This window comes from Salmo trutta, chromosome 21, assembly GCF_901001165.1.
Source record: "Salmo trutta chromosome 21, fSalTru1.1, whole genome shotgun sequence".
In the NCBI taxonomy this organism is placed as follows: domain Eukaryota; kingdom Metazoa; phylum Chordata; class Actinopteri; order Salmoniformes; family Salmonidae; genus Salmo; species Salmo trutta.
The window spans coordinates 13,495,880-13,640,058 of NC_042977.1; the positions used below are offsets into that span (position 1 = coordinate 13,495,880).

General features: G+C 42.0%; 2 protein-coding genes and 1 long non-coding RNA gene across 7 annotated transcripts; 1 reads left to right on the plus strand and 2 right to left on the minus strand.

Annotated features, from left to right (window-relative positions):
- Positions 1-23,619: 23,619 nt before the first annotated feature.
- LOC115156728 (MARVEL domain-containing protein 2) lies at positions 23,620-30,316 on the minus strand. Of its 2 annotated transcripts, none has more exons than XM_029704362.1 (6): positions 30,158-30,316; positions 28,273-29,494; positions 26,505-26,662; positions 26,096-26,267; positions 25,735-25,785; positions 23,620-25,409 (listed from the first exon to the last, which is right to left on the minus strand). In XM_029704362.1, exons 2-6 carry the CDS (start codon positions 29,404-29,406, stop codon positions 25,293-25,295), a joined length of 1,632 nt encoding a protein of 543 aa, XP_029560222.1. In that variant the 5' UTR covers positions 29,407-29,494; positions 30,158-30,316; the 3' UTR covers positions 23,620-25,292. The 2 variants fall into 2 exon arrangements, with proteins under 2 accessions (XP_029560222.1, XP_029560221.1); XM_029704361.1 differs by having other exon boundaries at positions 26,505-26,713.
- Positions 30,317-44,891: 14,575 nt separating this feature from the next.
- On the minus strand, positions 44,892-109,230 carry LOC115156729 (small conductance calcium-activated potassium channel protein 2-like). 4 transcript variants are annotated; one of them, XM_029704363.1, is made up of 11 exons: positions 107,888-109,230; positions 77,805-78,254; positions 71,195-71,290; positions 70,169-70,587; positions 68,643-68,651; positions 59,747-59,888; positions 59,369-59,479; positions 50,561-50,688; positions 49,205-49,213; positions 47,631-47,700; positions 44,892-45,548 (listed from the first exon to the last, which is right to left on the minus strand). In XM_029704363.1, the coding sequence occupies exons 1-11, from the start codon at positions 109,055-109,057 to the stop codon at positions 45,243-45,245; spliced, it is 2,910 nt and encodes a 969-aa protein (XP_029560223.1). In that variant the 5' UTR covers positions 109,058-109,230; the 3' UTR covers positions 44,892-45,242. The 4 variants fall into 4 exon arrangements, with proteins under 4 accessions (XP_029560223.1, XP_029560224.1, XP_029560225.1 ...); XM_029704364.1 differs by lacking the exon at positions 68,643-68,651; XM_029704365.1 differs by lacking the exon at positions 49,205-49,213.
- Positions 51,970-55,935, plus strand: LOC115156731 (uncharacterized). The gene is made up of 3 exons (XR_003868315.1): positions 51,970-52,005; positions 52,962-53,029; positions 55,143-55,935. It is a non-coding gene; the product is annotated as an uncharacterized LOC115156731 (long non-coding RNA).
- Positions 109,231-144,179: the final 34,949 nt, after the last annotated feature.

The following is a 144,179-nucleotide window of genomic DNA, read 5'->3' on the forward strand; positions in this document are numbered from 1 at the left end:
GGTCCCATGTGGCTCAGTTGGTAGAGCATGGTGTTTGCAACGCCAGGGTGGTGGGTTCGATTCCCACGGGGGACCAGTACGGAGAGAAATGTATGAAATGTATGCATTCACTACTGTAAGTCGCTCTGGATAAGAGCGTCTGCTAAATGACTAAAATGTAAATGTGCCAATATGATATGTCACCTTTTTTGGTGTGGAAATTGGAGATAAAATCAACAATATACTGCTGTGCCGCATGCGCACCATAAAAACATACCAAAATAACAAATGGAACATTGTCCTTGCTTAACTTGTGAAAGGTTTTGGAACACTGAGCCATTGACTGTCTGGCTGCACCAGGTGGCTGTGTTACGAGTGTTTTTTGTTGTTGACAATAAGGCACTGGACAACAGCCATATAGTTTCGAACCTGGAAGACCAAGAGATGGGAGTAGGCAAGGATTCAACTGGGATTGGCTAGAAATTCATGGTAAAGTAACATTACAGAGTGAGTTTCAAGGTAGCTAGCTTGGCTACAACTGATAAAGTTTTACAGCCAGACTCAGTTTTACACTAGCTAGATAATGAACTAAACTGAAATTATCATAAACCATTATTATCTAGTTAGTCGAAGGTAGCTAAATATCTGTCAGATGTAATGGAAGCAGGACTGTGGCATTTGTCAGAAGCGATGCATGTTGATTAGCTCATGTTAGCTAGATCACTTATTAAGCAATAGAGTCGATACTAGCTAGCTACCTAGGCTAATTCTTGACATCATCCATCTTTGAAGCAGTTTGCTTGCAAAATTAGGTCTGAACAAGCACATGCATCTAAGCTGGCAGCTAGCTAACTACAGTCAAATAAGGAGGAGAATGATGTTATGGTGGAATAAGTCACTTATGTGAAGCTAGCCACAATACAGATTAGCCACAATAGTGGAATTAGCTTTTCCCCTTAGCAATTGTTTGTGAGATGAGACGTGATGCGATAGTATAAATAATAGCTTAACTTGCTATACATTCACATGTGTGCAGCACAGTGGCGATATTAGCATGTACATCTTGGTGGGACAAACAACAAAAAATGTTGGGGCAATGCATGCCAGCAAAGCCACTACACAACACAACACAATACTAAACAATACATTAATTGCACTATACCGGTGACAAACGGTGCCCACAAACTGTTAGGGCCTACATAAAGCTGTCCCAACAGCAGAGTCCCAACACCTTACCACTGCTACACCTGGCTATAAGCGGAGCCTTGTCTGGCAGCGAAACAGTTTATTCAGCCTCATTTATTGCCTTTTTATAAAAACATAGCAGATATTCTTTTTATTTAACTAGGCAAGTCAGTTAAGAACAAATTCTTATTTTACAATGACGGTCTACTCCGGCCAAACCCTCCCCTAACCCGGACGACGCAGGGCCAATTGTGCACCGCCCCTATGGGACTCCCGATCACGGCCGGTTGTGTTTCAGCCCGGGATCAAAGCAGGGTCTGTAGTGACGCCTCCAGCACTGAAATGTAGTGCCTTAGACTGCTGTGCCACTTGGGAGCCCTGATATGGCTAACTTGCTTAAACAAATGTGGTTTCTACTGACAATTCAGATGTACAAACTATGGCATAAGGGGACGACAAGCGTATAAGAGGCGATCCGTAATTCAATTAAGACATTAATGAGCGAGCTAGGCTGGACGTAGTCAATATAACTATTTGTTCAACACTTTTTAAATATACAGCGACAGAATTCAGAACATGGGCCGTTCTTACAGTGTTCTCCCTGTACAGCAAGTCAGAACCATAAGATAAATAAAGGGGGCATATAAGCAGACAATGAAAGCTCTTATAACAGGTTATAGGCTACATGTGCACCACCAAGTCAGAACAGTAGGCAAAACTAAGAGGGGAAAATATACCAAATTATTAGGGACATGGGCTACTAACAGCTTACTACACAACATACACTTAATATTACTTTCTTAGCTACAGTATACATATCTCCCTGGCATATTACATCATTTATGCAGCAGCGTACAATACATTTTTGGACTCACCTTGTTGTGCTGTGCTCACTTGAACGGGAAGGTGGCGCAGCGGGCCTTCATGGGCAAATTTTGCCAGCAAACTTTGTCATCAAAGTCTGGCATTCTCTGGATTTCTGGTACTTTCAAGACAACTGAAAACTCTGAAAAAAACAATGTCAAGTCATGATGATGTCAGTGATCTTCAGGTCGTAGATCTAGAAAGAGGCCAGAGTTCCCAACTTACAATTTCAAGCTAGATGACTGTTCAAAATGCATTTTCCTAGTCGGAGATCGTTTTTTCCTGAGTTCCCAGTTGTCTTGAACTAACTGAAGTCAGATATCCCAGTTCTGTGTTAACAGTTATTTTGAGTGCAGCAGAAAACATGCTGGATTGACAGCATGGCCAATGTTGAATGTTTATCATTTTAAGCTTGGAAAGGAGATCCTTAAAACTTCTTCGGGATCGGTGTCCCTTCCACGGGATGGTTGAGCTAACGTAGGCTAATGCGATTAGCATGAGGTTGCAAGTAACAAGAACATTTCCCAGGACATAGACATATCTGATATTGGCAGAAAGCTTAAATTCTTGTTAATCCAATTTTAGATTTTGGCCACTGTCCATTTTACAGTAGCTATTACAGTGAAATAATACCATGCTATTGTTCGAGGACAGTGCAGAATTTTTAACATGAAAAGCTATTAATAAACAAATCAGGCACATTTGGCCAATTTTGACACAGAATTTTGAACAGAAATACAATGGTTCATCGGATCAGTCTAAAACTTTGCACATACACTGCTGACATCTAGTGGCCAAAATCTAAATTGCACCTGCACTGGAATAATACATTTTTGCCTTTCTCTTACATTTCAAAGATGATGGTACAAAAAAATACAAAAGAACGGTTGGTTTTTTCTTTGTATTATCTGTTACCAGATCTATTGTGTTATATTCTCCTATATTCCTTTCACATTTACACGAACTTCAAAGTGTTTCCTTTCAAATGGTACCAAATCTAACTGAGCTACAGGCAGTTAGATTTGGGTATGTAATTTTAGGCGAAAATTGGAAAAAAGGGCCGGATCCTTAATAAAAGGTATTAAACCAAGAATTGGGACCACACACCCACTTATTGTTGAATTTGCGATTTCCAACTTGTTGTTTAATGTTTATGTCCAATGACCGATGAGCACCGATACGTTTTATCTATAATTTCTCTTCATATGACAAGGATTAAAAAGGATTTGCCAGTAAATTGTCGGCTTGATTCATGATTATGACTGCTAGCTAAGATTTTGAAAGTATGATGTTGACATGATCAGTCCAATCAAAGCTACTGTAGATATAACATTATTTGACATAATTTTATCTGTGGCCAATGACCTTGAGCCTTCTTGGATGGGCACTTCTAATGTACAGTAACTCTATGGCTGCACCCAAGGGGCTTGAATTTTCAAGCTCTACCCTTAGATTTGGCAATGACGTAGTATCCCCATGAGTGACAGAACACTGAGCCAATCACGGCATAACTAGAGAACATTACCAACCCCTACGCTCCATATTTTCTGTTGGCTGCTTCACCACCATAGCCTGAGCAAGGCGGAAACACCTGCATTTTGGAGCTGCCTTACTCAAGAAAGCAAAAAAGAGACCATGTTTGTATGGAGGCTTTTTTTCATTTTTTGCAAACTGATATGTGACACATATTAATGCCAAAATAACATGCAAAACAGGCAACCCCCAACAAATGTGGGGTTAAAACAGATGGGGGTTTTTGCCAAACTGTTGGCAAACTGATACATGAATCCTAAATACAGGTACTATTTTCTTTTGTTAATCTCTGCAGGTTTGTCATCTGATCTCTTGGAGCCTGTTGGAGATACTGTAGATATGCAACCTTACTACAAGGCGGGACATTTCTCTGCATCCTGGTTGAGGCTTGCTACCAGCATGAACATGGAGCAATCCATGTCAATAAGTCCTGATATTATTGTTTTCCTTTACATTTGATGATACTAGGATGGAGGCCCTGGGCCAGTAGGTCAGGGCCCTCTCTTTCTAGCACACTCACTACCGCTATCCGTCTTTCTCCAGGTGTTAGAGACAGAATGGTCCTCAACAGCCTTCCGACCAGCTACCTGCAATCTCACAAGAGAACAGAGAAGTAAGCTACACTCATAATAGTATACTTGATGCACTATGTAAATCTCCTTCACAATGGCAGTCTGCCTGTGTGACGACATAGCATATTATCAAGGGCCACTGGTTGGATTGGATTTGCTATACTCACTCCAAAGTTCATGCTCTCTCCTCCCTGTAAAAGTCTCCCAGACTCAGGGCCCGATTAATGCAGGGGCATACCCGGGCTGAAGCCCCTGGGCCCAAGCCCGTGGGGGGCCCAAGAGGCAGAAAAAAAACATATATACAGTATATATATGTAGATATGTAGTAAATATGTATTTTTTTTGACTGAACCGCCAACCACAGGAGGATTCATTGTAGACAACCTGCTGCATCATAAGATGGGGGGAGGACAGGAGTAGGGGTCCCACGTGGATAACTGTGGGCTCTGCCTTGTTTAGGCAATTGATTAATAAAATACAATAAACTGCATAATAAATGTGACAGGTCAGTTGTGTGAGCCATGGGCTGGGCCCAAGCCCACGGGGGCCCAATAGGCAAAAAAAACAAAAACTATTACTTTTTTTCAAACCACAGGAGCCCACTTTCAATGTTTGAAATACACCAGAAAGCACAATTTAGCCACAGATGATCAAGAGTTAAAAAAAATAACTGTGGATTACATTTTATCACAAGTAACTGCCAAAATAAAGGATACACCTAAAGTGTCTTAAAACGTTGTTGTGCCACCATGAGCTGCCAGAACAGCTTCAATGCGCCTTGGCATAGATTCTACAAGTGGACCTATAACAAAAAAAATGATGCCCTGGTGCCTATGATTTCTTAATCCGGCCCTGGTGTCCATCCCTCTATCTCCAGGTGTGTCTGCTGGGCTATGTAACTTTAGAGCGGAGCATCAAAAAACCTGCCACCCTGTTTTCAGCTGTCTGCAGACAGTTCAAAGGCTTTCAAGGCCACATTTTGGGCCTTGAAATGACTAAATGCAATAAAGTTTAATTTTTGTTTCAAAACAGTAACTTTTTCATAGTGTGAAGACCAACGTGACAAACGTCCTATCTTTGACTAACTTCTGTGGTAACAAACACAAAGCACTTATCTTATAATTCAAAAGGATTAAAATAAATGCAACACTCATGTCCAGGGTGAATACATTTTTATTCATGTATATCAGACACATCACACAGATGTGTCAACTAAAATATACTGTATATCCCAGACAAGAGTGAATGAGATAAGTGAATATAAGTCAGTGATTGTGTCCGTAGCAGTTTGTATGAATTTGAGTGGTTACATACAATACATGTTAACAGCAGTTGAGGCTTCTGAGAGGAGAACGGCTCATAATAATGACTGGAACAGAGCGAATGGAATGGCATCAAACACATGGAAACCATGTGTTTGATGTATTTGATACCATTGCACTTATACCACTCCAGCCATTGCGAGCCTGTCCTCCCCAGTTAAGGTGCCACCAACCTCCTGTGGTTGACAGAATGGCTGTGAATCAGAGAGAGAGAGAGTGTTGCTGTACTCCCAGGTAAGGCCCTTCCTTCCGGTACCACCGAAGGCCACAGTATTCAGTCAGGAACCTTGAAGATGTGTCACCATCCAGGCACATGTCACAGCTTGCAGCGTACCTTTCATCACCAATGCCGTGTTAACTTTTACTGCACATGTTGAACAATTCAACTCATTGATATTAGCATCATTGATATTGTCAAGCCCTGATCTGTTTCACCTGTCTCACCCCCCTCCAGGTGTCGCCCATTTTACCCTGTGTATTTATACCTGTGTTATCTGTTTGTCTGTTGCCAGTTCGTCTTGCTTGTCAAGTCAATCAGCTCCTGCTTTCCCCAGTCTCTCTTTTTCTCGCCCTCCTGGTTCTGACCCTTGCCTGTCTGGACTCTGAGCCTGCCTGCCTGCCTGACCACTCTGCCTACCCTGAGTCTGCCTGCCGTCCTGTACCGTTGCGCCTACTCTGGATTACCGACCTCTGCCTGACCTGACCTTGAGCCTGCCTGCCATCCTGTACCTTTGCCCCACCACTCTGGATTATCGACCCCTGCCTGCCTTGACCTGTCGTTTGCCTGCCCATGTTGCTGTAACAAACATTGTAACTTCAACACAGTCTGCACTTGGGACTTACTTGAAACGTTATAGAAATATGGAAATTCACAAACAATATTCAGTTCATTAGCATTTACTAATAGGGGTAGGCAACCCTGGTCCTGGCCTGGCCTGTCAGCAATGCCACTCCACCTGAAATACAACAAAAACATGAATAAGAATTATCTTACTGTCAGTAACTTAGCTAATTAGGTTATGAAACACACATGTAAATGTGCACAAGCCTAATCAGCTAAATTATATGAAAAAAAACACAGCCTATTTGCAGTGAAATTAGGAGGGACATTTCTCTTGCCAACGTTCAGTCACCAATAAACAGGCAGGGGAACAAAGTAGTTTGACTTAAACTGTTGAATATTCAGTAAATAGCTGGTCTTTCATACACTGCTCAAAAAAATAAAGGGAACACTAAAATAACACATCCTAGATCTGAATGAATGAAATAATCTTATTAAATACTTTTTTCTTTACATAGTTGAATGTGCTGACAACAAAATCACACAAAAATAATCAATGGAAATCCAATTTATCAACCCATGGAGGTCTGGATTTGGAGTTACACTCAAAATTAAAGCGGAAAACCACACTACAGGCTGATCCAACTTTGATGTAATGTCCTTAAAACAAGTCAAAATGACGCTCAGTAGTGTGTGTGGCCTCCACGTGGCTGTATGACCTCCCTACAACGCCTGGGCATGCTCCTGATGAGGTGGCGGATGGTCTCCTGAGGGATCTCCTCCCAGACCTGGACTAAAGCATCCACCAACTCCTGGACAGTCTGTGGTGCAACGTGGCGTTGGTGGATGGAGCGAGACATGATGTCCCAGATGTGCTCAATTGGATTCAGGTCTGGGGAACGGGCGGGCCAGTCCATAGCATCAATGCCTTCCTCTTGCAGGAACTGCTGACACACTCCAGCCACATGAGGTCTAGCATTGTCTTGCATTAGGAGGAACCCAGGGCCAACCGCACCAGCATATGGTCTCACAAGGGGTCTGAGGATCTCATCTCGGTACCTAATGGCAGTCAGGCTACCTCTGGCGAGCACATGGAGGGCTGTGCGGCCCCCCAAAGAAATGCCACCCCACACCATGACTGACCCACCGCCAAACCGGTCATGCTGGAGGATGTTGCAGGCAGCAGAACGTTCTCCACGGCATCTCCAGACTCTGTCACATGTGCTCAGTGTGAACCTGCTTTCATCTGTGAAGAGCACAGGGCGCCAGTGGCGAATTTGCCAATCTTGGTGTTCTCTGGCAAATGCCAAACGTCCTGCACGGTGTTGGGCTGTAAGCACAACCCCCACCTGTGGACGTCGGGCCCTCATACCACCCTCATGGAGTCTGTTTCTGACCGTTTGAACAGACACATGCACATTTGTGGCCTGCTGGAGGTCATTTTGCAGGGCTCTGGCAGTGCTCCTCCTGCTCCTCCTTGCACAAAGGCGGAGGTAGCGGTCCTGCTGCTGGGTTGTTGCCCTCCTACGGCCTCCTCCACGTCTCCTGATGTACTGGCCTGTCTCCTGGTAGCGCCTCCATGCTCTGGACACTACGCTGACAGACACAGCAAACCTTCTTGCCACAGCTCGCATTGATGTGCCATCCTGGATGAGCTGCACTACCTGAGCCACTTGTGTGGGTTGTAGACTCCGTCTCATGCTACCACTAGAGTGAAAGCACCGCCAGCATTCAAAAGTGACCAAAACATCAGCCAGGAAGCATAGGAACTGAGAAGTGGTCTGTGGTCACCACCTGCAGAACCACTCCTTTATTGGGGGTGTCTTGCTAATTGCCTATAATTTCCACCTGTTGTCTATTCCATTTGCACAACAGCATGTGAAATTTATTGTCAATCAGTGTTGCTTCCTAAGTGGACAGTTTGATTTCACAGAAGTGTGATTGACTTGGAGTTACATTGTGTTGTTTAAGTGTTCCCTTTATTTTGAGCAGTGTATATAGCTAAAATATCAGCGCAACATGCAACACATTTTTTTTTACTGTGTTACAGCTCATAAAAGGAAATCAGTTAATTTAAATAAATTTATTAAGCCCTAATCTATGCCACTGGGGAGCCAGGCCCAGCCAATCAGAATTTGTTTTTTTTCCACAAAAGGGCTTTATGACAGACAGAAATACTCCTCAGCACCCCACCTCGCCTCCCTTTTCACTCATCAATCTACACACAATACCCCATAACGACAAAGCAAATACAGGTTTTTAGACATTTTTGCACATTTATAAAAAATTAAAAATGGTATCACATTTACATAAGTATTCAGACACTTTACTCAGTACTTTGTTGAAGCACCTTTGGCAGGGATTACAGCCTCAAGTCTTTTTGGTTATGATGCTACAAGCTTGGGACAACTGTATTTCTCACATTCTTCTCTGCAGATCCTTTTCAAGCTCTGTTAGGGTGGATGGGGAGCATCACTGCACAGCTATTTTCATGTCTCTCCAGAGATGTTCGATCGGGTTTGGTCCTCCATATTGATCATGACGCATGCAGCAAATTATATCAACACCCTGAGTCCATTGGACACAACATATGAATACAAATGTAACTGTCACGTCCTGACCAGTCCGGCACAGCCAGAGTCACCCGCCAGTCCGGCGCAGCCAGAGTCGCCCGCCAGTCCGGCGCAGCCAGAGTCGCCCCTCAGCCCAGAGCCTTCAGTGGTGGGCTACAGCCCTGAGCCTTCAGCAGGGGTGGACAGGTTAGAGTGGGGACTAAGGCCGGAACCAGAGCCACCTCCGTAGGGGGGAGTATTGGGGAAGGGAGGGTGTTTGCACAGGAACCGTCGGTGACGGTGGCCACCCTCCCTTCCCTCCCTTTAGTTTTGGGTTTTTTGTTGTGGGTTGTTGTTGGTGTCTTATGGTTAAGGTGCATTCGATGTCTGCACCTTTGGGGGGGGGGGGGTACTGTCACGTCCTGACCAGTAAAGGGGTCATTTTGTTATTGTAGTTGGTCAGGACGTGGCAGGGGTGTGTTTGTTTTGTGTTGTTGGGTTTTTTGGGTTAGTTCTATGGTATGTATTTCTATGTTTGATTTTCTAGTATTTCTATTTCTATGTGGTATTGTTTGGGATTGGCTCTAATTGGAGGCAGCTGTATCTCGTTGCCTCTGATTAGAGGCCATATTTAAGTAGGGGTTTTTGTCTTGTGTTTTGTGGGTGGTTGTTCCATGTATAGTTAGGTTACCTTACAGGACTGTCATTCGTTTTCTTGTTTTGTTTCAGTGTTCACGTTTAAATAAAAGTATAAGTATGGACACGCTGCGTATTGGTCCGATATTTCTTCCTCCTCAGAAGACGAAGCGTATGACAGTAACAACAGCACAAGACAATAGATAAACAAGTTCCTTGAATTTCTTTTGCGGGTGCCTTTTCATTATAGGATAGACATTTGTGCTTTCTAGCTGCACCGGTCAAAGCATTGGAGCCTGTAGTGAAGCAAAACTTTAGTGGTTAAAAACATTAATGTCCCCCTCACATACTGAAATTGTAATTTTGTCCCCCCCAGTTTTATAATTGGAATGTGATACAAAACGAGGCAACGGTGTGCTTCAAGGCCATGCGGACGCCTCCGAGTGGTCGGGTAGGCTGTTTGGAGTGTTTATCCGACTGGATTAAAAAGAAAAAAGAATAATAATATCATGTCCCCCCCACTTCTAAAACCAAAGCTGCACTCCTGGTCAGATGTATATAGATTTTTTATATAGACTATCTAAAAAATAAAGTGAAACTTGACAAATTATCATATGATGCAAAATGCATCATACCGGCTGTTTTCTATATTTTGTATGTTATATATCTTGAACACTTGATTGCACTTGACATGCAAAACATTTTGGGACTAGATCAACAATTGAGTAATGAAACAAATACTGGTCCTGCTTCATTTGAAGTGCATCTTATAAAGGCTTCATAAAGCTTTCAGTAAGGCTTCATAAGCACTACAGAGAAGCTTCACAAATCATCTATAACCGTATATCATGCTCTATAAAGATTCAAAATGTGGCATAACTGTGTGACATAACGATCAATTTATTTTTTCACATTTATTAATCCTCTACAGAGCATGAAATACAGTTATAAATTATTCGTGGCTAATTTATGTAGTGCTTATGAAGTCAATCTCTAACATGTATAACAGCAGAAATATAGCATTGGGGCAATTCCATGGTAACAGAGTGATGCTGAGACTCAGGTGTTTTTACTTAAAATGTATGTCAAACAAAAACAAATGATTGCAGGTAAACAAACCATACAATTACACAAATAATAAAGATGTTTTACTGTCACATTCACCAATAGCTGCAGTGAAATGTGTTGTTTTACAGGGTCAGCCATAATAGTATGGCACCCCTGGAGCAAATTAGAGTTAACCTCTCTGGGCCAGTGGGACGCTTGCGTCCCACCTACTCAACAGCCAGTGTAATCCCGTGGCGCGATATTCAAATACCTTAGAAATGCTATTACTTCAATTTCTCAAACATATGACTATTTTACACCATTTTAAAGACAAGACTCTCATTAGCCTCTCTGGCGCAGGTGGGACGAATTCGTCCCACCTGCGTAACAGCCACTTAAATCCAGTGGCGCGATTTTTGAAACGTTTGAAATACTATTACTTCAATTTCTCAAACATATGACTATTTTACAGCTATTTAAAGACAAGACTCTCGTTAATCTAACCACACTGTCCGATTTCAAAAAGGCTTTACAACGAAAGCAAAACATTAGATTATGTCAGCAGAGTACCCAGCCAGAAATAATCAGACACCCATTTTTCAAGCTAGAATATGATGTCACAAAAACCCAAACCACAGCTAAATGCAGCACTAACCTTTTATGATCTTCATCAGATGACACACCTAGGACGTTATGTTATACAATACATGCATGTCTGTTCAATCAAGTTCATATTTATATCAAAAACCAGCTTTTTACATTAGCATGTGACGTTCAGAAAAAGCATACCCCCCGCAAACTTCCGGGGAATTTACTAACAGTTTGCTAAATTACTCACGATAAACGTTCACAAAAAGCATAACAATTATTTTAAGAATTATAGATACATTACTCCTCTATGCACTCGATATGTCCGATTTTAAAATAGCTTTTCGGATGAAGCACATTTTGCAATATTCTAAGTACATAGCCCAGCCATCACAGGCTAGCTATTTAGACACCCGGCAAGATTAGCCTTCACCAAAATCACATTTCCTATAAGAAAAATGTTATTACCTTTGCTGTTCTTCGTCAGAATGCACTCCCAGGACTTCTACTTCAATAACAAATGTAGGTTTGGTCCCAAATAATCCATCGTTATGTTCCATCAGCGACGTTTTGTTCATGCGTTCTAGACACTATCAGAATACTAAATCACGGTCACGAACATGGCGCATGGCGTGACAAAAAATTTCTAAATACTCCATTACCGTACTTCGAAGCATGTCAACCGCTGTTTAAAATCAATTTTTATGCCATTTATCTCGTAGAAAAGCGTTAATATTCCGACCGGGAATCTGCAATAAGCTAAACAGCCGAATGAAATTTCTCCACGGGGGCGAATCGCGCACGCGCCTCATTGCATTGTCACCTAATGGGACACTTGGAAAAGGCGATAATCTGTTTCAGCCTGAGGCTCCCTCGTCATCGTTCCTGTTTTCCCGGGCTCGGAGAGCCTATTGGAGCCCTAGGAATTGTCACGTTACAGCTAAGATCCTTACTCTTCAATAAACAGAGGCAAGAAGAACGACTCCTTGTCAGACAGGCCACTTCCTGCATGAAACCTTCTCAGATTTTTGCCTGCCATAGGAGTTCTGTTATACTCACAGACACCATTCAAACAGTTTTAGAAACTTTAGGGTGTTTCCTATCCAAACCTGAACAATAATATGCATATTCTAGCTTCTGAGTTGGTGTAGGAGGCAGTTAAAAATGGGCACATATTTTTTCCAAAATTCTCAATACTGCCCCCTAGCCCAAACAGGTTAATCTAACCACACTGTCCGATTTCAAAAAAGGCTTTACAACGAAAGCAAAACATTTGATTATGTCAGCAGAATACCCAGCCAGAAATAATCAGACACCCATTTTTCAAGCTAGCATATAATGTCACATAAACCCAAACCACAGCTAAATGCAGCACTAACCTTTGATGATCTTCATCAGATGACAATCCTAGGACATTATGTTATACAATACATGCATGTTTTGTTCAATCAAGTTCATATTTATATCAAAAACCAGCTTTTTACATTAGCATGTGACTAGCATGTGACTAGCATTCCCACCGAACACTTCCGGTGAATTTACTAAATTACTCACGATAAACGTTCACAAAAAACATAACAATTATTTTAAGAATTATAGATACAGAACTCCTTTATGCACTCGCTATGTCCGATTTTAAAATAGCTTTTCGGTGAAAGCACATTTTGCAATATTCTGAGTAGATAGCCTGGCCATCACAGGCTAGCTATTTTGACACCCACCAAGTGTGGTACTCACCAAACTCCGATTTACTATTAGAAAAGTTTAATTACCTTTGCTGTTCTTCGTCAGAATGCACTCCCAGGACTTCTACTTCAATAACAAACGTCGGTTTGGTTCCAAATAATCCATAGTTATATCCAAATAGCGGCGTATTGTTCGTGCGTTCAAGACACTATCGAAGGGTAAAGAAGGGTGACGCGCCCGACGCATTTCGTGACAAAAAAATTCTAAATATTCCATTACCGTACTTCGAAGCATGTCAAACGCTGTTTAAAATCAAATTTTATGCTTTTTTTCTCGTAAAAAAGCGATAATATTCCGACCGGGAGTCGTTGTTTTCGTTCAAAGAGAGAGAAAGTAAACATGGTGTCGGCTCGTGAGCGCGCCTCCAGTCTCATTGTCCTCAGATCAACCATTATCCAAATGCGCTAATGTTTTTCAGCCAGGGCCTGCAAAGCCACCATTCATCGTTCTGGCGCCTTCTGAGAGCCTATGGGAGCGTTAGAAAATGTCACGTTATGCCAGAGATCCCCTGTTTTGGTTAGAGATGATCAAGAAGGCCAAGAAATAGTCAGAGAGAGCGCTTCCTGTTTGGAATCTTCTCAGGTTTTGGCTTGCCAAATGAGTTCTGTTATACTCACAGACACCATTCAAACAGTTTTAGAAACTTTAGGGTGTTTTCTATCCAAATCAAATTATATGCATATTGTAGTTACTGGGCAGGAGTAGTAAGCAGATTAAATCGGGTACGTTTTTTATCCGGCCGTGCAAATACGGCCCCCTATCCCCAACAGGTTAAGTACCTTGCTCAATGGCACATACAGATTTTTCACCTTGTCGGCTCAAGTATTCAAACCAGTGACCTTTCTACTTTTATCAATTTCCACAGAAATGTTTTAATCTGAAAGCCCTTTATGCCAGGATCTGTTCCTATGGCCTCTGCCAGGGTTCTATGGCTAGCACAAAAAAGAGCAGGGAAAGTGAACAGCCTTGTCTACTACCTCTAAAGACTGGGAAAGTGGCTGACATCATGCCATTAGTGGTGATCTTGGCTTGCAGTTTATAGTATAAAGTCTTAACCCAGTTGACCTTGAAAAGGTATGGCCACTCCAGCCTATCAAGGCTTTTTCAGCATCTAGAGATACTGCTATACTGTACTAGGATCGCTCCTCACACTGGCCATGTGAATTACGTTGAATAACCTGCGCAAATTATTTGTGGAGGATCTTTTCTGTATAAAGCCTGTTTAATTGGTGTTGGTCAGGTTTAGTCAACTTTTGGCCTAATCTATTCACAATCGCCTTAGAAATCGATTTATAGTCAGCATTGAGGAGCGAGATCGGCCTATAAGAAGAGCATTGTAGGGGGTCTTTATTTATCTTATGTATAACTTTTATAATAGCCGTGGAAAAGGAGTCCGGTAGGCTCTGTGTCACAGCAGCTACATTTAGAACATCCATCAAGAGAGTAATAAGCAAATCCTTAAACTCCTTATAAAACTCTGGGGGAAAGCTATTGTCTCCTGGTGATTTGCCCGATTTAAACTGGTTACTACTCTTGCCCAGAAACGAGAATATGCATATAATTAGTAGATTTGAATAGAAAACACTCTAAAGTTTCTAAAACTGTTTGAATGGTGTCTGTGAGTATAACAGAACTCATTTGGCAGGCCAAAACCTGAGAAGATTCCATACAGGAAGTGCCCTGTCTGACAATTTGTTGTCCTTCTGTTGCATCTCTATCGAAAATACAGCATCTGTGCTGTAACGTGACATTTTCTAAGGCTTCGATTGGCTCTCTAAAGCCGCCAGAAAGTGGAATGGGGTGTCTGCTGTCTCTGGGCAAAGAACAGCAGCAGAGTTTGTGAGTGGTCAGCCTGGGGACAGTGAGACTGAGATGCGCGTTCACAAGACTACTCCATTTTTTTCTTTCAGCCTTTGAATGAATACAACATTGCCCAGTTGGAATATTATCGCTATTTTACGAGAAAAATAGCATAAAAATTGATTTTAAACAGCGTTTGACATGCTTCGAAGTATGGTAATGGAATTTTTTGATTTTTTTTGTCACGAAATGCCCTCGCTCGTCACCCTTCGGATAGTGACCTGAACGCACAAACAAAACGGAGCCATTTGAATATAACTATGAATTATTTGGAACCAAAACAACATTTGTTGTTGAAGTAGAAGTCCTGGGAGTGCATTCTGACGAAGAACAGAAAAGGTAATCTTATTTTTCTAATAGTAATTCTGATTTTAGTGAGCCCCAAACTTGGTGGGCGTCAAAATAGCTAGCCGTGATGGCCGAGCTATGTACTCAGAATATTGCAAAATGTGCTTTCGCCGAAAAGCTATTTTAAAATCTGATACCGCGATTGCATAAAGGAGTTCTGTATCTATAATTCTTAAAATAATTGTTATGTATTTTGTCAACGTTTATCATGAGTAATTTAGTAAATTCACCGGAAGTTTTCGGTGGGTATGCTAGTTCTGAACATCACATGCTAATGAAAAAAGCTGTTTTTGGATATAAATATGAACTTAATTGAACAAAACATGCATGTATTGTATAACATAATGTCCTAGGAGTGTCATCTGATGAAGATCATCAAAGGTTAGTGCTGCATTTAGCTGTGGTTTTGGTTTTTGTGACATATATGCTTGCTTTGAAAATGGCTGTGTGATATTTTTGGCAGGTACTCTCCTGACATAATCTAATGTTTTGCTTTCGCTGAAAGCCTTTTTGAAATCGGACAATGTGGTTAGATTAACGAGAGTCTTGTCTTTAAAATGGTGTAAAATAGTCATACGTTTGAGAAATTGAAGTTATAGCATTTTTGAGGAATATGTATTTCGCTCCACGCGATTCCACTGGCTGTTGACTAGGGTGGGACGCAAGCGTCCCACCTAGCCCGTAGAAGTTAAGGGATGATCTAGTTCATTTTGGTCTTCCTGTGTGAGGTGCGGTAGTTCAATAGTAGACAGAAATGTGTCTATCATTGCTTGTTCCGTTCCATTAGAAGTGTATAGAATAGTATTGTTTAAATTACTCATTAATCTCTTCTGGGTTGTGAGTCACTTGCCCGTTCTGAGTTTCGATAAAGTTGATGGTTCTCAAATTCTCCTCAGTTTTTATCTGCTTTCTCCCTCAATTCAAAATATCTTTGCCTACTTCTAAGAGTAGCCTTTTCAGTTTTGTAAGTACTTAGGGTATTATATTTTAGTTTTTTATTCACCAATGAGTGGTATGTTTCTTTAGAGCCAGATTTATGGTGTTCCTTTTGTAGTAATAGGATTTCGTTTTCTAATTCATTCAATTCAGCAGTGTATTTCTTTTTGAGACCTTTGCTATAGGAAATCATTTGACCACTAAGAAAGGCCTTCAATGTATCCCAGAGTACAACACTATTGGGAGAGGACAGACAGTTTGTTTCACAGAAAAACTTAATTTGGTCTCTGATACAATGACAAAATTCTGTCTGTTTCAAAAGAGTTTGGTTTAGGCACCATATACAGGTCCCTTGAACTCCATCCGGCATCCAAACAGAAAGCGTGAGGAGAGAATGATCTGAGATAGCTCTGGATAAATACTCAGTTTCCACAACTATGGGTTACCTGTGCTGATAGGAGAAAATGATCAATCTGGGTATGAGAATTATTAGGGCAGGAGTAGAATGTGTAATCTCTATCTTGGGGTGGAGCTTTCTCCATGTGTCTATCAAATTCAAGTCTTTCATAAATTATAAAGTACATTTCGCTGACTTAGGCAATGAGGTTGCTTTAGGATCTATCCAGAATCGGATCCAGACAAAAATTAAAGTCGCCCCCAACTAAGAGTGTTCCCTGAAATTCTGCTAATATATCTTGAATGAAAATATGATCATCATAATTAAGTGCTTATAAATTTAGCAAGGTCAGAATACATTCTGCCATGGACCACTTTATAACATCCCAGTGGATCAATAATTGTTTTCGGTACACAGAAGGGTACATTCGTATTGATAAACACAGCTACTCCCTGTGTCTTCATGTTAAATGAAGAGGCAAAGACCTGTCCCATGCATTCCGTCTTTAACTTAACTAAATAAAATAAAATGTTATTGGTCACATACACATATTTAGCAGATGTTACTGCGGGTGTAGCGAAATGCTTGTGTTCCTAGCTCCAACAGTGCAGTAGTATCTAACAATTCACAACAATACACACAAATCTAAAAGTAAAAGAATGGAATTAAGAAATATATAAATATTAGATAGTGACATTGACTAAAATACAGTAGAATAGAATACAGTATATACAAATGTTAAGAGTAAAGCAGTATGTAAACATTATTTAAACATTATTAAAGTGGAGTTGTTGTTTCCTACCTTCACCACCTGGGTGCGGCCCGTCAGGAAGTCCAGGACCCAGTTGCACAGGACGGGGTTCAGATCCATGGTCCCAAGCTTAAGGATGAGCTTGGAGGGTACTATGGTGTCGAATGCTGAGCTGTAGTCAATGAACAGCATTCTTACAAAGGTATTCCTCTTGTCCAGATGGGACAGGGTAGTGTGCAATGCGATGGTGATTGCATCATCTGTGGATCTATTGAGGTGATAAGCAAATTGAAGTGGGCCTAGGGTGTCAGGTAAGGTAGAGGTGATATGATCCTTAACTAGCCTCTCAAAGCACTTTATGATGATAGATGTGAGTGCTATGAGGCAATAGTCATTTAGTTCAGTTACCTTTGCTTTCTTGGGTATAGGATCAAGAGTGGAAATCTTGAAGCAAGTGGGGACAGCAGACTGGGATAGGGAGAGATTGAATATGTCCGTAAACACTCCAGCCAGCTGGTCTGTGAATGCTATGAGGACGCAGCTAGGGATGCCGTCTGGGCCGGCAGACTTGCAAGGGTTAACACGCTTAAATGTCTTACTCACGTCGGCCACGGAGAAGGAGAGCCCACAGTCCTTGGTAGCGGGTTGAGTCAGTGGCACTGTGTTATCCTCAAAGCGGGCGAAGAAGGTGTTTCATTTGTCCAGAAGCAAGACGTCGGTGTCCACGACGTGGCTGGTTTTCCCTTTGTAGTCCATGATTGTCTGTAGGCACTGCCACATACGTCTCATGTCTGAGCCGTTGAATTGCGACTCTACTTTGTCTCTGCACTGACATTTAATGGCCTTACGGAGGGAATAAATGCACTGTCTGTATTCGGCCATATTCCCAGTCACCTTGCCATGGTTAAATGATTTGGGCTTTCAGTTTTGCGTGAATGCTGCCATCTATCAAAGGTTTCTGGTTTGGGTAGGTTTTAATAGTCACATTGGGTACATCATCTCCTACACACTTCCTGATGAACTCAGTCACGGTATCCGTGTATTCGTCGATGTTATTCTAAGAGGCTACCCGGTCCACGTGATCAAAACAATCTTAAAGCATGGATTCCGATTGGTCAGACCAGCGTTGACTAGACCTTAGTACGGGTACTTCCTGTTTGAGTTTCTGCCTATAGGAAGGGAGGAGCAAAATGGAGTTGTGATTAGATTTGCCAAAGGGAGGGCGGGGAGGGCCTTGTAGGTATTTTGAAAAGTTGAGTAGCAGTGGTCCAATGTTTTTCCAATGCGAGTACTACAGTCAATGTGTTGGTAGAACTTCGGTAGCGTTTTCCTCAAATTTGCTTTGTTAAAATCCCCAGCTACAATAAATGCAGCCTCAGCATATGTGGTTTCCAGTTTGCATAAAGTCCAGTATAGTTCATTGAAGGCCATCGTGGTATCGGCTTGAGGGGGAATTTACATGGCTGTGACTATAACCAAAGATAATTCTCTTAGGAGGTAATACAGTCGGCATTTGATTGTGAGGTATTCTAGGTCGGGTGAACAAAAGGACTTGAGTTTCTGTATGTTATCACAATCACACCATGAGTAGTTAATCATGAAACATACACTCTGCCTTTCTTTTTCCCAGAGAGTTCTTTGTTCCTGTCTACACGATGTACTGAGAACCCAGCTGGCTGTATGGACGGGGACAGTATATCCCAAGAGAGCCATGTTTCCGTGAAACAATTCCTGATGTCTCTCTGGAAGGAGATCCTCACCCTGAGCTCATCTACTTTATTATCCAGAGACTGAACATTAGCGAGTAATATACTCGGAAGCTGTGGAGGATGTGCACGCCTTCTGAGTCGGACTAGAAGTCCACTCTGAATACCTCTTCTCCACCGGCGTTGTTTTGGAGCAGCCTCTGGAATAAGTTAAATTGCCCTGGGGGGTACGAACAAAGGATCCAATTTGGGAAAGTCGTAGTCCTGGTTGTAATGCTGGTGAGTTACCGCCACTCTGACATCCAAAAGTTATTTCTGGCAGTATGTAATAACACCAAAAAACTAAATACTGCAAAGTTGCTTAGGAGCTAGAAGCAGAGCTGCCTTATCTGTCAGTGCCATCTTACTCCATTATGTTCTACACCTGTTAGATGTGTTTCTTGTATAAACGCAACATCAGTCTTTAGCTTTTCCAAGTACATAAGCACTCATTTTCATTTAACAGGTCCATTCAGTCCATTAACTTTTAATGATGTATAATTTACTGTCTTAGCCATATTGTTCACTCATTACATGAATGCAAATTTCAGGAATATGTTCAATAAGGGTGTCAGATATTCTTTTGCCTATTTTCAGTGAGCCTGTAGTCAACACATATGTCATGACTGTGGGTAAGGTTTATGACCCCCCCATAAATACCTTTCTCCCTTCCCCTCTCTGACCCTACTGAAGGACTTGAATAGCCTGTGTTAAATATAGAGAGTCTGGGAACATCAAACAAATGGGGAAAGGAACCATATTTTGGTAATAAAACCAGTTGGAAATATGCTTTGGAACGTAATGAGTATGGGTTCCGTTGTTATCTGAGACATTATGACTGATGACAGGACGACATAAACTGTACCTGGGAAAGTATCCACCCTCTAGTTATCAGAGTCACATGGAATTGTTATGCAATTGAAATGTTTGATATTGAAATTGTTTGTTAGGAGATTAAATGTAATTTTAGCTTCCAAATGAGAGATTTGGGTTTTCATAAGGAAAGTGCCCTGCTTGATCAGTGGCCCACCCCTGTGAAGAGGAGGGGTTATAAACGATGAAACACATCCTGCCCCCCTCTCCACTATATAAGCCTTTGACGAAAAGATAACCAGGTTGTTCCAGTACGGGAGGTCTGCAGCCTCTACGTTAGAAGGACACACATGTCAAGGACAGAACTAAGCCAACCTCGGTGTGAGCTATGGTATGAACTGGTATGAACTTTGAGCTTATTCACTACAGAAGTGATACTTCCTAGCCGTTGAGTTAGCAGCGGCCGCTGTAGACGGGGGCTAGGAAAGGACGGACGACGGATCAAGTCTAACAGACGGACGAAGATACCACCACGTATCCAATTTACCACCAGAGACATTCTTAAGAGTTTACAGGAAGATCTGTTGGCCAACCCGGCCAGCATCTATGACCAATCTACCGAAGCGCAGCTCAGAGTAAATATTTATTGCATTTTCCTTTTCCAAATGTAATTTAGAATGCATAAGATCATTATCTTATGATAATATTTACGATAGCCTAGCTGCTGTTTCTCTGTTCCTAAATCTTCCCGCTCTTTCATTCAAGCCCAACCCCCTTTCCTTTGTGTAACCAGCCATGATACAGGTTCCGTCCACCAGGACGTTTTCTGTATGACATCATTTGTATTCTGTGTATATGTAATTCTGTGTGATTAGTTTAGGTATTTAGTAAATAAATAATTAAACCCAATTTTGTATTGCTGATTCAACTTGTTAGCCAGGGTTCGTGAAGATAGCCAAGAATTTACAACTTTCATTATGAGACTGAAAATAAGATAAGGGTTAATATTGACTGCTATCGATGTAAAATATTACTAAGTATTTTAAGAGTTTATTCGGAAGATAACGGCTCTATAAACGTTCTTCCGTGGTGCCCCGGCTTTCTAGTTAATTACATTTACATGATTAGCTTAATCAGGTAATATTAATTACAGAGAAATCATTTTATAGGTTAGCATGTCATATCACTTAATCAGGCATAGCCAAAGACACGACACATAATATAAAGCAAACGTCTCTCACAAAACATTACTGTAACAAAGAAAACTAATCAAACAATTCCCTGCCTCCCCCCGGTGCTGTTCTTGAACGCGCCCAGCACAAATCTCACCTGTAGTGGAGCTACACTTCCTGCGTCGCTATTCCTAAATTCAAACGTGAGCCTGGAGCTCAAACCAGTAAATAAAAAAACAGCATCCTTATATAATACAAGTTAAAAATATCATGGCTCAGCCATACAAAAAGGTCTAGCAAATGACATTGATGCCTCTGAGGACCATGCTTGTCCCAAATAACAATGCCAAAACAAAGTGGCACTCTGGTGAAAACAAATAGTTGGGATCTTACCTCATTGATCTGTCCTTAGCAAGTAAGCTATAGTATAATCCAGCAAAGCAGTCCTACCGGTTATGAAAGTAATAAGGCAAGCTAGTGGGATACAGCCCAGCACAAGATGTTGGTGGCACTTAATTGGGGAAGATGGGCTCTTGGTAATGGCTGGAGTGGAATAAGTAGAATGATTTCAAATACATCAACCATTTCCTGAGCCGATCGCCTACAGTCCACAGAGAAGTTGCGACTTCTTTGGGCATTTTGAAGAATCTTCTCTGTCCACCATGGATGATTCTCATTGTTGCACGTTGAAGCAGCGCAAAGGGAATTTTCTTGGAGGTAAATTCTTTTTTTCACCTGGTAGAAGTCCTTCCTGCGTTTTACCATCCCGGGACTCATGTCTTGAAATAATTGAATTAACTCCTCATTGTATAGGATCAATCCCTTCTCTTTGAAATGTTTGGCCGAGAACTGAGAACTTTCTCTCTGTCCTGGTACCTCAGGAACTGGACAAGGAAGGGTTGTGGGTTCTGGTCAGGGGATGGGCGAGTGACCTGTGTGCCCGTTTGATGACCAGGGGCTCAGCAAAATGTTCTTTGCCCAGAAGGAAGGGGATAATGGCAGCAGAGAAATCAATGGGGTCCATCCCCTCACAGCCCTCGCGGAGGCCAATAATTCTAATGTCGCTTCGGCCTACTGTAGTTTTCAAAATGGTTGACCTTATTCATCAGGTATTCGTTGTTTTTTGTGCAGTTTCTGTAATTTCGTCCCCATGCACTCTAGCCTGTCCTCAGCACTGCTGACGCGCTCTTCAGCCTCTTCCATTTGTGATCCTAGCATGTTGATTGATGTTGTCAAACCTGAGATGGAGTTGTTGATTTCAGCCAGCTGTGCTGAGATGGAGCAGCTAATCTCAGCCGTTGTGTTGTGAGGGAGTTATTGCCTTCTTTGATCACTTTGAGGATGGGGGCTAGCCTAGCTTCTTCTTGATGTGTAATGGCGCCATCTTGGGTTTCCCTGGAGGCCATTGTCAGAGGTTCTTTCGCCGTTGTTTCTTGGTCTGTTTTAGTGCTTCTCTTGCCTTTTTTGTCTCTTAGGCATATCACCAGTTATCAAGTTTTAGGATAAGTTTGTTAAAGATTCATCGGGAGTTCTCAGTCAAGCTTCTTCCTAGCTTCTCTGCACCATGTGATCCCCCACAGGTGGAGTTATTAAATTACATTCCAAATTCCGTATCACCAAGCAAAAAAATGGTAGTGCCAACTGATAACGTTCCCTTCCCTGAAACGTCTGTAATGTCATGTTTCTTCTCGCATTATCACATTGTTATATTTTAAAAGGTACGAATGTATTTTAAGTTTAACATTACAGTTATTCTCACTTCGAATATACTTTCTGAAGCTATCATCTATTTCTCATGCATGTACATCTCCTCAAACTATCAAAAACATTAGCCATGTAAACACGAACCTCACCACAGAGCGGCAGAGCTGTCTGAGGTTGTGCATAGGCTGCTATTTAGCTGTAATTAGGACATTTTCCGCTGACCTTTAAACTTGGCGATACTTTCTTTGTGTCCCTGTTTGGAATAAACTTGTGTCTTATAAATGTCTGTGTGCAGTTGGAGGTGGTACTCCAAAAAAAGAGGGAATATTCAGAAAAACATTAAATCCACATATCCGAGGCCTCATCACATCGAAACGACTAGTTCCTGCAAAGATGCTCGGAAATGCTAGCTGTGTCATGTGCAGTAGCTAAGATGGTGAGGAACCTCCTCACGTGGTACAAAACATGGATTTAATATATTTAGCAATTTTCTCGTTTTTTTGTAGAATCATCTGCAACTGGACACGGACATTTATAGATACACTTTTTTCACCAAATCGAGAATGAACAAAGTATCTCCAAGACCAGGCTAGTTGAAAAATTATATGGTGGCGTTTTCCATTAGCCAAGCCGTAATGTTGGCTTTGGAGTCATCACATAACGGCGTTACAAGTCGTAACTACAAGAATGTGCACCCTACCTTCTCTTGTGGCTGCTCCAAAACGATCGCTCTCTCCTTCAAAATGTGGAGATAAATGGAAAGGTGGAAGAGATATGACACTTCTGGAAGATTTTGTAATTTGCACCTGCTGTATAGGCTAGCTGCATAACTCTTGACATTATTACATTTTTATTCAACACAAAACAAAGAAATTTGCTCAAATAAATGTTTATACATCAATTCTTATTGCCCCAGCTAGCACATAACGTTCTGAGAACCATATGTTTCTTAGAGCTTGGTGAGAGCGTGGTTGTCCTATAGTTATTTTGCATACAACCTTCCCCCAAATTTCTGGGAATGGTGCAGGATAGTTGCTTGGCTTTGGAACATTCTTAGCACATTTAAGGAACTTGACAAACAAACTTTATTTTCTTGATATTTTATTAATAATATAAGCCATTTAGCAGATGCATTTATCCTAAGCGACTTACACTCATGCGTGCATTCATTTTGCGTATGGGTGGTCCTGGGAATCGAACCCACTACCCTGGCATTAGAAGTGCTATGCTCTACCAACTAAGATACAAATTAACATATTACTTATTTCTTTAACATAACCTTTCCTAAAATGTCAAACATTAAATGTTGGTAATGTTCTAGGAATGTTCTCCAACTGGTTTGACATTGGGAAAATTCTCAAATAGTTCAGAGAATATTAAGAAAAACAATTCTTCTGTGGGAATTTTAGTACGGCAGCATAACATTTTCTACAGGTTTCCACATGGTTCTATTTAAAGTTATGTTCTCAAATTGTTCAGAGAACGTTAAGAAAACGTTCCATAAAAAACACAATAAAACTTTAGTAACGTTCAGAGAATGTTCTAAGAATGTTATTTAAAAACATATATATTCCGTTCTCAGCAGCAACAAAACTCTATCCTCTATCTTGTTCAGTGTGTTCAGGTGTGTTGCCCGTCCCCACTAATTGGCCACACCTGATCTTAATGAGTGCTTGTTTCCTTTGAAATAGGGTCTGTTTGAATAAACTAAAAGGAACAGCCTTTTATGTGTAAAAAAAAAACATGACACGCTATCTCCATCCTGGTGACTTAGTGGACTTATTCCAAGGATCGAGAACAAAAGATTATAGGTTTGGATCTCACTGATGCTGTGTCACAATAAAAAATAAATGTATTTGCACGATTAATGCCTAAGGAAATACATTTCCATGTGTCTTATTTGTGCTTGGAGTTCAAAAAAGTTAACACAAAATAAGCTAGTAGTGTTATTAAAAGTCTTATTGAAACATTCAGTGAAAGTTTTAAGGAAGTTAATTAAAACCCTCCAGTTAACCTATAATTTCCATTATCAGAGCGTTAATAAAACCTCATAGGAAAACATTCAAGGACAAGGGTAAAACGTTCTGAGAACCTCCCTGCAACCTAAAAGTAAACATTCCCAGAACAGACTAAATTGTCACTTCTGTTCTCAGGGATTTTAAATGTTCAGTTTAACAGGTCAGGAAACGTATGGCTTCGTCTCCACAACCAATGTGAAACCAAAAACATACATTCCCACAACTTCCAAGGAACCAAATGTGCTAGCTGGGGCATGTCATTAGCCTACTGTGTTACAGCTTCAAATTGATTGCCGGTACTCGACCGCCCTTTTAACATTTCATATTTTAAATTACATATGAAAAACTCTCCAAGGATGTCATAGTGTATTGCCCTGTAGGCCTACAAGTGTAAATGCAATGTTTGTCGATGCAACGGGAATTGACCCTGTTAGCATTCTTCACAAAAGTCCAAAGGTATGTACACAACTGCGCTCCGTTTATGAGTTTATGAGTTCATTCACTTCATGACTGAAACTCACACACAATATTTGTGGGAAAGTCATCTTTACAGTAAGCACAAAAAATGTTGCAGGCTATAATGTAACAACACAGTTTACTGATTTGTACAGCCATTTACTGAAACCTACTTAAGTAACACACCAAAAACACAATTAGTGCTGAAATAACAGTCTCACAGAGAAGACGTGACAGGAACAGAATAATAATGGCCCTTTTGTTCCCTCCGTGAACGCGCTATTTCTTCACGTCCGACACTTTGCCATGGTGTCTTGGTCGAAATTGCGGATCCTGTTCTTGATGTGGCTTAATTTAGCTTTAAGATAGTCACATCGTTCCTTCTTCTCCAGGAAGGCTGGGTCCTGTGAAGTCACACAGAAACACACATCGTTTTGACGGCAGCTCCATCACTCCACCTCTTTCTCTCATAGCCCCAGATTTTGTTTGTAATGTAGATGTGGTAAATTACAATTTCCAGAGGCCTCATTTCAAAGTGGCAGCAATATTATTCGCATGAATGGGCAGTTTTATTGAAAAAGATAATATTACCTGGGTGTTTACACAACAGTAACAATTCTAATAAATCTCAGTTAAATGTGAAAATGATTGCTGAATGATTTTTGAAATTGTTTCAGCGTGAGCGAGGAAACGTGAGAGGAATGCTAGGGACCTCTGCCCATCACTTACACTCTTTTTTTGCTCGTACTTCTTCAAAATCAGCTGGATTCTCTTCTGCTCCTACAGACAGAACAAACACCCACAATTCAATTGGTTAAAAGGATGACAGATATTTATGTTTAAAAATAGTATCACCCAGACGTCACATGCTATTTTTAGTGAAAGCCTTTGTTCAGAACATGGAATGTAACATACCTCTTATTGATCAGTGGCCGTGACGATGAGATAACAAAAATGCAACTTATATTGAGAAGTGCAGTTACATTTCCAGACAGAGGAATGTTATCGTGGTGTATCTTATCATAGTGAGATCGAAAAAGCACCATCAAGCCTCAGGCCCAGATTTAAAGTGATAGATGAAACCACTCACCTCATGACTGTTGCCATCTTTGAGGAGTTTACCCATCATGGCATCCAGCTCTCTGAACTTCCTGAGGGTGTCACTGATGTCTTTGTGAAGGTCCTTGTACTCCTGATACTGGTCGTTGAAGACAGCTTTGTATTTCTCCCTATCCTCCAAAGAGGAGATTTCTGGATACTTCCTTAAGGAATAAGACAAGACACAAGACTATGTTAGATAATGCTAATGTATTATTACCTGCCATACCATTATTACACCTAGCTTAATACATTTACACAAAATATGAGAGCTCTGTCATTTTAAAAGTCACTAATAACATTTGAGTCTGTCTCTCCGTATGCACCTCAGCTTAAGTGAGAGCCTAACATCCTTGCTCAAAATCTGTCTCAGGATATTAGGCATAGGTCCCCTCACTCACATGACATAATCTGCGATGACTCTGGGCTTCTGGGCATACCCTGTGGGGATGGCTCTGTTCCGGCCACCTGGCTCCTCTTGCTGAAAATCTGTGATGTGGAGGAGTTTGGTTGCCCTCACTGAGCTGTCCATCTCATCTTCAAACACAATCCTCTTGGTCTGCGGATTGGGAGATTTGGTCTGAGCCACAGGGATGGGCCTCAGATGCTCCTGAAGCCAAAGTTGAAGCATAAGGTATCATGCAGCAACTCAAAGTATATTAGCTACCAGAGCATCCAATGACACATGTACACTGTGCTGAAAGAGTGAAAGCAACCTGTCTCATTCTTACGCGATCACTCTACAGTAGGGATGGGCAACTGGCAGCCCGCTGACCCCTTTTGTAGGCCCGAGGATATTAAAAAAGGAATTCAGTTGGGTTACAGTTGAGAGTTAGAATAGTACAATTCAAAAGGTTAAATTGCGAAATGTTGTTGCACATCAGCAGTTTTTCTCTTGTTATGTCAGTCACTGACTGACAGCCACTCAATTAGCCATGTCAGCTAACATTTTTTAGATTGGTAAATTAGTCTAGCCAGCTATCTAAACTTGTAGTAATCATGGTTGAATTACTGACCGGCGGACCCCCATTGATTTTGTTATAGTCACTCTCACTCAGATTATATCATATTAAAAACTGCGAGAAAAAAGAAATCTCCACCACAGGAGGTTGGTGGCACCTTAATTGGAGAGAACGGGCTCGTGGTAATGACTGGAGCGGAATTGGAGTGGAATGGTATCAAATACATCAAGCACATGGTTTCCATGTGTTTGATGCCATTCCATTTGCTCCGTTCCAGCCATTATTATGAGCCGTCCTCCCCTCAGCAGCCTTCTATAATCTCCACCCCATGGCAAAATGTGTAGAATTGCAGGAAACTAGCTGTAAACTGCACATGTGGGTCCTCAGACCCTCGAGCCACTTCGGCCCCTCATGATGAGTTCAGATTTTTTGTGGCCCCCACCCCCATCCCTGCTCTACAGTAACTGCAACTGTGTGAAGTTATGTATGTAACTGTATGACATTGTTCTGCTTTATCTAAATAAATAATTTTAACGGTCTCCCTCCAGAGATGCAACACGTATGGTCAAGAATTATATTGTTCCTATATGTTGTCTTCAGTTGGCAAACTAAGCTTATTTGGTTACATTTGCTCAGCTGAATGATGCAATTGCTGTTTTTGCTCCTCACCTTCCGCCCGTGCTTATCTTATTAATACATTATCTCTGTTGTTTTTTACCTATAGTTGGTTGCTGCGAGAACTGATACGCTGGACTATTTAAAAACAGTAAAAAACTTGGGCTGTAACAGCCAGCTGCACTGCTATATGAAACAATGGTGTCCCCATACGTATCTACATGAGTAGTTTCACTGCTGTTGTTTTGAGACCCAAGGCATTGTTGGCTCATTCCCAGTCGTAACGGTACATTCCATGACCTCTAAGTGCTGATTGATCTGACACCATTCCCACAACAACTTCCAGATGCCAATGGGCAAGAGAAATACCATGAGTCAGGTTCTTGCAGTAATAAGTGTCATACCTCAGCCAGAGGAAAGGGCAACGTAGAGAGTGTCAAATTAGATGAATACACTAGACAGTAGATTAATACACTAAATTTACCTCACTTGAATGGTGAGATGTGTGTCTGCTAAATGACAACCCCCCCAAAATAAAAAAAAGATGATAAAGGATCAGTGAGCACTGGGATTTAAAAATCCAACCACCCACCTGGTTCTCAAAGAACTCCATCTCCCTGCGGGTGGCCTCGTGTCTCCACATCTTCAGACATACCAGGAAGCTGATGAGGTACATCAGCATGTTGATGAAGATGAAAGCCGTGCCAGCCATCTGGCCCCCGTCCACCCGACACAGGCTGGACATTATGGGGTTAATGCCTATAGTCATGTAACACAAACCCCCACGGTTGAGATCGTTCAGGTACACGATACCAGCAGCCATGTAGAGGAGGAACAGGGCGACGTTGATGACGCCTTCAGTGAGAGGCCACCAGGGTGAGTCCAGGAGGATGGTGCGGTAGTACATAGTCAGCCCGATTACCAGTAGGAGGATGGTTACAATCCACACCAACCCAACCACCGCTATCACGAATAGAGTCATAGGTCCATTATAGGACTTCCCCGATGTGCCATATCCATTGTTATACGCACCATTGTACAGTCCATAGGCGTTCGACCACTCACTGTCCTTATGGATGTAGGCACAGACACAGGCGAGGACCATACCCCCAAAGAGAAGCTCAAACCCAGCCAGGAGTCTCAGTAACCCAGGCCATGATTTCATATAGGAGTATTTCAGCTTGTAGACCTCCACTTTCTCAGCATAGTACTCAGCTGGATGGATACTGGTCAGCTCTGAATCCTCTGGAAGATAATGGAGTAGGTCATTGTCTATAGGAACGTCCTTCAACAAGGGCCTATGGGAACTCTTGCTGGAGGTCCCCAGTGAGTCCTGAGTGTCCCAGTACCTCCTCTCCAGTATGGGACTGACAGGTGGACTCACCCTGGTCCCATTGGGCACAATCTTGACCCCTGTGGAGCCCAGGTTAGAGTCAGCATCCCCATTGCTCCATTTCTGGAGAATACTGCCCCATGATTGGGGGAGGAGAGTTCTCAACCTGTCCTTAAGGGTCCCCTCGTCCCCACCACCCCCCACTCCTTGTACATATGGGGGAGTGCTGGATGAGTGGGCAGTGGAGTTTGCGTCATCTGAAAGGTCGTCATCTAAGGCCCTCTGAGGTGTTAGATCTAGCGGGGCATTCTTCAAGGAGTTTTTCTTCAAAGAGGAGTTCCCATCCACACTCTCCGGGTCTCCTCTCTTGAATATCTTATTCCAGCTTTTCATACTACGGGCTGATATACAGTAAGGGGGCTCTGGGTTTAGTTAATCATTGAGGGATGGAAGAAAAATATCATTTCTTGTCGTAGAGGAACTGTGTGAATCAAAGAGGAGCAAAAACACAACAGGGTTAGGCCTATCGTAATAAGGATATAGCATTTTTGAATACGTGTGCTGTGTATTTTTTTGCTTGTAATAATGGTTGATATTGACAAACTTTTCGACCAATTAATCCTATATGACATCATTTTCTACTCACTCCCCTTTATGATGTAGCACAGATAAGTTATAGGTCAGCTGTAAATAGTACTCCCTAAGAATCTTTGATCTTAAGAAAGAAAATGACCATGGTGGAATGTTTGTGAAACACTTTTTTTCTTTACAGCGTTAGGAAAGCAGCATACAATAGCCTCTCACAGGGGTCTGAGGAAAACTAATTTATGACATTGCGCAGTCAAAGTCGCTCACAACTCAAAAAAGGAGAAAACCAAATGACTTTCTGGTCCAAACCCTGAATTTTTCAGTCGGCTACTCAACACACAAGACAGAAGAGACTTAAAACTGACCTTTGGCTCCTTCACAATAAATGTACACTTAGGCTTAACGTCTACACAAATGATCAACTTATAACTGTCAACATAAAACCTTCAAATAAAGTCTTAAATAAATCCCTTGAGGATTTTCTTTACAGTGAAAATCTGATTTATATAATGTAATGTGGAAGTTAAAAATGTCCTTTAAAATGTAGGCAGCTTACCTTGTTTTGGCTAATGGCAAGCTCCACACTGGCCAGTTGTGAGTTTAGCAGACATTTGAGTGCTGTGAGGCAAAAACCCTTCTCAAAATGGATGCCTCTACAGCAGACCCAGCCAAACCTTCTCTGGTGACTCAGTTTTGTTATCGCAGGCTGTTGAGCTGAGAGGGAAGCAGAGCTTAAACATTAAACCTGAACAGCCATCTGTTAATGCTGCTGATTGGCTGGCACCGCTAGGCTAATTTCTGTGGGAGAACAGCTTTAAATATTTACATTCAAAAGCTAGAGCTTCCCAAACTTCTCTGACGCTCAGTGTATTTTACTTCAACAGGTGTTTCGAATGTGTTTAAGAAGAGAACAGACTTCACATTTCCCTATGAAAGAATTGCATTTATTCTGAAAAGGTTATCTCTGGTAATACAAAATACATGTTAAACATTTATCAGGGGCATCCCCTCAGTTTGATATCAATCAAATGGTATTAATCACATTACAACCACTATCTAAGATCTGCAAAATAGCTTATTCCATTATCTATAATTCTATTATATTATCATAATCTAAACAGAGCCAAGTCTGGCACTAGAGGGCACCATACTCCAGTTCTGAGAGCACAACCCAGCAGCCATGTTCCTGCCTCTCCTGCCTCTGTTTCCTCAGTCATGTACTGTATAAAAAGGCTTTGGACCTGATTTCTCCATCTGATTTGGACATGGCTGGACTACAGGTCTGTCTTTACTCACTTTCAAATGTAGTGCCGAGCCTGAATCCCTCCGTGCCTCGATCCAAACCAGCAGCTAGTAACACCTCACCTGTAGTGAGGAGTTTCCCTCCAGGGTTGGAATGATTTAGGAACTGCTGATGCTGAGCTAACTAGATCTTGCTTCCCCTGGAATGCCTAGACTGACATAGAAAGTAAGACATGACAGTTGGGCCTCATGCTTGCCTCTTGCCTATGTTCTTCAGAATCTGCCATGACTGTAACATTAGTCAAAACAATGGCCGGCGCCACCTGTATTGAGCCATCCATCAGTCAATCAATCCGATTCCATCCTGCACCACTCACAGAGGTTGATGTTACATTCCACACCATTTCTGTATGGAATAAGATAGTAATGATATCAAGATATTATCGTCTTCTCTCAACAATGCACATAGAGCAACTCCATTCCGTTGCACCTCACTGACACTCCAACTGACACTGTCACGAGTGTGGATATGAGAGTGCGTTGTTTTATCATCCAGCTAGCTTTTCCTCCATGGTCAACAGTATTGTACAATATTAAGAACGTACCCTAAGCTCACTCCACAACAAGCTTGAAATGTCACGGGTGGAGCCATCCAAAACCTTCTGCGTGGCTCAAATCGTTGGAATGTTGTCAAGGAGCACGGTCGCATGTGTTAGCATAGCAGAGGTCCCGAGTTTGAGCCGAATATTGCGGGGGAAGTGGTACTCGTTAAGCAAAGCAACGTGACGTTTGTTCCATGCGTACATTTATATGGGGAGAAACCTCAAGGCAAGGACATCTGAAGTGAATCGCCCCAACCCACTCACATACAACCTCCTACCCCCTGAGTGAGCACCGTACGCCCACGGTCTTACCCGGCCTCAAGCCACCTCATCTAGTCCTGTCCTCTGCTGTCCTCTGTGCTGACACCACAGGGGCATGTTCAGTTGGGAACACATAGACATGGAATGCATAGAATAGATATGAATCTCTTTTCCAGGTGGCAGTGGATCTTGTCTGTTATGTATACATTATGCTTCTAGTCAGCTGCAGTAGATGTTGTGTTTTTGAGCAAGGTGAAGGTCACTTGTTCAGTTGAGAACAATGTTGAGAGCATTGCAGATAGAAATGTAACGTAGATAGAGAATGAACAGCTGGGAACTCTATTCCACATGACAGAGGATCAGATCTGTTCTTTAAATTATGTTTCTCTGTAACTGATATTATGTTTTTGCTCTAAGTGACTTTCCCTGTTTATTAAATGGTATTGGTATCTCAGACTTTGATCACTGCGTAGAGGTTGTTGTAAGGGATGACAAAACACCAATTCAGATGGCTGCCGAGTGATGCAAGTGTTCGATATTACCGTACATGGACACGTTCTAAAAAAAAACAATATGCAACATTTTAAAAGTGTGAGATATGATCATGGATCTGAATTACTGGCCTTGGTTGGAGCGATTGTGCCAGATGGACATGTCCAACAAACATGCACACACTGCTTCATGGCTCCGGTCCTGACGCATGGCTCAGGGCACCGGAATGGGCCTCTCTCTCTTCACAGCTAAATGAAGCAGAGGAGCCACGGCAGCCTGCCACAGACAAGCTCATTTGTAACGTTTCATCCTGTTTCCCTCAGACCTCCGAGTGAGCAGGATGATGGATACAGAAATGGGAGACACTCGCTCAAAGAAACATCTCCCGAGGAAGCCCCTATACTCCTCCTCCTCCTACTCACCACTGTCCATTGAAAAAAAGGTGGTGTGTTATGACCTCTCCCATGATTGGCCACTCTGTATATAATTAGCGTCAGTGGATCGTTTTATACATGTAAACATAAATAGCCTCTTTAAGCCGGGCCTGCACATTAATGGGTGGGCCCCCGTAGCCTGTCCATTTGTGACGACAGCTCATAGTTCACCTTAGAATGGGGCCTAAGCAGCCAGATGTCCCCTGGAGGACTGTGTTTCTGTTTCAATACAGTCTCCGTTAATGTTTTAGGACATTCCCGTCCACAGGATTTATTTACAGGAGTAGCACACGTTTTCTGTGGCTGACACAGCACCATTCTGGCTCTCTGTTGGCACTTTTTTTTGTACTTTTTTTTAGGGGTGGATCAGCTTAATATTGCGGAAAGAATATTGCTTCCATCAATGTAATTGTCTGCATCATTTCCAATCCCCCATATATTTTTGGGGTAAATATATATATCCATACATGCATGCATACATATACACATATATATACATACATATATATATACATACACATACCTATATAGACATACATACTTTTTTAAAGAATATACCTTTATTATTATTCCCCGCAAACCCTACCACCGATCCCCCAATTGGAGTAAACTAATAAACACTTTGGCTTTTACCTTCAATTTATTCATCTTATACACATTTTACAGACACAGTCTATTTTACGATAGTTATTTTTTGTTTGTTTTTAGTCCTTCCTCTATTTCTGATGTCCATCCAGTTTGATTTATATTTGTAACTGTGCTATTTCACAAAAGTTCTGAACCTATATACATTTTACAGACCCCGTATGTTTTACATTGTTTATCTTGTTGTTAGTCCCACCCTTCAGCTCCATTTAACCCCTCCCATCTATCTCTCAACATCATCCATTTCGGATTTCTATTTGCCATATATTTTTCAACTGTGCTGAGATGCTTCACAAAACAATTTAACCTTTCTATTCTCATAGCTTCTACAGATTGTAAATTAAAAATACAAATTTTTGCTAAAATAATTATTATATTATTGATTGATTGACTATGGCTTTTCAAATCACCCAGTATTGCTATCTGCAGCGTTAGGTCTAGGCAAATGTTGCAATTCTTCAGCTATTCCTGGACCTGTGACCAAAAACGAGCTACATATGGACAATACCAAAATAAATGATCTAATGACTCTACCTCCGCACAGAAGAATCTGCAGAGCTGGGAAGATTGTATCCCCCATATATATAACATTGTATTAGTTGCAAGAATTTTGTATAGTAATTTAAATTGAAAAATTTGAAGTTTTGAATCCGGCGTTGTTTTGCGTATCAATTCATAAACCATGTGCCATGGAATGGGTACATCGAAAATCTCTGCCCAACTATTTTGCAATTTATATGGCACAGTTGTCTGTTTTTTGGTCCTTAAATGAAATTGGTTTATGTTTTTATTTATCACACTTTTCTTTAACCATTTATGTTCTTTAATACAGGGCCGACATACAAGTTCCTTATTTTTTTCCCCTTCTACTTGCCTCTTCCATTTTTGTGGTAATGCTGCAATTAATTGGTTGTAATTTTGAGTAGAGCAGACATTTCCATATGTCTGTGTTAGCTGCATGTGTGACATCACTCCACCAGTCCTATTTATAATATCATTCACTAAAATTATACATTTTTTTAAAATTTCTTTGAAAGATACAGTTTTTTTAATCAATTACTATATTTGAGTTTAACCACAATTGTTGTATTATTTGTTCTGTCTTTTCAGGTGGATTAAACTGAAATTGCAACCAACTTTCTAAGGCTTGTTTAAAAAATAAAGATATTTTGGAGATTATTTCCTGTTCAAACAACCGAAAGTGGGCAGGTGTAATCTGAATAAAGGGAAAAAGGCCCTTCTTGAACATAGGATGAGACATTCGTACCAATTTACTAGAAAACCAGTTTGGATCTAAGTATAACTTTGGTATGACTGATGCCTTTAGTGAGAGGTCTAATGCTTTAATTTCTGCCCTCCAAATTCATATTTGTTATATAAATATGCCCTTTTAATTTTATCTGGCTTGCCGTTCCAAGTAAAATTGAATATTTTTTGTTCATATAATTTAAAAAGCAGGTAGGCAAAACCATAAGCAAATAGGTAAACTGTGATATGACTAAAGAGTTAATCAGGGTGATTTTTCCACAAATAGACAGGTATTTTCCTTTCCATGGTAGCAAGATCTTATCTATTTTTGCTAACTTTCTATAAAAATTTATTGGAGTGAGATCATTTCTTTCTTTTGGGATTTGTATACCGAGTATGTCCACATCTCCGTCAGACCATTTAATTGGTAAACTACATGGTAATGTAAAATTTGCATTTTTTAGTGATCCAATACTTGTCATAATTTGGTTTTAATCCAGAGAGGATAGCAAAATTATCTAGATCCTCTATGAGGCCGTGGAGAGACTCTAATTGTGGTTTTAAAAGAAAACATGAATCATCGGCGTACAATGACACCTTAGTTTTTAAGCCACGGATTTCTAATCCCTTAATATTATTGTTTGATCTAATCTTAACAGCTAACATTTTGATGGCAATAATAAATAAATATGCCGATAGTGGACAACCTTGTTTTACTCCTCTAGATTGTTTAAAACTTTCTGAGATGTAGCCATTATTTACTATTTTACACCTATGGTTACTATACATAACTTTAACCCATTTTATAAGAGATTCCCCAAAATTGAAATATTCTAGGCGTTTATATATAAACTCCAGTCGTACTTTATCAAAAGCCATTTCAAAATTAGCTATGAAAACCAGGCCTGGTGTCCCAGATATTTCATAGTATTCTATTGTTTCCAGTACTTGTCTTATATTATCTCCAATGTATCGTCCATGTAAAAAACATGTCTGATTAGGATGAATAATATCTGACAATACTTTTTTAATTCTATGCTCCAAGCATTTTACTAGGATTTTTGCATCACAACACTGAAGTGTAAGAGGTCTCACATTTTTTAAATGGACTGGATCTTTATATATACCATTTGGGTCCTGTTTCAGTAATAATGATATCAGACCTTCTTGTTGCGTGTCTGATAATCTACCATTTATATAGGAGTGGTTAAAACATGCTAATAATGGTCCTTTGAGTATACTGTATCAAAAAAAGTTTTGTATACTTCCACTGGTATGCCATCCAGCCCTGGAGTTTTCCCATCCATAAAGGCCCCAATTGCATCAAGCAGTTCCTCCTCTGTAATTTGGCCTTCACATGAGTCTTTCTGTACAGATGTTAATTTTACATTATTATTAGGAAAAAAATCCATACAATTAGTTTCAGTTAGTGGAGATGGAGGAGCCTGAAACGAAAACATATTCTTAAAGTACTTTACTTCCTCTTTCAAAATATAATTTGGTGAATCATGCGAGACTCCATCATTTGTAACAAGTTTTAATCATTTTTTTTGGTAGCATTTCTATATTGAAGATTGAAAAATAATTTGGTGCATTTTTCCCCATATTCCATCCAGTTCGCTTTTTTTTTACAATATATTACACTGGATCTTTCTTGAATAAGTTCCACCATTTCTTTTTGTTTTTCCTCTAACTTATCATGTGCCTCTATGGTACCGTTTTTATTGCTATCTAACTGTACTGTTAGTCCTTCAATTTCCTTTGTTAATATGGACTCTTTTGTTCTAAATTGCTTTTGTTTTATAGATTAGTACTGAATTACATGGCCTCTAAAGGCACACTTAAAAGTGTCCCATACAATAAGGGGATCTGCTATGTCTGAAAAAGTCAGTTATAAATTCTTCTGTCCTAGTTCTAAACAATTTATCATCTAGTAGGCTTTTATTAAATTTCCAATATCCTCGCCCACATGGAAATTCTGTAAGAGTAATATATATGCCAATTATGTGATGATCCGACCGAATTCTGTCCCCTATCAACACTTTTTTAACTTTTGGTGCCAGAGAGAATGGCATAAGAAAGTAGTCAAGATGACTAGTTTGATTAAGCCTCCCCGATGTATATCTCACTCGGTCAGGGTATTTAAGTCTCCATATACCCACTAATTCCAATATATCCATGACATTCATGATTTCCTTAAATGCCCGAGGGTGATAGTTTGTAGTGTGATTTCCTTTCCGGTCAATAGAGGTATTTAAGACCGTATTAAAATCTCCCACCATAATAATAGAGTATAGTGTTGCTTGTAGAGTTGATCAATTCTTATACGGTGGGGGGAAAAAGTATTTGATCCCCTGCTGATTTTGTACGTTTGCCCACTGACCACGAAAGGATCAGTCTATAATTTTATTGGTAGGTTTATTTGAACAGTGAGAGGCAGAATAAGAACAAAAATATCCAGAAAAACACGTCAGAAATGTTATAAATCGATTTGCATTTTAATGAGGGAAATAAGTATTTGACCCCCTCTCAATCACAAAGATTTCTGGCTCCCAGTTGTCTTTTATACAGGTAACGAGCTGAGATTAGGAGCACACTCTTAAAGGGAGTGCTCCTAACCGCAGCTTGTTACCTGTAAAAAAGACACCTGTCCACAGAAGCAATCAATCAATCAGATTCCAAACTCTCCACCATGGCCAAGACCAAAGAGCTCTCCAAGGATGTCAGGGACAAGATTGTAGACCTACACAAGGCTGGAATGGGCTACAAGACCATCGCCAAGCAGCTTGGTGAGAAGGTGACAACATTTGGTGCGATTTATTCGCAAATGGAAGAAACACAAAAGAACTGTCAATATCCCTCGGCCTGGGGCTCCATGCAAGATCTCACCTCATGGAGTTGCAATGATCATGAGAACGGTGAGGAATCAGCCCAGAACTACACGGGAGGATCTTGTCAATGATCTCAAGGCAGCTGGGACCATAATCACCAAGAAAACAATTGGTAACACACTACGCCATGAAGGACTGAAATCTTGCAGTGCCCGCAAGGTCCCCCTGCTCAAGAATACATATACATGCCCGTCTGAAGTTTGCCAATGAACATCTGAATGACCCAGAGGACAACTGGTGAAAGTGTTGTGGTCAGATGAGACCAAAATGGAACTCTTTGACATCAACTCGCTGTGTTTGGAGGAGGAATGCTGCCTATGACCCCAAGAACACCATCTCCACTGTCAAACATGGAGGTGGAAACATTATGCTTTGGGAGTGCTTTTCTGCTAAGGGGACAGGACAACTTCACCGCATCAAAGGGACGATGGACGGGGCCATGTACCGTCAAATCTTGGGTTAGAACCTCCTTCCCTCAGCCAGGGCATTGAAAATGGGTCGTGGATGGGTATTCCAGCATGACAATGATCCAAAACACACGGCCAAGGCAACAAAGGAGTGGCTCAAGAAGATGCACATTAATGTCCTGGAGTGGCCTAGCCAGTCTCCAGACCTTAATCCCATAGAAAATCTGTGGAGGGAGCTGAAGGTTCGAGTTGCCAAACGTCAGTCTCGAATCCTTTAATGACTTGGAGAAGATCTGCAAAGAGGAATGGGACAAAATCCCTCCTGAGATGTGTGCAAACCTGGTGGCCAACTACAAGAAACGTCTGACCTCTGTGATTGCCAACAAGGGTTTTGCCACCAAGTACTAAGTCACGTTTTGCAGAGGGGTCAAATACTTATTTCCCCCATTAAAATGCAAATCATTTTATAACATTTTTGACATGCGTTTTTCTGGATTTTTTTGTTGTTATTCTGTCTCTCACTGTTCAAATAAACCTACCATTAAAATTATAGATTGATCATTTCTTTGTAAGTGGGCAAACGTACAAAATCAGCAGGGGATCAAATACTTTTTTCCCCCACTGTATATATTTTTAAAGAAGCTTGGATCACCATTATTCAGACCATATAGGTTAATAAGCCATATCTGTTTATTGTCCAATAACATATTTAAATAATCCATCTACCTTGATAATCTGTTTGGACAATTTGCACATTTGGATCAAAATTACTCTTAATTAAAACCATCACCCCTTTTGAATTTCTTTGCCCATGGGAAAAATATATTTCGCCCCCCAGTTATTTTTCCACAAAACTTCATCTAAAATAGATATTATATTCCTTCTCTTTTAGCCAGGTAAATACTGATCGTCTTTTCTTATTATCTGCAAGGCCATTACAATTGTAACTGGCTATACTTATTTCACCACTTACCATAATGAGACACAACTTTAAATTCTATTTATGAAAATATATGTTTATAAACGTACCATTAAATAATAAAATGATCATTGAGTGTCTATATAGCTGTACCATGATATTTGCATTGCTACTAAGTAAACCTCCAATTGGTCCCTACTATTCCACCCGCTAAAAGCCTTCCTCATCCCTAGTTGGGTTGTCATCCCAATGACCGGCAGACCACCCCTGATCCCCCGTATCCCATAGCCCTGAACAGACTGGGATCCATCCTTCGAAAAGAGCACACAGTGCCATTTACCGAATTGAAGTAAATCAATTGCCAAATGCATTTCCATCACCCTCACCTCGATTTGTATTATATATAGCTGTGGATCATCCTCTATTGTCCCTAACATCTTTTACTCCTTCGCAACAGTTGCGGGATACACACATACACCCACACACACTCAACCCTTTCCCCCCACACAACCATAAGCTCACATTCTCAACAGTTGCACCATCTCAGAGCCCAACTCAAGAAAGGTCTTGATTTACAAATGCATTTACAGTTGCAGCTGCATAAGAAGGCCATTAGAAGGCCCGCAAAAAATGGGCAGAAATTTAGAGATTTATTAACCATTGTCACATCCTAGATGATGGAGGTCAAATGTACAACTTTTCCCTGAAACACCCACAATACAGTCACCCGTATTGACCATATTTCCAAGCATCTCCATGCAGTCAGACTTTTGATTTTGTGCCACCAGGGTCACAATAATATACCCACTCTCTGAATGTCCGAGTGTGACCCCCTCCCCATGGGTTACTGCAGCTAGTGTTGCCAGCACTGCCACTGCCTGGGTGGGGGCACCCCACTGGAATCCCCACCGGCTAGGTACAAGGTCATCAAGGTTCTCATTAGCAGCTTTGAGAATTTCCTTGTGTAGTATGCTCTCCCTTTAGGGGGCTTTGGCTTTGCAGGACCAACCCTGTCGGCACTTGGCACAGCATGTTCCACTTTCTCTGCTCCTGGGGGCTCCACTCAAAAACAAATGTGCTCATGAGAGGTTGGGGGAAACTGTCAAATATGGATTTACAGAACTGATGCCAAACACACATTCAGTTACAATTACCACATGAAATGTGTTATGATGACACCTTATTCTATCAAAAGGGAATCTGAGGTGCAGTATGTACTGTAGGTGTGGTTGTAGAGGTAGTGAGGGTGATCAGTACCACACACTTGTTTAACTTAGAAGTATTTACAGTACTATTTACACTGTCAAATATTTTTCTTTCAAAATATTATTTATCCCAATGTTTGTCAAAAATTGGAGAGCGAAATCATAGCTGAGGATAGTCTTTAATGACCAGATGTTCTCCTCTTTGTGATACAACTGTTACCTGCAAATGAAAGAACAAAATACTGTATACAGAGCACATACTATCCCCGATTGCCATCCATCAAAGCTGGTTCATTCCGCTACTACAAATGCATTATGTGGCAGTGTACACATAATAATGGTATACTTTACTTTTCGAGATTTCATCCTGTTTAACCCAGTTTAAACATAGTCAGATGCCAGCTTTGAGAAGTAGCCTGTTATATTTGATAGACCTAAGAATTGTTTATTATATTCAGATTAGTAGCCGAACCAGATATTATCAGCATATTAATATGAATTTCCCTCTCTCTCTTTGCAAATTTCTTGCATTTTTAGCAAGAACTCCATTTTCAGAAAACGAAGACTATTTTGCTGTAACAGCTATTGTAATGATGTTTCGGCAGTTAGCGTGTAGAAAAACCCTGGGGCATGTCATAAGGAAATATAATGTCTAGAACTGAGTTCTCTAGTATAATGTGAAATACAGAGAGCAATACCCTCTTTATACATTACTTTATTATTTATATTTCTGTAATGTTCTGAACATTGCGCCCCGCTGCATCTGCCCCTGCGTTATTACATTAGTCCCATTTGCTCTGTGACTTCCACAATGAGGTCATATTCACGGGACACCCACTCTTGCTGCTTCCAAACCCCATGGGGCAAAACAGAAATGTGTCAGTAAATTAGGTATAGCTCTAATCTTTCTCTCTCTCTATTTGCTTCCTCTCTGCAAGCTGAAGTACCTCTACTCTCTGGAGAGGACATTCAAGCACCTGTGATGTCTGTTTACTGGTGCTAAACTAAGTATCACGTACTAAATGCAATCTGGAGAGGAACATGGGGGTTCCCCCATCTATTGACTGAATTTTCACACCATCAAAATGGTTGTTGAAGCAAATATATAATGAAAAATATAATTCATTGTGGAGCTTTTATTTTTGGTGATGACAGATGAAGGAGTTAAATCTCAAACATACAAGGAGGGTAACCCCGGTATGCTTGGAACAGGTGAGAGCACAATGGAGTAGCCCTCCAATCATCTTGAAGGTGCAACACTGATTTAAAGAGACTGTACGTAATGGAGTGGATGGTTAGAGTGTTGGGGGCCAGGGAAGAGTCATGCTTGATTAAATCAAGTAAAAAAAAAAAGATTCACGCTTGATTAAGTCCAATTCACATCAACCTGAACATGTTATTAAACCAAGAGCTCTCTTTCTGGACAGCCTGACTGCTAGTGGATACTTACAGGTACAAACTTGGTCGTCTGGTCGGAGGAAGTCAGACTACAACGTCTAACCGACTTACTGACATGGTTTGTTCTCCTTACTAAAGCCATATCGTAATACAGTGTTCTCTTGAGTGATAACGTTAAAATCTTTTTTTTTATGGGAGATCCATGACCTTCTTGAAGGAGGTCAAGGTAATGAGTATCTTGGACACCTTGGTACTGTGAACCAATTTACTGTCTATAACCATCCAAGTATTTATTTAGTACTTTTTTATATATACAGTACCAGTCAGAAGTTTGGACACATCTACTCATTCCAGGGTTTTTCTTGATTTTTACTATTTTGTACATTGTAGAATAATAGAAGACATCAAAACTATGAAATAACACATACGGAATCATGTAGCAACCAAAAAAGTGTTAAACAAATCAAAACGTATTTTAGATTGTTCAAAGTATCCACCCTTTGCCTTGATGACAGCTTTGCACACTCTTGGCATTCTCAAATCAAATCAAAATCCAATCAAATCAAATTTTATTTGCCACATACACATGGTTAGCAGATGTTAATGCAAGGGTAGTGAAATGCTTGTGCTTCTAGTTCCGACCATGCAGTAATATCTAACAAGTAATCTAACAATTCCACAACAACTACCTTATACACACAAGTGTAAAGGAATGAATAAGAATATTTACCTAAAAATATATATGGATGAGCGATGGCCGAACGGCATAGGCAAGATGCAGTAGATGGTATAGAGTACAGTATATACATATGAGATGAGTAGTGTAGGGTATGTAAACATTATATAAAGTGCCAACATACTGACTCAAATCTCTAGCCACTAATAATTAAAAATTAGATGTAATAAATGTATCACTAGTCACTTTAAACAATGCCACTTTATATAATGTTTACATACCCTACATTACTCATCTCATATGTATATACTGTATATACTGTATATACTTTATGCTATCCTAGGTATTCCTTGAAGAGGTGGGGTTTCAGGTGTCTCCGGAAGGTGGTGATTGACTCCGCCGTCCTGGCGTAGTGAGGGAGCTTGTTCCACCATTGGGGTGCCAGAGCAGCGAACAGTTTTGACTGGGCTGAGCGGGAACTGTGCTGCTAACCATGTGAATGTGACCAATATGATTTGATTTGATTGAGTCTCACAAAGACACGGAGGTTGGAACCAAAAATCTCAAATTTGGACTCATCAGACCAAAGGACAGATTTCCACCGGTCTAATGTCCATTGCTCGTGTTCCTTGGCTTAAGAAAGTCTCTTCTTATTATTGGTGTCCTTTTGTAGTGGTTTCCTTGCAGTAATATTGGGGCTCCCTAGTGGCGCAGCGGTCTAAGGCACTGCATCTCAGCGCAAGAGGTGTCACTACAGTCCCTCATTTGAATCACTAATCATATCCAGCCATGATTGGGAGTCCCATAGGGCGGCAAACAATTGGCCCAGTGTCGTCCGTGTTTGGCCGGGGTAGGCCGTCATTGTAAATAAGAATTTGTTCTTACCTGACTTGCCTAGTTAAATAAAGGTAACAGAAAATTATAATAATTGACCATGAAAGCCTGATTCCCTCAGTCTCCTCTGAACAGTTGATGTTGAAATGTGTCTGTTACTTGAACTCTGTGAAGCATTTATTTGGGCTGCAATCTGAGGTGCAGTTAACCCTAATGAACTTATCCTTTGCAGCAGAGGCAACTCTGGATCTTCCTTTCCTGTGGCCGTCCTGATGAGAGCCAGTTTCATCATAGCGCTTGATGGTTTTTGCGAATGCACTTGAAGAAACCTTCAAAGTTCTTGAAACTTTCTGGATTGACTGACCCTAAACTAATGATGGACTGTCGTTTCTCTTTGTTTATTTTAGCTGTTCTTGCCATAATATGGACTTGATCTTTTCCAAAATATGGCTATCTTCTGTATACCACCCCTACCTTGTCACAACACAACTGATTGGTTCAAAAGCACTAAGAAAGAAACAAATTCCACAAATGAAATTTTAACAAGGCACATCTGTTAATTGAAATGCATTCCAGGTGACTACCTCATGAAGCTGGTTGAGAGAATGCCAAGAGTGTACAAAGCTGTCATCAAGGCAAAGGGTGGCAACTTTGAAGAATCTCAAATATAAAATATATTTTGATTTGCTTAACACTTTTTGCTATATGATTCCATGTGTTATTTCATAGTTTTGATGTCTTCACTATTGTTCTACAATGTATAAAATGGCAAAAATCAAGAAAAACCCTGGAATGAGTAGGTGTGTCCAAACTTTTGACTAGTACTGTATATATGAAGTGTATATATATATATATATATGAAGTGTATATATATATATATATATATATATATATATATATATATATATATATATATATATATATATATATATATATATATATATATATATATATATATATATATATATATACATATATACGTATATATACATACACATATTTTTCATTTTAAAACAGGGAATCCATTTGTTATACAGTAACACATTACTGAAACTCTCTAGATTTACAACTATAGAAATTCTAGTTTCCTAATAAAAAAGAAATCTCAGTAAAAAAACTAAAGTAGCATAAAATCAAAATGTAAATTTTCAAGCCATCCAAAAGGTTTTGCTCCATCGTCATTTTTGCACAGAACCATGCAAGGGGTGGGGTTGGTTTCTCAGTTCGGTCAGTATAGTGTGCCTGTCGCCATTTACCAGCAGACTTCAAGCCATGCCATTATCTGAAGACCTGTGGAAGCTCTGATTTGGAGTGATGGAAAAGGTAGACTACATTTCATAGTTTTGTGTGAGCATGAGTGCGCAGCATCGAGCTTGAAGTGAACTCTCTCTCTCAGACACATTCTCACTCGTTTTTCTCTCTCTCACTCTCTTTCTCTCTGACCTATTCAGATTTTAGTGGTTAGTATAAGTAGAAAAAGAAGAAAAAAAGTTTTCAAAACATTTAGAGATATTGTGTAATGGAGGCAATGTTATGCATTACATTAAGACAATTTCTTTGAGTTTTTGAAGAGGAATGTATCTGAAAAAGGAATGCAATGCTTGTATTCAGAGTGTTAACATCATAAAAAAACTTGCTCTGAAATTAGTAATTAAATAACAATCTACTATTTGTACATTCAGGCACTGAAAAATCACGTCAATATGTAACTAAAAAAGATAGTCACACTCAACTTTCCCTTGGTAAGAACAAGGAAACGGAAACTTTGAAGTTGGCATTCGTGTAAATTTTCCTACTCAGTAGTAATGTCATGTGCATTCCCCTTGCTCTCTTTTTGTATGACCCCCCCTCCTCTCCCTTTAAGTGCGTTTCAATACTGAACTGACGTCAGAGCTTTCAGAGGCCCTCTTAAACCGCCACCTTGACTTACGGGGAAAACGAAGACAAATGTCCACCGTTTTTAAGTTTCCTCCATGCAGACGCAGCTGTCCTCTGTCCTCCAGGCAGCCCCCCCCCCCCCCCCCCATCCCACCCAGGTGTGATAGCCAGCTCTCACCCCAGCAAACCTGAACTCAGTCAGTTTAACTATACAAGGGCTTTTATAAAAAAAGCTAACTTGAACAGCCATACAATGGCTAAAAAATAAACCATATCTCTACTTGTCTCGGTTTAAGTCATTTAGGTTGTTGTTTAGAGGATGTGTTGAAGTTTTCACTCATTCGCATTGGAGCAGTTTCCAGTTCAGTCCTGCCCTGGGAGTTCAGTCACAGCAGTGTTGGTTTTTGGATGTGAAGGCAGAGGGGGTTTAGGGGGGGTAGGGGAACGTTATGGGGCTCCAAAGGAGAAGTTGTTGTCGGGGGTGGTGCGGTTTAGGGCAGGTTCAAGGGCTAGCCGCTGTCAGAGGAGGTGTGCGGCGCCGTGGAGGGCGAGCGGCGCCGGCGGGCGGTGGAGTTCCAGGAGCGCTCTGAGCGTTCGGAGCGCTCTGAGCCCAGCGAGGCAGGCCGGAAGCGGTGCAGGAAACCGTCCAGAAATTCCTGCTGCTGCTGGGTTATGGCTTGGGAGATGAGGCAGGGCAGCGCCTGTAGGCTGCCCGTCACCGAGTCCAGCTTGTCCTCCAGCATGCCGATGCGCTTGTCCAGCTCCTCGCTGCGCTCCTGCAGCTCCGACACCAGGTCGTACATCACGTTCTGGGTCTGCAGGAGGAGGAGAGAGAGAGAGGTGGTGATAGATCTATTACGGTATACTGTATGCTAACTGAATTTACTGTGTATATAAAAATGTCGTCGTTTGACACTCGTCATAAATTGCACTCAAACGTAAATATTGTATTCTATCAGTATTATTGGTATGGTCCATAAATTGCACTCAAAGCATATATATGTAAATACTGTATTATATCAGTATTTTTGCTCTTTCTGCCAAAGAGCCAAAGATAGAAATTAGCCTAGTAGCTTTGATCTCACATCAGTTGCGCATGACCCCTTACGAGGTAATAATGAACAAATTAATGAATAAATAAATCATGTTAGAGTAAACAAGCAAACAACTAGAATCTGAATCTAAGGATCTCAATATCAGAGTTGACAGGAAAGAGAAAAATATCTGGGGTAGAAGGGGTAGTAACTAGGGCAAGAAAAATTGATGGGGATCTTTTTTTATCAGCTATTTCTAAACACTCAATCACTGAAAGTGTATTCATATACAGCAGGGTTCCCCAACTGGTGTGATTTTGTTTCAGTCAAATATTATATATGTTTGTGCTACAAGCGGTCAATTTGCAGTCTACAAATGATTATGTTCCAGCACCCTGACCATCCGCTCAAGAAAACATTGTCTCGCAGATTAATCTAGTTGATGATCCCTGATATACATATGCATTTTGGAAGTGTTCTACATCTGTAAATTCCACCGGTCCTAGTTCTGGGACAATTCAGGATCAAGGATGTCTTGTCAAAATGTAGACTAATAGCCCTGCAGTTAAATTAATGAGAGAATACATATCTCTGAGCTAATTGGTCATTTTTCATCATATATCTGTCATTAACAGAATCATACGCTGAGGGAATAATCTACAAACGACTTCACGGAAAAGCAAAGCCCTTCTGTGTGTTTAACTGAACAGGCTACTACCCAGCAAACAGGGGACGTTCTAAGGACATTAAGCGACGTTCCTATAAGGTCCCTTTAAGGGTTTTGGCGAGACATTATCCCACTGATGTTCTGAGAACGTTCTAGGAACATTTGAACATGATGTTAACCTTGGGACTATAAGAGGACGTTCAGTACAGGTTATTTTTATGTTCATTAGGGAATGTTACGTAAAGGTTCCTATTTGGTTCTGATAGGACGTTATCCATGGAACATTTAATAACCACAAGGTGACGTCGCATGATGGTCCCGAGGGAACGTTCTCTGGGGACCTTTGTCTAGTTCCCTGTAAGTTACCAGGACGTCCGTGAGGACCATGTCTCAGTTTTACTAGTATGTTCTCGGTACTTACTGTTGCTGTAATAAACACTGTTACTCCAACACAGTCTGCATTTGGGTCTTACCTGAAATGTGATAACCGTCAGGGGACTATGACACAATATCCCTTGAATGTCCTAAAAACGTCCATGGGGATGTTCCCAGAACAAACTGGGAAAATAGACAAAACCTCCAGGGGAACATGACAGAACATTCTAAGAACGTCCCATAAACATCCTTGGGGACGTCCCCGGAACAAACCGGGAACTAGACAAAAACATCCATGAGTCAATGATACAACATCCTAAAAACATCCTAAAATCGTCCCTGGGGACATTCCCGGAACAAACTAGGAAATAGACAAAACCTCCACAGGACCATGACACAACATCTCAAGAAAATCCTAAAATTGTCCTTGGGGATGTCCTGGGAATAAACCGGGAACTACACAAAACCATGACACAACGTCCTGACAACTCAAGGCGACCATTTTGCAAGGTTCCGGGGACGTCCTAACGACTCATTTTTGTTTGCAGGGTAATGACTACTGAGAAGTTTGAATAACGCACATACAGTTGCAGAGTTTACCTGTTATTTACATGGCTATCCAATGCTCTATCCCCTAGGACAAGACAGACTGCTTTAACCACATGTGTAGAGAGAGGGGTGGGGGTCTGGCACTGCAAACACACATTAAAGCACCATCTTCTGAACATTTTAAAACAGACACCTGGAGTGCAAATGCCACCCACATCAAGGCAGTGGCTGGCGGCCAGCTGCGGCCCTTTGAAAAACCCCAGTCTTCTTACCTTCGCCAGGTCCACTAGCGTGTTGGCCTGATCGTTGAGTTTCCTCTGCTCCATCTTTACACTGCGTAGTCTGGGCAGAGGCATGGGGGTTGGAGTGGGGAGAGAGTGGGGATAGAGGGCAGGGGTTGGTTTGTCGGTCATCAGGGTGAAGGTGGATGGGTGGAAGGGGGGAAGAAGCAACACATCTTTGTCAGGAGAACGCTCTCTGGGAGCACGTGGAGGAGAGAGAGCCTGCATGCATACATAAGCATTCCCAGTCTTGATCATCGCCATACCAACACATGCAAAAATGCAAAGAAATCTATGAGTCAAAACAAAATAAGTCTCCCCCCACACAATTCTGTCAATAAAAATGTATAAATAAAGCCTTTCATAAAGGTGACATGCCTCTGTATGCTTTCAGCTGTCACACCTTTCCAGCTAGCTCAGTGGCAGGCCGTCAGAGAAACATCAGTCATTGGGTGAGCTTGCAATGACTTGTGAGTGATGTGCACTTATGGTGTGGAGGGTGCTAGTGGGGGAAGGGCCAGAGCCTGTGAATGTGACATACAATAATTCTTGCAGTGGCACTTTAAATTCAATCTATGGCACTGACCGATAAAACAGAAAAAAAGTGGTTACGTTAAATGACTTTGTTGATTTAGGATTTTGACATACTACACTTCCTAAACACTGATCTTCTTGATCTGGTCACCCTTGGAAATGAGATTCCTTATCTAGGATAAGGTAAATAAAGGTTCAAGAATGGTGTATCACTTTCAATAAATACTGAAATACCTTGGAGATTTGCGCGTTGGTTTGGATTGATGACGCCAGTCAATCAATGGATCAACATTCTGGTGACTTGATCAGGTAGAAAGTCCTCTATAGGGCTAATTCTGATGCAATGACATTCAAGGACATTCATTCATGTGCAAATTGCGAGATCACAACAAAGGCTCTGTTTTCAGCTTCATCTAACGAGAGAGGCTTAGTTTGGCACTGTCCATTCTAGCTCGTGCCTGTGAAGGAAAGGACCCGAGCTGGGTACAAAAAAAATATTCTAAAACTGTTTACCAGGGTACTACTATGGTGGGTAAAGATACCACTTGGTTTGTGCTCTTTATTGTGAGTGTCTGATATGGCTGAGTGTTGATTTGCCGTAAAAAAAACACCCCAAAACAAAATAAGACTTTTTATACCCTGAGGATATGTGTTTAATACAAAATCAGGAGCAAGGATGGGTCTGCCAATGCCGGTTAATATAGTCTACATATTGTAGCTATATTAATCATGGTAACATCATAGATGGCGACTTCATTGATGAATGGACTCTGGCCAAGCCGACAAGCCCCAACAAGCTCATACTGCCAGATGCCTCTCACTTTCTTCAGACACCCCACTACCATGTCATCATCAGCGGTAATGTTGATGCTTTTTGTCATTCCATTCAGAGGATGAGGGTAAATGGAACATTAAAAGGAAACCAAAACAATCGGCATCCAGCATTTGAAGGTTCATGCATGTCAAAACGCAGACATGGAGAGAGAGAATGTAGAGGAAACAGGAGGAGAAACATAGAAGACTCAACTTACTTCTGAGCTCTGCAGTGATAGAGCAAAACAAAGACAGAACACAGTACAAAGTTTTAAACCCCACAACATCCACGAAACATCCACGAAACAAGAACCATTACACTTCTCACTGTGGGTGGTGTGTATATGTGTGAGACAGAGAGAGAGTATGCACAGGTGTGCGTGGGTGTATGTGTGTGTGTGTGTGTGTGTGTGTGTGTGTGTGTGTGTGTGTGTGTGTGTGTGTGTGTGTGTGTGTGTGTGTTAGAGCTTTGCTACCCAAACCGGGCCCTGTCATTATACATTGGGTTAGGGGCCGGGTAGGGCCTATTTTTTCATCAATAACTAGGGTACGGGCAGGGCTCGGGTATCACTAAGTTGATCACTAACATTTTGAAGCTGAGCCATTTGCTTGTGCTCTGCTGCGCAGTACTAAGTTCATAACATGGTGTCAGAAGTGCTTCAACCTCGTCAAATATAAGACATGAGAGATTATTTCACAGAAAATAATAATGTTCCTTGAGTTTTGTTGGAGTTTAGAGTGACGAAAAGTAGCTAACCGCTCTCTCATGTCTCTTCATTGAGCAAAGCAGCCCAAACGGGCCGTTGCTATGGATACTCACAGACTCAGAGCACCATGAACAGAACGCATGCAGAGCGAGCTGCGCGCAGGCAGCGAGTGACAGACAGAGTGGAGCAGCTAATGGATTTACTAACAGAGGAAGTTATTTTAGATTTCGGGTTTCAGGCAGGGCCTTAAATTTGGCAGAAGCAATTGGGCATGGATAGGGCTCGGGCTTAAAATTCATGCCCGTGCAGGGCTTTAGTGTGTGTCTGTGTGTGTGTGTGTGTGTGTGTGTGTGTGTGTGTGTGTGTGTGTGTGTGTGTGTCTGTGTGTGTGTGTGTGTGTGTGTGTGTGTGTGTGTGTGTGTGTGTGTGTGTGTGTGTGTGTGTGTGTGTGTGTGTGTCTGTGTGTGTGTCTGTGTGTGTGTCAGGTGCAGCTGCGTTTTGTGTGTGTGTGTGTGTTATTATTTGTGTATAATACTGAATAACACAACTAGCTAACTAAACACATAGGATATTGTCACAGGAAATGGCAGAGAGAGTAGAAAAAGTAGGACATTATAACAAACACTACCAGTAATGCTGCTGGCTAGGAGTGCTGTTAGGAATACACAAATACAGCTAAATACTGTTAGTATGATAGCAGTGCAACTAAAACCACTATTACTTCCTACTGCTTCAACAACAAATAACAATAAAGACAATAACATATATTTAACAACTTTGAACAGGTGGTAAAAAAACAACTAAGTGTTCACATAGGCTTCAGGCATGCTTACAAGGAAGTCATATTCTTTGGGAAATGGTACTTACTGATGGATGGCCTGTAGAAACTTCCGCTGGTGTTTGCGCACCTTAGCGTGATCTATCTTCTTGACCAGCTTAGTGTGTTTGTAGATGAGCCATGTTTCCCTGAGTACATTGGCAGCTGTGTTCTTTACCTGCGGAACAATGAGGAAACAAATGTGAATCCTTACAACATGGGCAAGGTGTCACGCAGTGTTGTGTTCGAGACCACATAAAGCGAATTTAGACCAAAAAAATGCAAGTCCAATTCAAGACCATGATTGGAATTTTGTCAAATCGTCACCATAATAAGAGTTCAAAATGTCTAATATTTCTGTGTTCATATTTCAGAACAACATATGGATTCTTTAGACATTCAGAATAGTGAAAAAAGCATTCTGAGGGCAAATAGAGCCACTATACACATTTTTACTAACCCAAACACAGTGGGGAACAATTAGGGCCTTCTACACTTTAAGAGAAAGGCTAATGATTTATAAAATAAAAAATATATATATTTTCAATGATGTTCTGGTTTAATCTCTTATATTTTTGTTGGAAAGGAAAGGGTTAACACGGAATTAAAAAAAAAATCCAATAAGGATTTTTCTTTGGTGGTCCCTGGGGAGATAAATCTAGCTAGCTAAGTCAGCCATTGGCTAGTGTCACGGGTGTCGTAGGGTAAAGACCAAGGCGCAGCTTGTTGCGTGCTCATCATTATTTTATTTATAGGTGAACACGAAAAAACAATAAACAAAGAACGACAGTTTCGCAGGCTATACACAGCAGTGCAAAAACAATCTCCCACAAAGGGACAGGTGGAAAACAGGCTCCCTAAGTATGACTCTCAATCAGAAACAATGATGTACAGCTGTTCCTGATTGAGAGCCACACCAGGCCAGCAAAGAAATACACAACATAGAAACCCTAGAATACAAAACAAGAACATAAACCAAAAACCCCGGAACACATAAATCCAACACCCCTCTACATACACACACACCCCGAACCATATAAAACAAATACCCCTCTACCTAAATACATAGCCCAAACCGCATGAAACAAACACCCCCTGCCACGTCCTGACCAATCTATAATAACAAATAACCCCTATTACTGGTCAGGACGTGACAGCTAGGCCATCAGAAGCTTGATAGAAGGCATCTGCCATTAACTGTATTAGGGCAAAATGCGGGAGTGACTGTGAAATCAACCAATCACATTGACTTGTAATGGGTGGAACCCTTTTTACAGAAAGTATGGAAACTTTTGCCTTCTTGAAGGACAACAAGTCACTGTGCAATAGCGAGCAGTAGCTTTCCCACAGTCTAGCTAGCTAGCTTTTGTTGTAGGCTGGTTTGCAGCAGCTGCAGCAGGTGTTATCGAAGAGGATGTTGTTGCTAATTTGTTAGGTTCTCCCTTTTCAAGAATAACTTTCAACAAGAAGTTAAGTTTCAAATGATTATCATCTGGTGAGTGGAACTGTGTTCTTTATTGCAACTCGCATGCTGTTAGCCATCTCTTTGAAAATAGCTTATGTGTGTAAAACATTGTTTACACTTTAGATCACTGGTTACTTTGTGTGCTATACATGAAATGTTTTTTGCAATGGGAAGTAATAGTTGTCCATTTCGACTGGGAAATGCTTAGCCTAATGGCTGTGTTTTTGTATTCTTATGATTGGGACCTACTGGCTTATTATGTCTCAGTGAATGGACTGCTTTCTTTCCATCGGCCCTATGCAGGGGTGTAGTGGTGCCTGGAGAAGTGGGTCCTGTGTGAAAAATCCTGTTTTCCTATAGATTTTTCTGATTTTCACTCTCAAAATCAAATGTTTTTTTTTTTAAAAAGACAAACATTTGAGGTCTGGGAAAAATCTAAAATATATATTTTTTGGAGGGTGTCGTTGCCCTTTAATTCAATTTAGCAAAACAAATGTCCTCCCCATTGATACAAATCAGAATTATATCATTCTGTCAGGTAGGCTTACATTACAGTCAAAATTTAATTGGAGCGTTTTTTAGGGGAAAGCATTTAGAAATGTTCATCTCTTGGATTCTGGGTGAAACATTGTTATACTCAAAGGTATAGGAACATTACAACAGAGACATGAGGGGTGCCATAATGAAGCTTGGGAGGGGCTGAGTGCAGGGAACAAGATCGCATGTGGCAGTACTGATAAGGGGAGAAACCGTTGAAGGATCATATCACTTAGCTCCTTGCTTAGCAAGATTGATGCAATGTTTAGCGATAAGGAGGAGACTCCACCCAAAGTGGGGTATGAATACAACCACGGGGCAAGCCATATCTGTATCTGAATTACAGCTGTATCAACCCTTTGGGATGAACTAAACTTGGTTATGCTTCTCTAGTGTCCGTGAGTTATTTACTCTGAAAATTAGAAACTAACAGTTGGCGTTGTTGGCAGGATTCACCACGATTTACAGTCAAACCAAATAGTCCAGATCAGTGGAGCAGGAGCTGGCAACAAACAAGGTAGGCAAAGTTCCTATACCTGTTTCCACATCTTGGGGAGATGAGAATTGTAGGCTAAACAATTATAGGATACGGACCTGGAGAGCCTGAGTTTAAAACCTGTTGTTTAAAACCTGCGGGACCCCTAGCCAATATCTAATGGAACAGCGTGGCGCGAAATACAAAAACTTCAAAAAACTAAAAAAATGTTCAAACTATTTTACACCATTTTAAAGATACACTTCTCCTTAATCCAACCACGGTGTCCGATTTCAAAAAGGCTTTACAGCAAAAGCAAAACATTAGATTATGTTAGGAGAGTACATAGACCAAAATAAACACACAGCCATTTTCCAAGCAAGCATATATGTCAATAAAACCCAAAACACAGCTAAATGCAGCACTAACCTTTGATAATCTTCATCAGATGACACTCCTAGGACATTATGTTATACAATACATGTATGTTTTGTTCAATCAAGTTCATATTTATATCCAAAAACAGCTTTTTACATTGGCGCATGATGTTCAGAAAATGTATTCCCACCAAAAACTTCCAGTGAATTTACAAAAATACTCATCATAAACATTGACAAAATACATACCAATTATTTTAAGAATTATAGATACAGAACTCCTTTATGCAATCGCTGTGTCAGATTTTAAAATAGCTTTTCGGCGAAAGCACATTTTTCAATATTCTGAGTACATAGCTCGCCATCACGGCGAGTTATTCAGACACCCGCCAAGTGTCTGAATAATAATAATAATAATAATAATGTTTGAGAAAGTTGAATTATGACATTTTGTTGTTTTTGAATTTGCCGCCCTGATATTTCACTGGCTGTGTCCCGCAGTAGCCCATAGAAGTTAATGCATGGTAGGAATAATTTGACCACAAACAGTGTGTGTGAACCTCAAAACCCTCCCTAACCGGCTGAAGAAAGAGAGACAAAGGCGTGCAATGCGACAGTGACTTTTAACACTTCTATCTGAGTCCGAGCCATAAACCGGGGTGCGGGCGGCAGTAGTGCTGAGAGCGCGTGTGGAGTGAGCGAGGAGAGAGAGAACGGCTCAGGTGAGAGACTTGTGTATGTGGGAGAAACGGATGTATCTATTTGGATATTGGAATCGGGACATTAGCCAGGGCCATCAAATGGGACAGGCAACAGTTACATTTGCCGTTGGGAAGATGAACTGTAAACGATATTTGAAAAAGACATGCTAGAATGAAGTGCTGGGAGAAGTGGGGGGGTCTACACACTGAGAACAATTTAGACTAAGGATGCATTGAGATACTGATCTTTCATTACCAGACCACTTGCAACAGGAAAACAGGGACAAAGGGGAGCTGTAATGAGAAGAGTTACTACCGGCCATAAAAGGTTCAGTTTATAAATGTACATTCTAACAGGGATGATGTGTGCTAAATTGAGAAGCTGGAATTCGAGTCCGAGACTCAAAGTAAGCACTAAGGACTGTCATTCTGAACTTGGGTTGGATAATTTATAAAATGTTGTAGTTATGATTTGGATACAGAGAGAGAGAATTGCTTTCGAACGGTGTGGGGGCGCTGCTAAAATTTATTAGGCCTAGGGGGAGGCTCCAGAAATCTTATCTCTAAGTGTCCTCCGACAGGGAGGTTGTTAGAGAACTCACTGAATGAAAGCTTGGGTCAACCATGAAGGTTTTTTTTTCTCTCTTTTGTTTTACCATGTCATCAGCAATTTAATGTTCAATCGCATCGATACATAGAGATGGCTGGATGTTACAGTACAATTAATTGCATGCATGGCTCATAGTCTGTGTTTTGCGATAACACCCAGGATGAAAATTAAGGAGAGGGCATGGAGACCAGCATAACATGGGCATAGAACGTAACGGATGGACGGTTCTTTCCCCCATTTTCAGTCGCATTAACGAGAGTCTTGTCTTTAAAATGGTGTAAAATAGTCATATGTTTGAGAAATTGAAGTAATAGCATTTCTAAGGTATTTGAATATCGCGCCACGGGATTACACTGGCTGTTGCGTAGGTGGGACAATTTCGTCCCACCTAGCCCAGAGAGGTTAATGCTGTTATGTTTTGTGTGTCTTTTTGTTGCTTTCCAAGTCTTATGCTATCACTCTCTTAGGAACCAGAAGTAGAAAGTGGAGAAACAAAAAGCCGCTCCAGCTGACATGGAACAATACAGCAGATTCAGCTGGAATGTCATTTTGTTGTGTGATGAGAGATGGAAATAAAATTGTGTATGGTGTGATCATAGAACAGAGGCCATAAGTCTCTTAGTTTGTAAACCTCATGGTGAATGTTTTGTTATCAGTGTTCGTTCATTTATAATATTTTCTTTAGTTCTTTTAATTCATGTTTAATTATCATTGTTTGTCCATTTATAAGTAATTTCCAAGTTTATGTAAGTTGAACAGTAGGAAGCTATTCAAGGAGGGACTGATGGATTCGGGGTGAAACTTTGAACATTGTTATACTCAGAAGTATAGGAACATTAGTTACAAAAGAGACATGAGGGGTGCCATAATGAATCTTGGGAGGGGCTGAGTGCAGGGAACATGTGGCAGTACTGATAAGGGGAGAAACCGTTGAAGGATCATGTCACTTTGCTCCCTGCTTAGCAAGAATGATGCAATGTTTAGCGATAAGGAGGAGACTCCACCCAAAGTGGGGTATGAATACTACCACGGGGGAAGCCATGTCTGTGTCTGAATTACAGCTGTATCGACTCTTTGGAAATAATTAAACTTGGTTAAGCTTCTCTAGTGTCTGTGAGTTATTTACTCTGAAAATTAGAACCTAACAATGCAAACAGCGATGATGACTGGATTACACATCACAAATATATATCCTGCCTGTTTGGCCCTGTCCGGGGGTATCATCGGATGGGGCCACAGTGTCTTCTGATCCCTCCTGTCTCAGCCTCCAGTATTTATGCTGCAGTAGTTTATGTGTCGGGGGGCTAGGGTCAGTCTGTTACATCTGGAGTATTCTCTTGTCTTATCCGGTGTCCTGTGTGAATGTAAATATGCTCTCTCTAATTCTCTCTTTCTCTCTTTCTTTCTTTCTCTCGGAGGACCTGAGCCCTAGGACCATGCCTCAGGACTACCTGGCATGATGACTCCTTGCTGTCCCCAGTCCACCTGGCCATGCTGCTGCTCCAGTTTCAACTGTTCTGCCTGCGGCTACGGAACCCTGACCTGTTCACCGGACGTGCTTGTTGCACCCTCGACAACTACTATGATTATTATTATTTGACCATGCTGGTCATTTACGAACATTTTAACATCTTGACCATGTTCTGTTATAATATCCACCCGGCACAGCCAGAAGAGGACTGGCCACCCCTCATAGCCTGGTTCCTCTCTAGGTTTCTTCCTAGGTTTTTGGCCTTTCTCAGGAGTTTTTCCTAGGGAGTTTTTCCCAGCCACCGTGCTTCTTTCACATGCATTGCTTGCTGTTTGGGGTTTTAGGCTGGGTTTCTGTACAGCACTTTGAGATTTCAGCTGATGTACGAAGGGCTATATAAATAAATTTGATTTGATTTGATTTGATTTGAAATAGCCTAATAACTAAGACTATGGACCAAACTTTTTCAATACGTCTTTTACATACCCATTGTTGACTTAGTCAAAGCATCTTTCCTACCTACTGGCTAGAAATGTCATTCTTCTGTGAGCTTCTCCATGGACAACCATTTGAGAGCTGTGCGCTCTTGCTGCCTGTAGATGATATTCCGCTGAAACTAGGCTATGTGTGCTGAGCGCATGTAAATATATGCTTTGAGATTGTGTAGGCTTAATAAATCCTATACCTCCACTACACTACTTTGATATGCAACAGTGGGGATTAAGAAGTGAGTATAGGCAATTCCCACTGGGGAAAAAAGTGGGTATAGGGTGTATACCTGCTTGTAGACTCCACTACACCACTGGCCCTTTGTGCTTTACAAAAAGTGCACTCTCCTACATAAGTACGCTGGTATTATGGTTGCTGTCCTTTCAGAATCACAAACCTGTCACACACCGAAGGCCTATGTTCAATAGGTTCGCAACTGCTCAAACATGTCTAGAATAAATATAAAGACCGTTACAATTCCCCACACTCTTCTCTACCAGGAAGTCAAGGAAATGTGGACGAAGTTTGAGGATATTTTTCAACGAAAGTGAAGGACAGTAATGTTACGAGTAAAGTACGAATCCCAGGTTTCAATAGGCAATATGATATTAATGTTTCAAGAAAGGAGTATATATTTTTGGCCTGGCTAATCACTTTTATGCGCTGTGTCCAGACCGAGTAAAAGTGTATCTGAAACAAAGACAAGACTGAGACACTCAATATGTGGTCTCGAGACCGGGCTCGAGTACAACAACACTGGTGTCTCGAATAACACCTGCTTTGTAACATATGCTCTTCATGGATTTACTTTTAGAGGAATTGAGAAAGGTAAACTGCATTGAGAAAGGTAGACTTGTCGGGAACTGAGAAAAGTAAACTGCATTGAGAAAGGTAGACTTGTCGGGAACTGAGAAAAGTAAACCGATTAAAATACATCTTATCATAATAATATTTAATATATGCCATTTAGGGGATGCTTTTAATCAAAGCGACTTTAAGTCATTCATGCATACTGAAGTATAGTATCTGAGGAGTGATAGAGACTGGTTTTTACATCAGAAGTTAACGGTTATCTGTAGGAGCCAGATGGCTTTGGAATGTGCTGGGTGGATGTGAGGAAGTCACAGGATACCTATAGGGGATAAGGGTGGACATCTGTGGATTAGGCAAATGAGGGGTTGAGGTCAGGTCAGATCCCCTTAAGGGAGAAATTATGGTTTATTACCTTATTACTTCGTCTTCCTATCGGACCATAATTGATGTAAGGATTGGAAAGAAGGAGGAGTGCCTAAATTGGAGTTTATATACTTGTTGTGGTGGAAACATGTTTTGTCTAATGCAGCTGAATTTATCCTCTGGTCAGAATAAACTTGGTTAAGCTTTCATAGTGTCCGTAGAGTTTTTTAACTCTGAGAATTCGAACCTAACAATACATTTTACATATGGATTGTCCCAGGAATCAAACCCACTACCCTGGCATTACCAGTAGTGTAAAGTACTTAAGTAAAAATACTTTAGTCATTTTTGGGGGGTATCTGTACTTTACTTTACTATTCATATTTTTTACAACTTTTACTTTTACTTCACTGCATTCCTAAAGAAAATAATGTACTTTTTACTCTGACACCCAAAAGTACTCGTTACATTTTGACAGGAAAATGATCCAATTCATCCCTGGTCATCCCTACTGTCTCTGAGCTGGCGGACTCACTAAACACACTTGCTTCGTTTGTAAATTATGTCTGTGTGTCGGAGTGTGACCCTGGCTATCCGGAAATGTTTTAAACAAGAATGGTGTCATCTGTTTTGCTTAATATAAGGAATTTGAAATTATTTTTTGGTTTTGATACTGAAGCATATTTTAGCAATTACATTTATTTGTGATACTTTATAGAAATGTTTTTATTTACATATTTAATCCCTTTTTCTCCCAAATTCCGTGACTACGATCTTGTCTCATCACTGCAATTCCCCAACGGGCTCGGGAGAGGCAAAGGTGAAGTCATGCGTCCTCCAAAACCTGACCTGCCAAGCCACGCTTCTTAACACCTGCTCGCTTAACCCGGAAGCACCAATGTGTCGGAGGAAACACCGTTCAACTGACAACCGAGTCAGACTGCAGGTGCCCGGCCCGCCACAAGGAGTTGCTAGAGCATGATGAGCCAAGTAAAGCCCACCAGGCCAAACCCTCCCCTAACCCGGACAATGCTGGGCCAATTATGCACTGACCTATGGGACTCCCGGTCACAGACGGTTGTGACACAGCCTGGGATTGAACCCCAGGCTGTAGTGACACCGCAACACTGCGATGCAGTGCCTGATCCCACTGCACCACTCGGGAAGCCTTACTTGTGATACTTAAGTATATTTAAAACCAAATACTTGTGAACTTTTACTCAAGTAGTATTTTACCTGGTGAGTTTTACTAGAGTAATTTTATATTAAAGTAATTTATCTTTACTTTTACTAAAGTATGACAATTGGGTACTTTTTTCACCACTGTTCATTACATGCACCATGGTCTACCAACTGAGCTCCAAAGGACCACCAGGGACATGAATTTGTTTGTACTTTTTAACAGTTATTAATACCATGTTCCATCATGAACCATAAACGACAGTTCTTGTATTATTCTTAGACAACCTCCCATACAGTAAGTGATGTGACATTTACTTTAGTGCTCCGTGGTGGAAGATCAATGATGCCACTAAAGCGAGAGCGTGAGTGACTCACTCGTTTGCAGAGTTGTGTGTCCATCATGAAGTTGTGGACATGCTTCTCAGCCTTGGTCAACTCCAACTTCCTGGCTACCACGGCGACCACCAGCGCAGTGCAGCCCGCTCCCTATTGGTCAGAAACATAGTCAGGGCCATACATCAATTAATCAATTAACCTCTGAAAGGTGACTGCTGAGTTGGGTCATTGTGTTGGTACTGTATGGGTGGTGACCGTTTGGAGGAAATGTTGAGCTGCTCTAGAATAAAGAAAGTTGAAGAAACACAAGATTTCAGATTTCAAACGTGGCTGTTTCATGGGAATAATATGCCTATTAGTCATGAAATAGTGCATGAAACAAACACACAACCTCATTTCCAATGACCAATAACATACCATGATCCCTGTAAGCAGACATACGCCTTTCCCACAGTACGTGTTAGGTACCATGTCTCCGTAGCCAATGGAGAGGAAGGTAATAGAGATGAGCCACATGGCTCCCAGGAAGTTACTGGTCACTTCCTGTGTGTCATGATACCTAAAGTAAGGAAGAGAGAAACAGAGGAAGATACCCATCAGTGACACCCAATACTGTAAAGGGAACCTGAGCATGCTGGAGAGGCCATGAACTAACAGAGGTGGTTGCTGTTAAAGAAGCTATACAATATGTGCAAAGTGTTTCACCTTTTGTCATGCCTGCACTAAACATCTAAAAGGCACCCAATCCATGTTGGAAACAAAATGGTCAAATGTTATGAAGTTGTGCCATTGCATTCCAATCTACCATAGTTTTTTTGTCAATGCTTTGTGGTAAATTAAGTTCAACATTCAATCATTCAATGGGTAGCCAAATTAAAATGATATGGAAGGGAAAACTTAATTGATTTCAATAATCCTTTTAAAGAATCTGATCAAATGCTGATGGTGGTTTGAGAATTCTCCACAGCAAAACACTGAACATATACTATATGTATCAGTATCTATCAATCAACATGAGAAGATGGATGATTTCAATTGAGAAGCATTTAAAAATGGACATAAATCCAGACGTACACCTGAAATTACAAGATGATTGGAATGAGGAAGTAACATACAGTAAGTTATGCAGCTATGCATTTAAGCGTTATGAGAACCGCAGGCAATTAACTTTAAGTTTTACAGGATTTTAATACAAACTAACCACTGGCATTCTAAAATACTATAACCATTTTGATCAGCACTCATCTCCAACAAATACAAAATCAATGCACCAAAATAAAATTGACCATCGACATCATTTTGGAGAGTCAATTCTCGTTTCTTCCAACATGATAGGGAAAAAAATACTTTGGATCTCTAATGTGAAGAGTTTTAACTACCCCAACAAAGGTTTGGTTATGAACATCATCCCTTCAAACTTCGTCACTTCACTTCATTTTTTGGTTTGTTCAAAATGGCAGACAACCATGCGATAGCCAAATGCTCCCAAAAACACAGAAGATATATAATTGATTGAACATTGATAAAGACGTTCCCATCCCCTTGCATTGTGGGGAAAAGTCCCAAAATATGCATGTCTTGCCCAACCCTCCCTTTCTTTACATAACATTTCCCTGATTGGCTAAGGAGCTGTCTAGGAGGAGTCAAAATACCGAGGCTCATTGTTCAATTGGATTACTAACAACTCTAAAAAGTGCACAGGGTGACTATTAAGGATATAGAGCAAATGCCAAATGGGTTGGTCCATTTTTTATGTAGTGGACCTGCAACTTTTTTTGTGCAAAATAAGAATTATCTGGCGAATAATGGGAGCCTCAAGGAATACAATGGGCCAGTGTGGAGGTATCAAGGAAATAAATGGGCCATTGTGGAGGCCTTAAGGGAAAAAAAGGGCCAGTGTTTTGAAATGCCAGAGATGACTTCTGGTCTGAGTCCGCCCCTGATATAGAGGATGATGTTTTCTGCTCGCAGAGATTTTATCCGAAAGGGACCCTTGTTATACCAATTAGGAATATGCTAATGCCTCGATTATGCAGTTGTGACCCAGCATGTGGAATTCAAAAATGGCCGGAACAATTCCACCTTATTCAAGGCAGAAATAGAGTTTGGAACAGCTGGGGCAGATGAACTATGTTGGAACTCAAAGTTTCCTCAAAAGAAAGGCGTCTTAAAATAATCTCCTCCTAGACAGTTCCCTTTCATTAACCAACTAATCATGCCTTCAGCAGCTGCTAAACTCTTATCTGCTTAACTCAACTCATGCTCAATGTCAGGAAAAACAACATGATCCTTTTTACCTCAGAGTGAAGTGTAGGTTCAAACATGCAAAAAAGCAAGTCGATACAATACCATGCAGGCAATAAAAAGATGTCCGCATCCTGCATGCTGAAAAGCCAGTATATTGAGAGCAAAGAGACCGACAACAAAACCTGAGATCTATTTAGAAATGAAAACCATCCTTGACAAATATCGCAATATTGTCAAGTGGATGGGAGTTGAATATTTACTTAGACAGTGTTTTATCTGTATTAAGAAGCTCAATGTTTTTGACGTCCCTGTCTCTTTCACCTGGACCCTTCGCCTTCAACAGCATGCCTTCTGACAAGGCTTAGAGCAAGGAGGGGACCACAACAGTGACTAATTTGCTCATTTTAGACAATCTACGATTTAAAGAGACATGAGTCATTCCAGGTCACAAATGATGTGACAGAACCTGATGGAAGTCGTCCGTCAACATAATACACGGATTCCTATTTTACCCTCTGATTAAATGTGAAGTTAAGTAGTAAAGCAGAGGTGAAATATGTCCTTAAGAGTTATTTGCTTCTACGTCGTGTTAATTGATTAGTGAATCATGACGAGTTCCACTCAATCAGCTCGGTTCATCAGGGTTGGGTAGATATGTCGTTTACACACTGGAACTATCTCAAATTGCATGGATGCTCTTGACGCCACCAGTGACGCCTTTGTAGGAGGAGTACTTTAAGTGGCGTAGTGTCCAAATTATTCCAGACTGGTGAAAGCTATTAGAGCATTACACAATGCTAGAGGTTGCTAGAGGGTTCTCAATTTCCGTAATGGTATAACATTGCACAGTGTATGTTTCTCTGTATCGGGATATATTTGCTTAAAGAATACGTTTTATTGTGAATCTCTACATTTAAGGCTGGGTGTGGAATTACATTTTTTTTGTTGCGTACAAAACTGTAGGTAGGTTTTCACAGAAATCTATGAATCTTGAAAAGGACACAAATAGACAAATGTCCATAGACTACAGTGATATGGGCACTAGAAGCTACGGACGCAGAACCAATCGATTGCATTTTGAAGCTCTCAATATACTGTGTAGTGTTGGCATAGCATGGAGAAGAGCTGGCACCACTTTCGACCTAGTGCGAGACAATTGGAATTGTCTGAAATAAAATGTCTCCCACCCTTGCAAAATATCCCATAGAAGTAGGCTTTCAAAACATCCTTGTGTTATAGACTTTTCATTGTTTGTAGATCACTCCATCAAAAAACTCTGCATTTCCTTACTTCGTCAGCAACTCTATTTGCAAGTACATACAGCTGAGAAAACTAGACATAAATACACCTTCCAAAAAGGGCTTTAGAACATGTGAATACGGGAATACCACTTGATTCACACTGTTGAAAACAACCTAACCTGTGACATCACCATATATCTACCGCATCAGCCAACACAAAAGAGGCCATTTAAGAATGTAATTGTCATAAACAGCATCACTGTCCTGGGTGGTGTTGAAGTACCAGCCTGGTCTCATAGACTAGATGTAACATAATACATGTAAATCCGGGACACAGTACAATATACAGTAAGTTAAATTTGGTATGGTTACATACCTCAGAATTTTGGCAATGAAGCCCTTTATCTATTTCCACAGTCAAATGAACCAGTGGATACCATTTTTATGCCTCTGTGCACAGTTTGAAGGAAGTTTCTAACTAGTGTTAGCGCAATTACTAACCAGCGTTAGTGCAATGAATGGAAGTCTATGGGTAACTGCTAGCAAGCTAGTAGATACCATAGACTTCCAGGTATTGTGCTAACGCTAGTTAGCATTGGCTTGCGAAACTACCTCTAACTTCCTTCATACTGGATGCAGAGACATAAAAATAGAAGTAGATAATGGGCTTCATTGCCAAAATCCTGAAGTATCCCTTTAGGGCAAAAACAAAAGGAGGGTGGATGGGGGCATAAAACATGAATGTCTAGCAACCCAAAGGTTATGTGTTCAAATCTCTTCAGAGACCACTTTAGCTAATTAGCAACTTTGCAACTACTTATCATGTTAGCTAACCCTAACCATAACCTTAACCCTCACCCTACCCCTAGCCTAGCTAACATTATCCACCTAGCTAACGTTATCGTTAGCCATCTATCCACCTAGCTAACGTTAGCCACAACAAATAGGAATTTGTAGCATATCATACGTTTTGCAAATTCGTAACATATTGTACTAATTGCAATTCGGACATATCATACAAATTGTGTTTCATAACATCTCATGAAATGGATGATGGACATCCATAAATGAATACATACCATACATAACATATCATACTAAATGGAGGGAGACAGATTTAGGTTTACATCTACCCCTAAGTGCAGGTTGGAAGTACACAACCCATCCCTGATGGGAATGGGTTAAAAATGCATGCAGTGATATGGCCGTGGGCTGCTTTTTCCTCTTTGTGTCATCTGGTCTTTTAACCCTGGCCATCTCCCCCAGCTTTCTTTATCTCCCTCTCTCACCATGTTTGGATGAGCTCATGCAAGAGACAGATGGTTTGTCCCGGGGATATACAGTAGCAATAACTGACAATGCGTCCTCTAAGCTATTGGAGAGATTTCATGAACAAGGAATAAAATCATAAGGCCTCTCTCAGTCATGAGTATTCAAAACTTCCCAAAATCCTGTTGTCAGTTCTATGCAGTAATAAAATGTAACACATATACATTTACCAAAAAGATTGGTTGGAAAGAATTGTAACTGTTACATACAGTATAAAGACAACACTACACAGTAGACAATGATAATGCCAAATAAAGCATTATTTGTTGCTTGTATGGCACACTGCATGCAAGTCTGATTAAACCTGAAATTGAGAAAAACGGGTTTAACCGGCAATTGTGAGCACAATACTGTATATGGAGCAGCAAGCAGTATTTTTTGGCCACGTGTTATATTACAGACACTTTAATACATACTTTTAAATTATATTATGTGAGCTAAAAATACAAATGTAATATAAAAATGGACTCTTTTTTTATTACTAATGTTACTGTCCCCACTACAAAATTATTTGGGTTTGTAATTTTGTCCTTGAAACATTTAGTTGAAATAGTGTAGAATTCCATTCATTTCTATGGAGGAATGCTTTTACTGGGGAGTGCCAATATGGCCAACCGGTAGCTTCAAAGCCTCTTGATGGCCAATACATAGCATCAGCAATCCATGGTATCTAAACATCATTGCAGGCAGGCCATATGATCCTGCTTGCTCTGGACTTCAGAGAAGTGACAATGTGACATGATATCACCAGTTGATATGAACTGGTAACATGAAAGACTTTCAGCTCAAAATGCAGATGTAAAACACCGTTTTTTTCTGTATCTTGCGTTTTGAAAACGCATCACCGTTTATGGCTGAAATGACAGGCTACATTTGCACAGCGATTTAAGTTTACCCTGTGTGCGCGTGCGTGGGCTGCAAGCTTTGAACCACTCCTTTTTTGGGATCGCAGGTCAAAACGTTTGAAAACCACTAAGCTAGCGAACAGATTGCTGATTTGCTGTACAGCTATATGATCGGGTGCAGCGCAAACTTCAAATTGTAGGGAGAGAATAAATATGCATCTCCAAAAATTGTTTGGTGATCAAGAATATGAACTGTTTACTTTGCAAGCTCACCAGCAATGGGGCATCACGCAACAATTACTAGCATAGGCCTACCGGTCTTTTGGTATGTCAAAATTGCTGGAAATTGATCATTTACTAATGGAGCTTGCATTTGGAAATTGTTGTTCAAATTAATTATTGCATAATCAAAATGTGTTGAAGACAAAGTAATATATTTCTAGTTGAACAAGTCATTGCCTGTATAGAATTGTATTTACTTGACTTGAAAAAACGTATGACCTGACTTGACTTGCTCTTAGAATGTACAAGTTGGACTTGACTCGGGAGTCGCCCGTTCTACTTGTGACTCGACTTGAGACTTGGACCTTGACACTTGAGACATGCTTGTGACTCAAATAATAATGACTTGGTCCCACCTCTGCCCAGAGCAGGCAACATTTTGGACAGGCTAATTTGCTCCTAATATAAGCCTCTGCAGGGGATAGAACATTCAAATGTGACTTGTCATATGCCTTAGCTTGTCCGTGTAAAAACAGAAGCCTTTTTCTACAGTAATTCATCATACTGTATCAAGCAAAAAAATTGTAGCACATTTAAGGATTTTTAACGAGTCTCCTTGATTTTGAGCAGTGGCGTAGATTATTTTTAGGAACAAATATGTTGAAATGTAAGAGGGGAGGATGTCAACGGCAGTAAACATATACAGATAGGTTTGCAGTTTGCAGTTGAGTTTAATCCTAATTGTGTTCGCACATCAAGCCAAAATGCAAAGCAAGCACTCCACAAGGATTCTAGCAATCATGTCAAGGATTCGAGAAATTCTCTCTTTTCATTACCATTTACTAAACAAAATTGTAATAAAATCTATTTGAAACTAAGCGAAACAAGCCATACCACAGCAAACGAACAACAAAAAATAAGAAAACCAAGCAAAAGTATCAGATAGCACAAGACAACACAGAACATATCTCCTTTAAACAGAAATTTTGGCCCGAAGAGGAAAGCTTTTGTATAGCCTCATGGAAAAGTACTGTAGTGACTACAAAAGCTCTCTTTGATAAACATAAACATCCTCCATGTTTCAGAATGTTGTTAGGTCATGCTTGTCCATTGTCAGTAATAATACTGCATGGAATATCAATGGCATGATAAATACAGAGAGTGGGGGTATACTCCAAAAGTACACAAAATACAACTCAGAATAACTTTTCTTGAAGGTCTAGAAGTCTACCTGGACCATCTTTCACACAACATACAGTGTGTTCAGTTAGTGTGTGTGGAGTTAATTTTATATCACCACATAATGAGAACATTGTGAGAGTTTATGAAAGGCTAGGCAAATGAATCCAATAGGGCCATTTCTGAACCCGAGCTGCATACGTGCACACTTGAACAGACCCACATATCCTTCATGAAATCTTTGTGGACTTTCAAAGTTTCACACACATATCTCTCAAGTCAGGATACTTCATTAACAGCCAAATCCGAACTTGAGAAAAGCACACAGAACTTGAACCTTTTTACCCAAACACCAATGCGTGATTTACACTAAACTTTTGATTTGTCGTGAAAGTTCAAGTTCAAGCACACACGTATCTCAAGTTAGGATTCCACCTTTGCTGTGAACTGTGTCTTGTGGCCGAGTGACAACAACACACACTGGATATCAGTCAGTAACCGGCTAGTAACTCAACCCTGTTCATCTGTGGCGAGGGAAAGTCTCCTGACTTTCCAAAGCTTGTTACATGGCCAGAGGTCCTCAGGAAGACCGAGATGAGAAACAACGGTCTCATGTAGCCTCGAAGAAGAGTGTTTCGTTTTCAGAGAGAGAGAGTGAAGGAGAGAGAGTTGGAGAGAAGAGATAGGACTGGAGGGGAGACAGGCAAGGCATGCAAGTGTATCTGAGTTCTGACTGGATTAGGCCTTCTGGTTATGGATAAGGAAAGAGAAATAAGCGGGGAAGATGAGGAAAAACAGCAAGCATGCCACGTTAGATGTTACAGTAGTAGGACATCCATAAAGGATCATGATGTAAAATGGAGGGAGTTTGATAGGAAAGCCAAAAGACTGAGGAGCTTAGATAAAGTAGTGAGCTCTGGAGCTGCAACGACCAGCAGTGGTTCCATCTACTGCACCATCACGGTTCCTGCCAACTCCGCCACCCGCCCCTTCCCTCCACCCACCATGTGTCAACCCTTCCCCCCGTCTAGGTGTATTGCAGATAGACTCTGTGCTTGTCCAATCTCACATCGTTCTGCCCTTTGGCTCAGGAGCGTGGCCAATGTAACAGCGCATCAGCAGATTCATTTCCTAACTCACACCCAGCACTTTGGAAAACAAGCGCCTCTTTTTTTGGGTGGGTTGGAATGATGTGATCGAGAGCAGTAAACATGAAGACTCCCATGCTGTTTCATTGTTTACCACAGGTGATCACTCAATCCATGTTTTGAAACCTCAAACTGGAGACACTGCCTTTGCCTCGAAGAAAACAATCTCCTCATGACTCCATTTTTGAAACTGTGCTAGAATGCATAGCAACACTCTCACTATTCCCCATCCTAGCTGTAGAGCTCTTCGTATAATGTTTACGGGTTAATGGGGTTATTATAATATGGTTAAATGTTAGAACTTTGGTTAAAAAAATGTGTCCAAATCAAGCCCAAATCCATGTTAACGATTTTGTACCAGACCAATGACTTGACATTTATTTTCACCTCAAATAAGCACGGATGTCTTGTGTGAATATTTATCTCAGATGAATTTCCTTTGCCACGTCTGGAGCAAACTGAATCAGCTGGGAAAAAGTGACAAAAGCCTGTAGAATACCTAACCATTACGACATCATTCAATCAATTCTGTGACGGGAGACACATAATGAAATGGTAATGTGTGTGAACCCAAAGGACTAAAAAGCTTTTGTTCCTCAGCAAAATCTTTGAAGTAGATGCTGAAAAGAGTGGGCACATTATGGATCTATAACAATTGCATAAGGAAGAGGAATAAAAAATAAAAAATGAGAATTGCCCTCAGGCTTGCTCGTGAAGGTGACTTGAAGGAGCTGCTCCATTTTTATCACAAATTCCCTCCGCCTCTGCCTCCTCCTCCTCCTCCTCGCTACCATAAAACAGTTTAGAAAGAGACCCTTGGTTCAAAGTGCTGCTCAAATCATAGGTTTTACCCTATGCTCCTAGCCACTAAAAGCCTGGATGCTTTTTTTCTGATTACATTTTTTTAAAATATATAGGTGCCACATTCATGCCAGCTAATAGGGAAATACCTAGTCCTCCTTTGCCATACTCTGTTTGGAAAGGATAGCATTTTTTGTGGGGTGGCTACCCCTCGCCCCCCCACCCCCTCCCCCACTCAGGGCAGCAGTGGCGCCAGCTCGGTGCAAAATGATACGTTTTCCACTAGAGAGCGAGAACTCACATGGTATCCCTATGGAGCAGCATAATGGGGAAATAGAAAGTACAACATAACATTATAGACACACAAACACGCGCGCACACACACAAGACAAACACATACACACCCAAACACACGTAAACATGTTACTTTCAAATTGAACCCATAATTGGACTGTCTCATATAACATGCACTGCTGCGGATTAGTTTGGCACGGAGTGGTGATGGGGATATCATCTCTCCTGACCCTATTAGCCACTCTATTGTGTTGACTCCAGCCGCATGTTGGGCTCAAGTACCATACATATCCGTAGTACCATAGATACCATAAATATTTACTAAAGAGCTTGGTTACATTTCTCTGTGGTTCTATGGTTTTCCTTTGTAGTGTTGGGAAATTACTAGACAGATTAAACACCATCGACAATGCCATCCATACTTTCAATTCATGATTTTCACTGTATTTGGCAACACATGTATCTCTCATCGTTAAATTAAGACTTAAATACCAGTATATCCATCCTTGTGACAGTACTACTTTAAAATGGTGTCATGCAAGTAACTTTAGCAAAACGCTATTCGTTCCTGTAGACTATGATGAGTTGAGTGTTCTTTTGAATGTGTGCCAACAAACTACTTGGTGAACTAGGATGCGAGTTGCGCCTCACGCTACTGCTTTCCTTTTTCATGTGGAGGTGGAGCCAAAGGTCAAACACTGTTTTCTCTGCTGGACCCTACGGTTCGAGGGTGCAGGGGGAATTTGTTAGTGGTGTTAACAGAGGGAGGAAGTACAGAAGGAAGTGGGAGGGAAAGGGAGGAAATAAAAAAAGCAGGCAAGACGTAGGAGAGCAACCGACCGGAAGACTGACTGACAACATGACAGCGAGCATTCCTGTTGACTAATTTGTCTGTTTGACTTTTTGACTTACAGCCCTTTTCTCGTAACGAGCCTTACGGGAGCTGACGTCAATCCATCCCACCTCCCTCAGCCCGTACAAACTAAACAACTTAACATCAAATAAATTATAAACTTCTAATTTTCTCGGCATAAAGCGCGGGGACTGAAAAAAAATAAAAGTATGCTCTTCCCTGCCTCCTCCCTTTTCTCTGAGAATCTGTGAGAATCCCCACCGCCCCCTTGAGATAAAGCCTGATGTGCAGTTTTGGAGGGAACGGGGATCCTTGGGGCTGCTCAGCATTACCAAAACAAACCATTCAGCAAACAAACAATTAGACACTCATGAATTATGGAAAAGCTGCTAAAATAGCATAAAAACAAGGAGTAGGGACTCGTGTAGTGATCGCTGAGCTAATGAAACTCATGTTTTTTTTCTCTCACTCAGTCAATAGTGTGTGTTTGTATGTATGTGTGTGTGTGGGGGGGTACGACTAGTGAGGATGAACAGAACACGACAACACAACAGGACACCGATAACAGAAAATGAGACGGGGGAGAGCCGACACACACAGTGCACAGCGGTGGGGCGCGCGTTTCTGTGGTGCGCGGCATTGGTTTTCCCTCTCTAGGGAACTCCCTAGCTGTTGTTTACCTCTCGCAGACGCGCACCGTCCAGGCGGCAATGATCCAGGAGGAGATGCTGAAGACAAGCAGCACGGTGCCGGGGCAGATGGTCATGAGGGTCTTCATGACGAAGCGCGTATTGAAGTTGATTTTGTTGAGGGCGCCGATGCTGCGCGACGAGGCGTCCGTGAAGAGCTTGCTGTGCAGCAGCATGACGCGGCCGATCAGGTAGAGGCGCAGGAACATGGGAATGGAGAGGATGATGTCCACGTCGGCGTTGGCCGTCGACGGCGTGTAGGTGAAGGCAATCCGCGCCGTCCACGTGAAGCGGTAATGGCCCGGGATGGGGTGGATGGCGCACACCAGCAGCTCCAGCACGATGAAGAAGATGCGCTCGTACGTCATGGCTATCCTCCAGTCGTCCGCCCCATTGTCCACCATAAACAGCTGCAGAGGAGCACAAAATAGCTCAGTTATGCTTTATTTTACAGTCTTTATATACTTTATTTGACAGTCTTCGTTGGTCACACTTAAAACCATGTATTTACCAGGTAATTATATAAGCAGGTAGTTTCTTACTGCAGTGTAGGTACACATTGTTCCACAGTGCTTAGCTTTATACCAGATTTTTAGACCATACAAACTTTATAAAATATTTAATAGATGCCCCTCTTTATTTAAAATATGGTCTTAAAATAAGTACCAGAGAGCACCTTGTTGAGAGGACATTGCATTGCTGTCTCACAATTTCTTAGTAAATATCATAATATAAATCAACTGAAGTAGGACGGTAAAATATCTAATATACCCAATTAAGCTGACCTGTATAACTGTTGAATCCTAAAAAAAAACTAAAAACTTTAAATATTAGGATTTATTAATAACAGGCATCATAATCAATGCAATAAGATAATCAAACTCAATTACACAGCATGCCTTAATGCGTCCATGAAATGTCAATTTCGAGCAATTCAGGCAATCACCACACCACCACATAAATGACGACATAATGAAATGGTATTTCCTGCAACATTGTTCCATTATTTCGACTCACCTGGATTTCCCGGGCATGGTACATTATTATAAGACCAAGCAATATAACAGTGGAAAGGCTGATAAGGCATTTCAGTGCAAATGAGTACGAAGATTCCTGTAGTGAGAGACAAAGACATCAAATCTTTTTTTAGAGACAGTAATATTGACGACAAATATAAATATAGAAAATATATTAACAATATACTTAGGTTCTACATGAATCATCAATAAAGAACTATGTTGACTTTCAGAAGAGTGGTCATACCTGGGTCATACCTAAAAGCATTAATATAAACTGCCTAATAAATCTTCACCTGTGTCAATCAGTCTTAAGCAGTCCTAATGGGGCGGCAGGTAGCCTAGTGGTTAGAGTGTTGGGCCAGTAACCAAAAGGTTGATAGATCAAATCCCTGATCTAGGCAGTTAACCCACTGTCCCTGAACCGTCATTGTAAATAAGAATTTGTTCTTAACCGACTTGCCTAGTTAAATATAAAAAATGGTGGGCAAAGCATGTTGATTTCAGATTTCGAGTTGGATGGAGCAAATAAATCCTTCCAACTTTTAACTTCTTTGGAGTGACTGTAGTAGTAGTAGAGAAAAACAAGCAGAGCGGCTGGGGAGAGAAACACTGACAGCGCGGGCAACAACAAACCGGTGAAAACCACCTTTTATTAGCTTAAAACCTAATGAGAGAGCACCACAAAGTGTTGTCTCAAAACGTTGTCTCAAAACATGACAGTGGCAGAAAGTAGAGGTGAAACATTGGCTGTCTACAGTATGCTAACTACTAATTCATAAATGCTGCCACTAAGAGGGGAGAGAGGTATTTTCAATCTAATAGTAGATGCAGAAACGGCGCAGTTCTGTTGTGCATATCCTGGCATTAGCAAGACGTGACCCTAGATGGGTGGTGCGCGTGATGAATTGGTCGTTTGGTTGCTAGAGCTGCAACGCATATAAAGGAATCATAGATCTTTGGAATGAGGGCCTGCACTACTCGAGTTCCCTCTGTGGGTAAAAATCCATTTGATAAATCAGCTGTAATAGTGGTGGGGAGTAAAACGTGTTATGGTAATGACGTGGGGTTGTAATCACGATCCTGACAACAGCGACAAAAACAACAACGGGAATCATCATTCATAAACGTCACTAGCGATTGTAAAAGCTGCCCATTACTCGGTTGTCAAGGCCCTCAAACGTCCAAGTCATTGTAAATGGATATTGATATGCTCTCTTGGGGTGGGGTCAAGAAAGCATGCATTAGAATATGAGCCATTACACTGACCATGCAGCCAACAGACATAGTAGGCGGAGAGAAAATTAGCGAATGTATTTTTAGCAATCAAGTAAATTGCTTTGCCCCTCAGGTCTCTGGTACCTCCCAAGACACGCTAATGTCTGAAATTGTTTTGAGAAGTCCCCAGTGAAATAACATTGAGTAAACCAATTAATCCACCTGCCAGAAGTTCAAGGATTTTTCAGTCCCAAAGCTCACTCCCTTTAACGCATTCCCCTCCTTAAGGGCTCGGAAAACCTTGATGTCCATGTGATGTGACATGCAAGATAGAAAATGGCTCATCCGTATTGTAGCCCGTCTTATGTGGGAGGAGTGCCGTGTCATTCAGGGATGGGGTCAGTTCAATTTTTGGTTAACACCCAGCAAACAGGGGACGTCCTAAGGAAATTAGGTGACATTCCCATTAGGTCCCTTTAAAGGTTTTCCTTCTGAGAACTTTCTAGGAACAATAAAACATGACGTTAACCTAGGGACCATAAGAGGACGTTCAGTACAGGTTTAGGTTTGGTCGCAGTATAACGTAATAATGAGGTATTTTGATGTCCATTAGGGAACGTTATGAAAAGGTTCCTATTTGGCTCTGAGAGGACGTTATCCATGGGACATTCAATGATCACAAGGGGACGTTTCATGATGGTCATGAGGACGTCACATGTTTGTCCCAAGGGAACGTTCTCTGGTGGACCTTTGTGTAGTTCCATTTAATTTATCAGGTCACTGAGGACCATGTCAGGACCTTTTTAGTACTTTCATTTTACTAGAATAATGATAATTAGGTGGGTACTTTTATCACTATGATAAATATACTGCTCAAAAAAATAAAGGGAACACTTAAACAACACAGTGTAACTCCAAGTCAATCACACTTCTGTGAAATCAAACTGTCCACTTAGGAAGCAACACTGATTGACAATAAATTTCACATGCTGTTGTGCAAATGGAATAGACAACAGGTGGAAATTATAGGCAATTAGCAAGACACCCCCAATAAAGGAGTGGTTCTGCAGGTGGTGACCACAGACCACTTCTCAGTTCCTATGCTTCCTGGCTGATGTTTTGGTCACTTTTGAATGCTGGCGGTGCTTTCACTCTAGTGGTAGCATGAGACGGAGTCTACAACCCACACAAGTGGCTCAGGTAGTGCAGCTCATCCAGGATGGCACATCAATGCGAGCTGTGGCAAGAAGGTTTGCTGTGTCTGTCAGCGTAGTGTCCAGAGCATGGAGGCGCTACCAGGAGACAGGCCAGTACATCAGGAGACGTGGAGGAGGCCGTAGGAGGGCAACAACCCAGCAGCAGGACCGCTACCTCCGCCTTTGTGCAAGGAGGAGCAGGAGGAGCACTGCCAGAGCCCTGCAAAATGACCTCCAGCAGGCCACAAATGTGCATGTGTCTGTTCAAACGGTCAGAAACAGACTCCATGAGGGTGGTATGAGGGCCCGACGTCCACAGGTGGGGGTTGTGCTTACAGCCCAACACCGTGCAGGACGTTTGGCATTTGCCAGAGAACACCAAGATTGGCAAATTCGCCACTGGCGCCCTGTGCTCTTCACAGATGAAAGCAGGTTCACACTGAGCACATGTGACAGACGTGACAGAGTCTGGAGACGCCGTGGAGAACGTTCTTCTGCCTGCAACATCCTCCAGCATGACCGGTTTGGCGGTGGGTCAGTCATGGTGTGGGGTGGCATTTCTTTTGGGGGCCGCACAGCCCTCCATGTGCTCGCCAGAGGTAGCCTGACTGCCATTAGGTACCGAGATGAGATCCTCAGACCCCTTGTGAGACCATATGCTGGTGCGGTTGGCCCTGGGTTCCTCCTAATGCAAGACAATGCTAGACCTCATGTGGCTGGAGTGTGTCAGCAGTTTCTGCAAGAGGAAGGCATTGATGCTATGGACTGGGCCGCCCGTTCCCCAGACCTGAATCCAATTGAGCACATCTGGGACAACATGTCTCGCATCTGGGACAACATGTCTCCATCCACCAATGCCACGTTGCACCACAGACTGTCCAGGAGTTGGCGGATGCTTTAGTCCAGGTCTGGGAGGAGATCCCTCAGGAGACCATCCGCCACCTCATCAGGAGCATGCCCAGGCGTTGTAGGGAGGTCATACAGGCACGTGGAGGCCACACACTACTGAGCCTCATTTTGACTTGTTTTAAGGACATTACATCAAAGTTGGATCAGCCTGTAGTGTGGTTTTCCACTTTAATTTTGAGTGTGACTCCAAATCCAGACCTCCATGGGTTGATAAATTGGATTTCCATTGATTATTTTTGTGTGATTTTGTTGTCAGCACATTCAACTATGTAAAGAAAAAAGTATTTAATAAGATTATTTCATTCATTCAGATCTAGGATGTGTTATTTTAGTGTTCCCTTTATTTTTTTGAGCAGTGTATAATACTTTTTCTTAAAGGTAGACTCAGCGAAATGACGTTGCTACGAGCAGCGCTGCAGATATTGAGATGAGCGAGATCCAAGATTTTGCTCTCACACAGTCACACACAGTCCCACAAAATATCTGCGCATGTGCACTGGTTCGCTTCATGCTGTTACAGCGTGGTAGCCAAAGGACCAAAAAAGCAGCTGCGAACCAAGAGATTGTGAGTTTAAATTCCAGGTGAGGACATGTTGAATAATAATTACTGTATAAATAAGACGAAGAGCTGTGAATGGATCAGTGGTTCACCAATCAGGTCCTTGCTGGGATTGGCAACAGTAACAAGGGGTGATTTCTAATGAAGCTAGGGTGCCCGTTCCCTGTGTATAACTTTATTTTTTGAGAGCATCTGCAGAGAAGAATGAGAGAAACTCCCCAAATACAGGTGTGCCAAACTTGTAGCGTCATACCCAAGAAAACTCTATGCTTTAATCGCTGCCAAGGGTGCTTCAACAAAATACTGAGTAAAGGGTCTTTCTTTGCAACCATCAGGTGACGTCCCCGGGACTAACCGGGAACTAGACAAAATCTGCAGGCGACCATTTCGTGAAGTTCTGGGGATGTCCTAACGACTTATTTTCGTTTGCAGGGTAGAAACCTTATAAAAACCTATAGGCAATAATGGATTCATCAATTAAATTCAAATAAATTTATGGAATTGGCTGGACTTGACCAAAACATTGCTACTGTATCTTTACCTCATGCAGTTGTAAAAAAAAATACAGTAGCCGTTCCAGCTATTACTTAGGGCAATCAATGCTGGCTCGTAGCATTGACTATGTGGTGACGCTAGCCAACAGTGCAGCCTTGTAAACATTGGGGTCGAACCTTTCCCCAAGTGCACTGTGAAAAAATGTCTGGACAGAAAGAACTGCCCAAATCCAAATTGATTGGTTAATTAGAGCAAATGTTAGGTCTGGGAGTCACGACCAGGCCAATGCGACTGAAATTACAGCAGCCTGCCCCCATGTTGGGTTGTCCTGACACTCCCATGCGCTGGTCAGAGATAATGTCTCAGCAAATACAGGATGTCCTGAGGACATTCGATGACCTTCCCATTAGGTCCGTATAGGGTTTTGCCGCTACATTATCTTGTTATCACATCGCGTGATGGTCCCAAGGGAACGTTCTCTGTGGGACCTTTGTTTAGTTCCCATGTGCGTTTTCAGGACGTCACTGAGAACCATATCAGGACCTTTTTAGGAGGTTATCAGGGCTTTCATTTGACTAGTTCTTAGGACATTGCGTGATGGTCCTAAGGGAACGTTCTTTGGGGACACAATGTCCCAAGAATTTCCTAAAATCGTCCTGGGGGACGTCCACGGGACCAACCGGGAACTAGAGAAAACCTGAGGACGTCCTAACAACTCATTATTGTTTGCAGGGGTCAGACACTTTGAAGTAGCTCGCTCTATTGCTTGATTGTGCAGCATCTTGTTTGACTGCTGTCTTCAAAGAGATTCTCAGAATACCATCAGCAGCCTAGTGAAAACAGTCCTTTGGCCAAGCTCTGCCCTCTGATACTGCAGCAGTTGTCTATTCCAATACGAAATCAAACCATTCAAAAAGGCCATCCTCACAAATATAATGTTGAGGCAGGTTTTTGTTACTTTAATACAGCTATATCTTTATGAAATTGACTGTGTGTTCACCATGTATAACATTACTACATATCTACAATTAGCATAGGAGAGTCGTTCCACCGATAGAGTACGTTTTGGGTAGTGAAGTAAAAAAAAAGAAAACGAAAAGAAAAGTCACCTAATTTTAACATTCTGACAAAGAGAAATTTAATAGAAAAACATGTTTTTACCATCTCAAGACGTTGAATAAAAAATACAATGAGCCAATGAAGTGCCAAATAAAATAACAGGGTTGACCGTAACAGGGTTGATGTTTTCATCTTAAATCAGCCATGAATCCGCTTGTGACAGGCGGAATGGAAGCTTGTTGTGTGCAACAGGGAGGGGCAATTAAATGTAAGCTTCACCCCCAAAAATGTTTTGTTTAAATATTTCTAGCCTATCCTATCTATCTATTGGGTAACAGGTTGGCATGTTATGTTATGCTCGACGCACCCAGTTTTCCACCACAAAACACCAGAAATGGCTAAAATGAGTAGAAAAAGCTCACCTGCATTTACACTATGATTTGACTATTATACAGTGCCTTCGGGAAGCATTCAGACCCGTTGACTTTTTCCACATTTTTTTTACGTAACAGCCTTATTCCAAAAAAGAATTTCATGAAATTAATTCCTCAGCAATCTACAGACAATACCCCATAATGACAAAGTGAAAACAGTTTTTTAAAATATTTTTGCAAATGTATTAACAATTTTAAAAACAGAACAGAAATACCTTATTGTGTGTAGATGGATGAGGAAAAAAAACAATTTAATCAATTTTAGAATAAGTCTGTAATGTAACAAAATGTGGAAAAAGTCAAGGGGTCTGAATACTTTCCGAAGGCACTGTATGTTCACAACTGCAGACCACGTGCAACTACGCCAGCCCAGGACCTCCACATATAGCTTCATCATCCGCGGGATCGTCTGAGACCAACCACCTGGACAGCTGATGAAACTGAGGAGTATTTCTGTCTGTAATAAAGCCCTTTTGCGGGGAAAAACTCATTCTGATTGGCTTTGCCCCTGCCCAGTCATGTGAAATCCTTAGATTAGGGCCTAATGAATGTATTTCAATTGACTGATTATCTAATATGAACTGTAACTCAGTAAAATCGTTGAAATTGTTGCATGTTGTGTTTATATTTTTGTTAAGTATACTTACAATATCTAAGGGACGCAAAACGTACACTATATGTGGAACGACTCAAGAGTATTGGAGGTAGGCAACAAACAAAAAGACCACCCACACTAATTACCTTGCCGTAAACTCCCCAGGACAGTTCCGTCTCCGTCACCATGACGACAATCCCAAACATCCCGAAGATGAGTGCGTAGTCACTGAGTCTCTTTCGCTTCTCAAAGAGCGCCCTCCGGTGGCCGAGCCTATAGCCGATGTCTTTGTTTTTCTTCACAGGAGCACCGTTCCCGTCCCTGACCAGGCTCTCGTTGGATGCCTTGCCGGGGTCCTCACCGTTGTCCTTGGAAACCACCACCTCCAGGCCAGAGCTGTGCAGCGTCTGGAGGGGCTGTGTTTCCGAGTCGAGCTCTGCTAGGTTGCGCCGCGACGACGCCAGGCTGCCCAGTGGTCTCACTACGCCGCCATTGTGCTTGCAGGTATTCATGGCTATCTGAGGGAGTCGGCCGCTGCTCTCGGAGAGGGAGGGGTTGGATCCAGCATGGCTCAGCTTCTTTTGCTCAGTGGTTGCCTGGCGGAAAAAAGACAGGAGGATGTTAGAGAAACAGAAACCAAACTCAACAGTGCATCAGTGTCTGAGGGTGGAGGGATATCTCACCAATCGGTCTGGTGTCAGAGAATGGGAAAATACAGTATAGTCCTCTTTTGAGGACCACCTTTTCTTTATAACTTCAATTTGAGCAATATCCCATGGGCCGGAGTCGGAAGCACGAACTAGAAACACTGCTCTGCACTAAATCAATGCTTAGGGATGACAATATCTGTGTTATTGTGCTGCTGTACATGGCACACATCAACTGTCCCTCACAAATAATGCATCCAGATCAACAGGGCAAAAACACATGAACAGTGAATGAAGATGGATGCATAAATAAAGCCATATAACTAATAGTGGACCCTACAAAGTGCAGAACGTTTCATCTTTGTGCGGCACAAATTTCAGTATGAAAGATTTATGTGCTGCATGACCTTGTGTCCTGTTAAAGAAACAATTTTTCCTGCAGAGATGGGGTGTCCAAAAAGACTGAGTGACTGAGTTGCTTTTCTTTAATCAGACAAAGGGTAATCAAGGACATTCTTCAGCCAAAGACGCGTCTTCGTCATCTGTTTGTCAAAAACAGCATCTAAATTGAAGAGGATTCCTGCTCAGACCTTTCGGTGCTATCTTTGAACCAGAGTGTGATTGCATTGCATCACTGGTTCAAGGACAGGCAAGAGTTAAATGGGGTGAGAAAGCAGAGGAAGTGCAGAAAAATTTACAGTATGTCATGACGTTGGCCTGTGGGTAAGGTTTATGACCTCCCCACAAATACCTTTCTCCCCTCTCTCTCTTGACTCTACTGAAGGACTCTTGAATAGCCTTTGTTAAACATAGAGAGTCTGGGAACATCAAATGGTGGGGGGAAAGGAACCATATTTCGGTAATTCAACCAGTGGAAAACATGCGTTGGTACTTAATGAATATGATGTCAGTTCGGTTGTCATCTGAGACATTATGACTGATGACAGGACGACATAAACTGGATCTGGGAAAGTCTACACATTCTTGTTATCAGATTCACATGGAATTGTTGTGCAATTTAAATGTTTAAATATGAAACTATTTGTGAAAGATTAAATGTAATTTTAGCTTCCAAATGAGAGAATTGGGTTTTCATAAGGTTAGAACCCTGCTCAATCAGTGGCCTGCCCCTGTGAAGAGACATGGGTTATAAACTATGAAACACACCCTTCTCTCCCTCCACTATATAAGCCCTGGACGAAAATGTAACCTCCTGTTCCGGTACATTAGGGCGACGGTCCGATGTCAGAAAGATTCAGATAATAACTACAGAACTAAGCCAACCTCAGCGTGAGCTTTGGTTGCAAATGGTATGAACTTTGAACTCTTATTCACTACAGAAGTGATACCTCCTAGCCGTTGTGTTAGCAGCGGCCGCTGTAAACGTGGGCTAGGAAAGGACGGATGACGTTCAGTCTAACACACAACGACTACAACGTACTACGTTGATACTACAACGTATCCCATTTACCACTAGAGACATTCTTCCGAGGACAGCAAGATCTCTGTTGGGCAACACGGCCAGCATCTACGACCAACCTACCAAAGCGCAGCTCAGAGTAAATATTTATTGCATTTCCCTTTTCCAAATGGGCGGTAATATAGAATGCATAAGATACTGTATTTACGATAGCATAGCTTCTCCCTTTGTTCCTCAGTCTTCCCGCTCTTTCACTCAAACCCAACCCCCTCCCTTTGTGTAACCAGCTGTCATGTCGGCTCCGTCCACCAGGGACGTTTTCTGTATGACATAATTTGCATTCTGTGTATATGTAATTCTGTGTGATTAGTTAGGTATTTAGTAAATAAATAATTAAACCCAATTTTGTATTGCTGATTCAACTTGTTAGCCAGGGTTTGTGAAAATAACCAAGAATTTACAACTTTCAGATGAGACTGAAATAAGGTGACGATTAATATTGACTGCTATTGATGTGAAATATTAATAGGTCTTTAAGAGTTTATTCGGAAGATAACAGCTCTATAAACACTCTTTCGTGGTGCCCGGACTTTCTAGTTAATTACATTTACATGATTAGTAATATTAATTACAGAGAAAGGATTTTATAGAATAGCATGTCATATCACTTAATCTGGCATAGCCAAAGACACAACAAGTATGTACACCACTGTTCAAAAGTTTGGGGTCACTTAGAAATGTCCTTGTTTTTGAATGAAACGCACATTTTTTGTCCATTAAAATAACATCAAACTGATAAGAAATACAGTGTAGACATTGTTAATGTTGTAAGTGACTACTGTAGCTGGAAACGGCAGATTTTTTATGGAATATCTACATAGGCGTACAGAGGCCCATTATCAGGAACCATCACTCCTGTGTTCCAATGGCCCGTTGTGTTAGCTAATCCAAGTTTATCATTTTAAAAGGCTAATTGATCATTAGAAAACCCTTTTTCAATTATTTTAGCACAGCTGAAAACTGTCGTGCTGATTAAAGAAGCAATAAAACTGGCCTTCTTTAGACTAGTTGATTATCTGGAGCATCAGCATTAGTGGGTTTGATTACGGGCTCAAAATGGCCAGAAACAAAGACCTTTCTTCTGAAACTCGTCAGTCTATTCTTGTTCTGAGAAATGAACAGCGCAGACTGGCTCTAACCAGAATAGAAAGAGGAGTGGGAGGCCCCGGTGCACAACTGAGCAAGAGGACAAGTACATTAGAGTGTCTAGTTTGAGAAACAGACGCCTTACAAGTCCTCAACTGGCAGCTTCATTAAATAGTACCCGCAAAATACCAGTCTCAACGTCAACAGTGAAGAGGCAACTCCGGGATGCTGGCCTTCTAGGCAGAGTTGCAAAGAAAAAGCCATATCTCTGTCTGTGTTCTTTTGCCCATCTTTTCTTTTTATTGGCCAGTCTGAGATATGGCACAGGAGTGATGGTTGCTGATAATAGGCCTCTGTACGGCTATGTAGATATTCCATAAAAGAATCAGACATTTCCAGCTACAATAGTCATTTACAACATTAACAATGTCTACAACTGTATTTCTGATCAATTTGATGTTATTTTAATGGACCAAAAAATGTGCTTTTCTTTCAAAAACATGGACATTTCTAAGTGACCCAAACTTTTGAACTGTAGTGTAGAATGCTAGCTAGTAGAGTACTACACTGGCGTGCATTTCAGTTGGATCTCCACAGCTCTTCAGGCAGTTCACTCAGTTTATCATAATGGCTTGTAAAACTTGACTTCAAATGGAACAGTGCATTTTCCAAAATAATGGGGGTGTTTGACAGCACTGCCTGTTATTTGGCTTGAGTGAGCTCCCTAATGCCACTAGATGGGTTTGGAAATAAAGTCTGATTGCCCATAATGGAAATGTACTAAGTCCGGCCCAGTGACACTATCGCCTGACACAGACCAGACTAAAGGTTAAGGATTAGAGGGGGCCAGGCTGTTCTAATCCCCTTTGCTGTATTAAATAGTTTTATCATTGCGTCATTAAGACCCCTTTTTGAAACGTATCTCAGATAGTGGCACATTCCTGCCATAAACCCATAAGGTTCCTACCATAAAACCGTAAGGTTGCTTGACGGGAATTGGAAGACCTCAAACTTCATTTGAAAAGGTGGGACAATTACAGTTCCCTAGCGACGCCTATTTGTCATGATTCATTTCCCCAATAAAATTACCCTTCTGAGGCTGAAAATAAAACACAATGACAAAGTTTGCTTTGTTAAGTGATTAAATGACAATCGATCAAAGCAAATGGGTATGACTGCCGTATGAGACCAAAGGAGGTAAACAGAAAGGAGCCATGACAGGTTATTCCAATAACATACTGAACAGTATTGATGGAAAGAGATGGAGAGAAATGGAGGAATACGCTTCTCCCCTTGACTTCGGTCACCATTTCTGACCATTATGCTGCAGGCTCTCTTGGTGGCTGAAAATAAACCACTGACCGCTGACTGACTAACTAACTCCTAGATGGGGGTGTCCATACCGTATAGGAGACGGCACAAGAGAAATACAAAAAGGTAAGATGGAAGTACAGTAACACATAACCTTTTTCTACAGGCAAATCTCACATGGATATCCCAAAAGAGCTCATTCTGTACCATTCTCCCAACTCACAACACATAACCTATTCCATTTTGACATTTGAACTACTGTTCCTCTATTGTGATGCGTTTCATTTCGGTGAATTTCCATGCATTTCAGTTAATTGTATTTGACTTCCATAGAAGAAATCAAAAGTCATAACACTCGACTCTTTGCCATGCAGAGAGTGCTCTCTCCCGTTTCCCACACCTGACAAATTGTGCGTCCCAAATGTCACTCTATTGCCTAAATAGTGGACTACTCTTAACCAGAAACCACACCCAGCTCTTTACCATGCAAAGGGTGCTCACTCCCGTTTCCCACCCCGACAAAAAGTGTGCGTCCCAAATAGTGCATTACCCTATATAGTGTCCCATGGGCCCTGGTCAAAAGAAGTGCAATATATAGGGAATAGGGTGCCATTTGGGACGTGAAGGGCACAACAAGCCGCGGTTGCCTTTGTCCGCTGATCCTCCTTCAGAAGGAGACATGGGGTAGTTGTCTGTCCCGGCGAACGCTTCAATTTTCATTCTGAATGGCACACAGCATCCAGCCTGTATGAAATGGAGCCTCTTAATCAAATTGAAAAGCCACAGTGCAGAACAGTTGAAATGAAGCACTGCAACTCTCTGCCTATCTCCTCCTCTAGCTCCCTCCCTCCTTCACTCCCCTCTCCAGCCGGCTCCAATCTAATAGAATACCCTCCTTCTTTTGGACTTGATGGAGCTACTGCACCGCAGTTTTGAATGCACACACAATCCCTTGAAATTGAAATAGTGCACTGTACAGCCAACCCGTGTGTGTGCGTGTGTGTGTGTGCATCACAGGAGGCTGCTGAGGGGAGGACGGCTTAAAATAATGGCCGGAACGGTGCGAACAGAATGGCATCTAACACCTGGAAACCATGTGTCTAATGTATTTGATACCATTCCACTAATTCCACACCAGCAATAACCATGAGCCTGTTCTCCCCAATTAAGGTGCCACCAATCTCCTGCGGTATGCGTGTGGTGTGCGCATGCTTGTGCGTGTGTGTGTGTGCGTGAAAGCCTCGGCCAAGCATCAGACCAGGCCTGAGGCTGACACAGAGACAGACCGTTTGCAGCCAGGGATAACTGAAGAGCCCAACTGAAAAAATGTTGGGCAGCGTGCCTGCCTGCCAGCCTGTATGCCTGCCTGCCTGCCAGCCTGTACGCCTGCATGCCTGCCTGCCGTCCTGCACGCCTGCCTGCCAGCCTGTACACCTGCACACCTGCCTGCCAGCCTGCACGGCTGCACGCCTGCCTGCCTGAATGCCAGCCTGTATGCCTGCCTGCCAGCCTGTGTGTTTGCCTATGTGTATTCGGACATGAGGCGCATGTGTGAAGGAGGGCCTACTCATACAAAGAAAACGGAGGGACACGAGGGAGGAGGGAGAGAGGGAGGAAAAGAGAGAAAGACAGGACAGACCCCTGGGGACCTCCCCAGCCTGCTCCTGTTGAGACAGAGAGCTGTAGGCTATAGTTGCCGGTTTGTCACATTGCACAGACGCTGTCATATTTCTGTGACAGGCCAGCAGGCACCAGGGCTGGGCTGTCCAACCCGACCAAGAGCACCAGCCAGGATCTAAGCACGTCTAATTAGTAAAGATGTAACGCACCACCGCCTATTCAGACTAAGCCTGCCTTGTCAGAAAATGTTCTAAGGAAAGATCTTAATGTGCTTTGATACAGTAAAACTACAATGCTTCAATGTAAACACTGTGCCCAATTACTTATAGAATCCTTGCTGTATACTATCCAGTATACACAGTAAACAGTGTAAACTCACTGTATACTGATCAGGGGCGGAAACCCCGGGGGAGACGGGGGGGACACGACCCCCCCATCCTGGGAAAAATATGATTTGTGCCCCCCAATATATCACTGAAACATAACTATGTAATTTAAATAATATTAATAATACGCAATGAAAGCAATTGTGCTGATTATAGACACTTAATAGCGCGTTTTTAAGTTTCAAAAGATTGCAACCCCCCCACCCTTTGCCTCACAATGGTTTGATCCACTGCCAGTTCCTTAGCTTGCTAGGTAACGTAGAGGTCGTATCTACTGTCTGAAAGGCACTCAATGAACGTAACTGACGTGAGGTTAATCCAGTCAATCGCGCACACACACTAGCTGAATATGCAGAGCTAGCGCGCAAATATTAACTATTAAGCTAGCTAGTACCTATTCCATTTATGTGGCGTCGTCAAAGATGGAATCTTTGCTATCGTCAATTTATTCCAAGTTCAGCATGCATGTAAGTTAGTGCTTCAAAGTCCCTGTGATAAGGTTAGCGATAAAATGAACAGAACTACACTCTCTTCTACCATTGTTTTAAATATATTTAATGGTCTCGTTGCAAAAGCTAAATTGTCGCAAGGGAACTTTTATTTATATATTTTATTTCACCTTTATTTAACCCGGGTAGCAAAGATTATAGCAAACACCACTGAATTGGTGCTCGCTAGCTTTGCAAATTCATCTATTGTTGGAAGCCAGCCAATATGAAACAAACGATTAAAATTACAAAAGGTTGCAGCATATGTTGTGTAAATGGTGAACTCATACAGCTGTCAACTCTTGTCACTGCAATCCGTTTCACATTTGCTAGCTACCTTTTAGATCGAAGCCCATATAGAATGATAGAAGATAAGATGATAGAAGACCATCTCCTACTGTAAATAACCTACATACTGTGTGTGTGTAGCCAACCAGGTAGAAAAATGGCAGAAAAAAGACGGACATCAGAGTATTTTTCAGTACACCAAAACGCAAAGTAAGAACCCTAGTAGCCTAATATCTCAGACTAGTTGATAAAATGTTCATAAGAAAGAAGTGAAATGCTAATGGAATGTTTCACAATGATGTCATTAGGCAGAGCAGGCAACAGATGGCGCACAGACAGCAGAGTTGGGGACAGATATGCAGGGACAGACTGGCAGAGACAGGGAGTCTCAGGTAAGTTTGTTGAGTCTTTGTTTGGCAACATTATGAAAGGTTCTCAATTTTTTTGACTTGTAAAATAGGAACATAATTGGAAAATGCCATGGATACCCCCACTCTCAACTTAAACTGGTGACTGAACTAAGATTTGTTAAAGGCAATGGTATTGCTGTTGTGATTAGTTGTGTAGTTTTATTTCTTTGGTTCCTCAATATACATTTACCATATTAAACGTAGGCTATGTGTTACAGCACTACTTTTGGTGTCCCCCTCAGGAATTGCTCTTGAGAAAATGTAATGTAATTGTCCCCTCCAAAGTTGATATCAGATTTTCGCCCCTGATACTGATATATGTTTAGTCTTTCTAAGGCAGTACAAGAGGAGTTTTCCTCAGTGGAATCAGTATGGGTCGTCCTTTGAGAAAAGCCTGTGGTGAAAATTACTGCAGTTTGATAGCAGGCACAATTACAGGCTTCCTGAAGCAGCATTCTCATCCCCATCTCCTCCTCGGAGATGAAAAGAAAAATGAATTATGGCTTAAACAAGACAAAACTCCCCACGGAGACGACAAGACAGGTATTTTGCCGGTGTTGAATGGCCGTTGTTAGAGCTAATAACTCACTAGGTGTTCAACAGCATCACAATAGTGCACTAATTAGTACGCACCAAGGTGTCACAGTAGACACAGAGAATAATACTGAGATCAGAGTGATATAACTAAAGGGTTTAGGACTCCCTTGGGAGAAAAATTGGACCTCATTAGTATCATGTTTTACGTGTTCAATTCCAGACAATTCGTAGAATGATTTGATATTCAATTCTTGGTTTCAAAAATTGTCCGTAGATCCCATGAAGTCATGAATTGAAATTGTACTCAGTTCTGGAATTTACTGGAATTGATAGTTGACTTGACTCCCTGAATGTGATTGGTACGTAAGTCGGTTGCAGAATGTAAATGTAAACATAGATAATGCTAGTACGCACTACCCACGTATTAGTACGTACAGATGTTGAGCCAGTTTGCTACAGCAGGAAAATAATCCTGCAGAAACAGGAAATGTGAATTATTATGTGGATTATAATTAATGGACATTTTTTGTAGGGGTTGATATATTTTTCATGGGGGAAAATCAAGTAAAAAATGGCTAAGTGGAAATTACAAACTTCAGAAGCCTTTGTAAGCCTCAAATAAACTACAAGTTTAAAAAGCCCTGCATTGCAGGATTCTTCATCTGTACAATATAAGACTTTTCTGTAATTTCAACAGTAAAACACTGTAAGATGCACAGTAAAAAACCCTGAATATGTTTTATAGTATTAATGTTGTAGATTGCACTGCATGATGGTTTGTTAAGTCAAATGACACCGCTGGTCCTGCTCACACTGCCCTACCCTGTGCTTTGACCTCTTTCTCCCCTCTCTCTCCAGATGAAATCTCGCGTCTTCTGACGGCCGGCCGCCCAACAACCTGCCCGCTTGACCCTATCCCCTCCTCTCTTCTCCAGACCATTTCCGGAGACCTTCTCCCTTACCTTACCTCGCTCATCAACTCATCCTTGACCGCTGGCTACGTCCCTTCCGATTCAAGAGAGCGAGAGTTGCACCCCTTCTGAAAAAACCTACACTCGATCCCTCCGATGTCAACAACTACAGACCAGTATCCCTTCTTTCTTTTCTCTCCAAAACTCTTGAACGTGCCGTCCTTGGCCAGCCCTCTTGCTATCTCTCTCAGAATGACCTTCTTGATCCAAATCAGTCAGGTTTCAAGACTGGTGATTCAACTGAGACTGCTCTTCTCTGTGTCACGGAGGCTCTCTGCACTGCTAAAGCTAACTCTCTCTCCTCTGCTCTCATCCTTTTAGACCTATCTGCTGCCTTTGATACTGTGAACCACCAGATCCTCCTCTCCACCCTCTCCGAGTTGGGCATCTCCGGCGCGGCCCACGCTTGGATTGTGTCCTACCTGACAGGTCGCTCCTACCAGGTGGCGTGGCGAGAATCTGTCTCCGCACCAAGTGCTCTCACCACTGGTGTCCCCCAGGGCTCTGTTCTAGGCCCTCTCCTATTCTCGCTATACACCAAGTCACTTGGCTCTGTCATATCCTCACATGGTCTCTCCTATCATTGCTATGCAGACGACACACAATTAATCTTCTCCTTTCCCCCTTCTGATAACCAGGTGGCGAATCGCATCTCTGCATGTCTGGCAGACATATCAGTGTGGATGACGGATCACCACCTCAAGCTGAACCTCGGCAAGACGGAGCCGTTCCATGATCTCGCCATCACGGTTGACAACTCCATTGCGTCCTCCTCCCAGAGTGCTAAGAACCTTGGCGTGACCCTGGACAACACCCTGTCGTTCTCCACTAACATCAAGGCGGTGACCCGATCCTGTAGGTTCATGCTCTACAACATTCGCAGAGTACGACCCTGCCTCACACAGGAAGTGGCGCAGGTCCTAATCCAGGCACTTGTCATCTCCCGTCTGGATTACTGTAACTCGCCGTTGGCTGGGCTCCCTGCCTGTGCCATTAAACCCCTACAACTCATTCAGAATGCCGCAGCCCGTCTGGTGTTCAACCTTCCCAAGTTCTCTCACGTCACCCCGCTCCTCCGCTCTCTCCACTGGCTTCCAGTTGAAGCTCGCATCCGCTACAAGACCATGGTGCTTGCCTACGGAGCCGTGAGGGGAACGGCACCTCCGTACCTTCAGGCTCTGATCAGTCCCTACACCCAAACGAGGGCACTGCGCTCATCCACCTCTGGCCTGCTGGCCCCCCTACCTCTGAGGAAGCACAGTTCCCGCTCAGCCCAGTCAAACTGTTCGCTGCTCTGGCACCCCTATGGTGGAACAAGCTCCCTCACGACGCCAGGACAGCGGAGTCAATCACCACCTTCCGGAGACACCTGAAACCCCACCTCTTTAAGGAATACCTAGGATAGGATAAAGTAATCCTTCTAACCCCCCCCCCCCCCTAAAAGATTTAGATGCACTATTGTAAAGTGGTTGTTCCACTGGATATCATAAGGTGAATGCACCAATTTGTAAGTCACTCTGGATAAGAGCGTCTGCTAAATGACTTAAATGTAAATGATGTGTAAAATGCTGAAAAATACTTATTATTATCGTTATTACAGTAAAGACTAATATTACAGGCCTACAATAGATTCATATTTTCAATTTCAGGCGAGGTGCATGAAGCTCAGACTGTTAAAAACATTCATTAAGATGAAAAAGATCACCCAGATAATAATTGTTGTAATGATTAGGCTTTCTCTATACTGCAGCCTCTGTGTGCCACAGTGAATAAACAGACTGTTATGTTTGCACCATTACTACAGAGAAAATGGTAGTATTGTATTTCAAATGGTACTGTAATGTAAATCCACCCCACAGAATACAGTACCCTACTGTATTTTTGGAGCACCAAAAACATTTGACCACTAGTGGGTGCATGGTATTGCTGTTTATAGTTCATTAACATATTTTGAGGCATGCCTTGCAAGAGATTACATTTATTTATATACATGCAGTACCAGTCAAAGGTTTGGACGCACCTACTCATTCACGGGTTTTTCTTTATTTTTACTATTTTCTACATTGTAGAATAATAGTGAAGACATCAAAACTATGAAATAATACATATGGAATCATGTAGTAACCAAAAAAGTGTTAAACAAATCAAAATATATGTTATATTTGAGAATCTTCAAAGTAGCCACCCTTTGCCTTGATGACAGCTTTGCACACTCTTGGCATTCTCTCAACCAGCTTCATGAGGTAGTCACCTGGAATGCATTTCAATTAACAGGTGTGCCTTGTTAAAAGTACATTTGTGGAATTTCTTTCCTTAATGCTTTTGAGCCAATGTCACGTTCTGACCAGTATGAGGGTTATTTTGTTAGTGCAGGCTGGTCAGGACGTGGCAGAGGGTATTTGGTTTATGTGGTTCGGGGTGTGTGTATTATGTAGAGGGTAGTTGATTTATGTATTCCGGGGTTTTTGGTCACTGCTCTGTTAGTCTGTTCTTTCTAGTTGGTCTGTTTCTATGTTTAGTTAATTGGGGTGTGGACTCTCAATTGAAGGCAGGTGTTGTCTAGTTGCCTTTGATTGAGAGTCCTATATATTAGGGTGTGATTGTGTTTGTGGGAGGTTGTCACTTGAATTGCTGTCGTTTGCCTTCAAGTCTGTACTCGTCGTCCATTGTTTTGTTTTGTTTGTATAAGTGTTTTCATTAAAAAGTTAATTATGAGCACTCAACCCGCTGCGCCTTGGTCCATTCCTGACGACCGTCGTTACAGAACCTCCCACCAAATCCAGAACTTCCGGCAACAGTGCCTCGTCCAGAACTTCCGGCAACAGTGCCTAGTCCAGAACGTCCGGCAACAGTGCCTAGTCCAGAACTTCTGGCAACAGTGCCTAGTCCAGAACTTCCGGCAACAGTGCCTCGTCCAGAACTTCCGGCAACAGTGCCTCGTCCAGAACTTCCGGCAACAGTGCCTCGTCCAGAGCTTCCGGCGACAGTGCCCCGGAGAGAGACGGCCCACTGTTCGGAACCAGGTGAGACGGCCCACTGTTCAGAGCCGAGTGAGTCTGGCTACAGTCCAGAACCAAGTGAGTCTGTCTACAGTCCAGAGCTCCTAGAGTCTTCCTACAGTCCAGAGCTCCTAGAGTCGGCCTACAGTCCAGAGCTCCTAGAGTCGTCCTACAGTCCGGGGTCGACATAGAGGGACATCACTGTAGAGACAGTTTATGAGGGGAGTGAGCCAGGGGTGGAGTGGGGTCTGCGTCCGGCTTCTGAGCCACCTCCTGATGGGGGAGTATTGGGGTTAGGGGGGGGGTGTTGCAGGAACACCGTCGGTGACGGTGGCCACCCTCCCTTCCCTCCCATGTACTGTTGGGGATTTATTAGTGTTTTGGGGGTTATTTGTTGTTTTTTTTGTGTGTGAGGTGCATCCGGGGTCTGCACCTTTGGGGGGGGGGGGGGGGGTAATGTCACGTTCTGACCAGTATGAGGGTTATTTTGTTAGTGTAGGCTGGTCAGGACGTGGCAGAGGGTATTTGGTTTATGTGGTTTGGGGTGTGTGTATTATGTAGAGGGTAGTTGGTTTATGTATTCCGGGGTTTTTGGTCACTGCTCTGTTAGTCTGTTCTTTCTAGTTGGTCTGTTTCTATGTTTAGTTAATTGGGGTGTGGACTCTCAATTGAAGGCAGGTGTTGTCTAGTTGCCTTTGATTGAGAGTCCTATATATTAGGGTGTGTTTGTGTTTGTATTTGTGGGAGGTTGTCACTTGAATTGCTGTCGTTTGCCTTCAAGTCTGTATTCGTCGTCCATTGTTTTGTTTGTATAAGTGTTTTCATTAAAAAGTTAATTATGAGCACTCAACCCGCTGCACCTTGGTCCATTCCTGACAACCGTCGTTACAGCCAATCAGTTGTGTTGTGACAAGGTAGGGGATGGTATACAGAAGATAGCCCTATTTGGTAAAAGACCAAGTCAATCTTATGGCAAGAATAGCTCAAATAAGCAAAGAGAAACGACAGTCCATCATTACTTTAAGACATGAAGGTTAGTCAATGTGGAACATTTCAAAAACTTTGAAAGTTTCTTCAAGTGCAGTCACTAAAACCTTCAAGCGCTATGATGAAACTGGCTCTTATGAGGAACGCCACTGGAAAAGAAGACCCAGAGTTAAGTTCATTAGAGTTACCAGCCTCAGAAATTGCAGCCCAAATAAATCTTCACAGAGTTCAAGTAACAGACACATCTCAACATCAACTGTTCAGAGGAGACTTCATGGTCGAATTGCTGAAAAGAAACCAGTACTAAAGGACACCAATAATAAGAAGAGATATGCTTGGGCCAAGAAACACGAGCAATGGACATTTAGACCGGTGGAAATTTGTCCTTTGGTCTGATGAGTCCAAATTTGAGATTTTTGGTTCCAACCGCCATGTCTTTGTGAAAATCAGTATAGGTGAACGGATGATCTCCGCATGTGTGGTTCCCACCGTGAAGCATGGAAGATGAGGTGTGGGGGTGCTTTGCTGGTGACGCTCTCTGTGAATTATTTAGAATTCAAGGCACACTTAACCAGCATGGCTACCACAGCATTATTCAGCGATACACCATCCCATCTGGTTTGTGCTTAGTGGAACTGTCATTTGTTTTTCAACAGGACAATGACCCAACACACCTCCAGGCTGTGTAAGGACGATTTGACCAAGAAGAAGGGTGATGTAGTGCTGCATCAGATGACCTGGCCTCCACAATCACCTGACCTCAACTCAATTGAGATGGTTTGGGATGAGTTGGACTGCAGAGTGAAGGAAAAGCAGCCAACAAGTGCTTAGCATATGTGGGAACTCCTTCAAGACTGTTGGAAAAGCATTCCAGATTAAGCTGGTTTAGAGAATGCCAAGAGTGTGTAAAGTTGTCATCAAGGCAAAGGGTGGCTACTTTGAAGAATCTCAAATACAACTTTTATTTTGATTTGTTTAACACTTTTTTGGTTACTACATGATTCCATATGTGTAATTTCATACTTTTGAAATTTGTCTTCACTTTTATTCTACAATGTAGACAACAGTAAAAATAAAGAAAAACCCTTGAATGAGTAAGTGTGTCCAAACCTTGGACTGGTACTTTAAATAAATTTTTAAAACAACAACAATACAATGACAATATGAATGGCCGATCCATCACTGGGTGCTCTGATCATTGGGTGTGCTTGCCCCCACCTGCCCCCAGCCCAAAGGAATTTTCCAAGGGTGGGAAGGACCAATCCCCGGCCGACGCATGGGCGGGCTTGGAAGCGAGCACGCCAGCACACACACCCCTGACAGAGTGAAACCAAAACAGAAAACAGAAATAACAAAACACAAAACATACAATAATCACATTCCCACCCTCACCGTTGATTGGAGGACCTCAAACATTGATACTGTGCATGTATTTATTCCCACACTCATAAATTCCAACCTTCAGACAGCCACAGATCAACCCATCTTCCCCAGTAAATCATCGTTCTACCATTTCCTTCTGCAATACATCCCTCCATTAAACCATGGTGTCTCATTAGGGACTTGAACCTCCCCATCTGCAATATTTCTGCTGAAATTGCCCCAAAAATAAAAAATGTACCTAAGAGCACAGTGATTGTGACTGTGGTCCTTCAAATCCCCCAACAATACAGTTTGCAGGTCCAACCGCGCCCTGATATGTAAGGGATAAACGTTGACGTTTTGTACATTAGCTTGGAAATAATGGACGACGCAGCGGGATGAGGTGGAGCCGAGTCCCAATATCTTTTCCAACTGTCCCATTTTCTGGTTTTAATGTCCATTCTAGAATGCCCTTCTGACCAATCAGAAACGAGTATTCAACAATGTTGTGGTATTGTTGAATATTTTGTCTCGGGCCTAACAACACCCGTGCCAATATATCCTCCAAACAATACCCCATAATGACAAAGCAAAAACAGGTTTTTAGACATTTTTACAAATGCATAAAAATAAAAATAAACTTAAATATCACATTTACATAAGTATTCAGGCCCTTTGCTATGAGACTTGAAAATGAGCTCAGGTGCATCCTGTTTCCATTGATCATCCTTATGATGTTTCTACAACTTCATTGGAGTCCACCTGTGGTAAATTCAATTGATTGGACATGATTTGGAAAGGCACACACCTGTCTATATAAAGTCCTACAGTTGACAGTGCATGTCAGAGAAAAAAAACAGTCATGAGGTCGAAGGAATTGTCCTTAGAGCGCATAGACAGGATTGTGTAGAGGGGAAGGGTACCAAAACAGATCTGCAGCATTGAAGGTCCCCAAGAACACATTGGCCTCCATCAGTCTTAAATGGAAGAAGTTTGGAACCACCAAGACTCTTCCTAGAGCTGGCTGCCCGGTCAAACTGAGCAATCGGGGTTAGAAGGGCCTTGGTCAGGGAGGTGAACAAAAAACAGATTGTTACTCTGTTAGAGCTCCAGAATTCCTCTGTAGAGATAGGAGAACCTTCCAGAAGGACAACCATCTCTGCAGCACTCCACCAATCAGGCCTTTATGGTAGAGTGGCCAGACAGAAGCCACTCCTCAGTGAAAGGCACATGACAGCCCGCTTGGAGTTTGCCAAAAGGCACCTAAAGACTCTCAGACCATGAGAAACAAGATTATCTAGTCTGATGAAACCAAAATTGAACTCTTTGTCCTGAAGCCAAGCATCACGTCTGGAGGAAACCTGGGACCATCCCTACGGTTTATCATGGTGGTGGCAGCATCATGCTGTGTGGATGTTTTTCAGCGGCAGGTACAGGGAGGATAGTCAGGATTGAGGGTAAGATGTACATATTACCTCAATTACCTCGACTAACCGGTGCCCCCGCACATTGACTCTGTACCGGTACCCCCTGTATATAGCCACGCTATTGTTATTTTACTGCTACTCTTTAATTATTTGTTACTTTTATAACTTTTTTTTGGGGGGGGGGGGTATTTTTCTTAAGACTGCATTGTTGGTTAAGGGCTTGTAAGTAAGCATTTCACTTTAAGGTCTACTACACCTGTTGTATTCGGCACATGTTTTGATATTTAAATATTTATCTGAATTCCTCACCACCCCACTCAATTTGTCACAACCAAAACATAGTGAAAAAAGTTGCAATAAAGACTGAACCATACACATTAGTGATCATTTTGATTAACCTTCGATTACAGATTCATTTTAGGAATGCTTACCAAATTAAATAAATAGTTAAAACCATTTTTTGTACCTGCTTTTCAAAACCTTGCAAATGAATTTGGAGAAACATCAAATCTATTGCTCTCTGTAAAATAAATATGTTGATTGTATGAATCTGAAACTTGTTGATTTATTGAATTACTTAAACATCTAGCAACATAATGAATTAGATGTATATCACTTTACCTATCTTTATTTTGGCAAAATAAAAGGTGTTGCGGTGTCAAGTGTCAATCATAGAGATAAATGGAGGACTTTAGATAGATATAATGGGGCTCCTGAGTGGAGCAGCGGTCTAAGGCACTGCGTCTCAGTGCAAGAGACAGTCCCTGGTTTCGAATCCAGGCTGAATCACATCCGGGCGTGATTGGGAGGCCCATAGGGCGGGGCACAATGGCCCAGCATTGTCCGGGGTAGGCCGTCATTGTAAATACAGTGAGGGAAAAAAGTATTTGATCCCCTGCTGATTTTGTACGTTTGCCCACTAACTAAAAAATTAACAGTCTATAATTTTAATGGTAGATTAATTTGAACAGTGAGAGACAGAATAACAACAACAAAAAATCCAGAAAAACGCATGTCAAAAATGTTATTAATGGTTTTGCATTTTAATGAGGGAAATAAGTATTTGACCCCCTCTCAATCAGAAAGATTTCTGGCTCCCAGGTGTCTTTCATACAGGTAACAAGCTGAGATTAGGAGCACACTCTTAAAGGGAGTGCTCCTAATCTCAGCTTGTTACCTGTATAAAAGACACTTGTCCACAGAAGCGATCAATCAGATTCCAAACTCTCCACCATGGCCAAGACCAAAGAGCTCTCCAAGGATGTCAGGGACAAGATTGTAGACCTACACAAGGCTGGAATGGGCTACAAGACCATCGCCAAGCAGCTTGGTGAGAAGGTGACAACAGTTGGTGCGATTATTCGCAAATGGAAGAAACACAAAAGAACTGTCAATCTCCCTCGGCCTGGGGCTCCATGCAAGATCTCACCTCGTGGAGTTGCAATGATCATGAGAACGGTGAGGAATCAGCCCAAAACTACACGGGAGGATCTTGTCAATGATCTCAAGGCAGCTGGGATCATAGTCACCAAGAAAACAATTGGTAACACACTACGCCGTGAAGGACTGAAATCCTGCAGCACCCGCAAGGTCCCCCTGCTCAAGAAAGCACATATACATGCCCGTCTGAAGTTTGCCAATGAACATCTGAATGATTCAGAGGACAACTGGGTGAAAGTGTTGTGGTCAGATGAGACCAAAATGGAGCACTTTGGCATCAACTCAACTCGCCGTGTTTGGAGGAGGAGGAATGCTGCCTATGACCCCAAGAACACCATCCCCACCGTCAAACATGGAGGTGGAAACATTATACATTGGGGATGTTTTTCTGCTAAGGGGACAGGACAACTTCACCGCATCAAAGGGACGATGGACGAGGCCATGTACCATCAAATCTTGGGTGAGAACCTCCTTCCCTCAGCCAGGGCATTGAAAATGGGTCGTGGATGGGTATTCCAGCATGACAAGGACCCAAAACACTTAGCCAAGGCAACAAAGGAGTGGCTCAAGAAGAAGCACATTAAGGTCCTGGAGTGGCCTAGCCAGTCTCCAGACCTTAATCCCATAGAAAATCTGTGGAGGGAGCTGAAGGTTCGAGTTGCTAAACGTCAGTCTCGAAACCTTAATGACTTGGAGAAGATCTGCAAAGAGGAGTGGGACAAAATCCCTCCTGAGATGTGTGCAAACCTGGTGGCCAACTACAAGAAACGTCTTACCTCTGTGATTGCCAACAAGGGTTTTGCCACCAAGTACTAAGTCATGTTTTGCAGAGGGGTCAAATACTTATTTCCCTCATTAAAATGCAAATCAATTTATAACATTTTTGACATGCGTTTTTCTGGATTTTTTTGTTGTTATTCTGTCTCTCACTGTTCAAATAAACCTACCATTAAAATTATAGACTGATCATTTCTTTGTCAGTGGGCAAATGTACAAAATCAGCAGGGGATCAAATACTTTTTTCCCTCACTGTAAGAATTTGTTCTTAACTGACTTGCCGAGTTAAATTTAAAAAATATAACTCATTTTAGTATAGACATTGCCATTGAGGGCTTCCACCATTTAAAAGTAGTCAACTGGGTAGGGATTCCTATGGGTTGGGAGTGATTAGCCAGTTATCATAGAGCATTATCTTCTTCAAATTAGGTTGCCTATGGTTTGTAAGCCACAGACAAAGGTAATATCCAGGAGCCAATTTATATCAGGACATTGGTCCCAAGATCCAGACACAGACCCAGTGAGTTGAGACCAGACCAAAAACCGAGAACAGTAGAGGACAGTAGAGCATCTCAAAGCACAATACAGTGCAGTATAATACAGTACAATAGAGCAGTGGTTCCCAACTGACACACTTTTCCTAACATTCACTCACATATAAACGTGACCTGTGGAGTGCACCAGTGCCATTCAGATAATAAATTGAATGGCACATGGTTAGGCTACATCTGTATCGTTGTTTCAAATCCAGTGCGCTTAGGCTGTTGTTAAATGTGTATCATTTGAGGGGCGCGCATCACAAGCAAGTCATTTATATCATTTTACTTTGACTGTGAGAACCATTAGCACTGCTTAGACTTAGCTGTACCACAGCCTCTGCCATAGAAACAAATGGAGCCTGGCTTTGTTTCCGTGGTTGCACCTTTACGACGCAGAAAACTGCTCAAACCGTTCAAAACTCAATAACTATTTTACAGGAGCTGGCGCAGGTTGTGGGAAATTAGTCATAATGAGTAAAAATGAAAAATAGTTCAAATAGAGTCTCTTTTTAATGTATTTTAGAAAAATTGTCACAGAAAATAGATGATTTGCAGTATGGATCAGATGAGATGGAGGTCATTACAACTAAATAAAATAATTGTAGGTGTGCTGCAGAATTTTTTTGCCTATCAAATGGTTCAGTAAAAGTTGGGAACCACTACAGTAGTGCACAGTACAGTACAATAGAGCACAGTACAGTACATTACAGCACAGTACAGTATAGCACATTATAGATGTCTAGGTTTTGTCAAAATAGATGTCAATGTTTGGCCTCTTGGAGGGTTGGAGCCCCCCTGCTGGCTATGCATCTCAACACTCTACATTTGTGTGTGCACTTGTCCACTATCCACATGGTGGCCCTCTTCAGCTCAGTTGGTAGAGCATGGTGCATGCAACTTTAAAATAGAGATAGCCTCAAAGGCGCTGCCCGTGCTGTCACAGTCGCCACAATGGCACAGATACAAAGATGAGACCTCTATGTATCTCTATGGGGTGAACGTTTTGTTTGGGTCAATTATTTTGGACTTTACAGAAGTTAATATATAGCTGGCTATCTTTCATTTGGACATATGTACATCCCAGCAAACATATATTTTAGTTCCTGAACCGTACTTTGCATATTTACTGATATATTAGCTGTTCGGTAGTAACACCTCTTAAAAATACATGAATTTGCAGACAGACTACTCACCATGTGGCCATGCTGGAGAGGGGTGCAATCCCATCACCTGGTGATAATTGTAGGGGTGTGGCTTAAGGCACATTTTTATTTTGTATATTTGCATTCTTCTTTTCACTCTGTCATTATTGTGGATTCACTACGTTGTTGATCCATCCTGAGTTTACTCCCATCACAGCCATTGAACACCGTAGCTGTTTTAAAATCACCAATGGCCTCGTGGCCTCACCAATGACCTCACATCCCTGAGCAGTTTCCTTCCTGTTGTGCAGCTCAATTCAATACATCGTTCACACCAGAGTTATTAACTTGACCATGCTTAAAGAGATATTCAATGTCTGATTTGTTACTAATACCCATCTACCAATCACTGCCCTTCTTTGGAAGGCTTTGGAATGTTGTATGTGTTGGGTACAGAGGAAGGGGTAGTCATTCAAAAATCATGTCAACCCCTATTATTTCACACAGTGAGTCCATGTAACTTATTATGTGATTTCTTAAGACAAATTGTATTCGTGATCTAATTTAGGCTTGTCTATGCAAAGGAGGTGAATACTTATGCAACAACAATTTTATAGTTACTTAATTTTTTTTCATTTTGTTTTAATTATTGCACGTTAATTATATAATACAGCTGTGTGGCTGTAGGCTCATTTACAGTATAATGCTGCATTGTATAATACAGCACGGTTTTTCGTATTGTAAAACATATTACAGCATCCCTGCTGTAAATCAAAAGTACAGTATTTAGCTGGCAACTCAGCTGCCAGTATAATGCTGTAAATGTACAGGGAAAAGTTATACAGTGTAATGCTTTACAGCTCTGGACTGGCTGGCAGAATTTCTCTAGGTCCTCTCAGAATTTGGAATTGGAATGTGACAGAATGTGACAAAAACAAATCATGACTTTTCTCACTAAAGTTAAGATTGATGTGTGACCCCAATCCTAGTGTAATTTAGCCTTGCTGATGAATATGTAAATGGTATGGGGCCAGCATTTTAATGCTCTGGTTATCCTTTCTAGCACGTTCCTCTTTGCTTTTGCCAATCTGTGCTATTTGCCCATTCCCCTCCATAGACTCCAATTACTGCGTAATTGCTTGATTGATGTAGATAAAATCTAGATTAGGTGGAATATCCTACCTATACACACAGGCAGGTAACCTGTGATACAAGTCAGTATTCAACGGGCATCGGGAAATGACGTGGAAACCGGCTACTAGGGTCAATAGTGAGCGCTGTTACCTTCAAGTAGGCTTTGGTTTTGATAGGATGTTGTGGACAGGAATGGCAGATGGGCATAAGTATAAGCATCTGCCTTTGGTTCCAAAGGGCCAGATGCATGTTCGAATCCAGCGATAGAACATTGTTTTTTTATAGGTATTAAGTCTATCCCAAACCTTAACCCTTACCTTAACCATTCAGAGTTAATGCCTAACCTTACGAATTCAGAGTCTATGCCTGAACTTAACCCTAACCTTAAAATTCTGAGTTAATGCCTAAACTTAACCTTAAACACTTTGACGTTTAGAACAACTGTGCAATTTGACATTTCAGAAACATGTACGAACGTCTAATTTTGACATGAGGCCGTGAGAGCTTGTCGATATACACACATAGACAGCCACATGCATGCTGACAGTTTCTCCCTGTGTGTCCCTCTGCTTTGGCGGTGCACACATTTTAGAATAAACACATTCAGGCACACACATGCACATAATGTACACACACACACACACACACAAACACATACTTCATACCAGTAAAGGCCCCTCTGCTTCCACACATGCAAACACTTGCCGACCCAGTAAACTACATCATCCTATTACGCAGCCCTCGTGACTATTTGACATCATAGGGACAAACAGTCATAAATTCTACTCTGAGATTATTACAACAGGCAATATACTTCATTGGTGCAATCGCACAACTTTGTCTCACGGCGCCGAATTTACTGTCTCGGAATGCAATGGCAATGCATAACAATCCAACTTCAGAGTTCATTTTGAAGGATGTAAGTCATTTTGAAACGAGCCTCCACTAAATTCCCGACAAAGGCCGTTTCTTTCTCTCCCAAGGCAGAGACATCAATAGCAAGGGAGAGTGCAGCACAACCTATAGCATAGGATGGATCAATACCATAACAAACTCAGTAAAGATTGACTCGAGAACTCTGTGGATCCATCCAGCCTTAGATTGATGATGTGAGGAGGACAAGACAACAGAGTTTCAGCCGAGAGAGTGAGAGAGTTCTCTCCATGGTTCTGAGAAGAGATAAAAGCATCATGGAAACTCTCCATTTCAAAGAGCAATGCATTAACATGGAGATAAGACCCAGGTCGTACTTAGCGTTTCACACCTGTTTTGTGGTAGGCTTTACCTTAAAGGGATACTTCAGGATTTTGGCAAATGAGGTCCTTTATCTACTTCCCCAGTCAGATGAACTCGTGGATACCATTTTTATGTCTCTGCATCCAGTTTTATTAAGAAGGTTCCTAACTAGCAATAGTGCATTGCGCTAATGCTAGTTAGCATTAGTACACAAATTTAACTCTTACTTCCTTCAAACTGGACACAGTTCATCTGACCCTGGGAAAGTAGATTAAGGGCCTCAGTGCCAAAATCCCAAAGTATCCCTTTAATGCCTTATTCCTTCACATAACATTTGTTTGACTTTTTTTCACATTCTATGTTCAATTTTCTTGCGGAAAAGACACCTGCAACCCATTTTCCATCTGCAACTGCAATCACCTCCATGGTGCATCTGGACCCTACTCAGATAACGGCCGTAATGCCTCAGAGTCCAGAAGGAAAATTACAGAAACACGCAAGTTGAAACACGATATCTGTCCTCCAAGGCCTATTCTAAGAGAAAGCCCTTACCATATGTCACGTAACATGGCTCTGACTCCGGCAGCACCCAGTAGAAACTAATTGAATTTCCTTATCTGCTTTATAACCCTCTTTTTCTGCTAAATGAAAGAGAAGCCATTTGGAATAGCGGCACATTTGTATTCACCCGCCCCCCCAACCAGACACTTACAGTCAGTTCACTAACATACTGTACTACTCGCTCAACCCGCTGTTGTTTTGAGGTTGTTGTATGGTTGGGAGGCCCACGTATAATACATGCGGCTATCCCTATATGCTCAACAGGATTCTTCCCATGCCCGGCTATTAAGTCCGACAAGATAAAAGTCCTGGGAATTGTGGTCACAGCCCCCAGATACAGTTTGCTTCTATGATGTGTTTTCTTTTTTTTTTCTTTTTTTTTGTTAAAATGAAGTGCTGCGGTTTTTAATGCCCTCGGGGGCCTTTAGTGTAAATTGATTCTATTTAAAAAGGTTTTTTACTTCAGAAGAGAAAATAGATGGCTGCAGAGAGAGAGAGGGAGAGAGAGAGCGAGAGAGGGAGAGAGAGAGGGAGAGAGAGAGAGAGAGAGAAATGGGACGTAGGCGGTTAGAAAATGGACTCTCCCCGGAACTGGCCATGAAAGGGTTGAAAAAAAGAAGCTGGTGAGGTGACCAAAGGAGCCGGGACGGAGTCCATTAAGGGGTTAACAATCAGACGACCCTAATGAAGGGCTGTGCAGCTGTATGTACCACAGAGCCACAGGGTGAAACCACAACGGGGACTTTCGCTATAGAAGCACAGTGAGGGGGGTTCCGTATTCTTCTCATCTATACTATACTTAGTGTCGCACAATACAACAAGATATTAGAGATGGAAAGGTCTAAAGCCACACTGTTCACAATAATAATATATCGAACCACATCACCGTCGTGTGTGTTCACAACAACTGATCAAACTACATAGCTATGAATGTGTGTGTGTGTGTGTGTGCGTGTGTGTGTGTGTTCACACTAAAAACAACACATCAAACCACATAGCTATGAGTGTGTGTGTGTGTGTGTGTGTGTGTGTGTGTGTGTGTGTGTGTGTGTGTGTGTGTGTGTGTGTGTGTGTGTGTGTGTGTGTGTGTGCGCGTGCGTGTTCACACTAAAAACAACACATCAAACCACATAGCTATTACCACCATCATGAGAAATCGTGTCGAAAAATCCCTCCTTTTTGTGAAAACGTGAACCGAGATGCATACGGAGGTTGTTGTTAGGACTCGGAGGGGAGAATCTCCCCAAAGGCAAATGAAACGCATCACAATATCATTGTGGAGAAAACTGGTGTTTCAACAGAGTTTATATGCCCTTTACGCCTTTAAGGGAAGATTGTGGCATGGAGATGACAATGGTATACTAACACTCTCCCTCCCACTCACTCACAAGTACACACTCTCTCTCAGTATTTGTCTTTCTCTATCATGCACACACACACACGCACACGCGCGCACGCACACACATACACACACACACACACACACACACGCACGCGCGCGCACACACACACACACACACACACACACACACAATATCTAGTGAGAGCTCTCCTAAACAGATACTGTTGGGCACTATTGCAGTGAGAGAGCACATACTGTACTGCAATGATTCATTCGACTGAGAACGTTGATCAACTGAGTCCCATTCAAATGATGTGCAAATAAGGACAACAATTTAAACACTACGCAAACAAGGATTCCCCTACTGGTACTCATTACAATGGCATGTATTGTACGTTTGTTCTATGACGGCTACACAAATACATGTATGGAAATATTGTTTTCATGATGAATAATTATCATTTGCATTCTATAAATTCAAATAAATGCCACACAACATCCATTCTCTATAATAACTAAGTCCTTAGGTCTATGGCAGAACCGGCTAATACATATTTCAGTGTGAAAGTGTTCAAATATGCCACACAGACTGGACACCCTCCTACTGGCACACATCTCTATGGAAAAGTTAACACATTCATATTCATGTTCTTTATAAAAAAAGTGGTTCAAGGCGGTTTCTGAGCATGAGAAGTCCTCTTTCAGCTCAATGGCGCCTTCTGTTTTACACAGAATATTTATTCATCTGCCCAAGGGTTTTTCGTGAGGTTTACAGAAACAGTGATATGTTTGATGCGGGAGAGAATTAAGTGGTGCAGTATCTCCTGTCAAATCCAAACCTTAGGGCACTAGGACCTTAGCCCTGGGTTAAGACTTCAAACCAAATGGGTGAAATACAGTGAGTGTCTGGGTAGCCGCACAATGGAAAAAAAAAATACCGTACACATGAGCTAACTGGGTTAAACGTAAATCACAGTGGTGAGAGATGCTTTCAGACGTGTATATTGTAGTGCAGTCAGGGAACCATGAGTTGATTTAGTGTAAGATGTACAGCATACTATCTCTGCTGTAAAGGCGATCTCATTCACTCTCACAGTGAATTGCAATTTGCTGTAATATGAACTATAATAGTGTTACAGTACTTTGTCAGTAACACCTGCCAACTGGTACGGTTCCACGATGGCGCAAGAAATACCGAACATGATATTCTAGCAGATGTAATGAAACACATCACACTGATTACAATTGGAGCATATTACAAGTCTTTCCAGACTCGATATCATGATGAATGATCAATATCAAATTACAGTGACATTATTCATACTCTCCAGGTTCCTGTCCTCTGATCATGCCATAACACAGGCAAGATCAATAACATAATTAGCCACCAACCACATGCATGGCTGTGATATATTATATGGCTGACATAACTTGGCTACGGTCGCACAAAAATGACCATATAAAGGAACCTGGGTCATTTATTGAGCAAAGCGGTATGTTGGCAGCGTGACAAACCCCGACAATTATGGCATGTTACAGCATGCATTAAAACGGGAATGCAGCAGAGGTCAAATACAGGCGTCAAATTGCACTTGGGTGACCGGAGTAAAAACATCTGGCATATAGAGCGATGGTGGTCTACGGCAGCGTTGCTCTGGGCTACTGAGGAAACCCCCCACTCTTTGTATCTAACTGGATTGCACACGATTCAATACACCTCTCCTTGTGAGAAATCACTCAGATGAAACACAAGAAAGTCATGTGAACTGTGCATGTGGAGAGGATTGAAAGCCATCACCTATCAGAAGAACCATAGCAGCCGTGTGTGTGTGTGTGTGTGTGTGTGTGTGTGTGTGTGTGTGTGTGTGTGTGTGTGTGTGTGTGTGTGTGTGTGTGTGTGTGTGTGTGTGTGTGTGTGTGTGTGGTGTGTGTGTGTGTGTTTCTATGCATGTACAATGTATGTAAAACCTTGAAGGGCATTTTCCTCCCTTCTTTCTCTGTACGTAGGCAATGCCTTAGAGAGGCCCAGCTATACAATGTCAGGTTTTCCTCACCATAGCAACAAACATAGAAACATAAATCTATTTCAGTTACCAAGCGTGGAGTAGCAGCACTTAAATGCAGACCCCCCCCAATTCAATGTGAATGTGTTATCAGAGATTGGGCCGTTCAGTCCCAGCATACAGAATATGGCTGTGTTCCACCCCCGTTAATGAATGAGGGTGACATTTCTTCATTGGTGTGTGTTTACTTACAAGGTGTTGGCTGCCCTGGGCCTGAGGATGGGATGGTAGCCAGTGGAAACATGCATAACACTGCACGCCTAATCGAGCTAAGACAAAGTGCCTTGTAGAACAGGCCTGGTGAGAACTGATTGAGAGAGTTAAATCAACAAATGTTGTTTCCTCTGGCAACGGACGGAGCCTTGAACAGCATCGCTAATCATAGCAAAACAGGGGATCTGATCGACATTGCAGGCTCACGGGTCACACAATCGCAATTACCTAAGTCTAGTCGTATAGCCTGAATAAATGCTGCCCTAATAGCGGTAGCCGTGAAAAGACTACTCTTAGAAAACAACTAGTCTTGACGAGCCTATGTGATTTTGGAAAAGAACACATTAGTTTAAAAAACGCTCTCTAAAAACCCCGAGCCAAAAAAAGTAAAAGCCAACGAAGGTGCAAACACAGCAGCACAGCCGTGATATAAATCCAAGCATTATGTCATATGGCATCAGGTTGGTGGCAGTGGCACGGTGACGTATACCCTATTGACCTCCTATAGCTCACATAGGGTGATTATGACCATGTACCACTCCAGTTTGGCACGAGCGGTACAAAGGCTTTACTGTAATAGTGTAATAGCTTTCCCCTTCGTCTCTCCATCCATCCTGCTGATGATACCCGCGACCCCATCTTCCCTTTTAGAGGTATATAGGCTGGCAACAGGAGCCAGTCTGCAGCCGGAGCCACTCACTTGTCCAGAGGGGGACATCTCTGTATTAGAGGTCAACCTTTATTTAACTTGGCAAGTCAGTTAAGAACACATTATTATTTTCAATGACAGCCTAGGAACGGTGGGTTAACTGCCTTGTCCAGGGGCAGAACGACAGATTTTTACCTTGTCAGCTCGGGGATTTAATCTTGCAACCTTACGGTTAACTAGTCCAACGCTCTAACCACCTGCCTTACATTGCACTCCACGAGGAGCCTGCCTGTTACGTGAATGCAGTAAGAAGCCAAGGTAAGATGCTAGCTAGCATTAAACTTACCTTATAAAAAACAATCAATCAATCAATCATAATCACTAGTTAAACTACACATGGTTGATGAAATTACTAGTTTATCTAGCATGTCCTGCCTTGCATATATTTGATGCGGTGCGCATTCGCAAAAAAGGACTGTCGTTGCTCCAACGTGTACCTAACCATAAACATCAATGCCTTTCTTAAAATCAATACACAAGTATATATTTTTAAACCTGCATATTTAGCTAATATTGCCTGCTAACATGAATTTCTTTTAACTAGGAAAATTGTGTCACTTCTCTTGCAACAGAACAGAGTCAGGGTATATGCAGCAGTTTGGGCCGCCTGGCCTGCATATTTAGCTAAAAGAAATCCAGGTTAGCAGGCAATATTAACCAGGTGAAATCGTGTCACTTCTTTTGCGTTCATTGCACACAGAGTCAGGGTATATGCAACAGTTTGGGCCGCCTGGCTCGTTGCGAACTAATTTGCCAGAATTTGACGTAATTATGTCATAACATTGAAGGTTGTGCAATGTAACAGGAATATTTAGACTTATGGATGCCACCCATTAGATAAAATACAGAACGGTTCCGTATTTCACTGAAAGAATAAATGTTTTGTTTTCGAGATGATAGTTTCCGGATTCGACCATATTATTAATGACCTAAGACTCGTATTTCTGTGTGTTATTATGTTATAATTAAGTCTATGATTTGATAGAGCAGTCTGACTGAGCGATGGTAGGCACCAGCAGGCTCGTAAGCATTCATTCAAACAGCACTTTCGTGCGTTTTGCCATCAGCTCTTCGCAATGCTTCAAGCATTGCGCTGTTTATGACTTCAAGCCTATCAACTCCCAAGATTAGGCTGGTGTAACCGATGTGAAATGGCTAGCTAGTTAGCGGGGTGCGCGCTAATAGCGTTTCAAACGTCACTCGCTCTGAGACTTCAAGTAGTTGTTCCCCTTGCTCTGCATGGGTAACGCTGCTTCAAGGGTGGCTGTTGTCGATGTGTTCCTGGTTCGAGCCCAGGTAGAAGCGAGGAGAGGGACGGAAGCTATACTGTTACACTGGCAATACTAAAGTGCCTATAAGAACATCCAATAGTCAAAGGTATATGAAATACAAATCGTATACAGAGAAATAGTCCTATAATTCCTATAATAACTACAACCTAAAACTTCTTACCTGGGAATATTGAAGACTCATGTTAAAAGGAACCACCAGCTTTCATATGTTCTCATGTCCTGAGCAAGGAACTTAAACGTTAGCTTTCTTACATGGCACATATTGCACTTTTACTTTCTTCTCCAATACTCCAACACACATTATTTAAACCAAATTGAACATGTTTCATTATTTATTTGAGACTAAATTGATTTTATTGATGTATTATATTAAGTTAAAATAAGTGTTCATTCAGTATTGTTGTAATTGTCATTATTACAAATAAATAAATAAATAAATTGGCCGATTAATCGGCATCGGGGTTTTTGGTCCTCCAATAATCGGTATCGGCGTTGAAAAATCATAATCGGTCGACTTCTACTCTGTATCAGTAAGTGGCAAGGATTCGAGAGTACTTACACGAGACTCACAATTGGATCAGCAAGTTACCTTTCAAAGCACAAATGTTATTGAAGCTGGACACAATATCACAGTGCCATCAATATGGAGCAGCTAGTGAGTTTTGGGGGGGGGGGTGTTGCAGGATACTGTGATTGTATACACTGTATCAGTCTCACGCTGTCACAATTGTTTTGTTTAAGGGACTTCAAACAGGGGAACCAGACTCGTTAAGGGCAAGTCAATAAAGTAGAACCAGAAAGCTGCGAGTGTATCAGAAAACTTGCAGTAGTTGTTCATGTCTGATGGACTAGACAAGCATTTAATGCATATGTAAAATGTAGGCAATTCAAGCATTGTTATATTCAGTTTTGTTATGGTTATTTTATGATGAGCCAGGGTGCATGCATAATATGGAAATGCATATAGTTTAATGTAACAGCAATATAAATTCAAGAGGTACATTTTTTTAAAGATTTATTGGCAGAGATTACATAAAGAAATTATATCACTTACAATTCTACAATCTCTGATGGAAACATATTTGAGCATTTATTTATTATTTACTGTTAGGCCACATGTCCATTATGTCATGGGTTGGCTTTTGCACAGTATTTGCATCCAACCCGTTCATTAGTTTGTACGTTGCAGTACAAAGGATCCAATGAAAAACTGGACTACCGTAAGGTGCTTCAAAGCAAAACGTTTGTCATAACTGTGGCACTATGCCAAACCGTGTAACAGGAGAGAGTAGCCTACTGTGAAGATTTAACAGACAGTAATCTCTGGCTGCGAGAGAACAGATTTACATTTTTCAACGCGCAAAAAAAGACTCGCTGTTATTGCAACATGGAACAGGTGTGTGTGTGTGTGTGTGTGTGTCCGTGCGTGTGTGAGAGAGAGATACTAGGAAAGAGGGGGTGAGTGTGAGAAAGAGAGAGCGCGTTCGTGCGTGTGTGCGTGAAGGGGGGGTGTGTCATAGGTTACATTAGTGTTTTTTTGAAGAAGCGGTTGCACAGTTACAGTTAGACCCGTACGAATGTTACCTGTGAAACAATGTGCACTAACACATACCTATCCATCGATCGAAATAACCCACATAAAACGCTGTTAGGCCTATATCAAATAATCATGTGACAGGCGTGGCCATGGAATGTTAACGTTATATAGCCAATTTACAGGTTACAGGTTTATCAGACCCTAATTATTTGGATCAATGGTGCATCAGCAAATGTGAAATGTACCTGATGATGATCGATGAGTATTCTCTCTTCTCCCTTATGCGGGCTCTCGGGCCACAGGTGATAGCTGGAGCCGTAGTTAGGGCTGCTCTTGCTGCTACTGCCAGTCGCAGACGAGTTCCCTCCGTACGGCTGCGTTGGTGGGTTTACACGAGAGTCGCGGCAATGGTGCTGCGGCTGGCTGGGGTGCTGTGGCTGGTTGGCTTGGTTCGTCCTCCCTGGCTTGTTGCGGTCTCGGTCACAGTGCTGCGGACGCCCCAGTGCGTCTTGCTGATGCTGTTGCAGCAGTGGTGCCTGGTTATTCCGAGATAGCTCTCCTGAACCGTTGGCGCAGTAGTAGACAGGGAAGCTGCTCCCCACCAGTAGCTGTTGTTGAGCTCGCAATTGTGGGAGTTGCTGTAGCTGTTGCGGGTCCTGAGTCTGGGACTCGAATGCTCGCCGATTAGCCTCGATTGACTCGCATACATTTATAGTGCGCCCCTTCTGCGAGTTTGCTCGGGTTGCTTCAGGGGAGGGGTCCCTGTGTTGGAGTCTACTGTGCTGCTGCTGCTGTTGCTGCAACACCTGCTTCTGGTCTCGGTGCCCACCTCCTCCTCCTCCTCCACCCCGGCAGCGTTCCACGTTGCTCGCCTGTTGATAATTGTCACTGCTTTGCAAATTATCCCCGTGATTAGATTCCTGCAAAAACAGCAGAGAGGACGACGGCGGCAAAGATGGGGAGGGCTGCGGCGGGTGAGCGAGGGGCTGGCGCTGGTGAGAAAGGCTCGCCTCCTCGGAAAAATTGCAGTGGCAGCTCTGAAAAACAGGCTGCTCCGACTGCGGCTGGGAGCCGGCTGCGGCCCAAAGGTTCTGCTGTAGGTGCGCTGGCTGCCCGGCGGGTTCACAGACCCAGCGTGAAGGTCGCTGGGCGATGTCGTAGGTTGTCAGAGGCGGGGGGTCGCCGTGCTGCGGCTGACAGGCATGGATACCTCTCCGAGAGGGCTTGCTCAGACAAGGCAGTTGGTGGTGGTTCAGGTAGTGCGAGGTGGTAGTCGAACGCTCTCTGAAAGACGGAGGAGGGGGCGGCAGACTCAAAACTGGAGCGACTGGGTTTGGGTCTTGGCTCTGCACGCTGCTTCGCTCTTCGTCGGGGATTTGGTGCTGATAGACAGCTCCCGCGTATCGATGCCTCATCCCCTTAATAGCCGCGTCTTACTGTGGATGTTCCTTTGCCTTGTATAGCTCGGACACCCGTTCATTGCGATCAGTCCCAGCAGAATAGAGCCGACTCGTCTCATTGGTAGGTTTGACCAGGACCTACCTTAAAACGTCACCGTACGGCCAAAACACCGCCTTCGTTAGAATATTGGTAGGCGCATATGCACACATGTTAGTGAAAAGAGCCTCAACGATAACAATGTGCGCAACTGATTTAGTTGACGCGACAACCAAATATGGATCAAAGTGTTCAAGATCCTTTGCAGGATTGATCTACATGGCCAATCATTTATAAACGCATTGGATCTTGACTATCGAATATCCACTGTTGCCACAACCACCATGCATGTCACCAGGCAATCACTTTTCCTCCAACTGAATCTACTTTTGCTGTCTACCCTGAGAGCTATACCATAACTAGGCTTAGTCTACTCGGCTGTGTCACTACTCGGTCTATAGGTCTATAACACGAGGTTCTATACAACTCTACTTCCAACCATTCAACATAAGCATGAAATGAAAGGCCTAGTTAAAAAGTATTGTAATAACTCTTCGACACCTCAAAAGACTTCACATACTTGGCCCATATAGTCCATTCGAGAAAATTGTTTTTAATAATGGTCGAAAACCATCCTATCTTGTCGTTGAGACTTGCAGGTCAGTGTTTAATATTTCATCGAGAGTAGACATGGTTTTGGATTACCAGGCAGAAACGGCATGATATATCATACACAGCCTGCATGGTTGAGCGCAACAAAATGTGTAACCGTAAGAGGTGCCCACAAGGCCTATGTAAAACACTGTGGCTGCTGTCGGATTGCGTTACACACAAAGCATAATGATATAAAAGCGTTTTGTTGACTGGCAACATGGTAGGATGTGTTGTGTATGCCATTTTAAGACAGCCTACTGATAGATCCGAGGGGGGGAAGAGCGAGGGCGTGAGCGAGGGAGAGGGGAAGGGCAAAGAAGGGGAGAGCGCTGTCCATGCTTCTGAAAGAGTTAGCTGGTGAGCGAGCGAGAAAAATACTAACCAGTGGTGGTTCTAGCTTGTGTGGCTCCCTGGGCGACCCCCCCCCCCTTCAGCCCCCCCCCCCCCAACAAAAAATAAGTACCGTTCTGCACCAACTGTCATTTTTATTCAGACATTTGGAACAACACAAATACATAATCATAACATTTAAAACTATATCAATATACAAATATATACAAAAATAAGACTCATAAATAGCAAAAAGAAGTAACAAAGACAAATAGAAACAAATTGTAGTATATAAATACAAATAAAAAAAGAGAATCGAATTATTACACTATTATCCTATTGCTAACAAAAAACACACAAATAAAACTAAATTGGACAAATCCTATATCACACAAATACACAAATAGAATAACACACTTATAAAGAAGAGAACCTGATTAGTACACTATTGCACTTCAAACAAGAAACACACAAACTAAATTGCACAACTAATTGCATTACTAATTGCATTAGTACTGTACAAAGTTAGAGGTGCGCTATTTGATAGATTCCCCCACTCCCCCTACCTCGGGCTTCCAGTGGGGAGACCTGAGGTCAACCTAGCCTCGCCCCCCTCCCTACTTCTGAGTGTGAAAGACATGATGTCATTAACGTGACGTACAAATGAGCGATATAAAACCGATTGTGCAAATGTCACCATTCCGAATGTTTTTATTTATTTTTTAATTTTATTATTGTTATTACTATTATTATGATTTTTCTTTGTGCAGCGCCCCGTGCCGCCCCGGGCAAGATGCCGCCCTGGGCGGCTGCCCTTGTCGCCTATACCTAAATAACTGAAGGACAGCGACCAAGGAGGGTGGAAAGGGAGGGGAGGGTGAAACCCAAAATTATATGTGAATGATGATCTGTGTTTACGACAAAAAAGGAGGGGGTAGTGGTTCAATATCTATTTCGAAAGAGGAAAAACACATTTCAAAATAAAACTGACAATAGCCTATAGGCCTAACTTTATAAAACTGCCATAAGTCATAAAACTCAAAAATGACATGTTGACAGTTTATGTAGAAGCTGGAGAGAGTGGGTGGGCAAGAGAGATGAAGCAAACTCTTTTTCATCATACATTAGGAGTAGGTCTTAATAAGTAATACTTTCCAAAGCTGGCTCAGCCATTTTGAGTTTTGATGGGCCTCAGACTGCAGATGTAGACCCTTTCCTCAGTAGTTGGGGGGAAGGCTTGGGTACACTCTGTTTTATAGCTCCTGTGAAAGACTGAAGGAATTTGGAGCTGCCCTGGCCAGCACCACATTAGAAACCTGATCATTTTCATTAAGTAATTGGTCGTTGTGACCTGTGCGGGTTCCTTGGCAAGATGGAGTTTCATTTGGTCGTTTGGGATGCAATGTTACTGCTGCCATGTAAATAATTAAATCCAACTTTACAACTCTTACACAAACATCCACGAACACGAGTGTTAACACACACAAGCACAAGAGTGCGCATTCCAAAACACACACGCTCGCTCGCACGCACACTCACACAGACACTACACTCCTCCCACCCTCTCTCTCTAGCAAAAAAAAGATTGGCATGCCTATTTAATTCCTCTTGGATTTAGCCCACATACCGGTACCCATCCTTCTTAGCTTGACTATTTGCATTAGTAAGCATGTTGTGTGTCTAGCCTTGGTGACATCCCGTAAGAAATACTGTGGAAGCTCAGTGACACATAAATGGTAGTGTAGAAAACATGGGCGAGGGGAAGCGGTTATACCTAACACAGGAAGCAGATAAGAAGACCGTAATCACAAATGAAGTTGTATATACACTGAACCAAAATGGAAACACAACATGTAAAGTGTTGGTCCTATGTTTCATGAGCTTGAGGGCCATTATCGTGCCATTCATCCGCCTCCGTCACCTCATGTCTCAGCATGATAATGTATGGCCCCATGTCGCAAGGATCTGTACACAATTCCTGGAAGCTGAAAATGTCCTAGTTCTTCCATGGCCTGCATGCTCACCAGACATGTCACCAATTGAACATGTTTGGGATGCCCTGGATTGACATATAAGACAGCGTGTTCCAGTTCCCGCCAATATCCAGCAACTTCGCACACAGTGGTGGAAAAAGTACCCAATTGTCCTTCTTGAGTAAAAGTAAAGATACCGTAATAGAAAATGACTCATGTAAAAGTGAAAGTCACCCAGTAAAATACTACTTGAGTAAAAGTCTAAAAGTATTTGGTTTTAAATATACTTAAGTATCAAAATTAAATGTAATTGCTAAAATATACTTAACTATTAAAAGTACAAATAATTTCAAATTCCTTATATAATGCAAACCAGATGGCACCATGTTTTTAGTTTTTTATTGTTTTACGGATAGCCAGGGGCACACTACAACACTCAGACATCATTTACAAACAAAGTATGTGTTTAGTGAGTCCACCAGATCAGAGGCAGAAGGGATGACCAGGGATGTTCTCTTGATAGGTGTGTGAATTAGACCCTTTTCCTGTCCTGCTAAGCATTCAAAATGTAATGAGTACTTTTGGGTGTCAGGGAAAATGTATGGAGTAAAAAGTACATTATTTTCTTTAGGAATGTAGGGAAGTAAAACTAAAAGTAGTCAAAAATATAAATAGTAAAGTACAGATACCCCAAAAAACTACTTAAGTAGTACTTTAAAGTATTTTTACTTAAGTACTTTATACCCCTGTTCGCACAGCCATTGGAAGAGGAGTGGGACGACATTCCACAGGCCACAATCAACAGCCTGATCGACTCTGCGAAGGAGATGTGTCACGCTGCATGAGACAAATGGTGGTCACACCAGATACTGACCGTTGCACCAAAAGATGCATATCTGTATTCCCAGTCGTGAAATCCATAGATTAGGGCCTAATGAATTTATTTCAACTGAGTGATTTCCTTATATGAACTGTAACTCAGTAAAATCTTCGAAATTGTTGCATGTTGTGTTCCTATTTTTGTTCAGTATAATAAGAGCAGGTGCAGGTTGGAGAAAATAAAACACATTCTGTTGAATAGAGGGAAACTATGTTGTGCTGTGGTCAAAGAAGTCAACAAAAATAAGGATAAAACTACAATAGTGAGGATACAGGGGAAATAGTAACGTTGTATGCGCCTATCAGTTCTCCACATCTTCTGTGTGTATGACCTGTAGGTATGCCCTATTGCATTCTGTAATAAAAAGAGTGTTTTTATCACGACCCCAACCCACCAATGTCTCGTCAGACTCAACACCTATGCATGTGTAGCATGACATGATTTGGTTAAACAGTGCACACTCTGTGCCTGTCTGTTCTTTGAGTCCAACAGGCTCTGTGTGAATCATTGCATGTGTAATGAGAGTTGCATTCTCCCTCGTATTCTCTTTGTGCTCATTGTGTGAAGCGGTGGAGCCGACAGCTGTTGTGGAAACAGGAGAGCGAGAAGAGACTGTGTTTGGGAGGCTGTACTTTTTACATTTAAAGAGACAAGCAGCGTTTCAAATAAATCCCTGCTCCTCTGCCTTATATGGAGGGGAGTTCTCATGTGATGGGCAGGAGCGACGGCCATCTTGGATTGCTGTCTGTCAATTCAAAGCAACTTCGGGTCCATTTGTACGACTTCACTCGAGTGCGATGACTAACAATGGTGATTCTTACAAGCAGTGAGGGGGCGAGGGTCCTTGGTGCAATGTTATGACACACAGAGGAGGTGACATCCAATAGAGGTGATGCATTTGTACAGCATTGCCAATAGCATGATGAATGACCCCTGAACTCAGAGATATGAGACAGTGACTCAAACAGGCCTGCCAATCACACACCACGCCGAGAGAGAGAGAGAAAGAGAGAGAGTGAGGCATATCCTAGTATTTTCACATGTATTACATGTTAACACCACCATTTCACATGTGAGGAGAATAACATGTTTTCACCTCACGTGAATTGTTTTCACATGTGAAATTTGCGTTTTTCACATGTTAAAAACGTTCACGTGAAAATCGGATATGCAGTTTCCCATGTGAAAAACCTTCTCATGTGAAAATCCCACTTTCACATGTGGAATTGCAAGTTCACAGGTGAAAATCAATCATGTGAAAATCTAATTGGCAGGTTCACATGTGAAAATCTCAGTTTCACATGTGTAATTACATTTTTGGGGGGTTGGTTAATGGATCACATCCAACTGGCAACATAGTTCTGCTGTATCAAGGTCTTAGTTGCTACATACACTTTTGGACTTATAAATGAATAATATGAAGCCACTGAACCTTTAGGAATATAACGTATAAATGCCTCATGATCTTAGTTCAACTATCGTACCCCATCAGAACCCAAGACATAAGCTTGTTTACTCCAGTGTTTGTAAACAAAGTAAATGTAAAGAACCACTGTATAGCCTAAAAACATGTTTAAACCATCATTTTGATATCATTCGTGGGCAGTACTTGTATGCATAGCGTAGTCTATGGATTTGAGAGTGGTTGCATTTCCCCAGTCCCATCCCTCAGCTTTACTGAAACTGTGGCTGGGAGAAGACTTGAAACACTTTTAATAGAGTAATAGCGTCATATGATGCAATCCTCAAGCGAGTGAGCTATTTTTTTGCTTTTAATATCAAGCGAACATTCTGAAGGTGAGAAAAAACGTCATAGTATTGTAAACAAAACTAATGGTATCGAAAGCTTAACATAAACCCAAAAATATTGATAGCAAAACAAAATATTGCAAGGAAATCATTTCCAAATGCGAAAACAAATTAATTGTAAATTGTACAAATCATTTTCAGTGATTTTTTTTTTAATGATAATGCTATAAAATAACACGCCTCCTTCTTTCCTGCAATTTTCCCTATCTTTGGTTATGTTACCCTGGCCTTTGCTTTCGCTGTCTTTTTTCCAGTTTTGGCACATTCATTCCAGCGACATAGCACCCTGCATCCCACTGCTGGTTTGCCTCTGAAGCGAAGCAGGGTCTGTCCTGGTTGTCCCTGGATGGGAAACCAGATGTAGCTGGAAGAGCTAAAGAAAATATATATCACGTGTGAGACAAAGTGAGGGGAAAACACGGGAAAAATGTACATGTGTCCGAAACCCACGTGTCTGACTCATGTAAAAATAAATACATGTTTTGTAAGGGTAGGCACCGTCGACCAGATACATACTGGCAGGCAGCGGCATTGACAGCCGAGCGCCCAATGGTTGAATAGAATATTCTCTGACAGCTAGATCATCAGTTAGATTTGCTAAGGCTACTCAAACGACTAAGCATCCCGCCATCATTCAGGGCAAGGCAGGTACATGGCAAGCCGCTGTTAAATATCAGTTTGCGTGTTAGTATCCAAGCACCCATAAATGAATGGACCGGCACTGGGCGGACAACTTTGATTAAGTGTTTTCTGTTGCACTCACAAAGAAGTGGGCCGCCGGATGATAAAGTGCCACATGCAGGCAGCAGCTGTAGTACAGCACGCTGGCGCCGGCTCATCCAGATCAGATCCATGTAAAGGGATATTCTGAGGAGCATTCAAGTTCATACACCGCTGTGAAAGAAAGCGCCGTGAGAAAGAAAGCCTGTAACAGTTACTTTTACGCCATGACGTCATGCGCCAATGCAAAGGTAAGGGACCAATAACCAATTAGTTACCATGGCCGAGGGATCGCATCCTCCTCTCTACACTGCCTGAACGTGATCATGTCTTCTCATTAGGGAGGGGGTACACCGTGGTAGGGTTGGTGTGCCCGGGGGCGGTATGAGGTTTTAAATGAATGGATGGATGGATGGATGGATGGATGGATGGATGGATGGATGGATGGATGGATGGATGGATGGATGGAGGATCAGGGAGGTAGTTATATTTATTATGGAATGCAGTGAGGTGCATGTCGACAAAGCAGAATGTACAGTACTCTAACAACGACAAAGGAGCTTCCCCTGATGCTCATCATTTGACCCCCCTCCCCTAAGGAGCCGAATCATCAGATTCCCTCCACCGAGCCAATATTGTGGTCCCAGGGGAAGCAGGTTGGAGGAGCGGTTAAGGACAGGAGAATGGACATGTTGAATGGGATAAGGACAATGAAAGAGAAGGCCACTCTGAAGGGGGTCTGAAGCTTGTGATGTCGGAGATGGCCAGGAACAAGCTCCGAACACAACAGTGCTTTGAAAGTGTGTATTGGTGGAGAGTGTGTGTGGGTGGAGAGGTCTGTGTGGAATGGAGGGTATCTAGGTGAAATATGGAAATGAGAGGTATAAGAGAAACTCATCATTCATGCAAGGTTCAAAGACTCACCCGAGCCTCTCATCCCTTCAGAGCCACAACAGCAACACAAAGAAGGGAACTGACCACAGCAAGCAAGCACTTAGAACCGTGGAACCATATTGTTAGCTTGGCCATTGAAAGTAAACAACAGCCTTCCTGATTTAAGTGCTACGCATGTACTCCCCTGTGCAAAATCATATGCCAAGCCTCTAGGTCAAAACATTGACTTTGTAACTGCTATCACAAATGTTCTTCTCTATTCAGCATAATTCTATACATTTTCTTCATTTCACTATACTGTTATTCTAATAAAAAAAGTATATAATTTATCTCAATATAATGTGAGAGAAATAGCCTACCTGATTCGTCTGTGGGTTGTGCAGACTTCTCCTGGAGGAAGAAACATCAACGGAGATTATAAATGACAGTAAGAAAATCAATGGTTATACTTAGATATAGTACTTTGGGTGTAGGCCTTTAGGCTCTGCTGAAAGTCTTTTGTTGTCTGTGCCAATTGGGGCTCTGGGTAAAATAACCCGATGAAATATTGTTGCCAAGCATGTTTGTCTGTAACATTGGAATTGTAGCGTCATTGGTCAAATTATTCCCAACGTGGGTGTTGAATTTATTTTTTCTCTCTTGTATTTTTTTCCATGGCACTAGCTTGCGCCACTTGCATGTTTACGTCAGACTTCCACTGCATAAACACGTTTTTTTTAAGTCTGGGGCTTGCGTGTCTCCATTCTAAAGGTTTATGTCCACCGTCCTGAAGTGAAATGAATTATAAATCCAATCCAAACCAAACATTTGACAGCGAAAATGGGTCTCTTAAAGAAATGCTGACAGCTGCTGTAATATATGTGACGTTCCTCTTCTAAATGAATGCAGGGATTCCTGGTTCTATTTTTAGGTATTGGCGGTAGAGAGCCGTGCGGGGGCGGGTGGGGAAGGGAGGAGGTGGCGCGGAGGTTCCCATGCAGGCAGGCAGACTCCAACTGCAGCACGAATACAAAGCTCCCCACGGCGAATCTTGAATCGTGACCAGGTAACCGGATCAGAATTGAAAAACTGAAAAGTGTCATTTTCACAGCGCTTTTGCGTCTTTTGGCTGGCGACATTGTTGTCATTTTGCTCATAATGAAATGCTGAAATGTGGTTGGTGTTGAAATGTCGAAAACAATTTAAGTTTAAGGCAGTATTTAGATATAAATAACATAATGTTTTTGGGCTGACTGCAAGCCTTGCCTAATCGCCCAGCATCAGTGCCTGACATCACTAATGCTCCTGTGGCTGAATGGAAACATGTCCCCGCAGCAATGTTCCCACATCTAGTGGAAAGCCTTTCCAGAAGAGTGGAGGCTGTTATAGCAGCAAAGGGGGACCAACTCCATATTAATGCCCATGATTTTGCAATGAGATGTTCGATGAGCAGGTGTCCACATACTTTTGGTGATGTAGTGTATCTTGAATGTGAAAGGGACACCTTGGGTGCAAATGAAACTAATATCATTTTTTACAAATTCACTCGATTGGATACCTTAGTTTATTAATAAATTCAAGCTTCAGGACCACTGAGTCTATAAGCAAGACTGAGGCTCAAAATTCTAATGAAATCCCCACAAGCCCCAAAAGACGGTTCCATCCTGCACTTTGGAGAGAAGAAAATGGAGTGAAAGAAGAGGTCCAATGAGGTAAGGGATAAAAAAAACGGAGGTAGCCTGATAGGGAAGAGGGAGGGTAAAAAAACGGATTGTATTAGAAATGAGGGAGGAGAGCGATAGAAAGTGGGAAAGGAGGGGGGGGTAAATTCAGATGTTCTGGTCGATAATACTGCCTTACATCCTATGAAAAACCCCAGATCCAATCTGGCCCCTGAATGTGTTTATCCTCTCCCCTTGGTAGGAGAGAGTATGTGGGGCTGCTGTGTGCTCCTCCTGAAAGGTTTGGCTGAGTAATCACAGTGGAGGATTAGCTGCTCTCTGCCTTAGTCTCCTCAAGGTAGTCTTGCCTGAGAAACTGACTGGACTCTGCTCTTCAGTCCCTACCCCACAGCACTGTAATTAGAAGTGCTTGCTGTTCGGCCCGCAGGTTTAAAGTTCGATTTTCTGCTTTTAAAGAAGAAGAGGGGGTGTGGCATTTAGTGATTTGGGGTTTGTGGAAAATAAAGCTTTGACACCGCCTGATAATCTGGTTACAGAACTTTCTGAACTGATAAGCAGGCACTTTTTAATAGATGATCTGTCTTGTCACACCGAAAGACTCATTTGTTACATAAATTGGTGATGGACTAGCCTGGTCCAAGATCTATTTGTGCTGTCTTGTCAACTTTTATAGTTATTCTCATGCCAGATGCCTGATTAACAGCATCTGAGGCATCATTCCCATTCTTGCTGGAGAAGTCATTATGGGTGATCAATCAAGAACACTGCCAAACGCACTACAGCTTTGACTATATAGCAGTCACGTTAGTCTATACGAGATTAGGGACTAGTAAATGATTTTAAAAAATGACATGACCATTTATGCTAATGATCACGCCACACCTAAACTGTATATGTGATTGGAAAAACCAGGAGGGCCAACAGAAATGTACTCGTCCAGCTGTCTCACAACCCACAGCGTCTCCATTTGCCCTCTATCACTTCACAGCCCTGTTTCTCTTTGAAATGTGTCTTTTTTTCCCCCGTTATTTTTTAATCCCTTTTCCTCTGAGGAGTGAAATATGATTTCACAGGACATTAAGTGGATAGGGGTTGATCTGGCCTAATTATGGATGTTGGTGACTTTCCCTGTGAGTGTGAAGGGCAAAGGGAGTGTTGCTGAAATCATAATCCCCCTGACTTTGACAGGAAAAGGATTAGTCGAGAGCTACCCTGAGTGTCCATGTGCAGGCTCCCACTGCATCTTGTGTCTATTTAACCCTATTTCTACTCAGAAGATTTTGACTCTGAAAGATTATATTCAAACATCAAGAGTGTTTCGTAAAAGAAGCCTTTCAATGTCCTGGGGCTTTGTGGCCAGAAAATACATAGCCATACAGAAAATAGTTTTTTACAATCTAAGCCTTGTACTCTACTGTCTCTGCTCTGTAGGTCTTTAATATATTAGTATAATGCAATTTAGTATACTCTCCTTTGTATGGGACCAAGTGGCATGGTGACCCCTGTTGTCTATACAGTAGGGTTTTACCCATACCATATAATAGAGGTGACCCCGTGTTTTCTTAATGGCTCTGACCCAAGTGTCATTGCGCAGCTAAATGAAGACAAGTCCAGCCAAATGTACACAAAGCGTTCCCTTCCACCTGACAACCCGGAGACCAATTATCTCTCAACCCCTCTGATATTGTACCTCGGGCATGTGGGAGAAGCAACTTCTACCAGGGTTCACGTGGAAAGAGAAAACACTGTTTCAACGCCATTCAAATGACGGATGGCGGTGAATGTCTGCGTGACCTCTGTGGAGGTAAAGGGATGGTACGATGGGAATCCAGCCGAGCCCACCGCGGCGTATCGGGCATGAGAGGTTGGCGGCGGCGCAGGACCGATGGTTGATTGATGACGCACCATAACAACCTCTCGTTACGGGTCACACTGCACAAGGGTGCCACTCGGCACGATGATGGACGACCTCAAAACTCCACATAAAAATCAAACCCGGTATAAAACACATTCCCCAGTCTTTTCTTAACCGTAATGTATGTGAGAGAAATCTGTTTCACGATTCATTCCGTGCAGACGGTGATGGATGCGAGAGGGAGATGGAGAGAGGGAGTGAGTGAGTTTTCTTTTATTGTGTGTGTGGACGACAGACTGTGGGAATGTGAGTGAGAAAGAAGTCCCCTGTCGATTCACGCCAGTCGCCACCATCACCGTCGCTTCTCTCTCTCTATCACTCTCTCTCTCTCTCTCTCTCTCTCACTCTCTCACACACACTCTCTCTGTCACACACACACACACTCTCTCTGTCTGTTGAATATACACACACTAAGAAGTGTTACGAAATGCCCACTCACAGACAACAACTGCTCTATCACTGTATTTCTAGGAAAGAAGCTCTCTCATGCTGTTCATGCAATGACACTGATAGTACGTGGTATGGCACCATACTGTGGCATGGTATGCCTGAATGTTACTTACCATATACTGTAGGTATGTATGCATACAGAGTTGGCACCACAGGTTCAAAAGTGGTGTGGCAAAATTCATACGTGTTTTTTCTGGGGCCTGGAATTTTTCCTGATCTCATGAACTGGTCTGGTAAAACTCTGGATCCTATTCGTAGGCAATGCCAAAATATTATTATTATAGATAGCTTCCCTTTTCATCTGTGCTATGACTATAGGGCTGGGGTTTTTCTTGTCAGGTCATGTGAATTGGAAACACTCCTGGTGTAACAGTGTAGGTTCCGTCCCTCTCTTCGCCCCAACCCGGGCTCGAACCAGGGACTCTTGCACACATCAACAACTGACACCCACCGAAGCACCGTTACCCATCGCGCCACAAAAGTCGCGGCCCTTGCAACGCAAGGGGAAACCCTACTTCAAGTCTCAGAGCGAGTGACGTCACTGATTGAAATGCTATTAGCACGCACCACCGCTAACTAACTAGCCATTTCACATCGTTTACACTCACCCCCCCTTTGACCTCCTCCTTTTCCGCAGCAACCAATGATCCGGGTCACGGCACCAATGTAACAGTGTAGGTTCCGTCCCTCTCTTCGCCCCAACCCGGGCTCGAACCAGGGACCCTTGCACACATCAACAACTGACACCCCACGAAGCATCGTTACCCATCGTGCCACAAAAGCCGCGGCCCTTACAACGCAAGGGGAAACCCTACTTCAAGTCTCAGAGCGAGTGACGTCACTGATTGAAATGCTATTAGCACACACCACCGCTAACTAACTAGCCATTTCACATCGGTTACACTGGCCAAAGGTGGATCAAACCCTTTCAAACTAGCCCAAACCTTGTTATTATTCATTCTGAATCTGATATCAAAAGAGCCAGAGACAACAACGTCAGTGAACATCATACTCTGTAGTTTAGTGAACTACACTGAACAAAAAATGTTTTAGTCCCATGTTTCATGAGCTGAAATAAAAGATCCCAGAAATGTTCCATATGCACAAAATGCTTATTTCGCTCAAATGTTGTGCACAAATTTGTTTACATCCCTCTTAGAAGCATTTCTCCTTTGCCAAGGTAACCCATCCACCTGACAGGTGTGGCATATCTAGAAGCTGATTAAACAGCATGATCATTACACAGGTGCACATTGTGCTGGGAACTATAAAAGGGAACTCTAAAATGTGCAGTTTTGTCACACAACACATGCCACCGATGTCAAAAATGTTGAGGGAGTGTGCAATTCGCATGCTGACTGCATGAATGTCCACCAGAGCTGTTGCCAGATAATTTAATGTTCATTTCTGTACAATAAACCACCTCCAACATAATTTTTGAGAATTTGGCAGTACATCCAACCGGACTCACAACTGCAGACCATGTGTATGGCGTTGTGTGGGCGAGCAGTTTGCTGATGTCAACGTTGTGAACAGAGTGCTCCATTGTGTTGGTGGGGTTATGGTGAGGACAGGCATAAGCTACGGACTACGAACACAACTGCATTTTATAGATGGCAATTTGAATGCACAAAATACCATGACGAGATCCTGAGGCCCATTGCAAGGCCCATTTTTTTAAGGTAACTGTGACCAACAGATGCATATCTGTATGGCCAGTCATGTGAAATCTATAGATTTGGGCCATTTCCTCATGTGAACTATAACTTAGTAAAAGCTTTGAAAATGTTGCATTTATATTTTTGTTCTGTATACTATAGCAGGGCTGTACGTTATGCTAAGAATGGTTACTATGTCTTTAAATATTAAGGCTTTGGGGTGGCGAACGACCAATGGGTGGGTTTCCCTGTGGGTCCTGCTTTTTGTTTCACGTCCATGGGCTTATTTACACTAAAGATAACAATTACATAATTAATAGTATATAATATGGTCCTGTGTGGCTCAGTTGGTAGAGCATGGTGCTTGCAATAGCAGGGTTGTGGGTTCAATTCCCACAAGGAAATGTATGCACTCACTACTGTAGACAAAAATGTAGATTTAAAAAAAATAATACATAACTGTCCTATTAAACATTCCAGCTGTCTTGATATAGTAGCAAGAAACCATGTTGATATAGCAATGCTCCAAGAAACACACTGGCTCCAAAATGACTCACATAGAATAGAGAACCATTTGTACAAACTGGCTGCTTTTTCATCAGCCCCAAACAAAACTAAATGTGTAATCATGATGGTACATAAGAAACTCAAAATTACCATCTTGGGTAAAGGCAAAGACCGAGAAGGCAGAATCTATGTCCTTTTTATGTATCCATAATGAAAAGAAAATTGCCTTTATTAATGTATATGTCCAAATTCATATCATCCTACATTGTTTGATTCTCTGAACAGCATATTGTTAAATTTAACGGAATTCCATTTAGTTATTGGGAGAGGCATTAATGCCATTTTGGACATGCGGGACAAATCTAATCTATGACCAATTACAATCCACACGCAACCAAGGCTCTCCAGCATATACTCTCTGATTACAACCTCATTGATGCCTGCGAGCACATAATCATAAAGCAAAAGAGTACACGTTCTACTCAAAAAATACATAAAACGAATCGATTTCATACTATTTTCTTTAATCAAGAAAATAGAAATTGGACATGTGAGCTTGTCTGACCAAATCAAATCAAATGTATTTATATAGCCCTTCGTATATCAGCTGAAATCTCAAAGTGCTGTACAGAAACCCAGCCTAAAACCCCAAACAGCAAGCAATGCATGTGAAAGAGGCACGGTGGCTAGGAAAAACTCCCTAGGAAAAACTCCCTAGAAAGGCCAAAAACCTAGGAAGAAACCTAGAGAGGAACCAGGCTATGAGGGGTGGCCAGTCCTCTTCTGGCTGTGCCGGGTGGATATTATAACAGAACAATTGACCACCACGCTTACTACTGCCAACTTCAAATTTCAGAATCTCTTTTAAAAAAAAGTCACAAGATGGCGTTTCAACATTTCATTACTACAAAATCCTACATTCTGTGATCAATTTGAAATGTAAGTAAATTCATTCATAACGATCAATGAAAATTCAGTCGATGACCCCAGGATTTTATGGGATGCCACCAAAGGTTTTTTATCAAAAATAACGCAACTGCATTTGCATCTGGGTTGAATAAAACACAATTAAAGAAGATATTAGATTTGGAAATGTTGTTAACTGTGTTAGAATGTTGTCAACAAACACTCTTTTCAGACCAGGTAGCTATTACTCTTTCCAAAGTCAAGACAGAACTTAATTTATTGATAAGACCGAGAGCAAAGTTTGCCATCTATCGAGTTCGAATCAACCATGTGTTAAATGTGGAAGACACATTTCATTTGAAGTAATTTAGTTGTACAACTGACTAGGTATCACCTCTTCCCATTTCCCTTTACCTTTCATTACCTCCATGGTAATCGTCCCAGTTGTTTACTGGCCAACATGCTACGCAGTAATGATCAATTAGCTGATATAGCAACTATTGAATCTGAAACATGGGAAAAACTATCAGAGCCCAAATTAATCAATCAAAGATTGTCCCACTTCTATAAGGAACTGCACACCTCTGATTGTAAATCCACACCAAGCCAAACTAAGTCCTTTCTAAAATAATTATGACCTCCTCTTCTCTCAAAAGAGGAGGCCACCTCGCTGGGAGCCCAAATCTCTCTCAATTAACTCAAAAGGGCATTGGATGGCATGAATAAAGGCAAATCACCTGGATGGGACGGTGTTCCTCCGGAGGTCTATTTAACATTTTGGAATCAATTAGGTCCACAATTGCTCAAATGATTAATACAGCCGTTCACAACAGTTAATTTGGGTGAGATGTGAATATAGTACTAATTTGGATTTTTTTAATAAAAAGGTAAGGATGTTAACGTGTTCTCACTATCGCCCCCTATCTTTGATAAGCACAGATATTAAACTGTTTTCGGGACTTACCTAAATTGGTCCACATGGACCAAAGCGAGTTTGTTAAAAAGCGTTTATCCTCGGATAACCTGTGTCAACTATTACCTACAGGTAGCTTAGATGCTTCATCAAAAACAACAGCTCCTTGGGCTGTAATATCTCTCAATGCAGAAAAAGCTTTTGATAGACTAGAATGGTCATATCTCTGCTCTGACTTGGAACATATGGGAATTGTCTCCAATTTCATTAATATGATTAAAATACTATTTGCCAATCCATCAGCCATAGTTATAAAAGGCAATATTTGTTCTGCTCCGTTCAGGATCACTAGAAGCAGCAGACAAGGTGATCCTTAATATCCATGGAACCCCTGGCCCAAGCAAATTAGTCAATCGAAGGTGATAACACAAATTACTCTCAAATCTACTAATCATTTAATCTCATTATACGCAGATTATATTTTACAACAGTGCATTTTACTACAGTGCCTGAAAGTATTCAGGCCCCTTCACTTTTTAAAAATGTGTCTGTGTGCTTCAGGTCATTGTCCTGTTGGAAGGTGAACCTTCGCCCCAGTCTGAGGTCCTGAGCACTCTGGAGCAGGTTTTCATCAAGGATTTCTCTGTACTTTGCTCCGTTCATCTTTCCCTCGATTCTGACTAGTCTCCCAGTCCCTACCACTGAAAGACATCCCCACAGCATGATGCTGCCACCACCGTGCTTCACCGTAGGGATGGTGCCAGGTTTCCTCCAGACGTGACGCTTGGCATTCAGGCCAAAGAGTTCAATCTTGGTTTCCTCAGACCAGAGAATCTTGTTTCTCATGGTCTGAGAGTCCTATCATTACCTTTTGGCAAACTCCAAGCGGGATGTCATGTGCCTTACTGAGGAGTGGCTTCCGTCTAGCCACTCTACCATAAAGGCCTGATTGGTGGAGTGCTGCAAAGATGGTTGTCCTTCTGGAAGGTTCTCCCATCTCCACAGAGGAGCTCTCATACTCTGTCAGAGTGACCATCGGGTTCTTGGTTACCTCCCTGATGAAGGCCCTTCTCCCCCGATTGCTCAGTTTGGCTGGGCGGCCAGCTCTAGGAAGAGTCTTGGTGGTTCCAAACTTCTTCCATTTAAGAATGATGGAGGCCACTGTGTTCTTGTGGACCTTCAATGCTGCTGACATTTTTTTGGTACCCTTCCCCAGATCTGTGCCTCGACATAATCCTGTCTCAGAGCTCTACGGACAATTCCTTCGACCTCATGGCTTGGTTTTTGCTCTGATATGAACTGTCAACTGTGGTACCTTATATAGACAGGTGTGTGCCTTACCAAATCATGTCCAATCAACTGAATTTGCCACAGGTGGACTCCAAACAAGTTGTAGAAACATCTCAAGGATGATCAATGGAAACAGGATGCACCTGAGATACATTTTGAGTTTCATAGCAAAGGGTCTGAATACTTTGCAAAAATAAAAATTAAAAACCTTTTTGGCTTTGTCATTATGGGGTATTGTGTGTAGATTGAACAGGGAAAAATGTATTTAATACATTTTAGAATCAGGCTAATGTAACAAAACGTTGAAAAAGTCAATACACTGTATATCTAGACCAGGGTTTCCCAAACACGTTCGATGCTGCTGTTTTGAAAAATTCTGCTCAAGTTCTCAGTAACATTGTGCACTCTGAGTGTAAATCCTAAAGATGAGGGACATTTTTAAGATGCAATTTATGCAAATAAAAACACATTTAAATCAAATTGGCCGCACACTCAGACCCAAGCACACTCACACACACAGTAAGATATACACACACACACACACACACACACACACACACACACACACACACACACACACACACACACACACACACACACACACACACACACACACATACACCCACATGCACACCTGTGCATACTCTCTCTCTGCCTCACACATATACAGACCACCCACAGAGTATTGTTAGCCTATCAAATTGATTCATTGTCAGGAATATCCCAGCAGCTAATAAATATTAGATAGGAAGCGGATGAAGCCTCAACCCAGGAAGGCTCCCAGTAAAGCAGGTGGTGATGCACACTCACCAGTGAAGCGCTGCCCACAGAGATTCCCCGCCAGTTATGAATTCCCTCACAGTGTGTGTTGTGGGTGGATGTCATGTGGCTGAAAGAGAGATGTATTCATCTGTATCTCCATGAAACCTCCAATTGGATTTGCCTTCTCATCATGAACTGCACAGGATTGTATTGCAAAGCCTCGACCGTACAGAGGGATTTCAGGGCTTAAAAGTTTACTTCCGTGAGAAGAGAGAAGGAAGCTGTGCATCAGCAATTCGGTGTGTGTGTGTGTGTCTAAAAGAGCAAGGGGAGAAACGCTGAGCATACATTTGACATACAAGTGCCCAAATAGCATCTCTCGGCTAAGCCAGACCTTTAAGAGAAATTTAGAAAATGGAGTAAAGTCTTGTGTGGGTGTTCCCATTACCAATTTTGTCTTCATGGGCAGAATCCTAATTTGAGTGTCGCTTGTGTAGCCTAACTCCGATTTAGGCATAAATTCAATTATATCAGCGGGAGATGTGAGTGAACATTTTAGCTATGCACGTTTATGTCAAGTTACAGTGCCTTCAGAAATTAGTCATACCCCTTCGCTATGACTCCAAATTGAGCTCAAGTGCATCCAATTTCCTTTGGTCATCCTTGAGATGTCACTACAACTTGATTGGAGTCCACCCGTGGCCAATTCAATTGTTTGGACGTGATTTAGAAAGAAACACACCTGTCTATATAAGGTCACACAGTTGACAGTGCATGTCAGAGCTGAAACTATACCATGAAGTCCAAGGAACTGTCCGTAGATCTCTGAGATGGGGACAGGTAGAAAACAATTTCTACAGTGTTGAAAGTTTCCAAGAGCACAGTGTCCTCCATCATTGGGAAATAAAAAAAATATGCAACTACCCAGACTTTGCCTAGAGCTACCCATCCGACCAAACTGAGCAACCGGGAAAGAAGTACTTTGGTCAGGGAGGTGACCAAGAACCCAATGACCACTATGACAGAACTACAGAGTTCCTTGGCTGAGATGGGAGAACCTGCCAGAAGGACAACAGTCTCGACAGCACTTCATCAGTCTGGGATTTATGTGATATTGGCCAGACGGAAGCCACTCCTGAGAAAAATGTACATGACAGCACGGCTGGAGTCTGCAAAAAGGCACGTGAAAGACTCAGAGCACAAATCAAAATATTTTATGGTCTGATGAGACAAAAGCGCTATATCTGGAGAAAACCCGGCACAGCTCATCACCCGTCCAACACCATCCCTATCATGAAGCATGGTGGTGGCAGCATCATGTATGGGTATGATTTTTAGCGGCAGGGACTGGGAGACTAGTAAGGATACAGGGAACAATAATTGGAGCCAAATACAGGCAAATCCTTAATGAAAACCTGCTTCAGAGTGCAAATTACCTTAGACGGGTGAAAATGTACATTCCAACAGGACAATGATCCCAAGCATACAGCCAAAGCAATGCTGGAATGGCTTCAGAACGAGAATGTGAAAGTCTTTGAGTGGCCCAGCCAAAGTCCAGACTTGAATCCTATTGAAAATCGGTGGAAAGACTTGAAGATTGCTGTTCTCCGCCGCTCTAATTTAACAGAGTTTGAGACATTCTGCAAGGAAGAATGGGAGAAAATCCACAAATACAGATGTGCAAAGCTGATACAGACACACCCAAGACGACTCAAAGCTGTAATCGCCGCCAAACGTGCTTCTACAAAGTATTGACTCATTGGTGTGAATACTTATGTAAATTAGATATTTAATTTGAAATAAATGTTAACAATTTCTAAAAAACATGTTTTAACTTTATCATTATGGGGTATTGAGTGTAGATGGGTGGGGGGGAAATCTATTGAATCCATTTTGGGGCTTCCGAGAGGCGCAGCGGTCTAAAGTACTGCATCTCAGTGCTAGAGGCATCACTACAGACCCTGGTTCGATCCCAGGCTGTATCACAACCGGCCATGATTGGGAGACCCATAGGGCGGTGTACAATTGGCCCAGTGTCGTCCGGGTTAGGGGAGGGTTTGGCCGGGGTAGACCGTCATTGTAAAATAAGAATTTGTTCTTAATTGACTTTCCTAGTTAAATAAAAAATAAAACAAATAAAAAATTGAATTCAGTCTGTAACACAACACAATGGGGTATGAATACTTTCTGAAGGCACTGTAGCATTCTGCCCCATGAGAGGAGAGAGTATACTAACTTTTTGTCGTAAGGAAATGTATTAATCTCCACTATATCGTTCTATACAGTATTGCATTATTATTACAGGGATTCACCCTGTAGAAACAGTTTCCAGTCGTTTTTGTACCTCAAAGTCCATATTCCATTCCATCTGTTGTGTAAACGCACAGGGAGAAATTTGCAGGCTAAATTTCCAAATAAATGGGAAAGATTGGCACCATCTAATTAGCATAATGCAGGCTAACAGAATCTACACAACAGATGGCACAGAGTATGGACTCAGCTTGCCTATAGACCACAGGGAAGTATGTAAGCTTTTAACAAACTTGATTTGGGGGTGAACTATCCCTTTAATGCACCATGACTATCTCTTTAATATACTATTGATATTCATATCTCCATGGCTTGACGTTATAGGACATAGGACAAGACATGATCAGAACCAATACTCAGAGTTTCTAAGTGATTAGGTGTAAGGGTTTACTACATAGCATACCTTCAGTAATGCTGTATGGTAAAGAAACAGGAATGTTATTCCCACAAAGCTAAAAGGGAAAGATTGAATTTGAAAATACAGTGGGGAAAAAAAGTATTTGATCCCCTGATGATTTTCTACGTTTGCCCACTGATAAAGAAAGGATCTGTCACGTTCGTCGTATGGATTTGACCAAAATGCAGCGGGAATGTGTATACTCATCTTCTTTTATTGAGAAGGAACGTGAACACTGAACAAAATAACAAATACCGACGAAGACAGTCCTGTAAGGCAACACGCTATACACGGAACAACTACCCACAAATCCCAATGAAAAAACACCCCTATTAAATAGGACCTTCAATTAGAGGCAACAAGGAACAGCTGCCTCCAATTGAAGGTCAACCCAATAAACTAAGCATAGAAATAGAATAACTAGACACAGACATAGAAATAGACTAACATAGAGCATTACCCAAAACACCCCGAAACACACTAAACAAACACCCCTGTCACGCCCTGACCAAACTACAATAACAAACAACCCCTTTACTGGTCAGGACGTGACAGTACCCCCCCCCCCCCCCAAAGGTGCAGACCCCGGATGCACCTCAAACAAAAAACACAAAAATAAACCCCAAAACAAAAATAATCCCAAACTAAAGGGAGGGAAGGGAGGGTGGCCACCGTCACCGACGGTTCTTGTGCTACACCCCCCCTCCCCAATCCTCCTACTACGGAGGTGGCTCAAGCTCTGGCTTAGGTCCATAAACTAGCCTGCCCACCCCCCTTGAAAGCTCATGCCTGCATACCCCTACAGAAGTCTCTAGGCTAAGGCGCGTCGCTGTAGACCTCGGGCTGGAAGGCGACTCTGGGAGCTCTGGACTGGAGGACGACTATTGCTGCGCCGGTTCCGGACTATAGGGCGACTCTGGCTGCGCCGGACTGGCAGGCGACTCTGGCTGCGCCGGTTCCGGACTGGCGGGCGATTCTGGCTGCGCCGGTTCCAGACTGGCGGGCGACTCTGGCTGCGCCGGACTGGCGGTCGACTCTGTCGGTTCCGGACTGTAGGCCATCTCTGTCGGTTCCGGACTGTAGGCCATCTCTGTCGGTTCCGGACTGTAGGCCGGAATACTTATTTCCCTCATTAAAATGCAAATCATTTTATAACATTTTTGACATGCGTTTTTCTGGATTATTTTGTTGTTATTCTGTCTCTCACTGTTCAAATATACCTACCATTAAAATTATAGACTGATCATTTCTTTGTAAGTGGGCAAACGTAAAAAATCAGCAGGGGATCAAATACTTTTTCCCCCACTGTAATAACCACCTTGGTCTGACACCTGGCTAACTAGATTATCTGCTTCTGGTAATAAGCTGGTGGAGAGAGGCAGGAAATGCATTAACTGATAAACCGGGCCTTGCTGCCCTAGCCTACATCCAGTATACGGGCCACCCATCATCTGCAGGCCTGCATTAGGCCCAGGTCCAGGCTCTTGCTACGACACCACGGCAGCAGCTCCTCCTGCATTGTGTATTGATGAGTGCGGGTGGATAAAATGACAGTGTTAAGTGAAACCAGAGCCCCCCGCAGTATCAGGGGGTGTGATTGAACATTTTAACGTGCTCGCTTGATGAGACAGGCCCGTCTCTACTGTAAAGGCCTGGGAGAGAAGTTAAAGCTTCTTGCTCGCCCGTCGGCAACCACCACCACTGCAGGGAGAGAGAGAGAGAGGGGAGAGAGAGAGAGAGAGAGCACCTCCACTGGAGCCTTAATTATGCATGGGAGCCAGAGTGAGCAAGAAAAAAGAGAGAGAGAGCGAGCACCCTTGAATTGAAATTGAATTGAGAGAGCACCCAATGCAAGTAGGAGGGTGAGGTGGCAGAGGGGTGAGGAGGGAGAGGTTGGGGGAGGGGGGTTGTGTCCAGACCTAGAGCTCAAGGGCGATTGTGGGGGTGTGGGTGGTGGTGGGCCATGGGCCACCAACCATTAAAATAATGAAATTGTTACGTATATGCCGGGAGTCAGGAAGCAGGTGCAGAAGGTGAGTTTAATAAGGATAAATGCAGATAAACGAAACAAGAGAAGCGTACAGAATGTGAATCAAAATACCAGGTCAAGGTATTGGAGTGACCATCACAAAGCCCTGACCTCCATCCTATAGAAAATTTGTGGGCAGAACTGAAAAAGCGTGTGCGAGCAAGGAGGCCTACCAACCTGACTCAGCTACACCAGCTCTGTCAGGAAGAATGAGCCAAAATTCACCCAACTTATTGTGGGAAGCTTGTGGAAGGCTACCAGAAATGTTTGACCCAAGTTAAACAATTTAAAGGCAATGCTACCAAATACTAATTGAGTGTATGTAAAGTTCTGACCCACTGGGAATGTGATGAAAGAAATAAAAGCTGAAATAAATCATTCTCTCTACTATTATTCTGACATTTCACATTCTTAAAATAAAGTGGTGATCCTAACTGACCTAAGACAGGGACTTTTTACTAGGATTAAATGTCAGGAATTGTGAAAAACTGAGTTTAAATGTATTCCGACTTCAACTGTATAAATATAAAACATGTCTTACTGAGCCTTTCCATAAGTCCACGCCAGTTTCTTCAACTGTCTTCTGACTGTGATTAGTGCGATGTTGATGTTGTGCCGTGATGCCAGCGGATTACAGAGGGCCTTTGCCGATCTCTCATCATCTTCATTCATCAGTGAGTCGATGGCTTGAATAGTCTCGCTGGAAATGAAATACAATGTAAAAATGTGCAGCATACAGTAAAGACCAGCAGTCGATTTATTTAAGCATTATTAGGCCTACTTTACGGTATTGTCGCCTACTGTACCTGTTCATTTTGCTGGGCTTTCGAGTTCGGCATAAAACAGGCATCTGATGATAGTGTTTGCGAATAGCACTGTCCGTGACCAAAATCCCCAAGTCTACCAGTATTTTTTAAATGTCTCCAGTAGATTCTTATTTACAAGGACTGCCTACCCCTTCCTCCCTGTCAGGGAATTAAATCCCGGTCTCCTGCATGCCCGCATTCTCTAGTACATATATGGCCTGCTCTTAGACACTTTCCCATGTTTACTACAGTATGTATTGTAGGTTATGTTTACTTGTCAGACTGCACAGTAGCCTAATAAACAAATGCAGGTGGCTTATATCTTCAAAATGATTTTAATGCTTTATTATCCAAATGTAAAAGCATTTACTGTACAGAACTGGATATCTTCATCAGCATCTTTATGCGTTCGTTAATAAAATAATGATAAAAATACTCATTCAAAATGCATATGTTGATTTAGTTATGGATCCATAACGAATTACTATGGGAATAAATATCACTGATTTACAGAAATATTGGAACAAAGTTATCTAATGAAGGCAAACAATTTAGAATCCTCCAATGTCACGTTGTACAGCGCCATATTTTCCATTCCATCCTAACGGAAACACAGAGGGTTTTGTTTTTCTCGGAATAGAAACACCATAATGTTAATCAAATTAATTAACCTCTCTGGGCAAGGTGGGACGTGACCGTCCCACACTATTCAACAGCCAGTGAAATAGCATGGCGCGAAATACAAAACAGCAAAAATATCATAATTTCAATTTCTCAAACATACGACTATTTTACACCATTTTAAAGATACCTTTCTCCTTAATGTAACCACATTGTCCGATTTCAAAAAGGCTTTACAGCGAAAGCATACATTAGATTATGTTAGGAGAGTACATAGACAAAAATAACCACACAGCCATTTTCCAAGCAAGGACATGTGTCACAAAAACCCAAAATACAGCTAGATGAAGCACTAACCTTTGACGATCTTCATCAGATGACACTCCTAGGACATTATGTTACACAATACATGTATGTTTTGTTCGATAAAGTTCATATTTATATCCAAAAACAGCATTTTACATTGGCACGTGACGTTCAGAAAATGTATTCCCACCAAAACTCATCGTGAATGTGCACATCAATTTACAAAAATACTCAACATAAACGTTGACAAAATATATAACAATTATTTTAAGAATTATAGATAGACTACTCCTGGATGCAATCGCTGTGTCAGATTTTAAAATAGCTTTACGGAGAAAGCACATTTTTCAATATTCTGAGTACATAGCTCGCCATCACAGCAAGCTATACAGACACCCGCCAAGTTCGGGGTCACCTAAACTCAGAATTAGTATTATAAATATTCTCTTACCTTTGCTGATCTTCATCAGAATGCACTCCCAGGACTGCTACTTCCACAAGAAATGTTGTTTTTGTTCGAAATAATCCATATTTATGTCCAAATACCTCCGTTTTGTTCGTGCGTACAGAGCACTATCCAAAGGCATAACGCACGAGCGCGGTACCAGAGATGAAAAGTCTAAATGTTCCATTATTGTTCTTAGAAGCATGTCAAATGCTGTTTAAAATCAATCTTTATGGTATTTTTTTAGGTAAAAATGCGATAATATTCCAACCGGACAATAGCGTATTCATTCAAGAAGAAAAAGAAGGAATGGCACGCTCGCGGGATCGCGCATATCCAATCCCTTTGTCCCCAGGCAGTCCACTGATTGACTGAGCTACTATTCTCTGCCCAGTGACAGGAGAATGCTGAAATAACTTTCTGAAGGCTGTTGACAGCCAATGGAAGCCTTGGGAAGTGCAACGTGACCCCACAGACACTGTAGTTTCGATAGAGATTCAAAAGAAGAACTACAATTCTCAGACTTTCCACTTCCTGGTTGGATTTTTCTCAGGTTCTTGCCTGCCATATGAGTTCTGTTATACTCACAGACACCATTCAAACAGTTTTAGAAACTTCAGAGTGTTTCCTATCCAAATCTACTAATAATATGCATATTCTAGTTTCTGGGCCAGAGTAGTAACCTGTTTAAATTGGGTACGTTTTTCATCCGGCTGTGAAAATACTGCCCCCTATACTTTAAGAAGTTAAATAACATTGTGCAGCAGCCCGCAAGGTGTGCTCCAGTGCAACGCAACTTTTAAAGGAGGAACCACTATATATGGCTCTGTCCCATTCGTGAACATCCTCAATATATCATTTAGCAGACACTTTTATCCAGAGCGACTTATAATTAGTGCATTCATCTTACTCTAACTGCACTGTCCAATTTACAGTAGCTATTACAGTGAAAGAATACCATGCTATTGTTTGAAGAGAGTGCACAATTTTAAACATGAAAAGTTATTAATTAACAAATTAGGTACATTTGGGCAGTCTTGATACAACATTTTGAACAGAAATGCAATGGTTCATTGGATCAGTATAAAACTTTGCACATACACTGATGTCATCTAGTGGCCAAAATCTAAATTGCACCTGGGCTGGAATAATACATTATGGTCTTTCTCTTGCATTTCAAAGATGATGGTACAAAAAATACAAAATAACGTTGTTTTTTTCCTTTGTATTATCTTTTACCAGATCTATTGTGTTATATTCTACTACATTCCTTTCATATTTCCATAAATTTCAAAGTGTTTCTTTTCAAATGGTACCAAGAATATGCATATCCTTGCTTCAGGACCTGAGCAACAGGCAGTTAGATTTGAGTATGTCATTTTAGGCGAAAATTTAAAAAAAGGGGCTAATCCAACACATCAGTCGTAGTCAGTACCTTTTTCCTCAATACATAATAATAATAATCAGCAAAGTCAGTTGTAGTAGGAAAATAGGATTTAAGATCAGTGGAGGCTGCTGAGGGGAGGACGGCTCATAATAATGGCTAGAATGGAGTTAATGGAATCGAACAGTTTTCATGTGTTTGATACCATTCCATTGACTTCATTCCAGCTAGAACACTCCGTTCCAGCCAATATTATGAGCAGTCCTCCCCTCAGCAGCCTCCACTGTTTAAGATACTCTGTGAAGAGGTACTCTGATTTGTTGAAAAAACAATACGGCACTGACTTTGTGTTGAAACGGTAAGTTTCAGGTGTAGTAAGTGTCAAAGGTGGAAAATGTACAGGTTATTTTGGATCCCCAGAACAGACAATACTGCACAAAGGGTAGCTGTTAAATACACAATCTTTATTGTAGAAAATTCATAAGGAGTAGACAGTACTCGTTGGTAGGGCATAACAAAAACTAACACACATGGACAGTGGGGCCACCTAGGGCCCTACAGTGGCAAGAACTGACCCTAACGATGACCAGAGGTACAGACAGGCAGTGTAAACCAAAAGGGCAAATTCATGCAGCAAAAAGTAAATATCAAACAGCAAATCCCAAACTTGGGATGCAAAACCACACGATTCTGTTTCAATGAGTAGCACACTAAACCACAGAAACAACACAACACACTATGGAGTGTGTACACACATGAGAGTGGCAAACAAGGTACCAAAATTAGCCAGAGGAAACCAAGCATAAAGCATCTATAGCCTAACCTCACTCTTTAGAGATGTTGACAAGTTTGACTACTATAAATAAATGCAGCCAATCAGGATACAGAACCAGCCACCACAGGCTAGATTCACGGTGGCTAAATAGCTGTGAATGTACAAAGTAAAGGTACTTCCTCTCGTTCACAGCCAGAGCCGACCAAAAAATAATACATTATTACACTGCCCATCTCACCAGACCAGAAGAGCCTCAGATTGATGGAGTTTCTAGAGTCCGGGTTGCAGGCTTTCGGGAATTTGTTTACAGTCTGTTTGGGGTTCTTCTCTCGCAGTAGCTGACGTCACTCTGCTGGGACAGTCTCCGTGGTAACAGCGGTAAACACGGAAGTGGCGCTTCCAGCTTGCTTAGTTCGGTAGTTATTAGTGACTGGAGGAGCGAACACAAAGCAGGGTTCAGTGGAAAGCCTGACAAACAGACAGTAGAATAGACTCACGCATTTCAGAGAGACAATAGAAAGTGCGTTGTCGCTTGTCCCCTCTCAACTCCCTCGGCTTTGCTCTCTCCATAGGCGGGTGCTTCAGCGGGTTCATCTCTGTGGGCATCCGAATCCAGACCAGCGGAGATGACTAGGAGCGAGCAGGACAAAGTGAATGAATACTCAGAACACTCAAATGCAATAGAGTCTCATTCAAACGTAACTTTAGGAAAGGCTTTGTCTGCATTGAGCCCCACTCCAGTTGTCCTCGGCAGCTGTGTTCCTCCCTGGAGTGGCACGTCAACTTCCTCCTTCCACCGGCGTCCTGGATGAGTCTCTGCTCGGCTCTTTTATTCGGTGTCTACCGGATCTGGCGGCTAACAAGGACTAATCTAATCTCTCCTCGTCTCCGTTGACAGATTGCAGACGGAGAATTCCAATTAACTTGAGGAAAAGAGACAGCAAGAGAGAGAGCGACCGGTACAAAACAACAATGCTGTTCTCCCCTCATGTCCTATAGTCCGTACACCCATCCCACAGTTCTAGTCCTTTAGGCTCCTAAAATCAAATCAAATTGTATTGGTCAGACACACATATTTAGCAGATGTTATTACGGGTGTAGCGAAATGCTTGTATTCCTAGCTCCAACAATGCAGTAGTATCTAACAATTCACAACAATGCGCACAAATCTAAAAGTAAAAGAATGGAATTAAGAAATATATAAATATTACATTGAGCAATGTTGTAGTGGCATTGACTAAAATACAGTAGAATAGAATACAGTATATATATATATATATATATATATATATATATATATATATATATATATATATATATATATGAGAGGAGTAAAGCAGTTTGTAAACATTATTTAAACATTATTAAAGTGAGTATTGTTCCATTATTAAAGTGGCCACTGATTCCAAGTCTATGTATATAGGGCAGGGTTGCTTAACCCGGTGGTAGTCGGCTACTGATGGCTATTTAATAGTCTGATGGCCTTGAGATAGAAGCTGTTTTTCAGTCTCTCGGGCCCAGCTTTGATGCACCTGTACTTGCCTCGCCTTCTGGATGATATCAGGGTGAACATGCCGTGGCTCGGGTGGTTGTCCTTGATAATCTTTTTGGCCTTCTTGTGACATCGGGTGCTGTAGGTGTCCTGGAGGGCAGGTAGTTTGCCCGCGGTAATGCATTGGGCAGACTATACCACCCTCTGGAGAGCCCTGTGGTTGTGGGCGGTGCAGTTGCCAAGATGGATGCTCTCAATTGTGCATCTGTAAAATTTTGTGAGGGTTTTAGGGGCCAAGCCAAATTTCTTCAGCCTCCTGAGGTTGAAGAGGTGCTGTTGCACCTTCTTCACCACACTGTCTGTGTGGCTGGACCATTTCAGATTGTCCGTGATGTGTACGCCGAGGAGCTTTCCACCTTCTCCACTGCGGTCCCGTCGATGTGGAAAGGGGCGTGCGCCCTCTGCTGTTTCCTGAAGTCCGCGATCATCTCCTTTGTTTTGTTGACGGTGAGTGAGATGTTATTTTCCTGCCACCACACTCCCAGAGCCCTCACCTCCTCCTTGTAGGCTGTCTCGTCATTGTTGGTAATCAGGCCTACTACTGTTGTGACGTCTGCAAACTTGATGATTGAGTTGGAGGCGTGCGTGGCCACGCAGTCATGGGTGAACAGGGAGTACAGGAAGGGGCTGAGCATGCACCCTTGAGGGGCCCCTGTGTTTAGGATCAGCGAAGTGGAGGTGTTGTTTCCTACCTTCACCACCTGGGGGCGGCCCGTCAGGAAGTCCAGGACCCAGTTGCACAGGGTGCAGTTCAGACCAGGTCCTGAGCTTAATGATGAGTTTGGAGGGTAGAATGGTGTTGAATGCTGAGTTATAGTCAATGAACAGCATTCTTACATAGGTATTCCTCTTCTCCAGATGGGATAGGGCAGTGTGCAATGCGATGGCGATTGCATCGTCTGTGGATCTATTGAGGCGGTAAGCAAATTGAAGTGGGTCTAAGGTGTCAGGTAAGGTAGAGGTGACAATATCATTGTCCATCACCAGTGGTGTAATGTACTTAAGTAAAAATAATTTTAAGTACTACTTGAGTCATTTTTGGGGGGTATCTGTACTTTACTTTACTATTTATATTTTTGAATACTTTTACTTTTACTTCACTAAATTCCTAAAGAAAATATTGTACTTTTCACTCCATACATTTCCCCTGACAACCAAAAGTACCCGTTACATTTTGAATGCTTAGCAGGACAGGAAAATTGTCAAATTCATGCACTTATCAAGAGAACACGTGGTCATCCATACTGCCCCTGGCCTGGCGGACTCACTAAACACAAATTAATCTTTTGTAAATAATCTTGGTGAGTTGGAGTGTGCCCTTGGCTATCCGTAAATTAAAAAAACCAGAAAATGGTGCTGTCTGCTTTGCTTAATATAAGTAATTTTAAGTGATTTATACTTTTACTTTTGATACTTAAGTACATTTTAGAAATTACAATTACTTTTGATACTTAAGAATATTTCAAACCAAATACTTTTAGACTTTTACTCAACTAGAATTTGACTTTGACTTTTACTTGAGTAACCTTCTATTAAGGTATATATACTTTTACTCAAGTATGACAACTAGGTACTTTTTCCACCACTGTCCATCACAGTAAAATACAACATGTCCACTTGTGACATACACTACCGTTCAAAAGTTTGGGGTCACTTAGAAATGTCCTTGTTTTTGAAAGAAAAGCACAACACCAGTCTCAGCATCAATAGTGAAGAGGCGACTCTGGGATGCTGGCCTTCTAGGTAGTTCCTCTGTCCGGTGTCTGTGTTCTTTTGCCCGTCTTAATCTTTTCTTTTTATTGGCCAGTCTGATATATGGCTTTTTCTTTGCAACCCTGCCTAGAAGGCCAGCATCCCAGAGTCACCTCTTCACTGTTGATGTTGAGACTGGTGTTTTGCAGGTACTATTTAATGAAGCTGCCAGTTGAGGACTTGTGAGGCATCTGTTTCTCAAAATACATTTACATTTTAGTCATTTAGCAGACACTCTTATCCAGAGCGACTTACAGTAGTGAATGCATACATTTCATACATTATTATTTTTATTTTTTTTCGTGTGCTGGCCCCCCGTGGGAATCGAACCCACAACCCTGGCGTTGCAAACAGCATGCTCTACCAACTGAGCTACAGGGAAGGCTGTAGACACACTAATGTACTTGTCCTCTCGCTCAGTTGTGCACCAGGGCTCCCACTCCTCTTTCTATTCTGGTTAGAGCCAGTTTGCGCTGTTCTGTGAAGGGAGTAGTACACAGCGTTGTATAAGATCTTCAGTTTCTTGGCAATTTCTCTAATGGAATAGCCTTCCTTTCTCAGAACAAGAATAGACTGACGAGTTTCAGAAGAAAGTTCTTTGTTTCTGGCCATTTTGAGCCTGTAATCAAACCCACAAATGCTGACGGTCCAGATACTCAACTAGTCTTAAGGCAGACAGTTTTATTGCTTCTTTAATCAGGACAACAGTTTTCAGCTGTGCTAACATAATTGCAAAAGGGTTTTCTAATGATCAATTAGCCTTTTAAATTATAACCTTGGATTAGTTAACACAACGTACCATTGGAACACAGGAGTGATGGTTGCTGATAATGGGCCTCTGTACGCCTATGTAGATATTCCATTAAAAATCTGCCATTTCCAGCTACAGTAGTCATTTACAACATTAACAATGTCTACACTGTATTTCTGATCAGTTATTTTAATGGACAAAAAATGAGCTTTTCTTTTAAAAATAAGGACATTTCTAAGTGACCCCAAACTTCTGAACGGGAGTGTAAGTGTTAAATGAATGGTAATAAGGGTCATTTAATTATTCCAGATCTGCTAATCATTTAAAAGAAGAATCAGACAAAAAATAAGTGTTTGAAGATTTCTATTGAAATGATTCCACTATTATGACATAGAAAGAGACAGACCAAATGAATAGCAAACAGCACCAGCTAAGCACCAGCATTCGTGAGTATTTTCTCAACATCCCACTGGCAGTAAACAGCTCAGTCACAGGGGAGATGGAAGGTGCAGTGGTGCAATGGGGAGCAGCTGTGACAGAGCAGCTGGGGTAATCGTGTCTGAGGCCTTGCCCCCCTGCCCCACTCTCTCTCTCATCCTCCTCTCCCCTCATTCCCTCTTTCGCTCACTCTCACTCACACACACACACTCACTCTCCCTTCTCTCTCTTCCTCTCTCTCCCGCTCTCAGAGTCTGTGGCAGGTCACATCGTCTAGCGAGAGGTGAAGGCATTTCCCTGGCACGGGCGCCCGCCACCGCATTCCAGGGCAGATGCGGGCACAGCTGAGTCTGTCTGCCCTCTCCAATCAGTATCAACCGTAGACCCCTCGGAGAACACACTCGCCACGGCATCAAACATTAGACCGAGCACAGGACCGGTTAGTAATTGCATCACATTAATGAGCTGGCGCTGCCAAGTGAAATGGCATCACGTCGGGAGTTATCGCAGCACACGGAGCGATAGCATCACTGTAGAGTAAACATAGAGGCAGAGAACGAGAGCGAGAGCATAGTATCACAGTTAGGATACAAAAACAAGGCAATAGTGAGCACCCTGTTAACCATGTCAGTGGTTGCGGAGAGCGCCGAGGATAATAATGCCACATCACAACAACAATACTCGAGGAATACCCCCTCACTCAGTCCTCCCTACCTTATTGGCGCAGAAGGATAAGAAGGCTGGGTGGGATGCCACCGCATTGTTGCTGTCAGGTAGCTGTTTCCTGTCAGGTAGTTTGCAATCAGTGGCTATGGAGGAGAACATAAAAGGATGCTATTTACATAAAGACGATTGGGACATTGGTCTATCGCATTACTCCTGTGCGCAAGTCAGTCAGGGCAAGAGCATCTGCTAAACAGATCAGATGTAACGTATCCTATAGTTGATACAGCATAGGGCAATAGCATCAGATGAGTCTTGGGACAGCGATTGCATCACGTTAGAGCAAAATAGGCCTGCAGTAACAGTAGTCCGCCGCTCCCATACTGCCCTCTATCAGCTCAGTCTATTAGTTCAGCATCACTACCTCCCAGTGGCCAAGGTTATCGTAAGGCACTGATAATGTCTTAGATGTGTGTGTGTGTGTGTGTGTGTGTGTGTGTGTGTGTGTGTGTGTGTGTGTGTGTGTGTGTGTGTGTGTGTGTGTGTGGACGTGTTTAACTATTCTTGTGGGGACCAGAAGTCCCCACAAGAATAGTAAACGAACAAAAGTATGACCAACCGGGGACATTTAGTTAGAATTAGTGTTAGGGTTAGAATTACATTAAGGGATAGGGTTAGGAGCTAGGGTTAAGGTTAGGTTTTTGGGTTAAGGTTAGGGTAAGAGTCTGGGTTAGGGTCAGGTTTAGAATTAGGGGTTAGGGAAAATAGCATTTTGAATGGAACTGAATTGTGTGTCCCAACAAGACTGTGTGTGTGTATATGCATGTGTTCCGGCATTGTGCTGACCTGATTAACTGGATATAATGACTTGCATATGGATGAACAGACTATAGGGCCAGAAGGGATTAAGGGAGTAAAGTTAATTAATTGACTTTGGTCTGTAGCTACTTAGACTTATGCTACGGTGCCCGTGCACCAAGTCTCTTCATCTCCCCAACTACAGTACCTCACCACTGGGATCTATACAAGTACACCAAAAAAAGGAACTATCAGACAATTGTGCGATGATTCCCTTCACCCATTTCCATCCTCCAAAAATATTGCTTTGAAATGTCTTATAAATGTCACGTCAATAGTGTATCTGGACATTACGAACTGTATTAAACCAAATGAAGTGGATTCATAAATCCCCGGACATTGGATGGTTGAGTAGGCAGGGACGTCGGCAAGTCGTCTTACCGAGGGACCCAACAAGGCCGCTGTTACCTTCCTGTGATCACGACGTGTCACGACCAGCCACAGCCCACCATCACTCACCAGAGGCCATCCTGTAAACTAGGGGGCACCGTCATCCACTTGATCATTTCATTGTCACTTCCTTCCGATTCTAAGATACTTCTCAGACTGAGGCAGTCCTAATATGGACACCGTAGCAATGGTTTCATCTTGCATTGTATGATGTGTTTCATCTTTTTAGGCCTCTTGCAAGACGAAACCCGATGCTGGGCTAAAAAAAGATCCTGATATAACCCAACAATAACCCATTCGTATGATATGAGCCAAAGATGTTTTCAACTTCTAGTGTTTATTAGGTGTTATATAAGGCACAGATAATACAGTCGTAACACCTCCAGTCATCAGTGCGTATCAAAACAGCCTGAGACAGGGCTGCAGGTAAAACTGTCCCACTCTGCTGTTCTGCACCTGAGGAGGAGATTCCCTAGGGAGGCATGATCACAGGATGTTTCTGCTGCAGCTGTCACTGGTCATGTCTTTTAACAGTCACCACCGAACACAGAGCCCAGGTAGAGAGAGGAGAGATGAATTTAGTACACTTTGTGTACCCATACATGCATTCCAACATGCTTGCACATGCTCTAGATGTATACCTAAACAGACACACACACACACACACACACACACACACACACACACACACACACACACACACACTTCTAATGTTTCTAACCAAGACACTTTTACTGTTGGAAACAGGAGTCCTGTGAGTCATTTCATTTACATGAAAATTGACACCCACCATTCCAACGTACTCTCCTGGCTCACGCGTGTGTGTGTGTGTGTGTGTGTGTGTGTGTGTGTGTGTGTGTGTGTGTGTGTGTGTGTGTGTGTGTGTTGCAGCCTTCTTCAACTCTAAAACTTGGGCAGCGTTATAGAGAGTTTCCATTCATTACCATTGCAAGTTTAGAACCTTCAGTGTCTCTCTCAAGAGTAAAAATGTACAGAGGTTGTCGTCTATATCAAATCAAACTTTATTAGTCACATGCGTCAAATACAACATGTGTAGACCTTACAGTGAAACGCTTACTTACAAGCCCTCAACCAATAATGCAGTTCAATAAAGAGTAAAGAAAATATTTACCAAATAAACTAAAGTAAAAAAAATTATAAAAAGTAACACAATAAAATAACAATAACGAGGTTATATACAGGGGGTACCGGTACCGAGTCAATGTGTGGGGGTACAGGTTAGTCGAGGTAATTTGTAGGGGTGAAGTGACTATGCATAGATAATAAACAGCAAGTAGCAGCAGTGTAAAAAATAAATGGAGGGTTGGGGGTGTCAATGTAAATAATCCGGTGGCCATTTGGTTAATTGTTTGGCTGACTTGGCGCTCCTGTACCGCTTGCCGTGCGGTAGCAAAGACAACAGTCTATGACTTGGGTGACGAGTCTTTGACAATTTTTGGGGCTTTCCTCTATCAAGGCAGTTTAACAGCTATCAAAAGCTATTTAATGTTGTGTTCATTATGAATAATTACTGGCTATACTGATGATTATCTTACAATCAGATTGGAGATTTTATCAGGAAGAGATCAAGTATCTGAAGGTAAATGGCACCGTTATATGGATTGTAGAAACAAACTATAGACAGGAAGGACATTGGTAGCAATTAGATATAGAAGTGACAGAATGAGCTCAATATCTGGCAAATCAGTGGTTCTCAGTCACTCACAATTTGGTAAAATAAGAGAAACTATAATAGTGAAATGCAGACAACGCAATGTTCATATACAATAGATATCTGATGCCCTCTGGTGGTGGACAACACACTGCAAATACACTACTTGCCTTTCCAACCCCAACGGTCACGGCTAGAAGAGATACAGCGTTTGTCAAATTAACGTAACGCTTCGAACACACCGACTGTGTCATTGCGTTTCAATACACCAGAACTACATTCATTTCCAATGGAACGCTGCGTTTGCCTTGCAGCATTGCGTTGCAGAGGCAGTTGCAGTGCGTTCTGTGTGGTGGAAAGTATGCATCAAATTGTATGGTAGACTTGACAGAAAGTAGCAAAATGTTGAATGTTGAATTTTTGTTGCACACATATCAAGTGGGATTACATAATAAAAACAGTTTGACTGGAGAATTTCTTTACATTTTTTTTATTTATTTGCCAAGTATATTATTTATTCGATGACATCCACAAATTAATTGTGAGAGCCTATAATATAATTTCCCTCCAAAATGCAGCTTTGGAGCGAAATGCATAATAGTCAAGATAGCAGAGTCGGCTCTTTCAAC

Coding starts and splice junctions, on each gene's coding strand:
- LOC115156728 (XM_029704361.1), bottom strand. CDS start 29,406: ATGAAAAGCTGGAATAAGATATTCAAGAGAGGAGACCCGGAGAGTGTG. Junction 26,714..28,272: donor TGGAGTTCTTTGAGAACCAG/GTGGGTGGTTGG, acceptor CTTTGGCTTCAG/GAGCATCTGAGGCCCATCCC. Junction 25,786..26,095: donor AAGATGGCAACAGTCATGAG/GTGAGTGGTTTC, acceptor TTCTGTCTGTAG/GAGCAGAAGAGAATCCAGCT.
- LOC115156729 (XM_029704363.1), bottom strand. CDS start 109,057: ATGAGGCATCGATACGCGGGAGCTGTCTATCAGCACCAAATCCCCGAC. Junction 59,480..59,746: donor GTCTGCTTACAGGGATCATG/GTATGTTATTGG, acceptor TCTGACCAATAG/GGAGCGGGCTGCACTGCGCT. Junction 45,549..47,630: donor CGCTAGTGGACCTGGCGAAG/GTAAGAAGACTG, acceptor CTCCTCCTGCAG/ACCCAGAACGTGATGTACGA.